Source organism: Melanerpes formicivorus, unplaced genomic scaffold (genome assembly GCF_026170545.1).
Source record: "Melanerpes formicivorus ecotype bairdi unplaced genomic scaffold, bMelFor1.0.p_v2 SCAF_73, whole genome shotgun sequence".
Classification (NCBI taxonomy): Eukaryota; Metazoa; Chordata; class Aves; order Piciformes; family Picidae; genus Melanerpes; species Melanerpes formicivorus.
The window spans coordinates 2,825,638-2,927,628 of NW_027142425.1; the positions used below are offsets into that span (position 1 = coordinate 2,825,638).

Here is a 101,991-nt window from a genome sequence, read left to right on the forward strand (position 1 = left end):
AGTGGGAGATGGGAACACATGGCAGCATTCGTACACTTGCATTATCTGAAAGGTTTCCTCCATCTCCCAGTTGAAATCTGCTGCATCTTAAATAACTGTGGATGCTTTGTTGTCAAAGATCTTATGACGTGACAGAAGAATATAGCTCCTAAGATGAATGCCAACCAATTCTCTCTGTTCATGGACTCACACAGTCACAGAACTGCCTTAGTAGGAAAAGACCTCCAAGATCATCAAGTCCAGCTGTGGGCCTAACACCACCATGGCCTAAATGGATGAGACAGAGACAGAGCACGCTGCTGCACTTCTGACTGCAGCCAAGGGATAGTTGCAGTGCGTGTTGGAGGAAGTCCAGAGGAAGGCCACAAAGATGATCCAAGGGCTGCAGAATCTCTGCTATGGTGGTGTTCAGCCTGGAGAAGGGAAGACTCCAGGGGGACCTTAGAGCTGCCTTCCAATAGCTGAAGGGATCCTACAGGAAAGCTGGGGAGGGACTTTTAACAGAATCACAGAATCAACCAGGTTGGAAGAGACCTCCAAGGTCATCAAGTACAACTGATCACCCAACCCTAACTATCAACTACACCATGGCACTAATTGCCTCATCCAGGCTCTTCTTAAACACCTCCAGGGACATTGACCCCACTCCCTGCCTGGGCAGCACATTCCAATGGCCAATCTCTCTTTCTGTGAAGGACTTCTTCCTAACCTCCAGCCTAAACCTCCCCTGGCACAGCTTGAGACTGTGTCCTCTTGTTCTGGTGCTGCTTGCCTGGGAGAAGAGCCCAACCCCCACCTGGCTACAACCATGAGGGCACCTGGAGACAGAACTAGGGGGAATGGTTTGAAGCTGAAGGAGAGCAGATTTAGACTGGGTCTTAGGAAGAAGTTCTTGAGTAGGAGAGTGGTGAGACATTGGAATGGGTTGCCCAGAGTGGTTGTGGCTGCCTCCTCCCTGGAAGTGTTCAAGGCTAGGTTGGATGAGGCCTTGAGCAACCTGGTTTAGTGGGAGGTGTCCCAGCCCATGGCTGGAGGATTGAAGTAGAGGTGATCTTTGAAGTCCCTTCCAGCCTAAGCCATTCTGTTATTCTGTGATTCTGTGTTGCTTCTTGGGCTGCTTCAATAATGAAGTAAGCTTCACTGAAGGGACCACCACGTTGCTGACCTTACTAAGACACAAGCAAGGCAAGGATGCTGCTGCATGGCTAAGGAGTTCTTCAGAACAGGAGGAAAGGAAAATCCCTGGCAGGAATAATACTGGAATGATCCATTAAGGATAAAGGCCTCTGCAGCCCCACAAGGAGGTATTTCCAGGGCATGTAGATGGAATAAGTGGCACTTGAAATGACGTCTTTGAGGGAGAGAGGCTCCTTCAGAAGGGCATTTTCTGCTACTCAGTGAAGCACTGCTAGCTGTGCAGTTGATTGCTTGCTCCCAGTGGAAACCTGACCAGGTATCCCCTCATTAATGCATCTACTGTCTCACTGGGGCCTGTACAAAAAGACTTGGAAGGACAGATACTGCTCACCAAAGCGGCTAGACAGAACCCTCCTTGATTTTTCCCCAGTATCAGATGCTGGAGTGTTTTGAGCTCTGTCCAAGTGGTGTTTCAGAGAATTCCTTGCCCTTTAGCAGGGACAGTGTGGTGTTTGCCTTTGGACAGAACTGGGAATATACAATTTGCTTGCTTTGCTTTCAGAGTGGGCTAGATGATGCTATTTTAGTATCAATCTTAAACCTGATTATTAGGATCTGAAGGGGCCTGCAAGAAGGCTGGGAAGGGACTTTTTACAAGGGCTTGGAGTGATAGGGTGAGGGCAAATGGATTTGAGCTTGAAGAGGGGAGATTGAGACTGGAGATGAGGAAGAAATTCTTTAGTGGGAGGGTGGAGAGACACTGGAACAGATTGCTCATGAAGGTTGTGGATGTCCCTTCCCTGGAGGTATTGAAGGCCAGGCTGAATGAGGCCTTGAGCAACCTGGGCTGGTGGGAGGTGTCCCTGCCCATGGCAGGGGGCTGGAAGTAGATAATCTTTAAGGTTGCTTCCAACCCAAACTATTCTGTGATTCTATGATTTTAACTCCCTGTGGGATGCTATGCACAACTGCAGGGTTTGAAGGAGAAAATCAGTCTTAATTAGGCATAGAGGAAGCACTGATCTAGAAAGTGAGGGAGAAGGAACTGAAGTGGAATCAAGGAGATGGCACAAGGACCATGTGAGTGCTGAAGTAGTGAATGTGCTGTCTCAGTACCTCACACACGTAGGAGGACTGAAGCTACTTGTAAAGAGGCATAGTAAGGACACTCTGAAAGCTCTGGTGTTTAATTGCTTAAAGCAAGAAAGTCTCTAAAGGATGCAAGAAAAAAAAGGTCAGTGCTGACACCTCAGGAGGATTTAATTTCTCACAGCAAATGGCAATCTAGACTAATAAAGATCTGGTTTATATTCAGCTCAAGTATTCAGTCCAGGAATACTGCAAGTTTATGGGGTGCCTGCTCTCAGCAATCCCTGCTTCTTAACCTTAGGTGCCCAGAGCTTGCATTGCCTGGCCTGAAAGTCTGGTGGAGGTGTCAAGAGAGCTTTGTTACTGTGCTTTGGTGTTCTTATCACATGCCCTCACCTGACCTGGCATACAGCCTGCAGCACACTCGAGAGAATAGAACAGCATAGCATAGCATAGAATGAACCAGGTTGGAAAAGACCTTCGAGACCATCAAGTCCAACCTATCACCCAGCACCATAGCAACTAAACCCAACTGAACCATGGCACCAAGTGCCTCATCCAGGCTCTTCTTAAACACCTCCAGGGATGGTGACTCCACCACCTCCCTGGGCAGCACATCCCAATGGCCAATCTCTCTTTCTTCTTCCTCACCTCCAGCCTCAACCTCCCCTGGCACAGCTTCAGACTGTGTCCTCTTGTTCTGGTGCTGGGTGACTGGGAGAAGAGACCAACCCCCACCTGGCTACAACCTCCCTTTGGGTAGTTGTAGACAGCAATAAGGTCTCCCCTGAGCCTCCTCTTCTCCAGGCTAAGCAACCCCAGCTCCCTCAGCCTCTCCTCACAGGGCTGTGCTCCAGACCCCTCCCCAGCTTTGTTGCCCTTCTCTGGACACCTTCCAGCATCTCGACATCTTTCCTCAACTGAGGGAATTATGAAGGTGTTATCATGAAGAATTAAGAGATATTTATGAAGGCACAGGGGAGGTAGAGACCCCTCTCTTGCTTTCCTGACTCTCACAATCAATTTCTGAAACAGATGAACCTGTCTGAGTCCCTCCAGAAGGCAGTGCTCTGGGCAAAGCTGGAGCTGTGAGTGATGCTGCTGAGCAGGGCTCAGGAGAGGTGTGGGAGCAGGGCAGGCAGAGCAGCAGGCTGGGCACACAGCTCTAGCTGTGCCAAGGACCACAGCCTTGTGAGGCTTGTGAGCAACCACATCCTGCAATCCACATGGAAAGGCAGACAAAGACAAGGACAAAGCCTTATCTAGATCTCATTCCTGCAGGCATTAACACTACCTCTTAAAGTTTGTTGATGTCATATCTTCATGAGGTTTTCTCTCAGCTGAAGAGGATGTGGGTAACCACAAAGACATTCAGAGTGGAAGCTCTTCATGGAACTGGGGGATTTTTCAGTGGATTTCAGACTCCTGAAACATAAACTGTCTGTGGGGATAAGGGGACTGGAGAATCTACCTTAGGAAGGAAAGGCTGAGAGACCTGGACCTGGTTAGCCTAGAAGAGGCTGAGGGGGAATCTCGTTATTGCTGATCAATAGCTAAAAGGCAAGAATCAGGAGGATGGAGCCAGACTCTTCTCAGTGGTGTCAGTGACAGGACAAGAGGCAATGAACACAAATTGGCATCCAGGAGGTTCCACAGAAACATAAGGAATGAATTCTTCACTTTGAGGGTAGCAGAGGCCTGGAGCAGGCTGCCCACAGAGGCATTTTATCCCAGGGCATTCAAAACTCTCCTGGATGTACTTAGTCTAGGTGATCCTGCTCTAGCAGGGAGCTTGGACTAGATGATCTCCAGAGGTCCCTTCCAAGCCCTACCACTCTCTGGCAGGAAGAAAATGTTCATCTTTTGCAGTCTTATTAGAACATCTGGTTGTTTCCATTCTTCCTGTGCTCAGCTGCCTTACTAAATAAGAAAATGCTTATCCTATCTGTTTTATAGAAGAAACTGGGGGATGGCACAGCCAGGACTTGCTACTCATTAGGACAAGAAGGTTGGGTTTGTGAGCCCTCTGCCACTGAACTACCAACTCTGGTTTTGCATAGGAAATGAAAAAGAAAGGGCAGCAGGGTGGAGTGGGAGAAAGAACTGTTGAAAGGCTGTTGAAAATCCAGAGTAAATAAAATGAATGAGACTTGAGCATTCTGGGCATCCCTCCTGATTGTGCAGCTGTTTGAGGTGATCAATGAGCCCCACAGGTAAATCTGCAGGGAGCTCTCTCAGAGGAAGGTGCAATCAATTCCCAAGCTGTTGCCTGAGCAAGCTGTGATTTGCTCATAGCAGTTGGCAGATGGGGGGTGTTTTTGGTTAGCTGCTAGAAGAAGTCTCAGACATTGCTTCTAGCCTGTTGTGCTGGACAGTTTAATGCATCTGAAGATGTCAGAGTGTGTGCCAGAGCAGGCTGAGCAGGCTGGGCTTACTTCTGTGTAGGATCACCTGCAGACACAGTGACACAAAAAGCCTCCTCACTCACATAGGGGAATCCAGCATGACTAAAGAGTGTTTTGACTCCTGACAATTCATCAGACCTGTTTCTTACAGAGTGAGCTGAACCTCTTCCTCTCTGATGTGGCAGAGACCAATTAGGCCCTAAATAAGGAAGTGGCTGTGCGAGGCGGCTCAGAGGGAGGAAAGTAAAGCTGTACCTCTGAGCCTGTCCTGTGCTCACACTTAGTAACATTTAGTTAAAGGACCAGGTCCTGGCTGCTGCTCTGCTGCACTGTGCCTGCCAGCTGCAGAGCCACTGTGCCTCCCATCTGCAGGCAAAATCATCACATCAGGCACTTGGCCCAACATCAGCCTCTGAGTTTATGCACAGAATCACACAATGCATCAGGCTGGAAGGGACCCTCAGAGATCATCTTGTCCAACTCCTCTGCAGTCAGCAGGGACATCTCCAGCTAGATCAAGTTGCTCAGGGACACATAAAGTTTGATCTTGAATGTCCCCAGGAATAGGGCCTCAACCACATTCCTGAGCAACCTGTTCCAGTATTTCACCACTCTCATTGTGAACAACTTCCTCCTGATGTCCAACCTAAATCTACCCTGCTGTAGTTTCAAACCATTGCCACTCATTCTATCACTATAACATCTTCAGAGCAATCCCTGCCCAGCTCTCCTGTAGCCCCTTCAGGTACTGGAAAGCTGCTCTAAGGTCTCTCTAGAGACTTCTCTTTTCTAGGCTGAGCAGTCTTAACTCTCCCAGCCTGACCCCATAGCAGAGGTGCTCCAGCCCTCTGATAATTTCTGTGGCCTCCTCTGGACCTGCTCCAGCAGGTCTGCGTTGTGCTGGGGGCCCCAGAGCTGGACAGATGAGGTCTCCCCATCACCCTCTTGGGCTGGAAACTGAACCAAAGGCTGCAGTCAGCAGTATTTATGCAGGTTTGTCTGATTTTCCTGCTGTGAAGCTAGGGAACAATTAGCTTTTCCAGGGCAAGAGCAGAGGCTGTGGCGCAGGCAGCCTGATCAGTAAATATTCATCTGTCAGCTCTAATCCCCTTGCCCACAAAAGGAACCCGCAGCTGGGGCTAAATGAAGCAGACAGCCACAATATTTGCAGGTGACAATGGCAGCCTTTCCCTCACCACATCTTGCACAGCTTTTGCTGGAAATCCAATCTATTTCCACGGACACAGCGATCCCCAAGCCCACACCAGAGCATTAAACCCTTCCCTCTTCAATGCCTTCTAATTCTGGCTGAATTTGCTCTCTTGAGTTTCAGCCAGATACTACCCAAAGACTCTTACAGGGCTGTGCTCTTTTGCCTGATAATGGCTTCTCTGCCTCTTCCCTGACATATTGCTGAGTGAAGGCTGGGCTCTTCCACACTGCTTACATAAGGAATTTCCCTTATGTCCCCCAAATTCGTCATCATGGATGCATGCAACAAAAAATTTAAAGAACCCACCACCAAACCCATTTAAGGACCTTGCAGGAGGATCAAAGCATAAAAGCAGATCCTGCTTATCAAACCCCACAGCAACCGGATGAAAATGTGGCTCCGGGAGCCTTTCTTTGGCATGTGTTAATTATGGCTCCAGAGTCATTTCTGACAGATAAATATGCAGCAGCTAAGAAGCAGAGATTGCATGGTAACAGGGAGAACTCTCCATCCACAGTGCATTCCAGCAGCTGTGTAACATCATTAATACAACGGCGACTCAGGCATGGTGACCAGCTCCTGATGCTCGTTTCGCCTCTGAACAAGAGCATCGCTACCTTTGAGGCATCTGTTGATGGGTTTCTTAACTCGTTTCAGGGTGATCAGCTTACTGCTGTTGCCCTTTGTTCTGCTGGGGGAGATTCCAGGCTGATTTCTCTGTCCGTGCCACCGCACCGGATGAGCAGTTACCGACAGGCACTGCTCGTTAGAGCTCCGCACGCAGAGGTGATGCCCTGAGGGACCTGCCTCAGGCGGCGTTTTAACCCGAGGAGCAATCGATAACCTGTGTTGCCATAGACACGACAGCAAACCTGGCCGCTGCCAAACGGCTCACCGGAGCAAGCACAGCCTGCCTGCGGGCGACGCTGCTCCGCCACCCGGCACGGATGCCGTTTCACAGGCGCTGTGGCCCGTGTCACAAAAGCGTCACCTGTGTTTTGAGGGGCCGGCCCACGCCGTCACTGCCCGGAGGCAGCTGCGTTCTCCGCAACCACACCGCCTGACCTGCGCCCGCTCCTGGCCCGGCTGCCAGAGGCGCCCCGCTGCCAGGCTGCTCGCCAGGCTCCGCTCGCCCTGTGGGCAGCACGTTCCGGGATCGCTCCCGCAGTCGCCCCCCGCGGCCCCGCGGCCGGTGGCACGAAGCCCCCCTGCCGTGCCCGCGCGTGCCACTGTGGCCCCACCCCCCTGGGCGCGCGCGCGGCCCCTCATTGGCCAGCGCTAGCTTAAGGAACCGCTCCCCTTCGCCCCACGCCACCGGGGATTGGTGAGGGCCGCGGAGAGGCGCTCAGGAGCCACGCCCGCCCCGCCAGCGGCCCCTCCGTCTCCCTCCCGCGCCCCCTCCGGGCTGGCTGGCGCCTGCGCAGTGGCGGTGTGGCGGCCCCGGCTGTTGTTATTGTGGGGCTGGTCTGCGCCCTACGAAGATGGCGGCCGGGCAGGGGGGCGGTGGCGGCAACGGCAACGGCGGCAACGGCGGCACCAGCAGCAGCGGTGCTAGCAGCGGCACCAGCAGCACCACCACCAACAGCAGCAGCAGCAGCACCGCCGCCAATGCCAACGGAGCGGGGGGACTGGGGATCCCCGCTCACCTCACCCTCTCCTTCTCGGCCGGGCCGCACTGGGGCGCGGCGACTCTGCCGCAGCCACACACGGTGCGCAGCCTGGACCGGGCCCTGGAGGAGGCGGGCAGCTCGGGCATCCTCTGCCTCAGCGGGAGGAAGCTACGCGACTTTCCGGGCAGCGGCTACGACCTCAGCGACACCACGCAAGCAGGTGGGGGGAGGCTCCGGCGGCGGGGCGGAGGGGAGCTCCTGCCCGGGAGGCCCGGCTGCGGGCGGCTAAGGGGGACGGCGGTGCGGAGTGGGGGGGGGGTGCGGAATCGTCCTCGCCGTGGTGGCACTTAGGGGCGAGTTTCGGGAAAGGAGGCTCTGTAGTGTCAGTGGAGAGTTGCGGCGACCCCGCTGTGCTGGCGGTGGGGTCTTGTGTGTTGGCAAAGGACGGCTGCGGGGCTGGGCCCGTGGTCGCAGCTGGTTGCGAGGATGGCAGGGGAAGGACCTGCCCTGGTGGCACTGGGGGGGAGCTTGAGGATGCCCAGAGAGGGCAGAGGGAGAGATGCAGCCGGAAGATCCCTTTGATCCCAGTGACCATCCGAGGGCTGGGGCTGTCGTGGCGATGAGGAGCCTCGGCTGGGATGGCTGTGGCGGTCTGGGAGCGTATGCCGGGGCTGGTGTGCTGGCGCTGGGGAGATGCGGAGCTCCTGGCTGTGTGAGGGCAGGAGGGGTCGTGGGAGCGCTCCGCGTTTGCGGGTGGACGGACAATGAGAAGCCTTCCCCAGCACGCAGTGGGACAGGGGGAGTGCAGTGCCTCGGGAGGTTGCCTCCGCGCTGTGCGCTGCCGGGGGCGCTGCCTGCCCCGGAGGGCAGTGCTCGGGGCGGGGAGCTCGGCTCTGCCGTGTGCGGGCGGAGCAGGGGTGTCCGCGGAGCTGGGCACCGGCAGGGCAGCCGCTGTGTGCAGGGGCAGGGCTCTGCGGCTGGAGAGGCTCCCGCTACAGCCCGGCACGTAGCGGTGGTGTGCTGGGATGGGTTGTTGTGATGTGTTGTAGCCCTGTGCCTGTTTCTGCCCTGCGTTGGGGTGCAGGTGCCCTCGGTGTCCCTGTGCTTGCGCTGCCAGGGAGCGAGGGCTACCTGCCTGCAGGGAGGAGAGGACCAGAGAGCCGTTATGGTTGGAAAAGACCTCGAAGATCATCAACTCCAACCATTCCCTAACTCCACCAAGGCTGCTGCTAAACCATGGCCCTCAGCACCACATCTCTGCCTCTTTGAAACACCTCCAGGGATGGGGATTCCACCACCTCCCTGGGCAGCCTGTGCCAGCCTCTGAGAACCCTTTCAGTGAAAAAGTTTCTTCTCATCTCCATCCTAAACCTGCCCTGGTGCAGCTTGAGACCATTTCTTCTCCTATCACTTGTTATTACACAGAGGAGACCAGTCCCCACCTCACTTCAACCTCCTTCCAGGGAGCTGTGGAGGTCTCCCCTCAGCCTCCTCTTCTCCACACTAAACAACCTCAGCTTCTCCTCCTCCTCCCCAACCCTGTTCTCCAGACCCTTCCCCAGCTTGGTTGCCCTTCTCTGGACCTGCTCCAGCACCTCAATGTTGTTCTTGTAGTGAGGGGCCCAAAATTGAACCCAGGGCTCCAGGTGTGTGGGAGGTTCTGTGTGTGTGCACTTATCTGGTGAGGGGAAGGCTGTGCTGTGTGAACGCTAGGGATTGGGGGGGGCACTGACAGGAAATTCTGTGTTGTGTTTTCTGTGTGTCATAAGGATGAGGACTTGCAGTTCCTCTGCATGCACACAGTGCCTGGATGAGAGTGTGCAAGATGAGGGGAGCTGTCGGCATTGTAGGGAGCAGGAGCTGCGTGCTGCTGGCTGGTTTGTACCTTTGAGGGTGTCAGATGGCTTGCAAGCTTTGTTACCTGGGGTGTTTGGGTTGGCCCTTCATCCCAGCTCAGCAAGAAGGTGGTTGTGAGTGTGGTGTGAGGGATGTGTGCCCAGGGAGCTCTGTGCCAGCTACACAGCCAGAGCTCTGTGTGTTCACCGTGCCGCTAAGTGCTGAGATACCACGAGTGGCAGCCTGGATTCACCCAGGTGAAGTGAACTTGGAGCCATTTTTCCTGGGTGGTTGCTAGAAAACACATCTGTGTCTTCCCCAGGAGCTCTGCTCTGATTTGGCTCGTCTCTGAGGGAGTGCTGGATTATTTGCTGCTGGAGTGGCTGCTGAAAATGGATAATTTTGGGTAATGCACCAGGATTGAACACAAAGAAGAAACCTAGCATCTTTTGTTCACGAGTAGTAGTGGCTTTCCAAAAATGCTCTTTGGGTGAATGATTTTGTTTGTTTCATTTTGGTGTGTGTGTGGGGGTGGTGTGGGGGTGTGTGTGGCTTTTCTTTCCCCCTGGGTTGTGAACAGCTCTGCCTTATTGTTTGGAATGTCAGGCTGCCCATTGTGGTACCTTATCCATCTCTGACAATCCCCCTTGCTCCTGCTCTATCCGACGGTCGTTGCGCCGCTCTTTGTTGTGGGCTCTGTTTTGTGCAGAGGGTTCAGTAACGGTGCAGCCATTCTTCTGTGAAAGCCTAGGTGCTGTAGGATGTACCATTTCTGAAGCACTGATTTTTCTCATTCAAAATCCCAATCTCTGTGTCCAGCAGCAAGCCTGCCAGTGATGATTACCTTTTGTGTTGGGGCTGCTTCTTTTTCTTCCCCCCTTCCCTGACACATGTGCTGCGTCCCTGTGTGCAGTGCAGAGCAGGGGGTAGGTCTGTTAGTGATTTCATAATAGCAGCACATGATTGAAATGAAACCAGGTTGCTTGAAGTACTAGCTCTTGTTTTTTCTTGTAGTACCATAAAAACACATTCAGTAACATAATAGGTGTTCAAGAGGGGATTGGATGTGGCACTTGGTGCCATGGTCTAGTCATGAGGTCTGTGGTGACAGGTTGGACTCGGTGATCCTCAAGGTCTCTTCCAACCTTGGTGATTCTGTGATAATTGCTCTCTATATGAATATTCAGTAACTAAAGCATCAGAAGCCTGTTATATAGGCAGGCTGTTGTTAAAAGGACTTTCTGGTGGAACCATATTTTGTGTTTGCTTCTAATAATTACTCAATTACATTTTTTTTGGTCTTATTTTGAATCACAGTATCACCAAGGTTGGAAGAGACCTCAAAGATCACAGAGTCCAACCTGTCACCACAGACCTCATGACTAGACCATGGCTCCAAGTGCCACATCCAGCCCCCTCTTGAACACCTCCAGGGATGGGGACTCCACCACCTCCCTGGGCAGCACATTCCAATGGCAAATGACTCTCAGTCAAGAACTTTCTCCTCACCTCCAGCCTAAACTTCCCCTGGCACAGCTTGAGACTGTGTCACCTTGTTCTGGTGCTGGTTGCTAGAGAGAAGAGACCAACCCCCACCTGGCTACAATCCCCCTTCAGGTAGTTGTAGAGAGCAATGAGGTCTCCCCTGAGCCTCCTCTTCTCCAGGCTAAGCAACCCCAGCTCCCTCAGCCTCTCCTCACAGGGCTGTGCTCAAGGCCTCTCCCCAGCCTTGTTGCCCTTCTCTGGACACCTTCAAGTCTCTCAATGTCCTTCTTAAACTGAGGAGCCCAGACCTGGACACAGGACTCAAGGTGTGGCCTAACCAGTGCTGAGCACAGGGCACAATGACTTCCCTGCTCCTGCTGGCCACACTCTTCCTGATGCAGGCCAGGATGCCATTGGCCTTTGCCCCCTGGGCACACTGCTGGATCATGTTCAGGCAGCTGTCAGTCAGCACCCCCAGGTCCCTCTCTGCCTGGCTGTTCTCATCCACTCTGACCCCAGCCTGTAGCTCTGCCTGGGGTTGCTGTGGCCAAAGTGCAGCCCCTGGCACTTGGACTTGTTGAATGCCATCCTGTTGGACTCTGCCCATCTGTCCAGTCGGTCGAGGTCCCTCTGCAGAGCCCTTCTGCTCTCTAACTGACCAACATCTGCTCCCAGCTTGGTGTCATCTGCAAACTTGCTGATGACTGACTCAATCCCCTCATCCAGATCATCAATGAAGATGTTAAAGAGGATGGAGCCCAGCACTGATCCCTGGGGCACACCACTGGTTCCTGGCTGCCAGCTGGCTGTGGCACCATTCACCACCACTCTCTGGGCTCAGCCTCCAGCCAGTTCCTAACCCAATGCAGTGTGCTCCCATCCAAGCCAGGGGCTGACAGCTTAGCCAGCAGTTTGCTGTGGGGGATGGTGTCAAAGGCCTTGCTGAAGTCCAGGCAGACCACATCCACAGCCTGCCCCACAGCCACCAGGCAGTCACCTGATCATAGAAGGAGATCAGGTTGGAGAGGCAGGACCTGCCCTTCCTAAATCCATGCTGGCTGGGCCTGAGCCCTTGGCCATCCTTCAGGTGCGCAGTTATTGCCCCCAGGATAATCTGCTCCATCACTTTCCCTGGCACTGAGGTCAGGCTGCCAGGCCTGGAGTTTCCAGGTTCCTCCATCAACCTATTTGATACAATTATTTGATACTCGAGTGAAAGATGATCTTGTCCTTTAGGATCTTGTGCTTTAGGATGCAGTTAGATAGAGCTTGGGCACTACCATCAGAAATGAATTTTCATCATGAAATGCTGTGTAAAAATATTGAAGGGCCACCTCTGACAGGTGTCCAGAGAAGGGCAACGAAGTTGGTGAGGGGTTTGGAGCACAGCCCTGTGAGGAGAGGCTGAGGGAGCTGGGGTTGCTTAGCCTGGAGAAGAGGAGGCTCTTATTGCTCTCTACAACTGCCTTAAGGGAGGTTGTAGCCAGGCAGAGGTTGGTCTCTTCTCCCAGGCAGCCAGCACCAGAACAAGAGGACACAGTCTCAGACTGCACCAGGGGAGGTTTAGGTTGGGTGTTAGGAAGAAGTTCTACATAGAGAGAGTGATTGCCCATTGGAATGTGCTGCCCAGGGAGGTGGTGGAGTCCCCATCACTGGAGGTGTTCAGGAGGAGACTTGATGGGGTGCTTGGTGCCATGGGTTAGTTGATTAGGTGGTATTGGATTGGATGATAGGTTGGACTCAATGATCTTGAAGGTCTCTTCCAACCTGGTGTATTCTGTGTATTCCAGGACCTGAAGGGGCTCCAGGAGAGCTGGGGAGGGATTTTTGACAAGGGCTGGGAGTGCCAGGATGAAGAATAATGGCTTTGAGCTGGGAGAGGGGAGATTGAGACTGGAGATGAGGAAGACATTCTTGAGTGAGGGTGGTGAGACACTGGCACAGGTTGCCCAGGGAGGCTGTGGCTGCCTCCTCCCTGCAGGTGTTGAAGGCCAGGCTGGATGAGGCCTTGAGCAAGCTGGGCTGGTGGGAGGTGTCCCTGCCCAATGGCAGGGGGGTTGGGACTGGATGATCTCCGAGGCCTCTTCCAACCTAAACCATTCTGTGGATATCTGAATCATTCACAGAGTATCTGTGTGGCATAGAGCTTGATGGGGGATCAGCCACTGCCTCACAGGCAGTGATAACTTGCTTATTAGCATTTTTTCAGTGTTTCATGTTAAAATACACCATGAATAAGGCTACAGAGACAGGCCAAGGAATGGAAGATGGGGAGGAGTGTGGGTGAAAAGCCTTTGGTGTGTTTCATTTTCATTTCCAAGGCAGTAATGCTCTCAAATTTGGTTCTGTGGTACTTAAAACTTACATTTTAGAAAGCAGCTTCTCACAAATCTGGATGCAAATAACTTCTCTTTCATGTAGCAAACCCAACAAAGGCTGGAGAGGGAATCTTTGTAAGGGTGTCTAGAAATAGGGAAAGGGGGAATGGTTAGAAGCTGAGAGAGAACAGGGTGAGACTGCATCTTAGGAAGAAGCTCTTCAGTATGAATAGAATAGAGTAAACCAGGTTGGAAGAGACCTTCAAGATCATCACATCCAACCTATCATCCAACACCATCTGATCAACTAAACCATGCCACCAAGCACCCTGTCAAGTCTCCTCCTGAACACCTCCAGTGATGGTGACTCCACCACCTCCCTGGGCAGCCCATTCCAATGGGCAATCACTCTCTCTGTGTAGAACTTCTTCCTAACTGCCAGCCTCAACCTCCCCTGGCACAGCTTGAGACTGTGTCCTCTTGTTCTAGTGCTGGCTGCCTGGGAGAAGAGACCAACCCCCACCTGGCTACAACCACCTTTCAGGGAGTTGGAGAGAGCAATGAGGTCTCCCCTGAGCCTCCTCTTCTCCAGGCTAAGCATAGTATCGTAGTATCATAGTATCAGTCAGGGTTGGAAGGGACCACAAGGATCATCTAGTTCCAACCCCCCTGCCATGGGCAGGGACACCCCACACTAGATCAGCCTGGCCACAGCCTCATCCAGCCTGGGCTTAAACCCCTCCAGGGACAGGGCCTCAACCACCTCCCTGGACAACCCATTCCAGGGCTTCACCACTCTCATGGGGAAGAACTTCCTCCTCACCTCCAGCCTCAATCTCCCCACCTCCAGCTTCATTCCATTCCCCCTAGTCCTATCACTCCCTGAGATCCTGAGCAGTCCCTCCCCAGCCTTCCTGTAGCCCCCTTCTGATACTGGAAGGCCACAGTGAGGTCACCTGGGAGCCTTCTCTTCTCCAGACTGAACAGCCCCAACTCCTTCAGTCTGTCCTCACAGGAGAGGTGCTCCAGCCCTCTGCTCATCCTCCTGGCCCTTCTCTGGACACCTTCCAGCACCTCCAGATCCCTCTTGCAATAGGGGCTCCAGAACTGGAGGCAGTACTGCAGGTGGGGTCTCAGCAGAGCTGAGCAGAGGGGGAGGATCACCTCCCTTGCCCTGCTGGCCACACTTCTCCTGATGCAGCCCAGGATGTGATTGGCTTTCTGGGCTGCAAGTGCACACTGAGAGCTCCTGGTGAGCTTCTCCTCCCCCAGCACCCCCAAGGCTCTCTCCCCAGTGCTGCTTTCCAGCCAGTCCCTGCCCAGCCTGGATTTGTGCCTGGGATTGCCTCCACCCAGCTGCAGGACCCTGCCCTTGCTCTTGTTGAACCTCCTGAGGTTGGCTTGTGCCCACCTCTCCAGCCTGTCCAGGTCCCTCTGGATGGCCTCCCTTCCCTCCAGCCTGTCTGCTGCACCACACAGCTTGGTGTCATCAGCAAACTTGCTGAGGGTGCACTCAATGCCACTGTCCATGGCACCCACAAAGATGTTGAACAAGCCTGGTCCCAGGACTGATCCCTGAGGGACTCTGCTTGTCCCTGGCCTCCACTGGGCCATGGAGCCATTGACAGCCACTCTTTGGGTGCAGCCATCAAGCCAGTTCCTTATCCATCCAGTGGTCACCCATCACACCCATGTGTCACCAGCCTGGAGCCCAGGATGTGGTGTTGGACAGTGCCGAAGGCTTTGCTCAGGTCCAGGTAAACGACATCAGTTGCTCTCCCCTCAGCTATTGATGTTGTCACCTAAACACAAACCAGATTGTCCCTGGTGAACACACACACCTCTGAACCTGAGGATGTTGGGATGTGACAGGCGGTTCATCAGCTGCACTTCCCGCAGCATGTTGCCCCGGTTGCTGGCCAGCTTGCTCATCTTCAGTGCCATGATCTGCCCTGACTGGCGGTGCTGCGCCTTGAAGACCTCGGAGAAGAAGCCGGCCCCGATCTTCTCACAGTGGAAGTCATCGATGTAGAAGAGAGTGGAGACAGCGTTGCGGAACGCCAGGTACGCGGCGGACCGCAGCCGTCCGCTGCCTGGCGAGGGCCCCGCCGCCGCTGCTGCCTCTTCGCATTCCGAAGGCCTCCGCGGCTGCCCCTCCTGTTCCATGTCGGTCTCCGCCGAGCACCCCCAGTGCCATTCACATCCCCGGCTGCCGCGCGACTGCCACGACGGCAAAACCGCCGCCTTTCCCTCGACGCGGAGCCACCCCAGCTCCCTCAGCCTCTCCACACAGGGCTGTGCTCCAGACCCCTCCCCACCTTTGTTGCCCTTCTCTGGACACCTTCCAGCATCTCAACATCTTTCCTGAACTGAGGAGCCCAGAACTGGACACAGGACTCGAGGTGTGGCCTAACCAGTGCAGTGTACAGGGGCACAATGACCTCCCTGCTCCTGCTGGCCACACTGTTCCTGATGCAGGCCAGGATGCCATTGGCCCTCTTGGCTGCCTTGGCACACTGCTGGCTCATGTTCAGCCTACCATTGACCACTACCCCTAAGTCCCTCTCTGCCTGGCTGCTCTCAGCCACTCTGCCCCCAGCCTGTAGCACTGCCTGGGGTTGCTGTGGCCAATGTGCAGAACCTGGCACTTGGATGTGTTCAATCTCCTGCCCTTGGACTCTGCCCCTCTGTCCAGCCTGCTGAGGTCCCTCTGCAGAGCCTCTCTACCCTCCAGCAGACGAGGGTGGTGTGACTCTCAAACAGGTTACCCAGGAAGGTTTTGGATGCCCCCTCCCTGGATGTGTTCAAGGCCAAGTTGGATGAGGCCTTGGGCAACCTGGACTAGTTGAGAGGTGTCCCTGCCCATAGCATGGGGGGGTTGGAATAGATGATCTTTGAGGTCCCTTCCAAGCTGAGTGACTCTGATTCCAATGCAGTCACATTTACAGTGCCACTGTACCCCCAGGCTGTTATGCCTCAATAAAATCAGCAGCAGGAGGAGAGTCACTGTAGTTCCCTGTAACACTTTATATGCCTAGGGGTCAGGTAAAGCACCAATACTGTCACAAATACCCTGGTGGGGTGTGTTTTTGCTGGGAGATGTGGCCACATTTCCCTTATGTCAGCCTTGCCAGCACAGAATTTGCAGATACTGCAGCCCATTTTTGGCATCTTCAATGGTGTGACAAGAACTCCTGCTGAGCTCTAAGCTCAGTGGTAATAGCTGAGTGTTTAGCTCTGGCCTCATGGCTATCATATTGCTTTTTATATGAGAATGGTCCTTGGGGCTCTCTGGCCAGGGGAAAAAAACCCAAACCACCCCCTCCAAAACCAAATACCCTGAATTTAATATTCCCCTGAATTTATCTGTAGGCTTTTCAGACAGACCTGACAGTATCACACAGTATCGCTAAGGTTGGAAGAAACCTCAAAGATCATCAAGTCCAACCTGTCACCACAGACCTCATAAGTAGACCATGGCACCAAGTGCCACATCCAATCCCCTCATGAACCCCTCCAGGGATGGAGACTCCACCACCTCCCTGGGCAGCACATTCCACTGACAAATGACTCTTTCTCTGTAGAACTTTCTCCTCACCTCCAGCCTAAACCTCCCCTGGCACAGCTTCAGACTGTGTCCTCTTGTTCTGGTGCTGCTTGCCTGGGAGAAGAGACCAACCCCCACCTAGCTACAACCTCCCTTCAGTTAGTTGTAGAGAGCAATGAGGTCTCCCCTGAGCCTCCTCTTCTCCAGGCCAAGCAACCCCAGCTCCCTCAGCCTCTCCTCCCAGGGCTGTGTTCCAAGCCCCTCACCAACTTTGTTGCCCTTCTCTGGACACGCTCCAGCAAGTCAACAGTCAACTAGACAGTGGGGAAGTTGCTCAAGGCATTGGCTGACTCACTTGGGCAAAGCAATGCAGCACAGCTACCTTGAAAAGAGAATCACAGAGCTTGGAAGGGACCTCAACGGATTTGAGCCCAACTCCCCAGGCCACAGCAGAGTCACCTAGAGCAGTTCACACAGGAACAGATCATAGTATCAGTCAGGGTTGGAAGGGACCACAAGGATCATCTAGTTCCACCCCCCTGCCATGGGCAGGGACACCCCACACTAGATCAGCCTGGCCACAGCCTCATCCAGCCTGGCCTTAAACACCTCCAGGGACAGCGCCCCAACCACCTCCCTGGACAACCCATTCCAGGGCTTCACCACTCTCATGGGGAAGAACTTCCTCCTCACCTCCAGCCTCAATCTCCCCACCTCCAGCTTCATTCCCGTGAGGTCACCCCTGAGCCTCTTCTTCTCCAGGCTAAGCAACCCCAGCTCCCTCAGCCTCTCCTCACAGGGCTATGCCCCAGACCCCTCCCCAGCCTTGTTGCCCTTCTCTGGACACCTTCAAGTCTCTCAATGTCCTTCCTAAACTGAGGAGTGCAGAACTGGACACAGGACTCAAGGTGTGGCCTAAGCAGTGCTGAGCACAGGGCACAATGACTTCCCTGCTCCTGCTGGCCACACTCTTCCTGATGCAGGCCAGGATGCCCTTGGCCTTCTTGGCCCCTGGGCACACTGCTGGCTCATGTTCAGCTGCTGTCAATCAGCACCCCCAGGTCCCTCTCTGTTTGGCAGCTCTCAGCCACTCTGACCCCAGCCTGTAGCACTGCCTGGGGTTGCTGTGGCCAATGTGCAGAACCTGGCACTTGGATGTGTTCAGTCTCCTGCCCTTGGACTCTGCCTATCTGTCCAGCCTGGCAAGGTCCCTCTGCAGAGCTCTCCTATCCTCTAACTGACCAACATCTGCTCCCAGCTTGCTGTCATCTGCAAATTTGCTGATGGCTGACTCAATCCCCTCATCCAGATCATCAATGAAGATGTTGAAGAGGATGGGGCCCAGCACTGATCCCTGGGGGATGCCACTGGTGGCTGCTGCTAAATGAACTCCTGAAATAAACAGATGCAACTAGGTCATGAAATATCAAAAGATGTATTAAATATTCCAATGATTTTATTAAAGCCTTTAGCTTTGCTCCTTGCTGGCTGAGCAGGATCAGCCCCCATGGCAGTTAAGTAACTGAGTATATTGCATCAGGGTAATCACTGTCTGCTTAGCTCAAGAGTTGTGTTTTCTGTTCTCTCTTATGATTCCAGAGAGGTTGTGGAGCCTCCTTCTCTGGAGACATTCCAAACCCATCTAATTGTGGCCTTCCAGTATCTGAAGGGGGCTACAGGAAGGCTGGGGAGGGACTGCTCAGGATCTCAGGCAGTGATAGGACTAGGGGGAATGGAATGAAGCTGGAGGTGGGGAGATTGAGGCTGGAGGGGAGGAGGAAGTTCTTCCCCATGAGAGTGGTGAAGCCCTGGGGTGGGTTGTCCAGGGAGGTGGTTGAGGCCCTGTCCCTGGAGGTGTTTAAGCCCAGGCTGGCTGAGGCTGTGGCCAGGCTGATGTAGTGGGGGGTGTCCCTGCCCATGGCAGGGGGGTTGGAACTGGATGATCCTTGTGGTCCCTTCCAACCCTGACTGATACTATGATCTGTTCCTGTGTGACCTGCTCTAGGTGACTTTGCTGTGGCCAGGGGAGTTGGACTCAAATCTCTTGAGGTCCCTTCTGAGCCCTAACGTTCTGTGATTCTCTTTTCAAGGTAGCTGTGCTGCATTGCTTTGCCCAATGAGTCAGCCAATGCCTTGAGCAACTTCCCCACTGTCTAGCTGACTGTTGACTTGCTGGAGTGCGTCCAGAGAAGGGCAACAAAGCTGGGGAGGGGTCTGGAGCACAGCCCTGTGAGGAGAGGCTGAGGGAGCTGGGGTTGCTTAGCCTGGAGAAGAGGAGGCTCAGGGGAGACCTTCTTGCTCTCTCCAACTCCCTGAAGGGAGGTTGTAGCCAGGTGGGGGTTGGTCTCTTCTCCCAGGCACGCAGCACCAGAAGAAGAGACACAGTCTCAAGCTGTGCCAGGGGAAGTTTAGGCTGGCAGTTAGGAAGAAGTTCTACACAGAGGGAGTGATTGCCCATTGGAATGGGCTGCCCAGGGAGGTGGTGGAGTCACCATCACTGGAGGCGTTCAGGAGGAGACTGGATGGGGTGCTTGGTGCCGTTGATTAGGTGGTGTTGGATGATAGGTTGGACTTGATGATCTTGAAGGTCTGGTCTATTCTACTCTATTCTATTCTATTCTTCTTAAGCCATGAATTTAGTGCCTAAGACAGGCACTAAGGCTAACAGCTGAAGAAACAATCCCTGTGCTCTGGATAAGTGTAGTGGTGCCATCAGGTTTACTTCTTTGTGCCTTCCTCTCAACAAACTTTTAATGCTGAGGGAATCCTCCAAGCAGTTCTAAGCAGGGGAGTGATTGCCTGTAAGTATATTAACTTTGAAGTGTCTCCTTCCCCACCACCTGCTACCTTCTTACACAGCTGAGAAGTGACACCAGTGTATTGGCAGGAGGACTTCAGAGTGAGCCCTGCTGTCATGCTCAATAACAATCCCTGCATCACAGGCAGGCTTCCCACATTGTGATTCCTGTGGCTCTGCTGGGAGGATGGGATGGGAAGGGAGAAGACACTTTGCCACCTAAGGGAGCATTGCCTAGCATTACTTGCAGGGCTTTGATATTTTCATGGAGTGGTTCTGGCCCTTCTCAGGTGTAGAGAGCAGCTTAAACCCAGCCAAACCTACAGCCTGGTACTGAGGGGGAATTGCTGTAGAATGTTAATTGATAATCCTCCCCTGATGAGGAAAGGCTGAGGGAATTGGGTCTGCTTAGTCTGGAACAGAGAAGGCTGTGGGGGAATTTCATCAGTGCTTATAAATACTTCAAGGGTGGGTGTCAGGAGGATGGGACCAGGCTTTTCAGTTGCACCCAGTGACAGGACAAGGAGTAACAGGCACAAACTGGAGCATGAGAAGGGAGGCCATCCAGAGGGACCTGGACAGGCTGGAGAGGTGGGCACAAGCCAGCCCCAAGAGGTTCAACAAGACCAAGGGCAGGGTCCTGCAGCTGGGTCGAGGCAATCCCAGGCACAAATCCAGGCTGGGCAGGGACTGGCTGGAAAGCAGCCCTGAGGAGAGAGACTTGGGGGTGCTGGGGGAGGAGAAGCTCAAGAGGAGCTCTCAGTGTGCACTTGCAGCCCAGAAAGCCAATCAGATCCTGGGCTGCATCAGGAGAAGTGTGGCCAGCAGGGCAAGGGAGGTGATCCTCCCCCTCTGCTCAGCTCTGCTGAGACCCCACCTGGAGTACTGCCTCCAGTTCTGGAGCCCCTATGGCAAGAGGGATGTGGAGGTGCTGGAAGGTGTCCAGAGCAGGGCCAGGAGGATGAGCAGAGGGCTGGAGCACCTCTGCTATGAGGACAGACTGAAGGAGTTGGGGCTGTTCAGTCTGCAGAAGAGAAGGCTCCGAGGTAACCTCATTGTGGCCTTCCAGTATCTGAAGGAGGCTACAAGAAGGCTGGGGAGGGACTGCTCAGGATCTCAGATAGTGATAGGACTAGGGGGAATGGAATGAAGCTGGAGGTGGGGAGATTGAGGCTGGAGGTGAGGAGGAAGTTCTTCCCCATGAGAGTGGTGAAGCATTGGAATGGGTTGTCCAGGGAGGTGGTCGAGGCCCAGTCCCTGGAGGTGTTTAAGGCCAGGCTGGCTGAGGCTGTGGCCAGGCTGATGTAGTGTGGGGTGTCCCTGCCCATGGCAGGGGGGTTGGAACTAGATGATCCTTGTGGTCCCTTCCAACCCTGACTGATACTATGATAGGGTGACAGAGCCCTGGCACAGGCTGCACAGTGGTGGAGTCTCCATCTCTGGAGACTTTCAAGACCTGCCTGGATGTGTTCCTGTGTGCCCTTCTCTGGGTGGCCCTGCTCTGGCAGGGGGGTTGGATGTGGCCTGCTCTGGGTGGCCCTGCTCTGGCAGAGGGGTTGGATGTGGCCTGCTCTGGGTGGCCCTGCTCTGGCAGGGGGGTTGGATGTGGCCTGCTCTGGGTGGTCCTGCTCTGGCAGGGGGGTTGGATGTGCCCTTCTCTGGGTGGCCCTGCTCTGGCAGGGGGGTTGGATGTGCCCTTCTCTGGGTGGCCCTGCTCTGGCAGGGGGGTTGGATGTGCCCTTGTCTGGGTGGCCCTGCTCTGGCAGGGGGGTTGGATGTGCCCTTGTCTGGGTGGCCCTGCTCAGGCAAGCGGGGTGGATGTGACCTCCAGAGGTCCCTTCCAACCCCTACTATTCTGTGATCCTTCTGGTTTGGATTGGAAGGGACCTTTAAAAAAATCATCTAATTCCAACCCCCTGCCCTGGGCAGGGACACCTCCCACAAGACCAGGAATCTAGATTACATTCCAGAAGGGAAGCATGTTGAAAAACACATTCTTCAGTAGTGACTTCCACAGATCTGAACTGAAAAAGCAAAGCAGCCTTTTCACTTCTTGTGGGCTCTTTGGTTGGTTGGGTTTTTTGGTGGGGGGGTTTATTGTTCTGGTGGGGGGAGAGGGTATTGTGTTGCACTCAAATGCTTCTGATGCAAAACCTGGAAGTGGCACAGTTTGTAAGCAGGGAGCACTGCATCCAGTTCTGGTGCCCTCAGCATGAAAGGGACGTGGAAGAAGGTCTAGAGGAGGCCACAAAGGTGATCAGAGGGCTGGAGAACCGCCCCTATGGGGACAGGCTGAGGGAGCTGGGGCTGTTCAGCCTGGAGAAGACAAGGCTCTAGGGAAACTGATTGACAGCCACCTAAACATGAGCCAGCAGTGTGCCCAGGGGGCCAAGAAGGCCAAGGGCATCCTGGCCTGCATCAGGAACAGTGTGGTCAGCAGGAGCAGGGAGGTCATTGTGCCCTGTGCTCAGCACTGGTTAGGCCACGCCTTGAGTCCTGTGTCCAGTTCTGGGCTCCTCAGTTTAGGAAAGACATTGAGACTCTTGAAGGTGTCCAGAGAAGGGCAAGAAAGCTGGGGAGGGGTCTGGAGCACAGCCCTGTGAGGAGAGGCTGAGGGAGCTGGGGTTGCTTAGCCTGGAGAAGAGGAGGCTCAGGGGAGAACTCATTGCTGTCTACAACTCCCTGAAGGGAGGTTGTAGCCAGGTGGGGGTTGGTCTCTTCTTTCTAGCAACCAGCACCAGAACAAGGTGACACAGTCTGAAGCTGTGCCAGGGGAGGTTTAGGCTGGGTGTTAGGAAGAAATTCTTCCCAGCGAGAAAGATTGGCCTTTGGAATGTGCTGCCCTGGGAGGTGGTGGAGTCTCCATCCATGAAGGTGTTTAAGAAGAGCCTGGATGAGGCACTTGGTGCCATGGTTTAGTTGCTCAGATGGTGTTGGGTGACAGGTTGGACTGGATGATCTCTGAGGTCTTTTCCAACCTGGTCAATTCTATTCTGTAAATGCTAACTAGAGGCTCCCCAGATTCCTTTGGTTTTGGTGGTAAAAGCTTACCTGGCAGTGTGGAGAGACTTCTCTTCTCCCTCTGACCAACAGGCTGATTGTCATCTTTGTTCCACTTAACCTAGGACTGTTTGCTGCTTGCTAGGAGAACCTGCTGCTGCCAGATCTGGCAGATCTAGAGGTCTAGCACCTTAAGCAAGGTGGGGGGAGGGGAAAGAGAGTCTTACTCTGTGCTTCAGAGCTCAATCTATTCATGTTTTGCTTGGCAGAGGATTATTACTGTGCTTCCCCACACCAGTTTCTCAGAGTAGGTTTCTGTAGCTGCGAGGCTCCAAGGGACCCCTGGGTCTCAGACCCATTGATAGGCTGCTGGCCAGCAGATGTAACTGCACAGTAAGCAAATCCCTGACCATCTGTGGCTGAAACACACATCCACTTCAATTTGTCACTTGACCACACTTCCAGGAGGTGGTGGAAGCAGGATGTGGTGGGCAAGGACTTGATTCATTAAAGGCTGGCCTGGAACTAAAAGGCTTAGGGAAGTGTTCACTCGGAGTAATTGTAGGCAGTGCTGAGTGTGATAGTACACACTTGGTAGCCACTCCTGTTAGCTTTAGCCACTCTTTAATGCTGCCATGAGGCCTGGCATGGGTAGCACAGAGTCAGCAGGAGGCACCAGTAGAGGAGAGCAGGTGCTGGAGTTGGTGCAGCAGTGGCCTCTGTGTCTCCAGGGAAGGTGCTGCAGTGCTCCTAGAGCCTGCTGGCTCTGCTCATGGACTGTTAGCTTTCCTTCAGGGTTTTTTGCTGCTCCTCTCTTAGTTCACTCTCCTTGGTTTCTTTGCCTTCTCATAGTCTAGGTTGGTTTAAAAATGTTTCTGCTTAGTTTATCCAGTGTCAGGCAATTTTATCTGAGCAAAAGAGAAGTTGGGCAGTCAACACTGGCTACAGTTGGTGGCTGGTAGCCTGTCTAGTTTCATCTACTTCCAACCCCCCTGTCGTGGGCAAGGACACCTCCCACCAACCCAAATTGCTCAAGGCCTCATCCAGCCTGGCCTTGAACACCTCCAGGGAGGGGGCAGCCACAGCCTCCCTGGGCAACCTGTGCCAGAGTCTCACCACCCTCACTCTCAACAATTTCTTCCTCCTCTCCAGTCTCAATCTTCCCAGCTTAAAGCCATTGTCCTTCATCCTGTCACTCCCAGCTCTTCTGTAGTCCCTTCAGGTACTGGAAGGCTGCTCTAAGGTCTCCCTGGAGCCTTCTCTTCTCCAGGCTGAACAGCCCCAACCCTCTCAGCCTTTCCCCACAGGGGAGACTCTGCAGCCCTCTGATCGTCTTTGTGGCCTCCTTTGGACCCTCTCCAGCAGCTCCAGGTCCTTCTTGTGCTGGGGGCCCCAGAGCTGGAGGCAGTGCTGCAGGTGGGGTCTGAGCAGAGCAGAGGGGCAGAATCCCCTCCCTGTGCTGCTGCTCTCCCTGCTCTGGCTGCAGCTCAGCACTCAGCTGGCTCTGGGCTGCCAGGGACCATTGCTGGCTCCTGGGGAGTTTGTCACCACCTGACACCCCCAAGGCCTTCTCCAGACTGCTTTCAAGCCACTCCTTTCCCAGTCTGTATTTGTGCTTGGGATTGCCCAGACCCAAGTGCAAGGACCTGGCATGTAGCCTTGTTGAGCTAGGTTGGCTTGTGCCCACCTCTGCAGCCTGTCCAGGTCCCTCTGGATGGCAGCCCCTGTCCTGCAGTGTGTCAGCTGGGCCACACAGCTTGGTGTCATCCACAAACATGCTGAGGGTGCACTCAGTTCTCTGTTTCTGGCACTATTCAGTGCCTTCAGTTTCAGTTCCCATTTTCAAACCCTCAAGCATTGAGTCTGTGGCTGGATAGGATCAGTTTTGGAATGTCAGCATATTCTCTTATGAGCTACTAATTAAATACAGCACAGTGGAGCTAGAGAAGTATGTGAAAGTGGAGTCTGCACACAGCTGCCTAAGAGGAAGAGGAAACAGAACTGGTTGTGCATGTGTGTAAGGCTGCCTTCACTTGTCTCTTTTTACTTGTAAGCTGCTGCAGTATTGTCAAGTGAAGATGAAGTTCTGGTGCTGTCCCTGCTGTTTGTTTGAAGGTGGAATTTCTAACCATGCAGTTTCTGAAGGAAGTGGTTTTTCTGAGCAGGGACATAAACCAAAGCTTGGTCCTTAAGATGATCTGCTGTGGAAACATGATGTGATTTGTTCTTTCTCCACATTGGCTCCATGCTCAGGTTAAAAAGCCTTATCTTCTAACATCATAGAATAGAATAGACCAGATTGGAAGAGACCTTCAAGATCATCGAGTCCAACCTATCATCCAGCACCACCCAACCAACTAAACTATGCCACCAAGCACCCTGTCAAGTCTCCTCCTGAACACCTCCAGTGATGGTGACTCCACCACCTCCTCAGGCAGCCCATTCCAGTGGGCAATCACTCTCTCTGTGTAGAACTTTCTCCTAACCTCCAGCCTAAACCTCCCCTGGTGCAGCCTGAGACTGTGTCCTCTTGTTCTGGTGCTGGTTGCCTGGGAGAAGAGACCAACCCCCACCTGGCTACAACCTCCCTTCAGGGAGTTGTAGACAGCAATAAGGTCACCCCTGAGTCTCCTCCAGGCTAAGCAACCCCAGCTCCCTCAGCCTCTCCTCACAGGGCTGTGTTCCAAGCCCCTCACCAACTTTGTTGCCAAGGGACCTCTGGAGATGGAGGATGCCAAAGCAGGATCACCCAGGGCAGGTCACACAGGAACACATCCAGGTGGGTTTTGAAAGTCTCCAGAGAAAGACACTCCACAACCTCTCTGGACAGCCTGCTCCAGGGCTCCAGCACCCTCACAGTAAAAATTTTCTTCTCCTGTCGAGGTGGAACTTCCTGGGTTCCAACTCATACCCATTGCTCCTTGTCTTATCACTGGGCACCCCCAAAAAGAGCCTAACACCTTTGACTTGATCCCCAACCCTCAGATATTGATACACGTTGATCAGATCCTCTCTCAGTCTTTCCCTCTCTGGACTGAACAGCCCCAGGGCTCTCAGCCTTTCCTCACCAGACAGATGTTCCAGTGCCTTCATCATCATCCTCATAACCTCTGTTGGACTCTCTCCAGCAGATCCCTGTCTCTCTTGAACTGGGGAGCTCCCAACTGCATAGAATACTCCCAGGTGTGGTTTGAGAAAGCTTTTCTAGGTGTAGGTTTTACAGTTAATATTCCAGGTGATAGAGAAATGAAATTTCAACTATGCCAAACTTATACTAAAACACCAAAGCCAAGCTAACTATTTGTAGGAGGATGTTTTAGGTGGCATTAAACACTTGAATGTGAAATCCTCTTTTCTACAAGCACCTAACAGCTTTTGGAAGTTAAACCTCAGTGTTCAGTGCTCAGGTGTAACTTCATAGCAAGCTGTGTCTGTGCTTTCTACTGGAGTTGTCCCATTTGTGGGAATCCTGCTGCCAAGTGTGACTCCTGGGCTTTGTGATTCCCTAACAAATGCTCATGGGGCTTAGGAGCCAGCTCTGAGTTTCTGTCTGCTGATGTTGGTTGACAGCCGCCTGGACATGAGCCAGCAGTGTGCTCAGGCGGCCAAGAAGGCCACCAGCAGCCTGGAGACCTTCCAAAGTGTAACCAAGGAGATTATCATGCAACATGGAGGCATAGATATGAACTAATAAAGGAGGAGGATGTGATTCATCAGAATCACAGCCCCACTGAAGCTGAAGCAAGTTTGTTCTTGGCTTCAGTCAAGTTTCACCTGTTTGATTTGTGGAACAGCTGAGCTGGAGACAATGGCAAACATGCAGCAGAGCTTTTGCCTTCTCGGTGCTGAGAGGACACGAGAGCTTAATGACAAGGGCTTGTAGTGATAGGGCAAGAGGCAATGGCTTTGAGCTGGAAGAGAGGAGAGTGAGAGTGGAGATGAGGAAGAAATTCTTTGGAGTGAGGGTGGGGAGACACTGGAACAGTGAGGGAGGTTGTGGGTGTCCCCTCCCTGGAGGTGCTGAAGGCCTTGAGCAAGCTGGGCTGGTGGGAGGTGTCCCTTCCCATGGCAGGAGGTTGGAACTTGGTGATCCTTAAAGTCCCTTCCAACCCAAACCATGCTGTGATTCTGTAACTTCCCATGCAACAAGGAGATTGCATTGGTCAGTTGAGCTTCTAGGGAGCTGCAGATGTCTTGCAGGCACATCAGAGTTTCCTACTGAGCTATTAGAGTTGCTGGGTGTTGAGCTGGTTCTGTGTGATCCTTCAGCATGGTTCCTAATGTTGGGGAGCAACTATGTATGTCAAATAAGTAGTTCTATGGAGAAGAATATCTTCATTGATGATCTGGATGAGAGCATTGAGTCAGTCATCAGCAAATTTGCAGATGACACCAAGCTGGGAGCAGATGTTGGTCAGTTAGAGGGCAGAAGGGCTCTGCAGAGGGACCTCAACCGACTGGACAGATGGGCAGAGGCCAACAGGATGGCATTCAACAAGTCCAAGTGCCAGGGGCTGCACTTTGGCCACGGCAATCCCATGCAGAGCTACAGGCTGGGGTCAGAGTGGCTGAGAGCAGGCTTCAGAGAGGGACCTGGGGGTGCTGATTGACAGCTGCCTAAACATGAGCCAGCAGTGTGCCCAGGTGGCCAAGAGGGCCAAGGGCATCCTGGCCTGCATCAGGAAGAGTGTGGCCAGCAGGAGCAGGGAAGTCATTGTGCCGTGTTCTCAGCACTGGTTAGGCCACACCTTGAGTCCTGTGTCCAGTTCTGGGCCCCTCAGTTTAAGAAGGACATTGAGACACTTGATGGTGTCCAGAGAAGGCTGGGGAGGGGTCTGGAGCACAGCCCTGTGAGGAGAGGCTGAGGGAGCTGGGGTTGCTTAGCCTGGAGAAGAGGAGGCTCAGGGGAGACCTTCTTGCTCTCTCCAACTCCCTGAAGGGAGGTTGTAGCCAGGTGGGGATTGGTCTCTCCTCTCTAGCAACCTGCACCAGAACAAGAGGACACAGTCTCAATCTGTGCCAGGGAAGTTTAGGCTGGAGGTGAGGAGAAAGTTCTTCACCAAGAGAGTCGTTTGTCATTGGGATGTGCTGCCCAGGAAGGTGGTGGAGTCCCCATCCCTGGAGGTGTTCAAGAGGGGATTGGATGTGGCACTCGGTGCCATGGTTTAGCCATGGGTCTGTGGTGACAGGTTGGACTTGATGATCTTTGAGGTCTCTTCCAACCTTGGTGATACTGTGATTCTTTTCTGTTCTATTCTGTTCTATTCTATCTCCAGTGATGGTGACTCCACCTCCTCCCTGGGCAGCACATTCCAATGGCCAAACTCTCATTCTGTAATGCACTGTTACAAGCAGGGGGTGAGGTGCAGATTGGGTTTTCCAGCCAAGCCTTGTATTTCACATTGAATGTGTAGTGCTTGCAAGGGTTGTGCTGTGTCAAAGCAAGGCCAGCAGCATGCCTCTGACAGAAACCAGTAATGAATGCTCAGGGGAAAGGGCAGACCCAAGGCCGACATGATGGTAATGCTGTTGGACTACTTACTGCAGACTGCTGGAACCTGACAGCTTGAGGGTTTTGGGGGTTTCCTTTTGATCATGGCTTTGATTTATCTGAGATACCTTCTAATGGCTTTGCCTCCAAACTGAATGGGGTCCTAAAATTCTTTCCCCTGGAACTGCCTGTGCTTTGCCTTTTAATCATTGTCTCACAGGCAATAAAGACTTCCCTCTTCCTGTGGGGGGGAAAAAAAAACCCTATGCTGCAGCCAGCTTCTTGGTTTTGTAGTTCCTCTTTGAAAGGTAGCCCTAGAAATAATGCCCTCCCTTGTGCTGCTTCTGCAGAGACTGTGAATTGCAGTACCCTGGGCTTCATGAGTGTCTCCTTGTTACTTATCACACTCCCGGTTTAGAATCTTCCAGGCTCAACTGGTTAAGCAGAGAATCCTTCCAATCTCACTTCTAGAGGAGTTGTCATCTTAAACCATCTGCACTTCTGCATTTAGCTGCTTTCCTTCATTCTTCAGTCTGTTAACCCCTTACAAAACCATTCTCCTGTCAAGTGCCAGCAGCATGCTTGCATCAGATGAAGCCTGTCTTGTCTGCAGGGAAACACTCAAATCCAGAAGTGTTCTCCTCTATTCTTACAACGTTTTCTTAGCCATGCATTGACAGATTGCAGCAGGAGGAATGGCAGTCCTAGAGCCTAGATCTTTCTGCTTTGTGCAGCTGGAGATTGCAGAGCTCAATGTGGGTGCCCTGATCTAAAGGAAGGCTTTGTGGCACTTCAGCAAATCACAGAACTGTCAGGCTTGGAAGGGACCTCAAGGCTCAGCCAGTCCCAACCCCCCTGCCATGGGCAGGGACACCTCACACTGCAACAGGTTGCTCACAGCCACATCCAGCCTGTGAATGTTTCCTGGAGGTGATGGAATGATGCAGTCACAGCCAGTCAGCTCAAATCTCACAGACTCTAGACTTCAGGAAGAGAAGTTGAGGCTACTTTCAACAATACTGCCCTAGTATTGTTGTGGTGTTTCATGGTACCAGTCCATTTTACTTGGTGAGTATCTGTAGCGTGTTGCTAGGCACACTGATGATTTGCATTCAGCCTACCACCATCACATGTTCTAATCTGCAAAGATAGCTTCTACCCTTTTGTCCTGCACCCCACACTGTGTGCACTTGCAGCCCAGAAAGCCAATCAGATCCTGGGCTGCATCAGGAGAAGTGTGGCCAGCAGGGCAAGGGAGGTGATTCTCCCCCTCTGCTCAGCTCTGCTGAGACCCCACCTGGAGTACTGCCTCCAGTTCTGGAGCCCCTATTGCAAGAGGGATCTGGAGGGGCTGGAAGGTGTCCAGAGCAGGGCCAGGAGGATGAGCAGAGGGCTGCAGCACCTCTCCTGTGAGGACAGACTGAAGGAGTTGGGGCTGTTCAGTCTGGAGAAGAGAAGGCTCCCAGGTGACCTCATTGTGGCCTTCCAGTATCTGAAGGGGGCTACAGGAAGGCTGGGGAGGGACTGCTCAGGATCTCAGGCAGTGATAGGACTAGGGGGAATGGAATGAAGCTGGAGGTGGGGAGATTGAGGCTGGAGGTGAGGAGGAAGTTCTTCCCCATGAGAGTGGTGAAGCCCTGGAATGGGTTGTCCAGGGAGGTGGTTGAGGCCCTGTCCCTGGAGGTGTTTAAGGCCAGGCTGGCTGAGGCTGTGGCCAGGCTGATGTAGTGTGGGGTGTCCCTGCCCATGGCAGGGGGGTTGGAACTAGATGATCCTTGTGGTCCCTTCCAGCCCTGACTGATGCTATGACACTAAATGGGGACAAGGCTGAGTTGGGGCTGTTCAGACTGGGGAAGAGTAGGCTTCAGGGAGACCTTAGAGTAGCCTTCTAGTTCCTGAGAGGGCTCCGGGGGAGCGGGGGATGGACTTTTGACAAGGGTTGGGAGTGACAGGATGAGGGACAATGGCTTTGGGCTGGAAGAGGGGACACTGAGATTAGAGATGGGGAAGGAATGCTTTAGAGTGAGGTTGGTGAGACACTGGCACAGTTTGCCCAGGGAGATTGTGGCTGCCCCATCCCTGGAGGTGTTTGAGGCCATGTTGGATGAGGGCTTGAGCTACCTGGGCTAGTGGAAGGTAGGGACACCCATGGGCAGGGATGCCTGTGGCAAAGGGGTTGGAACTGGATAATCTTCAAGGTCCTTTCCAACCCAAATCCAATTAAAAAGAAAATGAAAAGGAGTTACTGTGTCTGAGGTGCAAGCCTTTACATTGCCTTTGCTAAACTGGTGTCTGCCAGCCAGGGTCACAACGGCTGACATCCTGTCCTTCCAGCATGTGAGCTCCCTCTTCACTCCCTCCAGCTTGCAGTGGCCTTTGCACTTCCTGGGGGCACATTCTACCCTGTTTCCCAGGCTGGTGATGCAGACACTAAATGATTCTGATGCCAGTGGTGGCCCTGAGAAATGCTGCTCCTGGCTTGTTTGCCAGTTCTAAGCTTCAGGCTGCTGAGCCTGACAGTGGCTTGGAACTACTCTCCCAGCCACTTTCTAGCCTGTTTCTTCAGTCTGTTGTGGAACAAAGGAAATAAACTGTGGGCTGCATACAGGTGAGAGCTGCCTGATGGCCAGGCCTAGGAGTGCTGAAGAATGCAATTCAATCCAGTTGGTGGCTGGCCACAAGTGATATCCCCCAGGGCTCAGTGCTGGGGCCAGTTCTCTTCAATGGTCTTTGATAAAGATCAATGATCTGCACAAGGAGATTGAGGGCAGCCTCAGTAAGTTTGCAGGTGACACTAAATTGGGAGGGAGTGTTAGTGTGCTGGAGGGTAGGAAGGCTCTGCAAAGGCACTTGGCCAGGCTGGATAGGTGGGGTGAGGCCATTTGTATGGAATTCAATGAGGCCAAGTTCTAGATTCTGCATCTGGGTCACAGCAACCCCATGAAGACTCCAGGCCTGGGACAGAGTGGCTGCAAACTGCCCAGCAGAAAAGGACCTGAAGGTGTTGCTTGGTAGCCACATGAACATGAGCCAGGGGGTGCCTAGGTGGCCAAGAAGGCCACCAGCAGCCTGGCCTGGATCAGCAGTGGTGTGGCCAGCAGGACCAGGACAGTGATTGTTCCCTTGTACTCTGCACTGGTGAGGTCACACTTTGAGTCCTGGGTTCAATTTTGGGCCCCTCACTCCAAGAAGGACATTGAGGAGCTGGAGCAGGTCCAGAGAAGGGCATCAAAGCTGGGGAAGGGTCTGGAGAAGAGGGCTGGGGAGGAGCAACTGAGGGAACTGGGGGTGTTTAGTGTGGAGAAGAGGCTGAGGGGAGACCTCATTGCTCTCTGCAGCTCCCTGAGAGGCATTGTAGTGAGGTGGGGGTTGGGCTCTTCTGCCATGTAATTAATGACAGGCCAAGGAGAAATGGCCTCAAGTTGCACCAGAGGAGGTTTAGGTTGGAGATGAGGCAAAATGTCTTTGCTGCAAGAGTGGAAAGGGAATGGAATAGGCTGCCCAGGGAGGTGGTGGAGTCCCCATCCCTGGAGCTGTTGAAGAAATGTGTGCCCATGGCACTTGGGGATGTGGTTTAAGACCATGGTGATGGGAGGAGGATGGTTGGGCTCCCTGATCTTGGAGCTCTTTTCCAACTCTCTGATTCTGTATGTCTGTTCCAATGATGATGTGAGAGGAAGTGAGCACAAAGCCAGTTATTTCATACCAGTGTTAGGAACTGAGAGCCGAAGCCTGAAATAGTAGGGGATCTGCACAGCTGTTCAGCTTTTCTTAGAAGCCACATCCTTTTGAGATGTCTGGGGTAGGCTGCAGAGCTGCTTTCAACAACAGTAGACAGTGCTTCTCAAGGCTTTTTTTCCCCAGATAGTATCATGAGCTTTACCCACACAGGCTTTGGTAGTGAAGTGGTGATTTCCAGGATTCGTGGGCCCCACCCCACTGGAATATTCTGCCCTTTGTGAAGGTTTCATATGGTCAGAGCTAGGGGCAATGGATCCAAGCCAGAGGAGGGGAGCTTTACAGTATCACAGTATCACAGAATCACTAAGGTTGGAAGAGACCTCAAAGATCATCAAGTCCAGCCTGTCACCACAGACCCATGACTAGACCATGGCACCAAGTGCCACATCCAATCCCCTCTTGAACACCTCCAGGGATGGGGACTCCACCACCTCCCTGGGCAGCACATTCCAATGATGAATGACTCTCTCAGGGAAGAACTTTCTCCTCACCTCCAGCCTAAACTTCCCCTGGCACAGCTTGAGACTGTGTCCAGAGGACTGGAAGCTGGCCAAGGTGGTGCCCATCCACAAGCAGGGCCGGTTGGATGAGCCAGGGAATTACAGGCCTGTCAGCCTGACCTCAGTGCCAGGCAAGATCATGGAACAGGTCATCCTGAGTGCAATCACACAGCACTTACAGGATGGCCAAGGGATCAGGCCCAGACAGCATGGATTTAGGAAGGGCAGGTCCTGCCTCACCAACCTGATCTCCTTCTATGATCAGGTGACTGCCTGGTGGATGTGGGGCAGGCTGTGGATGTGGTCTGCCTGGACTTCAGCAAGGCCTTTGACACCATCCCCCACAGCAAACTCCTGGCCAAGCTGTCAGCCCCTGGCTGGGACAGCAGCACTCTGAGCTGGGTTAGGAACTGGCTGGAGGCTGAGCCCAGAGAGTGGTGGTGAATGGTGCCACAGCCAGCTGGCAGCCAGGCAACAGTGGTGTCCCCCAGGGATCAGTGCTGGGTCCTATCCTGTTCTATATCTTTATTGATGTTCTGGAGGAGGGGATTGAGTCCATCATCAGTAAATTTGCAGATGACACCAAGCTGGGGGCAGGAGTTGATCTGCTGGAGGGTAGAGAGGCTCTGCAGAGGGACCTTGCCAGGCTGGACAGATGGGCAGAGTCCAAGGGCAGGAGATTGAACACATCCAAGTGCCAGGTGCTGCACATTGGCCAACCCCCACCTGGCTACAACCTCCCTTCAGGGAGTTGTAGAGAGCTAGAAGGTCTCCCCTGAGCCTCCTCTTCTCCAGGCTAAGCAACCCCAGCTCCCTCAGCCTCTCCTCACAGGCCTGTGCCCAAGGCCTCTCCCCAGCCTTATTGCCCTTCTCTGGACACATGCCATGGTGCCATGGTCTAGTCATGGGGTCTGTGTTGATAGGTTGGACTCGATGATCCTCAAGGTCTCTTCCAACCTTAGTTATACTGTGATACTGTGATCTAGTGAGGTGTCCCTGCCCATGGCAGGGGGGTTGGAACTGGATGATCCTTGAGGTCCCTTCCAGCCCTGACAGTTGTGTGATTCTGTGTCTCTTTGTAGTGCTCAGGTTTTGCTTGGGTTTTGCATGCAGATTTGCATACTGCAGTCATGCATTGTCAGAATCACTCAAGTGCTAGGTTCCCACTGTCCAAGAGAGCACTCTCTGCTCTTAGGCTGGGCTGCATTGCAGCCTTCATTTTAGAGCTAAATGTGTTTGGGGTTTGTGGCTTCATACAAATGTGTAACTGGAGAATGGGGACAGGCTGAGGGAGCTGGGGCTGTTCAGCCTGAAGAAGAGAAGGCTCCAGGGAGATCTTAGAGCAGCCTTCCAGTACCTGAAGGGGCTCCAGGAGAGCTGGGGAGGGACTTGTGACTAGGGCTGGGAGTGCCAGGATGAGGAACAATGGCTTTGAGCTGGGAGAGGAGAGATTGAGACTGGAGATGAGGAAGAAATTCTTGAGAGTGAGGGTGGGGAGACACTGGAACAGGTTGTCCAGGGAGGCTGTGGCTGCCTCCTGCCTGGAGGTGTTGAAGGCCAGGCTGGGCTGATGGGAGGTGTCCTGCCCCTGGCAAGGGGGCTGGAACGAGACAATCTTTAAGGTCCCTTCCAACCTGAACCATTCAGTGAATCCATGAATGTCTCAATTACTGTGCTTGCAGTGAAGGTATAGACCTTTAGGTGTTTCTTTAGGTGAGAATTGTAGTTCTTGAGATAAGTATGTAAGGGTTTGTTCCAACTTGTCTCTAGCATTGCAGATATTTTGTACAGTAGGATTAGCTGCTGAAGAGTCTTGAACACAAGTATTATGAGGAGCATGTGAGGCTACTGGGATTGTTTAGTCTTCAGAAGAGAAGGCTGAGGTAAGATGTCTCTCTACAATGCCCTGAAGGGAGGCTGGAGCCAGGTGTGGTTGATGCCTTCTCACATGCACAAATGACAGGGCAAGAGGAAACAGCCTCAAGTTGTGCCAAGGGAGGTTCAAGTCGGGTATTAGCAGAAATATCTTCCCAGAAAGGGGTCTCAGGCACTGTCCCAGGCTGCCCAGGGAGGTGCTGGAGTCACCATCCTTGGAGGGGTTTCAGAGCTGCATGGATGTGGTGCTGAGGGATGTGGGTTAGTGGCAGTGGCTGAGCAGCAGTGGTGGAATGTGAGCTCTGGGTGGGGTGGTTGGACTTGATGATCTCAAAACCTCTTTCAACCTCAACAGTTGTGTGATTCTATGTTTAGATTCTAATGCAGCTGTCAAACAGGAAAAGTAATGTTTGCTGGCTTTGTACCTGAAGGTAAGGGTAAGGTACTGCTGTGCACAGAATTAGAGGGAGAATAATTGCACAACAAAGAAAGGCTGATAGAGGAGGGACAGCCACCACTGATAGCTGCATTTTAAATGTTCTTAGTCCTGTCATTTTCCTGTTACAGTTGCAAATCAGACAATTGAGTCAGTCATCAGCAAGTTTGCAGATGACACCAAGCTGGGAGCAGATGTTGGTCAGTTAGAGGGCAGAAGGGCTCTGCAGAGGGACCTCGACCAACTGGACAGATGGGCAGAGTCCAACAGGATGGCATTCAACAAGTCCAAGTGCCAGGGGCTGCACTTTGGCCACAACAACCCCATGCAGAGCTACAGGCTGGGGTCAGAGTGGCTGAGAGCTGCCAAACAGAGAGGGACCTGGGGGTACTGATTGACAGCTGCCTAAACATGAGCCAGCAGTGTGCCCAGGTGGCCAAGAAGGCCAATGGCATCCTGGCCTGCATCAGGAAGAGTGTGGCCAGCAGGAGCAGGGAGGTCATTGTGCCCTGTGCTCAGCACTGCTTAGGCCACACCTTGAGTCCTGTGTCCAGTTCTGGGCCCCTCAGTTTAAGAAGGACATTGAGAGACTTGAAGGTGTCCAGAGAAGGGCAGTGAGGCTGGGGAGGGGTCTGGAGCACAACCCTGTGAGAAGAGGCTGAGGGAGCTGGGGTTGCTTAGCCTGGAGAAGAGGAGGCTCAGGGGAGACCTTCTTGCTCTCTCCAAGTCCCTGCAGGGAGGCTGTAGCCAGGTGGGGGTTGGTCTGTTCTCCCAGGCAACCAGCACCAGAACAAGAGGACACAGTGTGAAGCTGTGCCAGGGGAGGTTTAGGCTGGAGGTGAGGAGAAAGTTCTTCCCAGAGAGAGTTGTTAGCCATTGGAATGTGCTGCCCAGGGAGGTGGTGGAGTCCCCATCCCTGGAGGTGTTCAAGAGGGGATTGGATGTGGCACTTGGTGCCATGGTCTAGTCATGAGGTCTTGCATGATAGGTTGGACTTGGTGATCTTTGAGGTCTCTTCCAACCTTGGTGATACTGTGGTAATCTTCCAGTGTTTGGAAGTCTCTTATGTATTAATTCTGGGCAGTAGCATCTGGTCCAGTTGAATTATTTTACACTTCTTGCAGGTCCTTGACTCTTAGGAGCATGCCAAGAGTAACAGTGGGTAGTTCTCTCTCTTGCTGCAGGGGAAACAATAATGGACTTGGAGGTTTTAGAGTTGATTTGATGGTTGGTTTTTTTTCCCTCCCTTTGTTTTGCTTCTAGATCTTTCAAAGAACAGATTTACTGAGATTCCTCCTGATGTCTGGCTGTTTGCCCCACTAGAGACTTTAAACTTGTATCACAACTGCATCAAATCCATTCCAGAATCTATCAAAAACCTGCAGATGCTTACATACCTGAACATCAGGTGAGTAAAGCTCATTATTTGGGGTCTTTATATAACTTCACCTCCTTGGGGAGGTCACATTCTACTTCACCAAGTCATTGTGGCTTCATTTTTGCCCAGGCAGGTAAGAGATTTCTGTTGTTTGTTTGCTTTATCCTTGGTGGTTTAGGACTAGCAGTTGTTGCTTCCACTGTAGGAAGGAGTTGACTGCATGAGGAGATTTTAGTTGGTCAACCTTGGAAGCTAAGGAGAAGGAGCCTTTACAAAGCTGGCTTTGGTTTTAGTATTAAGCTTAGAAACTACAAGTGTAAAACTTTGCTGCCTTCAAGAGCACCTCAAATACTGTGTCCAGTTCTGGTGTCCCCATCCCAAGGAGGACAGAGAACTGTTGGAGTGAGTCCAGAGGAAGCCACAAGGATTACAGGATATTAAGGGTTAGAAGGGACCTACAAAGGTCATTGGGTTCAATCCCTCTGCCAGAGCAGGACAGGTTGCACAGGAACACACTCAGATGGGTCTAGAAAGGCTCCAGAGAAGGAGACTCCTACAACCTCCCTGGGCAGCCTCTTCCAGAGCTCTGTGAACCTCACAGTGAAGAAGTTCCTCCTCATGTTGAGGTGGAACCTCCTGTGGTGTAGTTTATATCCAGCACTCCCAGAGGAATGTGGGCAGCAGGGCAAGAGAGGGGATTCTGCCCCTTGAGTCTCCTCTGCTGAGACCCCACCAGGAATGTGGGCAGCAGGGCAAGAGAGGGGATTCTGCCCCTTGAGTCTCCTCTGCTGAGACCCCACCAGGAATGTGGGCAGCAGGGCAAGAGAGGGGATTCTGCCCCTTGAGTCTCCTCTGCTGAGACCCCATCTCCAATCCTGCCTCCAGGTCTGGTGTGCCCAGCAGGAGGACACAACTGCTGGAGTGAGGCTCGAGGCCACAGGGGTGATTCAAGGGCTGGAGCACCTCTGCTGTGAGGACAGGCTGAGGGAGCTGGGGGTGTGCAGCCTGGAGAGGAGAGGCTTCTCTGATCATTTTGGAGTTAGCTGCAGTTCTAGTACGACCTCATTTCATCAAGCCAGATGGGGACCCAACATTGACATATGTGAGAGTGCCTTTATCGGGCAAGGGATTCAGGGTGGAGGTTGTAACTTACATTTAGATGGAATTCTAGTAGGTGGAGAGTATCTTGTGGAACAGGGGAGAAGTTGTACAATGTGCATCTCCAGCTCCACATCAGGCTTACAAAGATAACAACCTGGCCTTGCTGCTTCATTTGTGCTTCCTCTCCAGTCGAAATCTCTTATCGACGTTGCCAAAATACCTGTTTGATCTTCCACTGAAAGTTCTGGTTGTCAGTAATAACAAGCTGGTCTCCATTCCAGAAGAGATTGGGAAGCTGAGAGATCTGATGGAGTTGGTAAGTAGATCTCTGAACCGTGATAGCGAGCACACTTCCTAAGCGATGAGCAGGCAGAGGATGCGTGGCAGAAATAGCTGCGGTCTGCGTTCACTCTGTGCAGCTCTGTCCCCCTCTAGTGCTTATGTCCATCGTGCTGGGAGCCTCCTGGTGCTCTTGGCAACCATGGATTGGTTCAAGGCTTTTGAAGGAAGAAGGCCTTTTCTAAAGGCAAATCATTTGCCAGCAGCACAAACTGATAGGGGAGCTACACCAGGAGCTCCTCATTCCTAGGCCACTGTTTCAGTCTCAGAGGCAATCTTTCATCAGGCGTTGGTTCAACTTGTTGACTTCTCTTTCTGAAGCATGAATCACTGAGTGCTGGAGGAACAGTTTGCTCTGGTGAGGCCCTTCTTCCCTTGGTGCTAAACCCAGGAAAGACACAATTTCTTCTTTTGCAGTATGCTTTAGAGTCGTTTTGATAGCATTTTTCCTTTGTTTAGTTTCATTGAAAACAGCAGTTTAGTAGTCCTGTCTGTCTTAGGCTATCAGCTGCAATGAGCTGCAGCTTCTGAGTTACTTTATCTATCTTAGGCTATCAGCTGCAATGAGCTGCAGGTTCTGAGTTACTTTATCTATCTTAGGCTATCAGCTGCAATGAGCTGCAGCGTCTGAGTTACTTTACTATCTTTCTGAGCGTGTCAGCTGCAATGAGCTGCAGATTCTGAGTTACTTTATTAATTATCTATCTGAGGATATCAGCTACAGGTTCTGAGTTACTTTATTAGTTATCTATCTTAGGCTATGAGCTGCAGTGAGCTGCAGGTTCTGAATGACTATTAATTATCTATCTTAGGATATCAGCTGCAGGTTTTTAGTTAATTTATCTTTCATAGGCTATCAGCTGCATTAAACTGCAGGTTCTGAGTTACTTTATTAATTATCTATCTTAGGCTATCAGCTGCAATGAGCTGCAGGTTCTGAGTTACTTTATCTATCTTAGGATATCAGCTGCAATGAGCTGCAGGTTCTGAGTTACTTTATCTTAGGATATCAGCTGCAATGAGCTGCAGGTTCTGAGTTACTTTATCTTAGGCTATCAGCTGCAATGAGCTGCAGGTTCTGAGTTACTTTATTAATTATCTATCTTAGGATATCAGCTGCAGGTTCTGAGTTACTTTAATTATGTTTCATAGGATGTCAGCTGCAATGAGCTGCAGGTTCTGAGTTACTTTATTAATTATCTATCTTAGACTATCAGCTGCAATGAACTGCAGGTTTTTAGTTACTTTATTAATTATCTATCTTAGGGTATCAGCTGCAGGTTCTGAGTTACTTTATCTTAGGCTATCAGCTGCAATGAACTGCACATTCTGAGTTACTTTATTAATTATCTATCTTAGGATATCAGCTGCAGGTTCTGAGTTACTTTATTAATTATCCATCTTAGGATATCAGCTGCAGGTTCTGAGTTACTTTTATCTATCTGAGGATGTTAGCTGCAATGAGCTGCAGGTTCTTAGTTACTTTAATTATGTTTCATAGGATGTCAGCTGCAATGAGCTGCAGGTTCTGAGTTACTTTATTAATTATCTTTCTTAGGATAGGAGCTGCAGTGAGCTGCAGGTTCTGAGTTACTTTATCTTAGGATATCAGCTGCAATGAGCTGCAGCTTCTGAGTTACTTTTTAATTATCTTTCTTAGCATATCAGCTGCAGTGAACTGCAGGTTCTGAGTTACTTTATCTTAGGATATGAGCTGCAGTGAGCTGCAGGTTCTGAGTTACTTTATCTTAGGATATGAGCTGCAGGTTCTGAGTTGCTTTATCTTAGGATATCAGCTGCAGTGAACTGCAGGTTCTGAGTTACTGTATTTGTCTGAGGATATCAGCTGCAATGAACTTCAGGTTCTTAATTCATTGATTAAATGTTTCTTAGGATAGCTGCAGTGAGCTGCAGGTTAACTCATTAGATGTTTCTTAGGATGTCAGCTGCAATAAGCTACAGGTTCTTAAGTTACTTTAATCATATGTTTTCTAGAAGCTCAGCTGCACTGAACTTCAGGTTCTCAGTTTATTAATTATATCTCTCTTGGGGTATTAGTTGCAATGAACTTCAGGGTTTGACTTCATTGATTACATCTTAGGAGAGTAGCTGCAATGGACTTCAGGATCTTAGTGAAGTTATTTAATTATATTTTTCTTAGGACATCAGCTGCAATGAACTTCAGGTTCTTCCCCAGCAGATAGGAAAACTACAGTCACTTAGAGAATTAAACATAAGAAGGAACAATCTCCATATGTTGCCAGATGGTAAGCTATTAGTCTTCATTTATTTGCTGTGGGGAAATTAGGTGAAGTGTTAAGAAGGTTTCTGATTCTTTCCTTTTGTTTCCCTCATTGCAGAGCTGGGAGACCTGCCCTTGGTAAAGCTGGATTTTTCCTGTAATAAAATTACTGAAATCCCCATTTGTTACAGAAAACTGCGTCACCTACAAGTGATAGTTTTGGATAACAACCCAATGCAGATCCCTCCAGCACAGGTCAGTACTGAAGCATTCCAGGGACTGGTTTAGGGTAACAATCCAATGCAGATCCCTCCAGCACAGGTTAGTACTGAAGCATTCCAGGGGATGGTTTAGGGTAACAATCCAATGCAGATCCCTCCAGCACAAGTTAGTACTGAAGCTTTCCAGGGGCTGGTTTAGGATAACAATCCCAATGCAGATCCCTCCAGCACAGGTTAGTACTGAAGCATTCCAGGGGATGGTTTAGGATAACAACCCAATGCAGATCCCTCCAGCACAGGTTAGTATTGAAGCATTCCAGGGGATGGTTTAGGATAACAACCCAATGCAGATCCCTCCAGCACAGGTCAGTACTGAAGCATTCCAGGGGATGGTTTTGGATAACAATCCAATGCAGATCCCAGCAGCACAGATGAATACTGAAGCATTCCAGCTGAGCAGCTTGCAGTAGGATCTTGGGGAGAGGAAGCTGTTTAAGTTACACCAACCAGGTTGTCTCTCTGGTTTGAGTTCTTTATTTTTTAGCTCTGTTATTCCTTGAGGGAAGTTCTGGGTTACAAAGTCAGTGTTGGAAGCATTTGTTGGGTTACAAAGTCAGTGTTGAAAGCTTTTGTTGGGTTACAAAGTCAGTGTTGAAGGTGTTTGGTGGGCTGCATTTGCACAAGACCTGCTGTGTACTAAGCTGTTGCTGTTTGTTTCCCAACAGATCTGTTTAAAGGGTAAGGTGCATATCTTTAAATTCCTCAGCATCCAGGCGTGCCTCAGAATAGATAAAAAGCCAGATTCCTTGGATCTTCCCTCCTTAGGGAAAAGAATCCCCTCCCAGCCACTCACAGACAGGTGAGCAGTGGGCTTGGCTTTGCTTTTGCTTCAGCATTGTTGCAGGTAACCCCTCTAATTTCAGACCTTTGAATGCACCTCGCTTTGGAAGTCATCCCCTTCCTGTTCTGAGGTCGTGTTCCTGGAAGCTGAATTGGCTCATCTGAGCTGCCATGGAAGAGTTTTCACTGCATGGGGCTCAAGATTTGGACATCAGAACAAGGCTGTATTTGAAATGGATTTCTTGGGAAACTCAGTTACTTCCCAGAGAGAGCTGTCAAAACAGGAGAGACGCTGCCACAAATGTCCTGATCAGTTTGTTGAATGTAAAGTCTGCCTCCCACTTATTTATATCTATATAAATTATATATATCTATGTATTTATATTAAGGAAAACTGACTTTTTTAAAGGTCATGATATTTCCTTGATATTTTGAGTAGTCAGGATCCAAAAGTGCAGGCTATTTTGTTGGACTTGTGGACCGTGTACCTCTTAGCTAATGAAATGGGAATGCTTTTTGTGCTTTCTAATACCAGTTGCCTTGCCATCTGGAGCAATGCTCCCTCTCTCTTTATTTTCTTGTGTCTGTTTTCTTCAAATGCCACAGGCAGTTTGTGCCTCCCTCTCTCTTCTCAAGGCTGAAGGATGGGCTGCAAGAGTTGGGGCTGTTCTGCCTGGAGAAGAGAGTGCTCTAAGGTCTCCCTGGAGCAACCTTCCAGTACCTGGAAGAGCTCCAGGAGAGCTGGGGAGGGACTTTGGACAAGGGCTGGGAGTGACAGGATAAGGAACAATGGCTTTGAGAGTGGAGCTGAGGAAGAAATTCTTTTAGAGTGAGGGTAGGGAGACACTGGAACAGGTTGTGAATTCTCCCTGCCAGGTTGGATGAGGCCTTGAGCAGCCCTCTCTAGTGCGATGCGTCCCTACCCATGGCAGGGGGGTGGAACTGGATGATCTTTAACGTCCCTTCCAACCCAGGCCAACCTAGGATTCTATGCTTTAATTAATATTTAAATTGCAACCTTTCCTTTGGTTCTGCTGAGGCTGTGTCACTGTGATAGTGAGCTGTGAGATGGCAGGACCAGGTTTTCCTCCTTTGGCCCCTCTCCAATACCCCTTGAGGCCCAGTGCCACAGATCCCTGTGCTTGGGAGGTGTTGCAGCCCTTGAGGGCTCTTGTGGCTGAGAGACTGGGGATGGTTGGTTTGTTTTTCCCTTTGTCTTGTGTTCTCCTCCCAGCCAGGGCAGGTGTTCCCTCTTGTGCTTGGGCTCTTGGCCACCAGTCTCCAGTTTAAGTCTTCCCCCTTTCCAGCTCAAAGGTGTTGCTCCTTGTCCTGTCGCCAGGATTAGCCCAGTGACCCATCAGCAGGTAACCAACGTGGCTTTATGCCATGAGCTGTGCTGTGGCTGTGTGAGCCAGCCATGGGTATTGACAAGACACACAAACCCTCAGACATGCATTGCATCAGACTGCATTTTTTCCCCAAAAAGCTTACTTTTGGAGGCACTATTTCATGGATATTGAAGCAGGGTTAGCTTAGTGCAATCACAGAACTGTTTCAATTGGAAAAGACCTCCAGGATCATCAAGTCCAACCATCAGCCCAGCACCACCACCATTAAACTAGAGTGCCATGGCCACAGGTTTCTTGAAAACCTTCAGGGATGGGGACTCCACCACCTCCCTGGGCAGCCTGTGCCAATCCCTGACCACTCTTGCAGCAAAGGCATTTTTCCTCATCTCCAACCTAACCCTCCCCTGACACAACTTCAGGCCATTTGCTCTCCTCCTGTCACCTGATACCAGGGAGAAGAGCCCAACCTCCACCTCACTGCAGCCTCCTTTCAGGGAGTTCTAGAGAGCAATGAGGTCACCCTTCAGCCTCCTTTTCTTTGCAGATGTGACAGTTTGTCAGGGAATGTGCATTTCCTGCTAGCAGAAAACCTTGGTGCTTGCCAGTAGATTGCAGGGAGTTTGTGTGGTGGGTTGGAACTGGATGATCTTTAAGGTCCTTTCCAGCCCAAATTGTTCTATGAACTAGATGATCCTTGTGGTGCCTTCCAACCCTGACTGGTACTATACCATGATACTATGAATTGTGGTCATTCAGAGGAAGCCTTCTCTGCAGGCAGCATGTTTGATGGCAACACAGCACTTCCAAAATGGTACAGGTGCAGCCAGAGTATAGTTGTTGATCTTTTCCACTTCAGTTGTGCTTTGAATCACTGTCCTGGGACAGCTCTTGCAGCAGACACCAAAATCTGCCCTCTGCACGTGGGGCACGGAGCAGAGATGCTGTCTCAGCTGCACTCCATGAGTATATGCAGCATGTGTATTAGGGTGCTTATTTTCTCTTGCTGTCATCACTCTGGGGGGTGTTTCTGTGTTGTTTTCCTTCATCTAGCATGGAGGACTTTTATCCCAACAAAAATCACGGACCAGACTCTGGCATTGGAAGTGATAACGGCGATAAAAGGCTGTCCACAACAGAAGTGAGTACTGAGTCATTCCTGCTTTGTAAGAGGTCCTTCAGTCCTTTGTACTGCACTGAGTTGCATTTAACATTCTCAGTTAACTAACTGACTGCATTAACTAAGTTGTGTTTAACACTGGAGCAGGCTGCCCAGAGAGGTTGTGGAGACCTAAATTTGTCTGCAGAGATCCCTTGTAGTAAGGCTTGTTTGTTGCTTTAAACCCAGCAGGTCTCCCAAAAGCTTAATGAAACCTAAACAATAATGAGGATTACTAATCATAGAATCAACCAGGTTGGAAAAGACCTCAGAGATCATCAAGTCCAACCTATTACCCTACAGCTTATGACTACTAAACCATGGCACCAAGTGCCACATCCAGTCCCCTCACGAGCACCTCCAGGGATGGGGACTCCACCACCTCCCCAGGCAGCACATTCCAATGGCCAATTACTCTTTCTGAGAAGAACTTTCTCCTCACCTCCAGCCTAAACCTCCCCTGGCACAGCTTGAGACTGTGTCCTCTTGTTCTGGTGCTGGGTGCCTGGGAGAAGAGACCAACCCCCACCTGGCTACAACCTCCCTTCAGGGAGTTGGAGAGAGCAAGAAGGTCTCCCCTGAGCCTCCTCTTCTCCAGGCTAAGCAACCCCAGCTCCCTCAGCCTCTCCTCACAGGGCTGTGCTCCAGACCCCTCCCCAGCCTCATTGCCCTTCTCTGGACACCTTCCAGCATCTCAACATCTTTCCTAAACTGAGGAGCCCAGAACTGGACACAGGACTCAAGGTGTGGCCTCAGCAGTGCTGAGCACAGGGCACAATGACTTCCCTGCTCCTGCTGGCCACACTGTTCCTGATGCAGGCCAGGATGCCATTGGCCTTCTTGTCTGCCTGGGCACACTGCTGGCTCATGTTCAGCTGCTATCAACCAGCACCCCCAGGTCCCTCTCTGCCTGGCTGCTCTCAGCCACTATGACCCCAGCCTGTAGCACTGCATGGGGTTATTGTGACCAAAGTGCAGAAAAAGGCACTTGGACTGGTTGGGTGCTGTCCTATTGGACTCTGCCCAGCCTGTCCAGGTCCCTCTGCAGAGCTCTCCAACCCTCTAACAGATCAACTCCTGCCCCCAGCTTGGTGTCATCTGCAAACTTACTGATGATGGACTCAATGCCCTCATCCAGATCATCAATAAAGATGTTAAAGAGCACAGGGCCCAGCACTGATCCCTGGGGCACACCACTGGTGCCTGGCTGCCAGCTGGCTGTGACACCATTCACCACCACTCTCTGGGCTCAGCCTCCAGCCAGTTCCTAACCCAGCTCAGAGTGCTGCTGTCCAAGCCAGGGGCTGACAGCTTGGCCAGGAGTTTGCTGTGGGGGATGGTGTCAAAGGCCTTGCTGCAGTCCAGATAGACTACAAACATACACCACACAAGTTTAGTCCAAATAAGCTTTCATTTCCCATTCCTTTCATTGACAACAAAATGAAGTTTTAAATCAAGTTTGTCTTTTATTTAGAAAATGACTTCACACATTCAAAGATCTAAACCCATTCCTTAGGTCAGAATTCAGATTTCAAATGCGTGGGATTTGGTCTGGAATGAACCTTAGCCAGAATGCTCAGAGTAATAGGTAGATAATTCCTGTCTCATATTGGCAGTCTAATGGTTTAAAAACTCCACAGGTATTCAAAGAATCACACACAGAGTGTTAGGGGTTGGAAGGGACATGCAGTGATCCTCATCTCAGAGCAGGATCACCTAGGATTGCTGGAGAGCTGAGCCCAGAGAGTGGTGGTGAATGGTGCCACATCCAGCTGGCAGCCTGGCACCAGTGGTGTGCCCCAGGGATCAGTGCTGGGCCCCATCCTCTTTAACATCTTCATTGATGATCTGGATGAGGGGATTGAGTCAGTCATCAGCAAGTTTGCAGATGACACCAAGCTGGGAGCAGATGTTGGTCAGTTAGAGGGCAGAAGGGCTCTGCAGAGGGACCTTGACCGACTGGACAGATGGGCAGAGTCCAACAGGATGGCATTCAACAAGTCCAAGTGCCAGGTGCTGCACTTTGGCCACAGCAACCCCATGCAGAGCTACAGGCTGGGGTCAGAGTGGCTGAGAGCTGCCAAACAGAGAGGGACCTGGGGGTGCTGATTGACAGCTGCCTGAACATGATCCAGCAGTGTGCCCAGGGGGCCAAGAGGGCTAATGGCATCCTGGCCTGCATCAGGAAGAGTGTGGCCAGCAGGAGCAGGGAAGTCCTTGTGCCCTGTGCTCAGCACTGGTTAGGCCACACCTTGAGTCCTGTGTCCAGTTCTGGGCTCCTCAGTTTAAGAAGGACATTGAGAGACTTGAAGGTGTCCAGAGAAGGGCAATGAGGCTGGGGAGGGGTCTGGAGCACAGCCCTGTGAGGAGAGGCTGAGGGAGCTGGGGTTGCTTAGCCTGGAGAAGAGGAGGCTCAGGGCAGACCTTACTGCTGTCTACAGCTCCCTGAAGGGAGGCTGTAGCCAGGTGGGGGTTGGTCTCTTCTCCCAGGCAAGCATCACCAGAACAAGAGGACACAGTCTCAAGCTGTGCCAGGGGAGGTTTAGGCTGGAGGTGAGGAGAAAGTTCTTCTCAGAAAGAGTAATTTGTCATTGGGATGTGCTGCCCAGGGAGGTGGTGGAGTTGCCGTCTCTGGAGGTGTCCAAGAGGGGATTGGATGTGGCACTTGGTGCCATGGTTTAGTCATGAGGTCTGTGGTGACAGGTTGGACTTGATGATCTTTGAGGTCTCTTCCAACCTTGGTGATTCTGTGATAGGGCAGGTCACACAGGAACTCATCCAGGGAGGGAGACTCCACAACCCTGCTGGGCAGCCTGCTCCAGTGTCATACATCATATACCAAGCACTTGTCTTTTACTCCCTGAACTATGGCTCTCTCAAACCTCCTCACCACTTCCCTCCAAAATGCTCCACCCACAAAACCCCCACTCCTGACTTGATATTTTCTGTCCTGGGAGCCCTCCCTCGTGGTAGGCTCCCTTGCAGTGTGTTTTGTGGGCTCTTAGCAAAGCTCATGCTGTCATTTGTGTGTGCTCAATGTGCCTTTCTCTGCAGCCATCTGATGATGATACCATCAGCCTTCACTCCCAGGTGTCAGAATCGACAAGAGAGCAGACTTTAAGGAATGACAATCATGTCCTGGGCAGTAAACTCGATCCACAGAAAGGTAATGACTGTTGTGCTTCTGCCAGCTTAGGCAGTGGACATACTCAGGTGGTCTGATGGCACAAAACTCCATGACCACCTTGGTGTTGGACTTCCATCATGTCCAGAAACAAAGGAACAGTCACAAGTAGACAAGGCCAGAAAGGAAGAAATAAGGCTGGCTCTAGGAGATGTGGTTTCTTTGCTGTTCTTTCTCTGGCATTGGGAAATAGGCTGAGAGGGATACGGGGCTGTTCAAGTCTGGAGAAGAGAAGGCTCCAGGGAGACCTTAGAGCAGCCTTCCAGTATCTGAAGGAGCTCCAGAAGAGCTGGGGAGGGACTTTTACAAAGGCATGGAGGGGGACAATGGCTTTGAGCTGGAAGGGGGGAGATTGAGATTGGAGATGAGGAAGAAATTCTTTTAGAGTGAGGGTGGGGAGACACTGGAACAGGTTGCTCAGGGAGGCTGTGGATTCCCCCTGCCAGGTTGGATGTGGATGTCCCCTCCCTGGAGGTGTTGAAGGCCTTCTTGAGAGTGAGGGTGGTGAGACTCTGGCACAGGTTGCCCAGGGAGGCTGTGGCTGCCTCCTCCCTGGAGGTGTTGAAGGCCAGGCTGGATGAGGCCTTGAGCAAGCTGGGCTGGTGGGAGGTGGCCCATGGCAGGAGAGTTGGAACTAGTTAATCTTTAAGTTCCCTTCCAAGCCAAACCACTCTATGAATCTGTAAGGTTTTCACCTGTACTTAACCTGTCTCAGGAGTACCACTTGGTTGAATTCCATCTTTCCCTCCTCCATCACCCCTCACTAGACCAGGAGGTGTACGATTACATCGATCCCAACGCCGAAGAGGGAGCCCTTCCTGAGCAGAGAGAGCCACAGATTGGACCATTGCTGTCTTACATCAAGGTAGCTTGGCACAAGGGAAGGGGGGAAAAAAAACCAGTCTCTGTTCAGCAGGCTTGCTTTGTTTAAAAAGACCTTCAAGTCTAAGAGTGTGGGGTTTGGGTTTTCTGTTGTGTAAGGAACGTGGGAAGCATCCTGAGAAGTCCCAGAAGATAGAACAGAGTGAGGACTGGGCAGAGGAAAAAAGGTACACCTGCATCTTTTGGGGGTGAGGGTAGGTCTGTTTTACTCCTTGCATGTGGAGCAAAGAAATCTCATATATTGCTCCTTGGGGGGTAAATAAGCTGCTAAGAAGCACTGGCTGGTTCTCGTCCTCCAGCCGAGCCGTCTCTGGGGGGGGTGTGCTGGAGTCGGGCAGGTCACTAATGTGTCATTTCTCAGACTTCAGAAAGAGCAGCTGCTGGCTGAAGATGATGATGAGCTCAAAGAAGTGACTGACCTGAGAAAGATAGCAGCTCAGTTACTGCAGCAGGAACAGAAACACAGGTATTGCAATACTAGCTCAGGTAACTGGGACTGGAATGAATGGATTCATTCTCTTTAACTTGCCTCATACAAAAGCTCTCAGCTCCTTAACACCTGGAGAAGCTTTGTCCAGCTGTTAACACAGTTAGTGACACACTTTTAAGATGCCTGTCTTGTGTTTCTTACCATGAATTTGCTGTCTAGAGATGCAGTGATGTTCCCTCTATGGAGAGGAGGAGATGAATAGGAAAGTCTCTGGGTTGATGTTCTGAGGTATGGTGGCAAGGCAGATAGTGGAACAGGTTGCCCAGGGAGATTGTGCATGTTGTTGGCTGAGGCCTTGAGCAACCTGGGCTAGTGGGAGGTGTCCCTGGCCATGGCAGAGGGTTGGAACTAAATGACCTTCAAAGTCCCTTCCAACCCAAACCATACACAAAGATTGTTGAAAAGGTGATGGAGAGTGAGCAGCAGATGAAAGGAATGGACTAGAGAACTGTGTAGAAGCAGCAGGAGGGACTTGGCTGCACTTACAGAGGATGTGAACAGGCTCAAGCAGAAGCTGGGTGCCCTGGTGCTGCCCTGGTGCTGCCCTGGTGCTGCCCTGGTGCTGCCCTGGTTCCTTTTCACAAAGCAGGCAAATAACCAGGGAAGTACTTAGCTCTTTATTGAAAGGGGGAAGTTTGTAGTTCATTGACTAAGAGTTCTTTGGCTGTGGTTCATCATCAGGCAGGAATGGATTTCAGCTCACACCAACTTAAACAGTGGGTTTGTTTCCTCTGCATTGCTGTGTAGTGCTGAGATTCTGCGCTGCTGCTGGTGCTTTGGGATCTGGCTTCCTGACACTGACTAGCAGAGCTTTCAGCATTCACTGGCAGTTAAACAGAGTTCAGATTATAGTAGGAGGGAGGGGGGAGGAACTGGGGGGAAGGGAGTGTGAGGGGGAAGGTAGTGGGGAGGAGGTCAGGGGCTGGGGTGAGGAGGAGGAGGAGGGGAGGAGGTCGTGGGTGAGGGCTGGGGGGGAGGAGGAGGGGAGGAGGTTGTGGGTGAGGGCTGGGGGGGAGGAGGAGGTCGTGGGTGAGGGCTGAGGGGGAGGAGGAGGAGGTCGTGGGTGAGGGTTGGGGGGGAGCAGGAGGAGGAGGTTGTGGGTGAGGGCTGGAGGGAGGAGGTTGTGGGTGAGGGCTGGGGGGAGGAGGAGGAGGGGAGGAGGTTGTGGGTGAGGGCTGGGGGGAGGAGGTTGTGGGTGAGGGCTGGGGGAGGAGGAGGAGGGGAGGAGGTTGTGGGTGAAGGCTGGGGGGGAGGAGGAGGGGAGGAGGCTGTGGGTGAGGGCTGGGGGGAGGAGGAGGAGGGGAGGAGGTTGTGGGTGAGGGCTGGGGGGAGGAGGTTGTGGGTGAGGGCTTCTGGGAGGAGGAGGAGGGGAGGAGGTTGTGGGTGAGGGCTGGGGGAGGAGGAGGAGGGGAGGAGGTTGTGGGTGAGGGCTGGGGGAAGGAGGAGGGGAGGAGGTTGTGGGGGAGGGCTGGGGGGAGGAGGAGGGGAGGAGGTCGTGGGTGAGGGTTGGGCAGAGAGGAGGGGGAGGAGGTCATGGGTGAGGGCTGAGGGGGAAGAGAAGGGGGAGGAGGTCATCATAGGTGAGGGGGTGAGGAAGAGGCTGTGGGTGAGGGGCTGGGGGTTGTGTGGGGGGAATGTAGTGGTTGGGGGGGTGTAATAGCAGAAGTGTGTGTGTGGAAGCAGGTTTTCTTTTGGAATGCCTTCCTTTCTCTTTCATTTCTAGAGCAGGGCTTCTCCAGGACTCCCTGCTGTCTAGTTAAAAACTGCTTCTTCCCCCTGTGAAGGGAGAAAGTCAGAATGAAATCCTCTTGCCAGTACATTCCTTTTTACACAGCCCCCCCAACCAAAAAGGACAAAGCATGCTCCATGTCCTTGCATTAAGTGATGCCTAAAGGGAGGAGGTGTTTCTCTGAGAGCAGATTTTGCCATGCCAGCTGTTTGTGTTGCAGGTGGGGCTGCCTTGATTAGCTTTCCTTATTTCCTGCCTCTCTTAATCAGTGGAATTACCAAAGCACTTCTCTGAAGTACTGCAGCTTCAGTTTGGCTGATCACATGTTGCTGTGTCTTACTGCAGGCCACTTGCTAATGCTTCTGGTTTGTCCTCTAATTGTTCAGGCAGTTGAGTGAAGTTTTACCTCTCAGCATTTCTGCTTTTAAAGGTTGTTGATGTGTCTTTTAAGTGCCTGAGGGCAAAATCCCCTCAGATAGAAACTTCAGCCCTGATTCTGAATCCCTCTTCTTGTGATCTTTTCCTGCCATAAGCAGCAAGGAGAACATTGAAGGGTTCAGTGCAGGGATTTCTGTGTCTGTGAGTTGATCATTTCCTGCCATAAGTAGCAAGGAGAACATTGAGGGGTTCAGTGCAGGGATTTCTGTGTTTGTGAGTTGATCATTTCCTGCCATAAACAGCAAGGAGAAGAACATTGAGGGGTTCAGCTCTGGCCAGCCTGATCTAGTGTGGGGTGTCCCTGCCCGTGGCAGGGGGGTTGGAACTGGATGATCCTTGTGGTCCCTTCCAACCCTGACTGGTACTATGATTTCTGTGCCTGTGAGTTGATCTTTTCCTGCCATAAACAGCAAGGAGAACACTGAGGGGTTCAGTGCAGGGATTTCTATGTTTGTGAGTTGATCATTTCCTGCCATAAGCAGCAAGGAGAAGAACAATGAAGGGTTCAGTGCAGGGATTTCTGTGTTTATCTGTGGCCCCTATGTTCTACCTGAGCAAAGAGCCTCCTGGGAGAAGCCAGCCTCCCAGCATAATTGCTTCTCAATGGTGTTGCTGTTCATTCAGTGTTGGTTGGTTGGTGGCTCTGTGTTTGGTTTTGAATATTATGCAGTCTCTTTCTTTTCTGCTTGCTTTGCTGATGACCTTCCTGTCCTCTTTCATCAACCTGTCCTGCTTCCTGCTTCCTTATGTGGCTTTGGTGTCCCTGAAATGTGAATGCAGACGAAGGCCCTTAAGCTATAGGACTTCATTCAGTGAGAAACTCTTCCAGAGGACAAGGGCAGCAGGACGTGCATCAAGGTATAAAGTATGTGCAGAGCTCCAGAGTTACAGTGTGGATAAACACCACCCCCACCCCCAGTTTGGGGCAGTTATTTAACAAAGCCAGCATCAAGGGCTTGGCCAATTCAGCCTAGGATCATTTGTGATCCAAAATAGATTGCAGTGCTTTTACTGTTCTGTAAGATGCAATACTGCTTCAGGAAAACAGTTCATTAGGCAGCTCCTCAAAGAGCAATTCAAAAGAGTCCAAAGCTAGAAGCATCATTTTCTGTATGTTGCTTTCTCTTCTTTCTCCTCCTCTGGAGACATTCAAAGCCTGCCTGGACACTTCCCTGTGTGACCTGCCCTGGGTGATCCTGCTCTGGCATCAGGGTTGGACTTGCTGATCTCCAGAGGGTCCCTTTCAACCCCTACCATTCTGTGCTGCTTCTGTTTTAACTATATAGCATTCCAAGTGGAGAACCTCAGGCAAAAGAGGGTTGTGATTGTTTTCAATGTAAGATATTTGGGGTTTAAACTGATTGTTTTCAGTGACAGTTTCATTCTGCATTAGAAAGCCGTGAAGGAGGCATTTGCAGGCAGCACAAACCTCACAGGTGACAAGAGATCTGGAATGGGCTGTGTAGGTGGTGCCCAGACATGGAAGGGATGAACCAAAGAGAATCCAGACTTTGTTATTTGGCCAGTTGAAGCTCCATAACTTACTCTGGATACTCCTGCATATCTTTCATAGCATCATAGACTGGAATCAGAGAATCAACCAGGTTGGAAAAGACCTCAGAGATCATCAAGTCCAACCTCTCACCCTACACATCCTGACAACTAAACCATGGCTCCAACTGCCACATCCAGTCCCCTCTTGAACACCTCCAGGGATGGGGACTCCACCACCTCCCTGGGCAGCACATTCCAAAGGCAAATCTCTCTTGCTGGGAAGAACTTTCTCCTCACCTCCAGCCTAAACCTCCCCTGGCACAGCTTGAGACTGTGTCCTCTTGTTCTGGTGCTGGGTACCTGGGAAGGCAGGAGGCAGCTTTGATGAAATAAACTTCATTAGTACCAAAGGAGCCCGTTTCAGTTTGCATCAAAATGGACTCTGAGTTCTTACCTGGCAGTGGCTGCTTAGAACTGTGCAAATTCTGAAGAGCACAGGAGCAGGGAGATCATTCTGCCCCTCTATTCAGCACTGGTTAGGCCACACCTGGAGTCCTGTGTCCAGTTCTGGGCTCCTCAGTTTAGGAAAGATGTTGAGATGCTGGAAGTTGTCCAGACAAGGGCAACAAAGCTGGGGAGGGGTCTGGAGCACAGCCCTGTGAGGAGAGGCTGAGGGAGCTGGGGTTGCTTAGCCTGGAGAAGAGGAGGCTCAGGGGAGACCTTCTTGCTCTCTCCAACTCCCTGAAGGGAGGTTGTAGCCAGGTGGGGGTTGGTCTCTTCTTCCAGGCAGCCAGCACCAGAACAAGAGGACACAGTCTCAAGCTGTGCCAGGGGAGGTTTAGGCTGGATGTTAGGAAGAAATTCTTCCCAGCAAGAGAGATTGGCCATTGGGATGTGCTGCCCAGGGAGGTGGTGGAGTCACCATCCCTGGAGGTGTTTAGGAAGAGCCTGGATGAGGCCCTTGGTGCCATGTTTTAGTTGATCAGATGGTGCTGGGTGATAGGTTGGACTTGATGCTCTCTGAGGTCTTTTCCAACCTCTGTTAATTGTATTCTATTCTATGGCCACAGGGCAGAGCCATATGTGAAGACAGCAGACTGCTCCTAAATGAGCTCAAAATGCCTTTTTTTGGTCTCACTGTAAAATATTTAGCATCTTCATACACTTTAAAGATCCTAGGCAGCACATGTTTGTTTAAACTAAAAGATAGCTAACCTTAAAAAAGGTTACCCTTAAAAAGGCATTTCCACCATTCACTTAGTTTATGTCCCTTAGTCATGCTCTTAGGTTTGCTCACAGTGTGAAAGGCAAAGGGTCCTCAGATCATCTACTCCAATCCCCCTGCCATGGGCAGGGACACCTCTCAGCTAGCCCAGGTTGCTCAAGGCCTCATCCAACCTGGCCTTGAACATCTCCAGGGAGAAGGCATCCACAGCCTCCCTGGGCAATGTATTCCACTCTCACACTGAAGAACTTCTTCCTCAGCTTCAAACCATTCCCCCTTGCCCTGTCTGTGGGCACCCTCAAGGAAAGTCCCTCTGCAGCCTTCCTGCAGAATCCCTTCAGGTACTGGGAGGCATGCTGAGAGGCAGAGACCCCCTCTGGAGCCTTCTCCTCCCCAGGCTGCACACCCCCAGCTCCCTCAGCCTGGCCTCACAGCAGAGCTGCTCCAGCCCTTGGATCATCCTTGTGGCCAGAGGAGGTCTCACTCCAGCCCAGGTTACTCAAGGCCCCATCCAACCTGGCCTTAAACACCTCCAGGGAGGAGGCATCAACAACCTCTCTGGGCAGCCTATTCCAGAGTCTCACCACCCTTATACTGAAGAACTTCTTCCTCAGCTCCATTTAACCCTGCTCTCCCTCAGCCTCAAACCATTCCCCCTTGACCTGTCTCTAGACCTTCATGGGAAGTCCCTCTGCAGCCTTCCTGCAGGATCCCTTCAGGTCCTGGCAGGCAGCTCTGAGGTCCCCCCTGGAGTCTTCTCTCCAGGCTGCACACCCCCAGCTCCTCTGGCCTCACTCCAGCAGCTCTGTGTCCTGCCGGGGACACCAGAACTGGAGGCAGGATTGGAGGTGAGGTCTGAGCAGAGCCCAGGGGCAGAATCCCCTCTGCTGCCCTGCTGCCCACACTGCTCTGGCTGCAGCCCAGCACACAGCTGCCTGCTGGGCAGCAGGAGGGCACTGCTGGCTCCTGGGGAGCTGCTCAGCAACCAGTATCCCCAAGTTTTTTTTTCTTCAGGGCTGCTCCCAACCCACTCTGCACCCAGCCTGGATTGGTGCCTGGGGCTGGCCTGACTCAGTTTCAGGACCTTGCACTTTGAACCTCCTGCAGTCATTCAGTTAGGTTTGCTTAAAATATGAAAGATTGAGTGACTGAGAAGAGGCTCCACCTTTCAAATTCTCAAACTTCTAGAGGAAGAGATGGGGCCTCAACTACCTCCCTGGGCAACCTGTTGCAGAGTGCCACCACCCTCATGGTACAGAACCTGTTGCCAGCATCCAATCTAAATTTGCTCTGCTCCCATTCCAAACCATTGCCCCTCATCCTGTCAGTGCAGGCCTTTGGAAGCAGTCCGTCTGCAGCCTTCTTGTAGCCCCCTTCAGGTACTGGAAGGTGAATTTCTCATTGCTTTCCATTGAAGACATGAGGCTGCTTTATATTTTCCCTAGAAAAGAAATTGCTAGCCAACAGCATGTTTGGATTGTGGTTTGGTAACACATGCTCTGAATGCTTCTCTCTGTAACACTTTTTCCAGGCTGTAGTGTAATTAAATTCTGCAGTGCACCCTCAAAAGTCAAAGAAAAAGAGTTTTTGAAGACAAATCACAGTGAGCAGATGCTGCAGGCTGGAAGAGGGGAGATTGAGACTGGAGATGAGGAAGAAGTTCTTGAGAGTGAGGGTGGGGAGACACTGGAACAGGTTGCCCAGGGAGGCTGTGGATTCCCCCTGCCAGGTTGGATGAGCAGCCTGCTCTAGTGCAGTGTGGCCCTACCCATGGCAGTGGGGTTGGAACTGGATGATCTTTAAGGTCCCTTCCAACCCAAGCCAACCTAGGGTTGTCTGTAGAGTTGTTTAAGGCCAGGCTGAATGAGGCCTTGAGCAAGCTGGGCTGGTGGGAGGTGTCCCTGCCCATGGCAGGGGAATTGGAACTGGATGATCTTGAAGGTCCCTTCCAACCCCAAACCATTCAATGACTCTCTGAAACTGAATGCTGCAAGCTGTTGGCTTACAGCTTTAGCTTCTCATAATCACATTAAACTGAGGCTCACACAGTGGGAGATTTACACTCCAAATGAGATTACTGAGCTCCAAGTTACCACAGTAATCAGATCTGGGTGAAAAATCATCCAGCAGGTAATTAATGGTTGTAGTGCCCTATGTGATGGTGCTGAATCATAGAATCAATAAGGTTGGAAAAGGCCTCAGAGATCATCAAGTCCTACCTATTGCTCTCTACAACTCCCTGAAAGGAGGTTGTAGCCAGGAGGGAATTTGATCTCTTCTCCCAGGCAACCAGCACCAGAACAAGAGGACACAGTCTCAAGCTGTGCCAGGGGAAGTTTAGGCTGGAGGTGAGGAGAAAGTTCTTCACTGAGAGAGTTATTGGCCATTGGAATGTGCTGCCCAGGGAGGTGGTGGAGTCCCCATCCCTGGAGGTGTTCAGAAAGGGATTGGATGTGGCACTTGGAGCCATGGGTGACAGGTTGGACTTGATGATCTTTGAGGTCTTTTCCAACCTTGTTTATTCTATGACTCTATCACCCAACACCTCCTGACAACTAAACCATGGCTCCAAGTGCCACATCCAATCCCTTTCTGAACACCTCCAGGGATGGGGACTCCACCACCTCCCTGGGCAGCACATTCCAATGGCCAATAACTCTCTCAGTGAAGAACTTTCTCCTCACCTTGAGAGACACTGCTCTGCTTCCATTGAGGAGCTGCTTTCCTACCCATTTTCTCTTGATTCTTAGTACCTCCCAGCTCCCCACACAATCCAGCAGAAATACACTTTGATCACAGTTCTGCACATGAAGTCAGTGTCACAGTGGCACATTCCTGCCTCCCAGGCTTCGAAATGAGTCATTCCAGTTCCTCTACAACCTGACCTCTGAAAACATTGAACCATTAGCACTTGTGTTGTTATTTTTACACTTCAGGCACCCATATTAGCTCATCTCCTTCCTCTGTGTGTGTGTTAGCTGGTGGGAAAAAAGCCCTTTCTGAGTCTGTGTGGCAATCCAGGGCTTTTTTTGACTGTTTCCCAGTTAGCAAGCTGGGATTTTCATTGATCCATTACTGCATATTTCATTTAGGCCTCAACCTGTTTCTCCACCTCACCTTTTCCCTTTCATTTCCTGTGCACTTGCAGTGTTTCTTACTTGGCCACCTTCTTACCTGCTCCTACTGACTTGACTTCTTGTGCTCAACCTGTGCATCATTGCTCTGCTTTAGGCTGACTGTTTTCTGCCTGCTAATTGTAGCGTGAGCAGGTTTTTTTGTGCTGAGGGCAGTGTTAACTTGCCCCAGGTGTGAGATCACTTGAAAGAGGAGGAAAAGAAGAGGAGGCTTCATTTTTCATTTGTGTTAGCATCAAGTTTTTTACTCCCTTAAAATTCAGACCTTGGACTGTTTCAAGAGCTGGGAAGAGCATTGTGGATTTCAATGGGATCAGGGTTGGATTTCCTAGGTGTGTGCACACTTCTGAGTGTCACCTTGATGTTCAAACTCTTTCAGTTCCAGGAAAATGCTCTGCAGTGGAAGTGTTCTAAGCAAGCTGTTGAATAAATCTGGCTTTTGTTTTTCTCTTTCCAGGCTTCTCAACCATTCAGTTTCAGTAAATGCCAGGAGCAGGCCAAAGCAGCAAATGGAGCCTGAGAAATGGTATTGGTTATGCTTTCATGTATCACAGCTCTCAGTACTTTGGTGTGTAGTTACTCTGGGCCACTGCTGCCACCTTCTGTCACGATAGGGTGAGCCCAAGATGACACAAAGACTCTGGGTTTGAGTCAGGTTTAGAAAAGAAACCAAAACAAATCTGTTCTTCTGAGCCTTTAGGAAGGGTGATGCCATCCAGAGAAGAGAAGGCTCTGGGGAGACCTGAGAGCAGCATTTCAGTATCTGCAGGGGACCTACAGCAGGGCTGTGGAGGGACTGCTCAGAAGGGCCTGTGGTGACAGGGTGAGGGGCAATGGTTTGCAAGTGGAGCAGGGCAGAGTTAGGGTGGACATCAGAGAGAAGGGTGAGAGGAAACCTTAACAACGGTGTTTAAGCCGAGGCTGTGGCCAGCCTGATCTAGTGTGGGGTGTCCCTGCCCATGGCAGGGGGGTTGGAACTAGATGATCCTTGTGGTCCCTTCCAACCCTGACTGGTACTATGATACTATGAATGCCTACAGATATCTGAAGGGTGGCTGTCAGGAGGATGAAGCCAATGTCTTTTCAGTGATGGGATGAGGGGCAATGGATGCAAACTCAATCACAGGAAGTCCCATCTCAGCAGGAGGAGAAACTTCTTTACTATGAGGGTGCTGGAGGCCTGGAGCAGGCTGCCCAGAGAGGTTGTAGAGTTTTCTTCTCGGGAGATCTTCAAAACCTACCTGGATGTGTTCCTGTGTGACCTGCCTTGGGTGACCCTGCTCTGGCAGGGGGCTTGGACTGGGTGATCTCTGGAGGTTGCTTCCAACTCCCAACATTCTGTGATTCTATGGTCATGTCACCCTTGACTATTAGTCTGAATTTCTACTATCTAGAGCTATCAGTCAATGAAGCAATGTGAGTCCCCCCCAAAGTTTGAGTAGATATTTTGTCAGCTTTGTACCAGAGGTTTTATTGCTTCCTTTGAGAAACAAAGCAAGGAAGCTGCATTTGGTAATCCCTGAAGATAAAAGATGCTTAAGAAAAAGTTTAATATAAATGATGGAGTGTGGAAGCAGCATGGAGTAAAGGAGAGTGAAATGTGATTGGAGACTTCATTCAAGTGGTCATACTTCTTTTGCCACATTCCCAGAATGTTAGGGGTTGGAAGGGACCTCTGGAGATCAATCATCAAGTCCAATCCCCTTGCCAGAGCAGGGTCACCCAGGGCAGGTCACCCAGGAACACATCCAGGTGGGGCTGGAAAGATTCCAGAGCAGGAGACTCCACAACCTCTCTGGGCAGCCTGCTCCAGGCCTCCAGCACCCTCACAGTGAAAAAGGTTTCCTATCTGTTCCTGTGGAGCTTCCTCTGCCTTAGCTTGGCCCCATTGCCCCTTGTTCTGTCATTGGACATGCCTGAGCAGAGCCTGGCTCCATCCTCCTGACGCTCCACGTTGTGACATCCTTGCAGGCAGCCCAAGAAATTCTGTACTGCTGCAGAGAAGCTGCTTCAGCAGTGTTTGATATTTGTCAGGTGATCTGGTTTGAAAGTGCACACAAAAGCAGTAAGTTTCATAATGCCTCTCTCATCTTAATCTTTAGTGTCTCAACAGATGCAGTGAATTCCTCTGTGTCCCCATACAGCTGGCAGGTAAGTACTCAAATGTAAATGTCATGGCTTCATGTGTGAGTGATGTGGGTTTGGTATTGTTCTGCATTTCCAGCAGAAAACTTCTGTACATTCCATATGGCTGTTCACACACAGAGAGTTACTGTGTCTGGAGAAGAGGAGGCTGAGGGAAGACCTCATTGCTCTCTCTAACTCCTTGAAAGGAAGTTGGAGCTTTTGGTGCCTTCACAGTATCACTAAGGTTGGAAGAGACCTCAAAGATCACAGAGTCCAACCTGTCACCACAGACCTCATGACTAGACCATGGCACCAAGTGCCACATCCAATCCCCTCTTGAACACCTCCAGGGATGGGGACTCCACCACCTCCCTGGGCAGCACATTCCAGTGACGAACGACTCTCAGTGCAGAACTTTCTCCTCACCTCCAGCCTAAACCTCCCCTGGCACAGCTTCACACTGTGTCCTCTTGTTCTGGTGCTGCTTGCCTGGGAGAAGAGACCAGTCCCCACCTGGCTACAACCACCTTTCAGGTAGTTGTAGAGAGCAATGAGGTCTCCCCTGAGCCTCCTCTTCTCCAGGCTAATCAACCCCAGCTCCCTCAGCCTCTCCTCACAGGGCTGTGCTCAAGGCCCCTCCCCAGCCTCATTGCCCTTCTCTGGACACCTTCCAGTGTCTCAATGTCCTTCTTAAACTGAGGAGCCCAGAACTGGACACAGGACTCAAGGTGTGGCCTAACCAGTGCTGAGCACAGGGCACAATGACTTCCCTGCTCCTGCTGGCCACACTATCCCTAATGCAGGCCAGGATGCCATTGGCCTTTGCCCCCTGGGCACACTGCTGGCTCATGTTCAGCTGCTGTCAATCAGCACCCCCAGGTCCCTCTCTGCCTGGCAGCTCTCAGCCACTCTGACCCCAGCCTGTAGCTCTGCATGGGGTTGTTGTGGCCAAAGTGCAGCCCCTGGCACTTGGACTTGTTGAATGCCATCCTGTTGGACTCTGCCCATCTGTCCAGTCGGTCGAGGTCCCTCTGCAGAGCCCTTCTGCCCTCTGACTGACCAACATCTGCTCCCAGCTTGCTGTCATCTGCAAATTTGCTGATGACTGTCTCAATCTCCTTATCCAGATCATCAGTGAAGATGTTAAAGAGAATGGGGCCCAGCACTGATCCCTGGGGGATGCCACTGGTGCCTGGCTGCCAGCTGGCTGTGGCACCATTCACCACCACTCTCTGGGCTCGGCCCTCCAGCACAGAGAGCTGCTGTCCAAGCCAGGGGCTGACAGCTTGGCCAGCAGTTTGCTGTGGGGCACAGTGTCAAAGGCCTTGCTGAAGTCCAGGTAGACCACATCCACAGCCTCCCCTCCTAACATATCTGCAGAAATTAGGTTTTTAGGAAGAAATTCTTAAGAGTGAGGGTGGTGAAACTCTTTAGAGTGAGGGTGGGGAGACACTGGCACAGGTTGCCCAGGGAGGCTGTGGATGCTCCCTTCCTGGAGCTGTTCAAGGCCAGGTTGGATAAGGCCTTGAGCAACCAGGTCTAGGGAAAAGTGTCCCTGCCCATGGCTGGGGGTTGGAACTGGATGATCTTTAAGGTCTCTTCCAACCTAAACCATTCTATGAATGAATTGGTCAAGGCAGAAAAGGCTGTTGTTTTCTTTAAAATGATTTCACAGATTCTCTCTCTGCTCTGGAAATGTCCTTCAGGATGTAAAAGGAAATAATTCATGTCTACCAGAATCACCATTAAGACTAATAACACTGTTATGTCATAAAGGTTAGATTTTTTCCTCATGAGCAAAGTCAGACCCTGGAATCATCTCCCAAGGGCAGCAGTGGAGTGCCCTGCACTGGGCAGTTTGAAGACTCAGCTTGCCAGGGTGCTGAGCCAGCTCATTACAACTCCACCATCACCTAGAAAGGTTGGACCAGGTGATCTTTGGGGTCCCTTCCAACCTGGCAGTCTGTGACTGAGAGATAAACAATTCCTGCTTGTAGTTGATAATCATTTTGTGCTAATGCCCATGAGGAGTATTTACCCTTTCCATGTACACAGATGTCTGCTATTTCTGATTTCAGCCCTTGGAAAACCAGAAGGAGTCAGTGGATGAGCAGCACTGGCCAGAAACTCAGCCAGTGATATGGCAGAATGAGGAAAGGAGGAGAAGTAAACAAATCAGGAAAGAGTATTTCAAGGTAAGGAGTTGGGGGGGGGGGGGTGTGATTGGCTGGAAGTTTTTCTTTCCTAAGAGTAGAAGTAACACTAAAAGTAAGAAACCTCTAAAGGATGTCATACTTTTCATTTTGCTTGGAGCCTGTAACTGGTTTGTTTGGCTCTGGGTGTTTTTTATTCAGTCCATGTAGAGTAACGTGCAGGAAAATCAGGAGGAAAAGATAGGCTGAAAACATTGGTGGAAGGTTGGACTAAATGATCCTGAAGGTCTCTTCCAACCAGATGGATTCAGGAGGAAAAGATAGACTGAAGACTTTGGTGGAAGGTTGGACTAAATGGAATAGAATGGACCAGGTTGGAAAAGACCTTTGAGATAGAGTCCAACCTATCACCCAATACCATCTAATCAACTAAACCATGGCACCCAGTGCCTCATCCAGGCTCCACTTAAACACCTCCAGTAATGGTGACTCCATCACGTCCATGGGCAGCATATTCCAGTGGCAAATCTCTCCTCCTGGGAAGAATTTCTTCCTAACATCCAGCCTAAACATCCCTGGCACAGCTTGAGATGCTGGAGGTCTCTTCCCCACCAACTTGGCTCCTCAGGGCCCCTTTCCCAAAAGGCTGCCTCCTCAGGGCCCCTTTCCCACCAGGCTGGCTCCTCAGGGCCCCTTCCCCACCAGCTTGGCTCCTCAGGGCCTCTTCCCCACCAGGCTGGCTCCTCAGGGCCTCTTCTCCACCAGGCTGCCTTCTCAGGGCCCCTTCTCCACCAGCTTGGCTCCTCAGGGCCTCTTCTCCGCCAGGCTGCCTCCTCAGGGCCCCTTCTCTACCAGCTTGGCTCCTCAGGGCCTCTTCTCCACCAGGCTGCCTCCTCAGGGCCCCTTCTCCACCAGGCTGGCTCCTCAGGGCCCCTTCCCCACCAGCCTGGCTCCTCAGGGCCCCTTCCCCACCAGCCTGGCTCCTCAGGGCTCCTTCTCCACCAGCTTGGCTCCTCAGGGCCTCTTCTCCACCAACTCGGCTCTGTGAAAGCAACCTGGAGATGCCTTCTGGTAAAGCTAGACACTTAATCTTCAGTTTTGGTCCTTCCCCATCCATTCTGGAGGAGTGTTTTTCAAACAGTTCTTCACTGATTTTTGTACTGCAAGCCAAATGTCCTTCACCTTTTTGTGCAGTATGGTTTTAAGAATGAAGGATGCATTTTGGGTCTCACTGCGTTAGTTTGTCTAATGCCTAACTTCAGGAGGTTCAACAAGACCAAGGGCAAGGTCCTGCAGCTGGGGCAGGGCAATCCCAAGCACTGATACAGGCTGGGCAGGGACTGGCTTGAGAGCAGCCCTAAAGAAAAGGCCTTGGGGGTGCTGGGGGAGGAGAAGCTCAAGAGGAGCCAGCAGTGAGCACTTGCAGGCCAGAGAGCCAAGCAGATCCTGGGCTGCAGCAAGAGAAGTGTGGCCAGCAGGGCCAGGGAAGGGATTCTGCCCCTCTGCTCCACTCTGCTGAGACCACAGCTGGAGCTCTGGGTCCAGTTCTGGAGCCTCTGTGCCAGGAAGGCTCTGGAGGTGCTGGAAGGTGTCCAGAGAAGGGCCACGAGGAGGAGCAGAGGGCTGGAGCTGCTCTGCTCTGAGGACAGACTGAGGGAGTTGGGGTTGTGCAGTCTGGAGAGGAGAAGGCTCCAAGGAGACCTAATTGTGGCCTTCCAGGATCTGCAGGGGGGCTCCAAGAAAGGTGGGGAGGGACTTTTGAGGGTGTCAGGGAGTGATAGGACTGGGGGGGATGGAGCAAAACTAGAAATGGGTAGACTGAGATAGGATGTTAGGAAGAAGTTGTTGCCTATGAGGGTGGTGAGAGCTTGGCACAGGTTGCCCAGGGAGGTGGTGGAAGCCTCATCCCTGGATGTATTGAAGGCCAAGCTGGCTGTGGCTGTGAGCAACCTGCTGTAGTGTGAGGTGTCCCTGCCTATGGCAGGGGGGTTGGAACTGGCTGAGCCTTGAGGTCCTTTCCCACCCTGGCAATTCTGTGATTTTTAGAGTGGAAATGTTCTGGTTCACTTCTGCTGTTACAGCTACCATTGGTCACCAGATGTCACTGCCTGCTTGGCTGTGAAGCAGATCTAAAGTCAGAGCAGCATTAGGGTGAAATTCAGTTTGAGGTATGGTAGAGAAACAGAAGAATTGTGACCTGTGCTAGACTGAGCTAAAAATTAAATGAGTCAATTAAGAGATTGGCTTTTGAGTCTTTGCCATCAGACATGCTTGTGGAATGCTGGGGAAGCTCAAAGAAATTCAATGCTAGGGAAACCAGCGCAGGCCAAGAAGCTCAGAGACATTCTTGCAGCTAAAGAGTTTTTTTAGGGTTTTTTTTTGGGGAGGCTGTAGCCAGGTGGGGGTTGGTCTCTTCTCCCAGGCAAGCAGCACCAGAACAAGAGGACACAGTCTGAAGCTGTGCCAGGGGAGGTTTAGGCTGGAGGTGAGGAGAAAGTTCTTCCCAGCAAGAGAGATTGGCCATTGGAATGTGCTGCCCAGGGAGGTGGTGGAGTCCCCATCCCTGGAGGTGTTTAAGAAGAGCCTGGATGAGGCACTTGGTGCCATGGCTACTCCCCCGGCTACAACCTCCCTTCAGAGAGTTGGAGAGAGCAAGAAGGTCTCCCCTGAGCCTCCTCTTCTCCAGGCTAAGCAACCCCAGCTCCCTCAGCCTCTCCTCACAGGGCTGTGCTCCAGACCCCTCCCCAGCTTTGTTGCCTTTCTCTGGACACATTCAAGTCTCTCAGTGTCCTTCTTAAATTGAGAGGCCCAGAGCTGGACACAGGACTCAAGGTGTGGCCTAAGGTGTGGCTCGATGTTCCTTTTCTCTTTTGATTTCTTCTTTGATTCTGTGGGGTGTTTTTTTTCCCCATCAGCTTCACCAGTAATAAGAAACATCTGGAATGATACCAGCCCATTTAAATTGAGATGCAATCCATGCTTCCCTTTTAACAGCAGCCCTTGTTTGTGTTTTGCAGTATAAGTCTTCCAGGAAGAGCTCCAGTGGCAATGAAAACGATGAGGTGAGTCAGTGGGTAAAGAAAACCCAATGTATGTCAGCAAATGTTTCAATCAGTGGTCTTTTCTGAACACCTACAAGCTACACTCACAGAACAGGAGAAGGCTGGCTGCTGAAGACTCCAGTGAAGTTGGCACTCCAGAGAGAGCCATGGTAGAAATAAGGATTGTGCTCCTCGAGTCTTAAAAAGGCCTCCAAAACCATGGCTTTGGGGAAAGCAGGACTGGGTGATCTCTTCCAGCTTCAGCAAGGCCTTTGACACCATCCCCCACAGCAAACTCCTGGCCAAGCTGTCAGCCCCTGGCTTGGACAGCAGCACTCTGAGCTGGGTTAGGAACTGGCTGGAGGCTGAGCCCAGAGAGTGGTGGTGAATGGTGCCACAGCCAGCTGGCAGCCAGGCACCAGTGGTGTGCCCCAGGGACCAGTGCTGGGCCCCATCCTGTTCAATATCTTTATTGATGATCTGGAGGAGGGGATGGAGTCCATCAGCAGTAAGTTTGCAGATGGCAGCAAGCTGGGGGCAGGAGTTGATCTGTTAGAGGGTAGGAGAGCTCTGCAGAGGGACCTTGCCAGGCTGGACAGATGGGCAGAGTCCAAGGGCAGGAGATTGAACACATCCAAGTGCCAGGTTCTACACATTGGCCACAGCAACCCCATGCAGAGCTACAGGCTGGGGTCAGAGTGGCTGAGACCTGCCAAACAGAGAGGGACCTGGGGGTGCTGATTGACAGCAGCTGAACATGAGCCAGCAGTGTGCCCAGGGGCCAAGAAGGCCAATGGCATCCTGGCCTGCATCAGGAAGAGTGTGGCCAGCAGGAGCAGGGAGGTCATTGTGCCCTGTGCTCAGCACTGCTGAGGCCACACCTTGAGTCCTGTGTCCAGTTCTGGGCCTCTCAGTTTAGGAAAGATGTTGAGATGCTGGAAGGTGTCCAGAGAAGGGCAAGAAAGCTGGGGAGGGGTCTGGAGCACAGCCCTGTGAGGAGGGGCTGAGGGAGCTGGGGTTGCTTAGCCTGGAGAAGAGGAGGCTCAGGGGAGACCTTCTTGCTGTCTGCAACTCCCTGAAGGGAGGTTGTAGCCAGGTGGGGGTTGGTCTCTTCTCCCAGGCACTCAGCACCAGAACAAGAGGACACAGTCTCAAGCTGTGCCAGGGGAGGTTTAGGCTGGAGGTTAGGAGGAAGTTCTTCCCAGCAAGAGAGATTGGCCATTGGAATGTGCTGCCCAGGGAGGTGGTGGAGTCACCATCACTGGAGGTGTTTAGGAAGAGCCTGGATGAGGCACTTGGTGCCATGGTTGAGTTGATCAGATGGTGTTGGGTGATAGGTTGGACTTGATGATCTCCAAGGTCTTTTCCAACCTGATCTGGTCTCCTCCAGCCAGATACATTCTGTGCCTTGCTTGCATTGGGAATAGGGAAGTCAATCAGTGTGAAGTGGAGAGGCTGTAGAGCACTCAACACCACCACTCGCAGCCTCTCTTTGCCGTGCGTGGTTTGAAACGCAGCCGCTGCCAGTTTGTCCCCACCTGGCCCACATTCAGTGTCTCATCTATTGTGTAGTTCATAATGTGGTGTTTCTTGTTCTGCCATGTTGGTGGTTTGTTTTTTTTTCCAGTTTTGTAATTTCACCTCTTTGGTTTCTTTTTAGCAAGACAGTGATCATACTAATGTGTCCCCACAGTCTCCTGTGTCGTCTGAGGTACAAGTTTGTGGCTTTGTTTTTTTTCCATTCAACCCACTTTTCTTTGTGCTCATTGCTTGTCATCAAGCTTTCCCTGCAGGGAGAAAGCTGCTAGCTTGCTTACAAACTGAAGTTAGGAAGGTTTCATCATGATAGCAGTTCAAGAACAGGGAGAAACTAGAGGCAGATAATCCTCCTTGTTTTGCCTCTGCAACTGTCTGACCCTTCCTGGATTGCTTCTTGCTGACTGGTGTGTGGAAAGGTGCATTGCTCTCTCTCCATTATCTTATGGAAAGAGCCAAGAGCACAAATCACATCTCTTTTGAAGGTGCCCCCTAGCCACCACCCACCCAGAGGGTTTTTTGAGTGGACCTGAAATGTGAAACTTAAAACTGAACTTCACAGGGAGCACAGAGCTGCTGACACCTCAGGGAGCTGCATCCTTCATGGTTCTGGCTGTTGCCTTTGCAGTACAGCCTTGAGCTTCCTTCACTGGATGCTCTCTTTCTTAAAGCACACCCCTGGAGTCTCACTGAGGCCACACTCCACTGCTGAGCTCTGAATCAAGCACACCAAAGACTGCTAAGGCTTCTACTTTGTGGCAGTAAGGAACATTGAGGGAGGAGGAGGAGAGCATCTCCCAAAACAGTGAAATGAGTTGGAAGAAGGGTGTCTCCTGTGCAGACCAAATGACTGAGTGCCTCTCTCTCTTTAGCTGGTGAAATGAGCAGAACCTGATCTTCCTAATTGAAAGCAAACACTTCTGAAGAAGTATTTTGATGCTAAGCTTTGGGGGAGGATATTTGCATTGCAGCTGGCCTAGAACTCTGTACACAGAATGCTTGAAATGCTTTAGAGCAGATTTCTGGTTCATCTGGTGCTGCTTTTCCTCCTCAGCAAGACAGTTTTATCTGTGTGTAGTGAGGTTACTTTGTTTTGCCCACTTGCAAGGAGTGCATTAAGCAGGAGGAGTCACTTCTCTTAGGCCAGGACAATTTAAACACAATCTTGATGGGAGCAGAAGTGAATTCCTTTGATAAATGGAAGAAAATTGACTTGATTATTCTTCTTTAACAGGATTATGAAAGGACAGAGAGTAACATTCATGGTCCATTTGGTCTCAAACCAAGGTCAGGTAAGCTGCTCTCCTCTACCATAGCATGATGGAACAGATGTTTATTTCCTGGGCTGGGTAAGGATGGCAGATGCACGAGCTGGAAGGAGTATGAAGAGTTGCCACAGTACAGCAATCCACTCAGAGCAGTGCTCACAAGCAGAGTGCTGGGGAAGATGCAGACAGCTGTTTAGGCAGATGAATAATGGAAAGTTCCCCAAGCTGCACAGGGATTTCTTCTTAATGATTTTTTAATGATTGGGTTTCCCCCCACTGATTCCTTCTGTGCCTATTTAGCCAAAGAACAGGCCAACAGCCTGCAGTTGTGCTTGAGACCTGGTAGCTGAGGCAGGAGGGCTTCAAGAGAGGAAGGTTTTTGGAGAGCTTTGCCAGGAGTGTGGTGGTGGTATCCTTTGTTGCACCCTCACTCTGTCAAGGCTCTGCCATGCCCTCATGAGGAAGCTGTTTGGTCTCAATCAGACCTGCAGTCCCCTGAAGCCTAGGTAGAAACAGTTCAGTTTGTTTTGCAGCTGCAGCATTCCTTTGTTTGCAAGTGTCCCTGGGAATACTGGATGCCAACAGCTGGAAAAGCCACTGAGTAGTCCTTTGGCTCTGTTTTTAAGGGAACAGTCTGCCTTCAAGTTTGATTAAGAAAGAATGATCTCAAGTCCTCAGTTCACTTTCAGGTGGTGTTTATGGTAGCAAAGCTCCACCTCCTTAACACCAGCCTGTGAGCCCTCAGTAGGTCTGGCTGAGGTCATGCAAATGGCTTCTTCAGGGCTCCTGAGGCATTTAGGATGTGTAAGCAGCTGCATGAAAGGTCTGTGCCAGAGACAGGTTAGCTGAGTGTAGCAGGATGTGCCTGGCTGGGATCATCCAGAGGCTTCCCAGTTCTCTGTGTCCTTGGGTGCAGTAGGGTGCAGACCTGATAGGAGGAAGGAGGCTTGTTGGGACTTTTCAGCCCATCTTTTCTCAGTGCAACAGCAGGTTTTCTAGGAGCCACTGCCAGTTCACATCAATAAAACAGCAGCAGCCCTTTCACTGATTTCTGGGAAAGCAAAAGGCTTTTTGTTCCTCAGTTACAAGCCCAAATCTGTGTGATTTGAGATGCTCCATAGACACTGTCAGTAGCAAGCAGCTGTGTTGTCCTGGACGCACACTGCCTATGTAGAACCAGACCAGGGATTTCAAGAGGATCTATCCAACTTCTGCTGCTTTGGGTTGTTTGGTCTCTTGCTAAAATGCAGACTGTGAGGAGCAACATAAAAAGTACTGAAGGTGTAAGTGTTGATTTATTTTGACTCACAAGGATGGGGTCAAATGCTTCAGGATGTAGGATGCTTCAGTGGCATTGCTAGGAAGAGTTTTTATTTGCCACTGTTTTATTAAGTAATAGAAGTGCCCTTTGAAGGCTTTCTGACCATAAAGACAAGTGGAGGGCCTCAGGAGTCTGTTCTGGGTCCAGTGCTGTTTAACATCTTTGTCACCCACATGGGCAGTGGCATTGAGGCAGCCTCAGCAGGTTTGCTGCTGGCACCAAGCTGTGTGCTGAGCTGGACTCACTGGTGGGCAGGGGTGGCATCCAGAAGGATCTTGACAGGCTTGAGAAGTGGCCAGGGCCAGCTGCAGGAGGGTCAACAAGTCACAGGGCAAGGTCCTGCAGCTGGGCCAGCCCCAGGCACCAATCCAGGCTGGGTGCAGAGTGGGTTGAGAGCAGCCCTACAGAAAAAGCCTTGGGGGTGTTGGGTGCTGAGCAGCTCCCCAGGAGCCAGCAGTGCCTCCTGCTGCCCAGCAGGCAGCTGTGTGCTGGGCTGCAGCCAGAGCAGTGTGGGCAGCAGGGCAGCAGAGGGGACTCTGCCCCTGGGCTCTGCTCTGCCCAGACCTCACCTCCAGTTCTGGTGTCCCCGGCAGGACACAGAGCTGCTGGAGTGAGGCCAGAGGAGGCCACAAGGGTGATCCAAGGGCTGGAGCAGCTCTGCCATGGGGACAGGCTGAGGGAGCTGGGGGTGTTCATCCTGGAGAGAAGATTCCGGGGTGGACCTTAGGGCTGCCTGGCAGTACCTGATGGGATCCTGCAGAGGGACTTCCAATGAGGGTGTCTGGAGCCAGGCCAAGGGGGAATGGTTTGAGGCTGAGGGAGAGCAGGGTTAGACTGGAGCTGAGGAAGAAGTTCTTCAGTACAAGGGTGGTGAGACTCTGGAACAGGCTGCCCAGAGTGGCTGTTGATGCCCCCTCCCTGGAGATGTTTAAGGCCAGGTTGGATGGGGCTTTAAGTAACCTGGGCTAGTTGAGAGGCATCGCTGCCCATGGCAGGGGAGGTTGCAGTAGATGATCTGTAAGGCCTCTCCCAGCCTAGGCCATTCTGTGATCAAGACCCCAAATACCGAGAAGCTCTGCAGCTTTCCTCCCACTTCTCTATCTGCTGGAAGGATTTTAGTGGCTGCAAGGTTTGAAATGAGGGAGTTCTCCAAACTAACATGAGTGCTGTTGAACAGCTTTCAGCCGTGCCTCCCGCCAGGACTACGGAGCGGTGGACCCTGGCTTCACCATGCGGAGGAAGATGGAGCACTTGAGGGAGGAGCGGGAGCAGATAAGGCAGCTGCGCAACGTGCGTACCCAAGCTGCCAGGCTGGCTCTGGCACACCCCTCCAGCCCCTGCCAGCAAGCTCTGCAGGCCCTGCAGCTGTACAGGGGCATCTCTGTAGGCACATCATCCATTTAACACCTTCATCAGCCTGCATCAGGAACAGTGTGGCCAGCAGGAGCAGGGAGGTCATTCTGCCATGTGCTCAGCGCTGGTTAGGCCACACCTTGAGTCCTGTGTCCAGTTCTGGGCCCCTCAGTTTAAGAAGGACATTGAGAGACTTGAAGGTGTCCAGAGAAGGGCAACAAAGCTGGGGAGGGATCTGGAGCACAGCCCTGTGAGAAGAGGCTGAGGGAGCTGGGGTTGATTAGCCTGGAGAAGAGGAGGCTCAGGGGAGACCTCATTGCTCTCTACAACTGCCTGAAGGGAGGTTGTAGCCAGGTGGGGGTTGGTCTCTTCTCCCAGGCACCCAGCACCAGAACAAGAGGACACAGTCTCAAGCTGTGCCAGGGGAGGTTTAGGCTGGAGGTGAGGAGAAAGTTCTTCCCAGAAAGAGAGACTGGCCAAGGGAATGTGGAGTCCCCATCCCTGGAGGTGTTCAAAAAAGGCTTGGATATGGCACTTGGTGCCATGGCTTAGTTAGTCAGGAGGGGTTGGGTGATAGGTTGGACTTGATGATCTCTGAGGTCTTTTCAAATCTTACTGATTCTATGACAGATTGGGTGTAGGGAAGGTGAGGCTGGTGAGACACTGGGACAGGTTGCCCAGGGAGGTGGTGGAAGCCTCCTGCCTGGAGGTGTTTGCAGCCAGGCTGGCTGTGGCTGTGAGCAACCTGCTGTAGTGTGAGGTGTCCCCGGCCGTGGCAGGGGGGTTGGAACTGCCTGAGCCTTGAGGTCCCTTCCAACCCTGACAGTTCTGCGACTGTGACTCCATTCCCTTCAGCATTATCTCCCCTTAACCTGAAAGCTTCAAAATCCCCTGGATTTGAAACTGAAGATGAGTAGGAACTTATCCTGTTGGATTTTTTGCCCAGAATCTTGAGTCAAGGTTGAAGGTGATCCTGCCAGATGACATCGGAGCAGCGCTGATGGACGGGGTCGTGCTTTGCCATTTAGCCAACCACATCAGACCGCGCTCCGTCGCCAGCATCCACGTCCCCTCCCCTGCAGTGGTAAGTCCTTGGTGTTGCCTCCCACCTGAAAAACCCCAAGCTCTTCCCAGCTTCCAACCACCATGCAGCAGCTTTGCCACACTCACTGCTTTCACTCCTCCCTCCCTTTGTTGTTTTCCACACAAAGCACCAAAGGCGGCTCGGGGGTTTTCTTTCCGGAGCTGTTCTCGTGCTGTTTGGCCTCCATAGGCTTTGTTTGGTGGTTTAGCAGTGGGATGTGCATCAGGACTGCACAGCCCTTCCCCAGGGGGTGATGAAGATCTAACAGCCCTGTCTTTACAGCCTAAACTCAGCATGGCCAAGTGCCGAAGAAACGTTGAAAACTTCCTCGATGCTTGTAAAAAATTGGGAGTGCCACAGGTAGGCCAAAGGCTTTCTTCACTTCATGACCATAGCAAAGGGCAGCTGAGGCTTGGGGGGGGGGGGGGAGGGGGAGGGGGGCAGCTTAATTCAGGGAGCAACAGGCTTTTAACATTGACCAGACACAGCTGAGAGAGTTGGGGCTGTTCAGCCTGGAGAAGAGAAGGCTCCAGGGAGACCTCAGAGCAGCCTTCCAGTATCTGAAGGGCTCCAGGAGAGCTGGGGAGGGCCTTGTGACAAGGGTTGGGAGTGCCAGGATGAGGCACAATGGCTTTGAGCTGGGAGAGGGGAGACTGAGACTGGAAATCAGGAAGAAATTCTTGAGAGTGAGGGTGGGGAGACACTGGCACAGGTTGCCCAGAGATGCTGTTTGTGCCTCACCCCAGAGGTGTTGAAGGCCAGGTTGGATGAGGCCTTGAGCAAGCTGGGCTGGTGGGAAGTGTCCCTGCCACGGGCAGGGGTTGGAACTGGGTAATCTTTATTAAGGTCCCTTCCAGCCCAAACCATTCTAGGATTCTGTGGATGAGGACCCAGTTTATCAACACTCCCAAGTTTTCCTGAGGGAAAAATTGATACTAAGCCTGCAAGAGAAGGGAAAGGGCAGGTAGGCCACTGAGCCAGCAGTGCCCACCAGCCTGTTTATTCTTGCTTTGATTATGGAAAGGAATAGCCTTTGGCTTTAGAAATAAGCAATCTTTTGTGTATCTTCTGATAGATCTCTTAAGTGCTGCACTAATTAGCTTCTGACCATTCTGTTAGATGAGAGAGCTAAGTGTGAAACCTATAGCCACAGGCATTTGCTGTATAAGCCCTGCAGTGCTGGACCTGTGACTTCACAGAGTCATAGAGTGGCTTAGGCTGGAAGGGACCTCAGAGACAGCTACTCCAACCTCCCTGCCATGGGCAGGGACACCTCTCAACTAGACCTGGTTGCCCAAGGCCTCTTCCAACCTGGCCTTAAACATCTTCAGGGAGGGGACATCCACAACCACTCTGGGCAGCCTGATCCAGTGTCTCACCACCCTCATATTGAAAACTTCCTCAGCTCCAGTCTAACCCTGCTCTGCCTCAGCTTCAAATCATTCCCCCATGTCCTGTCTCTAGACACCCTCCTGAGAAGTCCCTCTTCAGCCTTCCTGTGGGATCCCTTCAGGTCTTGGAAGGCAGCTCTAAGGTCCCCCTAGCATCTTCTCTTCTTCAGAGAGAATGTTACCAGCCCTGGGGCGAAGCTTCATGAAGCCTGATACACAAACTGCTTTATTTTGCAGGAGAGACTTTGCTTGCCTCATCACATTCTGGAAGAAAGGGGTCTGGTGAAGGTTGGCCTCACAGTTCAAGCCCTGCTTGAGCTGCCTGCATTGAAAGTATCTCAGCTTTCCTCCATGTGACATGACTTCTTGGAAGCCAGACAGCCTAACCATTCCATGTGTTCAATTGGATTGCTCTGGGGCAGCTCAGCTTCCAACAGGGGAGCATCCAAGCCATCCAAGACCATTGTCTCTGTCCAGATGCTGTTGAGGACCTTCCTTTGGAGCTGTAAGTGAACAGCTTGGAGCCAGCTGCCAGTTACAAGACCATCCTCACTCTCCTTTTCTTCTGTGATGGGATGCACAAGGAGGCTGTGGTAGCACCGAGTTCTCTTTCCACTTCATTTCAGTTCAGAGCTGGACGTCTCCCAGTGTCACAGTGAAATGCTGGATTCCTTTTCCTACATGGCAAAAAGCCTGAAGTATTTCAGAAGTACAAAGCACAGCCACCTCCATACCTCCCCCCTCCACACCTTCATCCTTCAAGCCAACCCAGTTGCTTTCAGAGCAAGAGCAGAACCTGCTGCTGCTGCTGGTGGTGGTGGTGGTGCAGTGGTACAGCTGGGAAGGCTCTCCCAGAGAGAGAGAGAATTGCTGTTCCCTTAAGGGTTGGGTTTCTTGTTTTGCACTCCTGATTGTAACTTCCACACCTCTCTGACATTGCCAGTGTTTAGTCTTGAGTGTCTGGTGACTGCCCAGAGCAGTCTGCAGTGGGGAAAGGACACGTTCATTTAAGGAGTCTCTTCTTCTAGGTTGGTGCCAAATATTTTCCTTCCTTTCTTTTATTTGGGTTTGGGTTTGGGGTTTATTTCCAGTGGTCCTGTAGATTGTTTACATGTGAAGTGCCTGTGTAACTGATAACTCTTCCTAGTCTTCAACATCTTTTTTTTTTGGGGGGGGGGGGGAAATCTCTTGCTTTCAAAATAGAGGAAAAGGGGAATTTTTAAAGCTTTTAATAGGTCCTTTTTTTTCCCCTCCTCCCCCTCTCCCCCTCCTCCCCTTCCATTTTTGTAAAACTGAAGGTTTAAGTCATAACTTCACAGTTTTGGGATGTTGGGTTAAGTTTGCACAATTGACCTTTTGGGGCTTCTTGTCTAATAAGTAGAAGGGTTCCTGTAAATACTTTTTTATTTATGCTATTTAATTTGAGAATCACCTAATCACCTTTTTTTTTTCTTTCATATTATTTTTTTTTTTCCTTTGGTTTAATGTATTGTTGGACTTGAAAAGAAAAAGAGGAGAAAAAAAACCAACCCCAGTTTGTCTACTTTTCTTTGCTTGGGACAAAGAGATCTTGACAGGGTGAGGAAGGCTTGAGTCAGAGAATCAATAAGGTTGGAAAAGACCTCAGAGATCATCAAGTCCAACCTGTCACCCAACACCTCCTGACAACTCAACCATGGCTCCAAGTGCCACATCCAAGCCTCTTTTGAACACCTCCAGGGATGGGGACTCCACCACCTCCCTGGGCAGCACATTCCAATAGCCAGTCACTCTTTCTGTGGAGAACTTTCTCCTCACCTCCAGCCTAAACCTCCCCTGGCACAGCTTGAGACTGTGTCCTCTTGTTCTGGTGCTGCTTGCCTGGGAGAAGAGACCAACCCCCACCTGGCTACAACCTCTCTTCAGGTAGTTATAGAGGGCAATAAGGTCTCCCCTGAGCCTCCTCTTCTCCAGGCTAAGCAACCCCAGCTCCCTCAGCCTCTCCTCACAGGGCTGTGCTCCAGACCCCTCCTCAGCCTCGTTGCCCTTCTCTGGACACCTTCAAGTGTCTCAATGTCCTTCTTAAACTGAGGGCCCAGAGCTGGACATAGGACTCAAGGTGTGGCCTAAGGTGTGGCTAGATGTTCCTTCTCTCTTTTGATTTCTTCTTTGGTTCTGTGGAGTGTTTTTTTCCCCCCATCAGCTTCACCAGTAATAAGAAACATCCTGAGTGATGCCAACCCAAGTGTCTCAATATCCTTCTTAAATTGAGGGGCCCAGAACTTGAGGACTAGTGGTGCATGCAGGGTCTTTGAGGACATGTGGATCTATCTGCCAAACATCTCAGGTTTATGCTGTGACTTTCAGGTTTTGGTGTAACACTCCTGGCTGTTTTTTTTGCTTCCACAGGTCCATCCATAACTTAGCTGGGCAGTAGCAGTGTTCTGTCTTTCCAGGTGCTGAAGGGAACTGTTGTCACACACACAGACCAGTCTGTACAGGTGTCACTGTGCTGAGGCTTGAGGTGTGTCTGGATCCATGTGAACAAGGAAAAACGTTTCCCAGATTGCATGGGCTTGGAAGGGACTCTCAAAGGTCATCTTGCCCAACCACCCAGCAGTCAGCTGGGACACCTGGGCAACCTGATCTAGTGTGAGGTGTCCCTGCCCATGGCAGGGGGGTTGGAACTGGCTGAGCCTTGAGGTCCTTTCCAACCCTCACAATGCTGTGATCTCCAACTAGAACAGGCTGACCAGGGCCACCCCAGATCTGTTTTGGAATGCCTCCAGGGCTGGGGCCTCAACCACATCCCTGGGCAACCTGTTCCAGTATTTCACCACTCTCATTGTGCACAACCTCCCTCTGATACCCCAGCTTATTCCTTGTTTCCTCTGTGGTGGTTTTTGGAAACTTCTCTTGTCCTGCATTTCTTTGCTCCTGCACAAAGTCTCAGGGTGTTGAGAACATGGTGGAACCATGCACACTCAGGTTCTCCTCCAGCCAAACTGCCAATGAGGTCCTGATTTTGGTAATAAAGCTGTTTGTATTAACAAAAAACAGCAACAAACACACCCAACAGACTGAGGGAGTTGGGGTTGTGCACTCTGGAGAGGAGAAGGCTCCCAGGAGACCTCCTTGTGGCCTTCCAGGATCTGCAGGGGGCTCCAAGAAAGCTGGGGAGGGACTTTTGAGGGTGTCAGGGAGGGATAGGACTGGGGGGGATGGAGCAAAACTAGAAGTGGGGAGATTGAGATTGGATGCTAGGAAGAAGTTGTTCCCCATGAGGGTGGTGAGAGCCTGGCACAGGTTGCCCAGGGAGGTGGTGGAAGCCTCATCCTGGAGGTGTTTGCAGCCAGGCTGGATGTGGCTTTGAGCAACCTGCTGTAGTGTGAGGTGTCCCTGCCCATGGCAGGGGGGTTGGAACTGGCTGAGCCTTGAGGTCCCTTCCAACCCTGACAATTCTGTGGTTCTAACAAAACCCCAAAAGTGCTGCCAGTCACAGACTGTTTCTTTGATGCTAAGTTAATGTTGATTGAGGGACATGTTTGCCAAGTGCTCAGTGAGGGTTTGATCTTGTTCTTTGCCAGTTAATCAAGACCCCATGTAATACAACTCCTCAAAGAATGAGGGAGGGATATAATTTACTCCTTATTTCCTTTATTTCAGTCCTTAAGCTGAGAGGAAAACATAGTTGTGTGGTGTTTTTTCTGATAACACTTTTGGGTTGTAAAGGTAAATTACTTTAACTTCCATTGATCCTGGGCTGCATCCAAAGCAGCATTGCCAGCAGATCCAGAGAGGTGATTCTGCCACTTTGCTCTGCTCAGACCTCACCTGGAGTGCTGTGTGCAGCTCTGGAGCCTTCAATGTAGGGAAGATGAGGAGCTGATGGAGAGGACCCAGAGGAGGGCCACAAAATGCTCAGGGGGTTGGAGGAGCTCTGCTATGAGGACAGGCTGAGGGAGCTGGGGGTGTTCTGCCTGGAGAAGAGGAGGCTCTGGAGGAGACCTAACAGCAGCCTGCCAGTACCTGGAGGAGGCTCCAAGAAGGCTGGAGAGAGGCTGTTTGCAAAGACCTGCAATGAGAGGATGTGGCCCAATGGTTTGAAATTAGAGAAGAATAGGTTTAAATTGGATGTTAGGAACAAGTTGTTTAGCATGAGGGTGGTGGAACACTGGAACAGGTTAGCCAGGGAGGTTGCTGAGGCTCCATCCCTGGAGATACTCAAGGTGAGGCTGGACAGGGCTCTGGGCAACCTGATCTAGTTGAGGATGCCCCTGCTGACTGCAGGGGGGTGTTGAAGAGGATGAGCTTTGGAGGTCCCTTCCAAGCCAGGCCATTCTGTGATTGTATGAAACAAGCTGAGCCGTGTCTCAGAGTGAAAATCCATTCTGTTGTTGAGACAGAGTTTTCTTAGAGCTCTGCTGATGGAGAGGCCAACAGCCAGGTTCATTTGCAGAGTCCTAGAAGTAAACCCTGGGTTATGTAAGTAGTTGTTGAATTCTTTGGCTTAAGGCAACTGGATTGCTGTGACCTTTGGAATGCTGTGTTCCCTGTCTGTGTAATGGGTTTGAGAGCATTCACAGGAGACTTCTGTTGTTTGTTTGAACAACTTCAATCCCTGCTTATCACTGAGAGCAATATCTGCAGAGTCAGACTGAGGTGAAAAGAGTCATGTCAGTCATCCAGCTGAGTGCTTGTTGTCTGCTACAGCTGAAGAGCAGAACCACTCAGAAAGAAGCAGCCATTGGCTTAAATCCCTGCCCAGGGTATTGCCAGCTGCCACAAAGCTCAGCCTCATGGTCTTAGCCTTAGAATTAATTGCTGACTGTCAGCTGTCATTTCCACTCATCAGCCTTGAGCTGCCCTGCACTACTCTGTCATTGTCACTTAGATGTTTTCTGAGCTGAAAGTAACTTGGTTTTTTTTTCCCCCTACTGGAACTACATTTGTCAGCCTGTATCAGAGTGTAAACATGAGTCAGAGAAGCAGAGAATCAACCAGGCTGGAAAAGACCTCAGAGATCATCAAGCCCAACCTGTCACCCAGCACCTCCTGACAACTCAACCATGGCTCCCAAGTGCCACATCTAATCCCCTCTTGAGCACCTCCAGGGGTGGTGACTCCACCACCTCCCTGGGCATCACATGGTCAACCTCTCTTTCCAGGAAGGATTTCTTCCTCACCTCCATCCTAAACCTCCCCTGGCACAGCTTGAGACTGTGTCCTCTTGTTCTGGTGATGCTTGCCTGGGAGAAGAGACCAACCCCCACTTGGCTACAACCACCCTTCAGGGAGTTGGGGAGAGCAAGAAGGTCTCCCCTGAGCCTCCTCTCCTCCAGGCTAAGCAACCCCAGCTCCATGAAGAGCTCCTTTGATGGAGCCTGGCAGATGCTTAGCCTGTAGGGGGGTTTAAGATCAGCTGATTTCTGAGTGCATTAATTTCATATCCATTTTTCATTGCCAACTCTGAAAAAGACTAAAATAACAACTTTTTATTACTCTGGTGTTCTTCCCCACAAAGCTGCTGGAAACAGTCTTGCTTTTTGCTCTTCCTTGGAAATGGTTATGGCTTGCTTCAGCCTTAGCAGGGAAGGATAATTATGGCTCTTCCGAGGCTTCCTTTTCAGTCCTGCAAAGATGGAAGCACCCTTGGAGCAGCCTGAGAAAAGGTCTGCAGTGCCTCATCTTTCTGCAGCTGAAGCCTTGCTAACAGTGCTCTCCCCATGTATTTGTTTTAACTATTGTGTCATTGGAGGAGCAACTGCAAATTGAAATGCTAAAGAACTCTTTAATCTGAAGCTTTATGTTTAAAGCAGTCTCTGGAAGCTGCTGCTGTTCTCTCTAGGAAATAAATTGTCCACTCTCCCTGCCACTTGGGTTCCCAGTATCTGCCTTTCATTTGTGTACTGACCTTGTGACTCCAGAGAGGCAGAGAAGGGCTTGACTTGGAAGGGACCTGAAAGCTCATCCAGCTTCACCCCCCTGCCATGGGCAGGGACACTTCCCACCAGCCCAGGTTGCCCAAGGCCTCATCCAGCCTGGCCTTCAACACCTGCAGGGTGGGGACATCCACAACCTCCCTGGGCAACCTGTGCCAGTGTCTTACCCCCTCCACTCTCAACAGTTTCTTCCTCATCTCCAGTCTTGATCTCCCCTCTCCCAGCTCAAAGCCATTGTCCTTTGTCCTTTCACTCCCAGCACTCCCCTGCTCTCCTGGAGCCCCTTCAGGTCCTGGAAGGCTGCTCTAAGGTCTCCCTGGAGCCTTCTCTTCTCCAGACTTTAACAGCCCCAACCCTCTCAGCCTGTCCCCACGGGGGAGGGTCTCTCTCCAACAGTTCCATGTCTGTGTACTGGGGGCACCAGAATTGGACACAGTAATCTGGATGTGTTCTAACCAGAGCAGAGAGGAGGGGCAGAATCACCTCTCTTGGCTTCACATGCTTCATTATCACACAGCATCACAGTATCACCAAGGTTGGAAGAGACCTCAAAGATCATCAAGTCCAACCTGTCACCACAGACCCCATGACTAGACCATGGCTCCAAGTGCCACATCCAATCCCCTCTTGAACACCTCCCTGGGCAGCACATTCCAATGGCTAACAACTCTCTGGGAAGAACATTCTCCTCAGCTCCAGCCTAAACTTCCCCTGGCACAGCTTGAGACTGTGTCCTCTTGTTCTGGTGCTGGGTGCCTGGGAGAAGAGACCAACCCCCACCTGGCTACAACCTCCCTTCAGGTAGTTGTAGAGGGCAATGAGGTCTCCCTGAGCCTCCTCTTCTCCAGGCTAAGCAACCCCAGCTCCCTCAGCCTCTCCTCACAGGGCTGTGCTCCAGGCCCCTCTCCCCAGCCTTGTTGCCCTTCTCTGCATCCCACTTTGCTTTTTCCTCTACCTTTTGGTGAGCTGCTGTGATTCCAGCATCCCTGCTTCCAACATTTAGCATGTTTGAGAGTCTCTTTTCCTACTCTGTTTTGGATGCAGTGTCATTGCTAAACTCTTGATACCGCTGGTAGGATGGTTAAAAACAAGAGACCTACCCACTCCCTACTGTGGCTGCTCAGTTTTGACTGGGGAGGTGACAGAAAGTCAGCCTTAAAAGCCTTAGGAAGCTGGATTTAGTTTTCCTATGGAATTTCAGAGCTGCTGTTGTTAGTCAGGGGCTATCCAGAGTCACTGCAGTGATGTGGCATCAACTGAACATCAGAGTGAGTCAGCAGGCAGAGCTTCTGCCCTTGGGTACTTTGTGTCTCCCCTTGGGTGGTTGGATGCAGTGTGTCAAGCAGCAATGGTCTGTCCTTGCAGCAGTAATGGCCCAGGCATTGTGAGGTCTTCAAGCAGAGGCATGACAGCACTGGCTGTGGAGTGTGGTGGTTTCCCACCCAGGGGCTCACCAACACTTCACAGCACAGCCAGGGTGCTGGCTGGGGCACTGCTGAGTGGGCACCATCTATCCCCACATGTCTGGAGGCCTTCCAAATGGAGCCAAGAAGGTTGTCATGAAATGTGGAGGCATAGCATTGAAACCATGAAGGAGGAGGCCATGGTTCATCAGCAATTCACCACCATCTCAACTCCCAGCTCCACTGCAGCTGACCCACGTTTTGCTCTTGGCTTCAGGAAAGATTTCACCTGTCTGATTTATGGAACACCTGAGCTGGAGGCAATGGCAAACATGCAGCAGAGCTTCTGCCTTCTCCTCAGTACTGAGAAGACACATGGGAGCTTTGTGACAAGGGCTTGTACTGACAGGAAGGGACCTTGAACAGCCTGGGCTGGGGGGAGGTGTCCCTGCCCATGGCAGGGGGGTTGGAACTGGATGAGCTTTGAGGTCCCTTCCAACCCAAAGCATCCTGTCAATCCAACCTGGCCTTGAACACTGCCAGGGAGGGGACATCCACAGCCTCCCTGGGCAGCCTGTGCCAGAGTCTCCCCACTCTCACTGGAAAGAATTTCTTCCTCCAGTCTCAGTCTCCCCTCTCCCAGCTCAAAGTCATTGTTTCTCATCCTATCACTCCCTGCCCTTGTCCAAAGTCCCTCCCCAGCTCTCCTGGATCCCCTTCCAGGTCCTGGAAGGCTGCTCTAAGGTCTCCCTGGAGCCTTCTCCAGGCTGAACAGCCCCAACTCTCTCAGCCTGTCCCCATATGGGAGGTTCTCCCGCCCTCTCAGCATCCTGGTGGCCTCCTCTGGATGCTCCCCAACAGTTCCATGTCTTTCTTGTGTCCAGCAGCCCTCACTTGCTGCAGTGCTGATGGAGAGTGTCAAAGCCTTTTACTCCAAGCCTTTGTACAAAGCTTCCCTGTGTCTGCTCCATACTGAGGCGAAGGCAGCAGCTCTGCTGCTCTGCAGTGCTGCTGGGGAAGGTGCTGCTGTATCTAATACCAGTGGGGAGAGAAAGCACATTGATAATCCAGCTGGGCTCAACTGAAAGCAGCTCCTGGGACTGCTTAGTGCTTTCTGCAGGGAGAGGATGGCTTTGTGTTAGTAAATCAAATGTCTTTTTCTGCTCCATAATGCAGGGTGGTGTTTGTGATACTGTGACCTCTGCTTGGAACACAAGAGCAGCAGCCCAGCACACACAAAGCTGGTGACATACTTCCTGCTTGCAGGGGACCCTTTGCAATTCAAAGAGGCCAAGACCAGGAATGGGAAAGGCAAAGCATAGCTGGCAAGGAGAGAATGCTCCCATTTCACAGTGAAGCACCTCAGAACCAGAAGCCTTGAGAGGGAATAGAGATAGAAGGAAGTGCTTGTGGCTACTTCATGCAGAGGGAGGCCAGTCCCCAGGTGCAGAGGTTACAGTGACAGGGAGTTTGGCATCTCTGCTCTCCCAAGGCTGGGTGTGTTGGGGAGTTCTCTCCTGGTGCTGGGGAAAGCCCTGCTGGTTCGGTGGGGAACATGGGCAGGGTACCTGGCTGCTGCTCTTTGAGTACCCTCTGGCTTTGTCACAGCAAACACACACTGACCTGTCTGGTGCCCTTCTGAAGGGAACCCCTCTGTGCATCATGCCTGCTCCTGCAGAGACCCCAGAATGCTTTTAAATGTGTGTGCAAGCTGAAAGCAAACACCAGGGACAGCACAGACCTCACTTGATAGAGCAGCAGATGAGCTGATGTTTGCCAGCCTTTAACTTTCACCAGCAAAGGATGTAGTATCACAGTATCACCACCTCCCTGGGCAGCACATTCCAATGGCTAACAACTCTCTGGGAAGAACTTTCTCCTCACCTCCAGCCTAAACCTCCCCTGGCACAGCTCAAGACTGTGTCCTCTTGTTCTGGTGATGCTTGCCTGGGAAAAGAGACCAACCCCCACCTGGCTACAACCTCCCTGCAGGTAGTTGTAGAGAGCAATGAGGTCTCCCCTGAGCCTCCTCTTCTCCAGGCTAAGCAACCCCAGCTCCCTCAGCCTCTCCTCACAGGGCTGTGCCCCAGACCCCTCCCCAGCTTTGTTGCCCTTCTCTGGACACCTTCAAGTCTCTCAGTGTCCTTCTTAAACTGAGGGGCCCAGAACTGGACACAGGACTCAAGGTGTGGCCTAACCAGTGCTGAGCACAGGGCACAATGACCTCCCTGCTCCTGCTGGCCACACTCTTCCTGATGCAGGCCAGGATGCCCTTGGCCTTCTTGACCCCCTGGGCGCACTGCTGGCTCATGTTTAGGCAGCTGTCAGTCAGCACCCCCAGGTCCTGCTCTGTTTGGCAGGAGGCTTGCTCCAGGAGCTGCAGAGCCTCACTGAGGGAGGGCTGCCCCATGGCTCTGACCAGCTTTGTGTGGTCACCTCCCACCCCAGTGACTCAAGCCGGCGGTGCTGCTCCTTGCTCCCTCTGCAGCACACACAGCTTGGGAGCCAAGGGGAAGGGCAGCTGGGGGTTTGAACCAGCAGTGCTGTGGCACAGGGACTTTTGGTACAAGTATGAGAGTAAAGTAGAAAGGGCATCTTCCTCTTGAAGGGCATTTTCACCTTGCCTATTCAAATTGAAAACACTCGGTGGTCAGCTGAGACTGATCCTCAGCTTGCCCCTGCCCAGGGGCACTTCTGGCTCCTGTCTTTCTCACCTAATCAAAAGCTGCTTTGCTTTTCCTTGTCTTTAGTGTTTCACAGAGGAGGACTCTGGCAAGGTGCTGTCATCAAATGGTGGGTGGTTCTGTGCATTTGTTCCCTCACTGGGTTGGATCTTGGTTGTTTTGCTCCCCCCTTTCCAGCCAGGGGAGGCAAAAGAAGCTGAGCTCTCTGATTAAGTTAATTTCTGTGGGAGGAAAATGGAGTTGTTAGAAAAATCATTGAATGGGTTGGGTTGGGTGGGAAGGGACCTGAGAGTTCATCCAGTTCCAACTTCCCTGTCACAGGCAGGGACACCTCCCACCAGCCCAGCTTGCTCAAGGCCTCATCCAGCCTGGCCTCCAACACCTCCAGGGAGGAGGCAGCCACAGCCTCCCTGGGCAACCTGTGCCAGTGTCTGCCCACCCTCACTCTAAGGAATTTCTTCCTCCAGTGTAAGACTAAAGACCTCATCAGCCCTTTGCAGTTCAAATGCTTTATAGCCAATTGCCTTTTCAAGGAGGAGTTTTTAATGTGGCTTCTCCCTGCACATTTTGGCATCCTAAAACGTGAGGAGCAAACAAAAGGGAGGGTGGGGGGGGTGGGGGGCAATCTTTCCAGGGCTTACTTCAGTGTCTTATCCAATCTTAAAGGAGGAGAGCAGCTCCCAGTGGCAGGACATGTAAGTGGTTTGGGAACCTTTCCAGTTTGGACTGGATGATCCTAACAGGTCTCTACCTACCTAAGTGATGCTGTGGGTCTATGGCTGCAGCGAGAGCAGAGTTGCCCTGGGGGTTGTGACCGAGCCACAGCCTGCTGTCAGTCATTGCAAAGGAGTGCTTGGCACAGGGGAGCATTTCCTTCTCCTTTCTTCTTTTGCCTTCTTTTCCCCCTTTTTTTTTGTCTAGTTTCCCCCCTTTGGTGTCCCCCCCCTTGGTTTCCACCCCCCCCCAGGTTTCCCCCCCTTGGTTTCCCCCCTATTTTTTGCCTCTTATTTTGCCTTTACTTTTCCCTTTTTTTTTTTTGCCCTTTTTTTTCCCTTTTTTGCCCTATTCTTTTGCCCTATTTCCCCCCTTTTCCCCCTTTCCCCCTCTTTTTCCCCCCTTTTTCCCCCTCTTTTTTCCCCCCTCTTTTTCCCCCTCTTTTTCTCCCCCTCTTTTTCTCCCCCTCTTTTTCTCCCCCTCTTTTCTCCCCCTCTTTTTCTCCCCCTCTTTTCCCCCCTCTTTTTCCCCCCTTTCCCCCCCTTTCCCCCCCTTTCCCCCTTCCCCCCTTTTTCCCCCCTTTCCCCCCTTCCCCCCCTTTCCCCCCCCCTTTCCCCCCCTTTCCCCCCCTTTCCCCCCCCTTTCCCCCCTCTTTCCCCCCTCTTTCCCCCCTCTTTCCCCCCCTCTTTCCCCCCTTTCCCCCCCCTTTCCCCCCTCTTTCCCCCCTCTTTCCCCCCTCTTTCCCCCCCTCTTTCCCCCCCTCTTTCCCCCCCTCTTTCCCCCCCTCTTTTCCCCCTCTTTCCCCCCTCTTTCCCCCCTCTTTTCCCCCCTCTTTTCCCCCTCTTTTCCCCCCTCTTCCCCCCCTTCCCCCCCCTTTCCCCCCTTTCCCCCTTTTCCCCCCCCTTCCTCCCCTTTCCCCCCCCTTCCCCCCCTTTCCCCCCTTTCCCCCCTTCCCCCCCTTTCCCCCCTCTTCCCCCCCTCTTTCCCCCCCTCTTTTCCCCCCTCTTTTCCCCCCCCTCTTTTCCCCCCCTCTTTCCCCCCCCTTTTCCCCCCTCTTTTTCCCCCCTTTCCCCCCCTTTCCCCCTTCCCCCCTTTTTCCCCCCCTTTTCCCCCCCTTTTTCCCCCCCTTTTCCCCCTCTTTCCCCCCCTTTCCCCCCTTTCCCCCTTTTCCCCCCCTTCCCCCCCTTCCCCTCCCCCTTTCCCCCCTCTTTTCCCCACCCCTTTCCCCCCCCCTCTTTTCTCCCCATTTTTTTTTGCCCCTTCCCCCCCTCTTTTTTTGCCTCCTTTTTTTGGCCTTTATTTTTTTGCCTCTTCTTTTGCCTTTACTATTTCCTTTATGTTTTCCCGTGGTTTTTTTTTCCCCTTTTTTTGCCTTTATTTTTGTCTCCTTTTTGCCTTTACTTTATCCTTTCCTTTTTGCCTTTCTTTTTTGCCCCTTTTCTTTTTCAATCCTTTCTATTATATTTTTTTAGGGGTCAACAATCATTTTAGAGAGGCAGGTTGTGAAGCAGAGAGTATTTGGAAAGAATGAGAAGGATGATTTTCGTTATTGGTTTGTTTGACTTGGAGACCTGAGCAAAGCAGCAAAATGGTCCAGGAGTGCTGTGTGGGGTTGGGATTGGGCTGTGCCATCCCTGGCATGGGAACTGCTGCTTGTTAAATATGGATTGTCCTCATGGAGCATCTGCAGGGCTCTGCTCTCCACATCACAGGGATCACAGAAAGGGACCTCTGGAGATCTTCCAGTCCAACCCCCCTGCCAGAGCAGGACCATAGAATCCAGCACAGGTCACACAGGAACACATCCAGATGGGGCTGGAAAGGCTGCAGAGAAGGAGACTCCACAACCTCTCTGGGCAGCCTGCTCCAGGGCTCTGGGACACTCACAGGGAAGAAGTTCCTCCTCATCTTGAGGTGGAACCTCCTGTGCTGGAGTTTCCGTCCATTACCCCTTGGCCTATCCCACGGCACAACTGAGCAGAGCTGTCCCCTCCCTCCTGACCCCCAGCCCTCAGATATTGATAGACATTGATTAAATCCCTCTCAGTCTTCTCCTCTCCAGACCAAACAGCTCCAGGGCTCTCAGCCTCTCCTCCCCAGGCAGTGCTGCAGTCCCTTCAGCATCCTTGTAGCCCTCCCTTGGACTCTCCAGCAGATCCCTGTCCCTCCTGCACTGGGGAGCCCAAAGCTAGATGCAATATTGCAGGTGAGGTCTCAGCAGGGCAGGGCAGAGGGGGAGGAGAACCTCCCTGGCTCTGCTGGCCCCACCCATGCAGTTGTGCATGGAGGTGTTGCACTGGGCCTTGCTGCAGCTGGGGGCATTCCTTGGCTGTTGCCCCAGGAGGAGCTGAAGGCTTTGGCTGCTGTGATCACGAAGGTCTTCTCCAGCCAGAACAACTCCACGGTTCTCCCAGGGGCAGGCACAGGCACAGGCACTGCAGAAGCCTTGGGGGGGTGCTGAATGCTTTCCACCACCCTGTGATGTGCAGAGCCAGGGGACTGGGGTTGCTTCCCAGCTGAATCAGTTCACTGTGGTTGGTAACTCGTGCTCCTGAGGCTCAGAGGCAGCAATGCAGCCAAGCAGGAGGGGACAGGAGCGGTGCTGAGGCGCAGCTGGGGAGAGCTTCGCACCACAGCTGCTTGCCTTTGTGTATATACTTGCCCCACCTTTGGGTAGTGCTTCTGGAGTCCTTGCTTTGCCTTCCACATGCTTGTAGAGTGCATCTTCCACCCTTCTGAAGGTTGTCCACTTGTACAGCACTGGGTTGAGTGCTTTTGTTTGTTTGTTTCAGGTCTTCCATTGTGGCTGGAGCTTCCAACCTCATGTTGCTTGGGGGGGGAGGGGGAAAGCTCCTACTATGGTTTGGGTTTTTTTTCTCTTCTTTATTTTCCTGTAAATAGGTTTTTGGGGTTCCTCTCCACCCCCCCAACCCCCCCCCATTAAATTTGCATGGATGACCCCCACCTTTCCCCCTCCCAGTGTACATACTCTGTGTATAAAGTACAAACTGTTTCATAACTTTCATATAGGCAAGATCCTGCAGGTGGTTTCTCTTCAGTTTTTTATATATTTGTAGTAAAGAGCAGAGTAAAGAATGAGCATTGCCTGTATCTTCTTTCCACTGCCTCCCTGGCTGGCCCCCTGGCCTGCCTCCCCACCTGGCAGGAATCACACAATCAACCGGGTTGGAAAAGACCTCAGAGAGCATCAAGTCCAAGCTGTCACCCAGCACCTCCTGGCAGCTAAACCATGGCTCCAAGTGCCACATCCAATCCCCTCTTGAACACCTCCAGGGATGGGGACTCCACCACCTCCCTGGGCAGCACATTCCAATGGTGAACGACTCTCTCAGTGAAGAACTTTCTCCTCACCTCCAGCCTAAACCTCCCCTGGCACAGCTTGAGACTGTGTCCTCTTGTTCTGGTGCTGGTTTCCAACCCCCACCTGGCTACAACCTCCCTTCAGGGAGTTGCAGAGAGCAAGGAGGTCTCCCCTGAGCCTCCTTTCCTCCAGGCTGAACAACCCCAGCTCCCTCAGCCTCTCCTCACAGGGCTGTGCTCCAGCCCCCTCCCCAGCCTCATGGTGAGAGGTCTCAAAGGGTTTATAGTGACCACAACAAATGGTAACTACTTCCAGGGGACTACAGAACACTTTTGCACAGGAGGTGTGTTAGGACTTGGGGTTGGACCAAGAGGGAGGAAACTCTGAGGATAAAGGTGCTGTCACTTGCAGCAGAGCCTTTGCATCTCTCCACCCTGCCCTGGAAGCCACCTGCTCTCCAGCAGTGTGTTTGGAGCAGCTGATAATCACAGAATGGGTTAGAGGGGGAGGGACCTGAAAGATCCTCCAGTTCCAACCTCCCCTCCCACCAGCCCAGGCTGCTCAAGGCCTCATCCAGCCTGGCCTTCAACACCTCCAGGGAGGAGGCAGCCACAGCCTCCCTGGGCAACCTGTGCCAGAGTCTCCCCACCCTCACTCTCAACAATTTCTTCCTCCTCTCCAGCCTCAGTCTCCCCTCTCCCAGCTCAAAGCCATTGTTCCTCAGCCTGTCACTCCCAGCCCTTGTCCAAAGTCCCTCCCCAGCTCTCCTGGAGCCCTTTCAGGTCCTGGAAGGCTGCTCTGAGGTCTCCCTGGAGCCTTCTCCAGGCTGAACAGCCCCAGCTCTCAGGCTGCTGGGCGGTTCTCCAGTGCAGTGCCTGCCCTTGGCCTGTCCGTGGCGCTGTTGCAGAGGTTTTGCCATAAGCAAAGAGGGAATTCTGCCCTCCACAGGAATTCCTTTGGCATTGTTAAGCCACTCTGCCAGGCCAGCAGCTCTCCTCCAGCTCTGTGGAGGTCCATGGAAGCCATCAGCCCAGCTGTGCCACAGGTGGGTTTGAGACAGCAGTGCCACTGAGTCCTCACAGGGAGCCACCTTGCCTTGGGTGGGGAACACTCCATGCTGCACTTGCACTTGGCTTGGACTCAGGAAGGGCTCCAGCACCAGCCTTAACTGGTCCCAGCCCCCTGTGCCCTCAGGACAGTGCCACTCTGAATGCTGTGGTTGCTCTCGTGGAGGCCCTGGCCACCACCTCAGAGCTCCAGGAGTTCTGGGGGCACCACCTTGCCTTGGGAGGCAAACCTGCATCACTTTGCCTTGCACTCAGCTCAGCCTCAGCAGGAGCTCCAGCACTGACCCTAACTGGGACTGCTGAGCAGCTGCACCTGCTGGGAAGCTGCCATCCTGAATGCTGGGATCCCTCTTGTGGGGGCCCTGGAGACCACCTCAGAGCCCCAGATGTTTTGGGGGTACCATCTTGCCTTGGGAGGGAACCCCCCAACCTTGGCTGCTGCTCAGCTCAGACTCAGGCAGAGCTCTGGAGTGCATCTGTCTGGATTCCCAGAGATTTGTTTCCCAGCTCATGGTGGTGAGACACCAGCACAGATTGTCCAGGGATGCTGCTGGATGCTCCCTGGAGGTGTTGAAGGCCAGGCTGGATGAGGCCCTGAGCAGCCTGCTCTAGTGGAAGCTGTCCCTGCCCATGGATTTTTAAGGTCCTTTCCAGCCCAAGCCCTGCTGTGGTACCTGGCCACACACAGTCACACCTTGGGGGAAAAAACAGTCTGGTCCCAAAGGCCACCCAAGTGTTCATTACTCTTCAGACAAGTCACTGCCTTCCCTGGCCAGCTTGCAGAGCTCTGTCACCACCTTCTAAGCTACCTGATCCCTGGAGGCACACAGCTAGATGGTGATGTGAAAGGTGCTGAAACTGTTTCTGCCATACATGGCCAAGCCCTAAGCCAGCTGCAGAGGGCTCCTGCTGCCCATCCTGCTGCTCTGCCACTCCCTGGCTATCACCATCTCCATCCTGACAGATGAAGCCCATCCCAGGTCAAAGGCCTGCTTTAATCTCTGCTGCCCCTTTCTCCCTGGCTCCTGCTCAGGATAAGGCTCAGGTTTCCCTGCTGCCAGAGCAGCTCTGTGCTCTGGGTGGGCTCAGCTGCTCTGTGCCATGCCTGCAGCCTTGTATTAAATGCACCTGGGAAGGCACAGGTCCTGCAGGGATGCAGGGGGAGCAGGCAGATGGCACAAGCCAGTGCCAGGACCAACTGCAATCCCCACCTCAGCCGTGTCAGAGACGGATCCTGCCCAGTGCTGTGTCCCACAGAGAGGCAGGAGGGAGGGCAGGCACTGCCCTGCCCTGCCCTGCCCTGCAGAGCCAGCCCCAAGAGTATCATAGTATCAGTCAGGGTTGGAAGGGACCACAAGGATCATCTAGTTCCAACCCCCCTGCCATGGGCAGGGACACCCCACACTAGATCAGCCTGGCCACAGCCTCATCCAGCCTGGCCTTAAACACCTCCAGGGACAGGGCCCCAACCACCTCCCTGGACAACCCATTCCAGGGCTTCACCACTCTCATGGGGAAGAACTTCCTCCCCACCTCCAGCCTCAATCTCTCCACCTCCAGCTTCATTCCATTCCCCCTAGTCCTAGATCCTGAGCAGTCCCTCCCCAGCCTTCCTGGAGCCCCCTTCAGATCCTGGAAGGCCACAATGAGGTCACCTGGGAGCCTTCTCTTCTGCAGACTGAACAGCCCCAACTCCTTCAGTCTGGCCTCACAGCAGAGCAGCTCCAGCCCTCTGCTCATCCTCCTGGCCCTGCTCTGGACACCTTCCAGCACCTCCAGATCCCTCTTGCAATAGGGGCTCCAGAACTGGAGGCAGTACTCCAGGTGGGGTCTCAGCAGCCGGAGGGAGTCTGGAGCATCTCCTACGGATGCCCCGGTGGGGCTGCACCACCTTCCATACCAAGCTAAAGCCTCCTCCCCCCAGCCGTGGCCTGGCGGCTGCCCAGCTGCTGCCGCTGCCTCTTGCGGGCTGTTGCCGCTGTCATTATCGACCAGCCTGCTGCTGTGACTCACTGTCTGCCCCAGCTATGAACCGGGCTCTTGTGTGCCAGGAAGCCTGCAGCAGGCTAAAGGAAGACCGCAGCGCTGGAAGATTGACTGAGAGATGCTTCACAAGATAAAGCCTGGAGGGGGAATAATGGCACATTAAGCTTAAAAGGAGGCAGAGCCTCCTGCAAGGAAGAGATAAGCCCCTGACTGCTAAATTGGTCACTTCTCCTTTGCTAATTGCCACGTGGACCCCCCCACCCCTGGGACAGGCCCCGCTTACTGTCAAAAGGAAAAGGGTTAACAAAGGTTCCAGATCCCACAGGCAGGGGTGGTGAGGGGGAGGCAGATCACACCTGGCTAGGCACCAGGTGGTCCCAAAGGACAGCAGGAGCATCAAGATAAGGGAGTGGGAAATCTCTGCCTTCCTGTGTAGGAGTGATGAAGTGACTTGGTTGCTGTTTTGTATGCCCCAGCTGAGGTCTCAGAAGGGCTGACAGCTTCTTGACATCAGCCTGCTAGCACCCATCCTGCACAGAATCCTCAGAGCTTGGTGTCTGGTCTCTGTGTGGCCTGGCCTTGGTACACTGGGTGGAGAATCCATTGGTGAGCCTACAGCATGGACAGCCTGGATTTCACCCCAGCTGCAAACCTGCCTGGGTACATCATTGATGTAAGCACAGACTCACAGACTCACAGAAACATTCAGGCTGGAAGAGACCCCCAGGATCACCAAGTCCAACCCAGAGCCCTGCTCTGCAAGGCTCACCCCTAAACCATAGCCCCAAGCACCACAGCCAAACCACCTTCAAACACAGCCAGGCTTGGGGACTCCACCACCTCCCTGGGCAGCACATTCCAATCCCTGACCACTCTGGATGGGGAAAATGTTTCCTAATGTCCAGCCTAACCCTGCCCAGTCACAGCCTGAGGCTGTTCCTCTTGTCCTGTCACTAATGACCTGTGAGAAGAGACCAGCAGCAGCCTCTCCACAACCTCCTTTCAGGGAGCTGTAGAGAGCCAGGAGGTCTGCCCTCAGCCTCCTCTGTTTCACACTAACCATCCCCAGCTCCTTCAGTCTCTCTCCATCAGATTTCTTCTCCAGGCCCTTCCCAGCTTCCTTGTCCTGCTCTGCCCTGGCTCCAGCACCTCCAGACCCCTCCCCAGCCTTGTTGCCCTTCTCTGGACACCTTCCAACATCTCAAAATCTTTCCTAAACTGAGGAGTTCAGAACTGGACACAGGACTCAAGGTGTGGCCTAACCAGTGCTGAGCACAGGGCACAATGACCTCCCTGCTCCTGCTGGCCACACTGTTCCTGATGCAGGCCAGGATGCCATTGGCCTTCTTGGCCAAGTGGATGTCTGGGTGGTGTTGAGGCACTGCTCCATGTGAGGATGCAGGTGCTGCAGCCAGGAAGCTGATTTCATGGGTTCTCCTCTTCCTTTTATCTCCAGACATGAAGCCATCTCCTCACTGTCCTTCAAGGTCCAAGCTAATTAGTGCTGCAGTGACTGGGAAGTGCTTCCAGCTATCACTCACTGTATCTGTGTTGAGCTGCAGCTCCAGGGCTCCCCAGCAGTGGCCCCTCCTCCATGCACATGGCATAGAATCACAGCAGCACAGAATTGTCAGGGCTGGAAGGGACCTCAAGGCTCAGCCAGTTCCAACCCCCCTGCCATGCCCAGGGACACCTCACACTACAGCAGGTTGCTCACAGCCACAGCCAGCCTGGCTGCAAACACCTCCAGGCAGGAGGCTTCCACCACCTCCCTGGGCAACCTGTGCCAGGCTCTCACCACCCTCCTGGGGAACAACTTCTTCCTCACAGCCAATCTCAATCTACCCATTTCTAGTTTTGCTCCATCCCTCCCTGACACCCTCAAAAGTCCCTCCCCAGCTTTCTTGGAGCCCCCTGCAGATACTGGAAGGCCACAATTAGGTCTCCTCAGATCCTTCTCCTCTCCAGACTGCACAACCCCAACTCCCTCAGTCTGTCCTCATAGCAGAGCAGCTCCAGCCCTCTGCTCCTGGCCCTTCTCTGGACACCTTCCAGCACCTCCACATCCTTCCTGTACTGGGGGCTCCAGAATTGGATGCAGTACTCCAGGTGGGGTCAGGGCTGTCTTTTGCCAACAAGGAGCTGGTCTCCCCAGCTTGGACATCCAAAAGGGAGTTTGCTCCAGGGGGTGAGGGCTGGGCTGGCAGTGGGGATGTGGGTAAAGGGGGTCTGGAGCTGGGGTGCAAAGCTGCCCATCCTCTTCAGGAAACACGGGGTGGGGACGAAGGGGCAGGGAGGCTGCTCAAGCCAGCTTCTCACCCCTGATTAAAGAACATAAAAGCAGAATTGGATGCTGTGCAGAATGCCTGGGGCTACATGGGCTGGTTAGACAAATACAGGCTGCAGGTGCTGCCTCCTGGGAGCTGTGAGGAAAGGCAGCAGGAAAGAGAATTTTTAAAGCACAGAAAAATATGTTCTTCCCCTTGAAACGTTTGGGAAGAGTGGAGAGAGGGCTGCAGAGCTGTTCCCTTCCTGGGCACTGCACTCCAGTGTCCAATCTGGCCCAGGGAGGACTCACACACGGGGGTGGCCCAGGCGGTGCCAGGCACCATCAGATGTGAGGTGTCCCTGCCCATGGCAGGGGGTTGGAACTGGCTGAGCCTTGAGGTCCCTTCCAACCCTGGCAGTTCTGTGAGGCTATGTCCCTGTGGCTGCTGTGGGGCCTGCTCTCTGCTTGGCTGGTGTCTGAGCCAAGAGGAGACCTGTCAGTGGTGGTTGCCAAGAGGAATGGTGAAGAGCTGTGGTGGGCTACACCCATCCTGGAAGCAGGGCAGGGGAGGGCTTCTGAGAGCTTTTGCCCTCCCTGCAGGGGGCTTTCCCCCTGGGAAACTGAATTACAGTATCACAGTGTCACAGTATCACCAAGGTTGGAAGAGACCTCAAAGATCATCAAGTCCAACCTGTCACCACAGACCTCATGACTAGACCATGGCACCAAGTGCCACATCCAATCCCCTCTTGAACACCTCCAGGGATGGGGACTCCACCACCTCCCTGGGCAGCACATCCCAATGGCTAACAACCCTCTCAGTGAAGAACTTTCTCCTCACCTCCAGCCTAAACCTCCCCTGGCACAGCTTGAGACTGTGTCCTCTTGTTCTGGTGCTGGGTGCCTGGGAGAAGAGACCAGTCCCCACCTGGCTACAACCTCCCTTCAGGCAGTTGTTAGACAGCAATGAGGTCTCCCCTGAGCCTCCTCTTCTCCAGGCTAAGCAACCCCAGCTCCCTCAGCCTCTCCTCACAGGGCTGTGCTCCAGACCTCTCCCCAGCTTTGTTGCCCTTCTCTGGACACCTTCAAGTGTCTCAACCTCCTTCCTAAACTGAGGGGCCCAGAACTGGACACAGGACTCAAGGTGTGGCCTAACCAGTGCTGAGCACAGGGCACAATGACCTCCCTGCTCCTGCTGGCCACACTGTTCCTGTTTCAGGCCAGGATATTAGCCTGTTCCACTCCCCCTCCCTGCCCAGCAAGGCTATAAAAAGGAGGAGGCTGCAGCCATGAGGTCTTTTTTGGGGCCCTGCCTTTGCCTGGAGGAGGACTGCCGCTGGCTCCCCTGCTTCTCTGCCCCATGGTGCTCCCTGCTGCACCCCACACCTGTGCAAAGGACTGCTGGTGTAGCTCACATTGCTTTTTTTCCATCCTTCCTTGTTCCTCACCCTTGTGAACCCTACCTGTCATTGTTACAAACATATCCAAGCCAACTCCAAATTATTCCCTGGTGGATTTGCTCCTTCCCTTTCTTTTTCCTCTCTATTGGGAAAGAGGAGGGGGGAGCAGGGGAGGGATTCTCAGCCTGGCCCCCATCTGAGCTCTTAAGTCCCAGTGAAGGCTCAAACCACCACAATAGCTTTGTCCCTCACCATGTGGGCCAGCATGGTCACATCACCCTGGAAGAGCCCATGGGTTGGTGAGCCAGAGTGTGTTAACCAGCCCCTCTGAGGGGCACAGAGAGGAGCAGGGACCTCCCTGTCTGCTGGTGCAGAGTGGCAGCACCAGGACTGCCCACCCTGCAGCCCCTACAGCCAGCAAAGAACAGATTCTCCTGGGTCCTCTCTTTGTTGTTACAAACACATTCATTGGTAGAAGGATTTCCTCTTTGACAGCTGGAGCCAAATTAATTCCCAGCTGGGCTTTGGCCCTGCTGATTTTCTCCCTGCATAACTCCATGACAGCTTTCCACCAGGATGCTGAAGGGACTGGAGACTGCCTGGGGAGGAGAGGCTGAGAGCCCTGGGGCTGTATAGACTGGAGAGGAGAAAACTGAGAGAGGAATCTGATCAATGTCTATCAATAGCTGAGGGCTGGGGGTCAGGAGGGAGGGCACAGGCTCTGCTCAGCTACACCCTGGGATAGGCTAAGGGGCAATGGATAAACTGCAGCACAGGAGGTTCCACCTCAACAGGAGGAGGAACTTCTGCACTGTGAGGCTCACTGACCCCTGGAGCAGGCTGCCCAGAGAGGTTGTGGAGTCTCCTGCTCTGGAGCCTTTCCAGCCCCATCTGGATGTGTTCCTGTGTGACCTGTGCTGGATTCTCTGCTCCTGCTCTGGCAGGGGGTTGGACTTGATGATCTTTGAAGGTCCCTTCCAACCCCTAACATCCTCTGATCCTATGCCCTCAAGCTCTGCCATGGGGGAGAAGAGCAATAACAACTAAAGCCAGCTTGCCTTCCTCTGGTGCCCTTCAGAGTACCTGAGGTGCTGCAGCTGCCTGGCTGTGCCGTGCCAGTGGCATGCACAGGGCTGGCTCTGCAGGGACACCACAGTACAGCTTCCCCTCACTGCCAGGTCACACTGCCCCAGTGATTTCTTGTGGTTGGTTTGGGGGTTGGTTTTTTCCCCACCCTTTTTATGGCCTTGCTGATAAAAAGCCCAAACCAAAAGCTGCCCTGGCACCAGCATGTGCCAAGTGCTGCCTGCCCATGGGATGGTCCCTCCCTCCCAAGGGTTTGGGGGATGTCTGCTGGCTCTTTGTCAAGCATCACATCCCTTTGGACATTGCTTTGATGGCTGCTCAAGGCAGGGCACTTTTTGTGGCCCTCTTCATTGATCAAAGCTGAGCTCTCTTCCGAGGGTGCAGGGCAGAGGGCTGTGGCAGTCTGGTTTGGCCACACTGATTTCCTGTGAGCAGCAGGGCAGGGTTTGGATGGGGACAGAGGGATCCCTATGCAGTACTAAGGGCAGAGTGGCTGGAAAATGCCCAACAGAGAGAGACCTTGGAGTGCAGGTTGGCAGCTGCTGAACATGAGCCACTGTGTGCCCAGGTGGCCAAGGAGGCCACCAGCAGCCTGGCCTGCATCAGCAATGCTGTGGCCAGCAGGAGCAGGGCAGGGATTGTCCTCCTGGACTCAGCACTGGTGAGGCTGCACCTCAAATACTGGCTTCACTTTTGAAGCCCTCACCCTAAGAAGGACATTGAGGAGCTGGAGCAGCTCCAGAGGTGGGCAACAAACTGAGGAAGGGTCTGGAGAACAGGGCTGGGGAGGAGCAGCTGAGGGAGCTGGGGGTGTTGAGTGTGGAGAAGAGGAGGCTGAGGGAGACCTCATTGCTCTCTGCAGCTCCCTGAGAGGAGGCTGCAGGGAGGTGGGGGTTGGGCTCTGCTCCCTAGATAGACCAAGAGGAAATGGCCTGAAGTTGCAGCAGGGGAGGGTTAGGCTGGAGATGAGGGAAAATGTCCTTGCTGCAAGAGTGGTCAGGGATTGGCACAGGCTGCCCAGGGAGGTGGTGGAGTCCCCATGCCTGGAGGGGTTCAAGGAACCTGTGGCCATGGCACTTGGGGACAGGGTTCAGTGGTGGTGTTGGGCTGCTGGTTGGACTGGGTGATCTTAGAGGACTTTTCCAACCTTAATGATTCCATGATTCCATGGTACAGGGGGCACAGTGGTGTTGGGTTGATGGTTGGACTCAGTGATCTTAGAGGGCTTTTCCAACCCAAGCAATTCAATGATCCTGTGATCAGAACTGAAGCTTCTGACTCTCAGTTCTCCCCCAGTGGTGCTCAGCTCTTAAGCAGGCTGGGGCTCACTGGACACACTCTGAGGGCAGAGTTTTCCCTCCCAGGGCACCAGGGCTGAGACATCTCTGCCTGTGATGGAAGATCCCTAAGGTGCAGAGCAGGAGCTGTGATAAAGAGGGAGTGGGGGTCTGCAGTGCTGTGCTGAAGCTGGCAGCCCAAGCCCTGATCCCCAAGCCCTGAGCAGCCCATCTCAGCCAGCTGCTCTTCTGTCGTTTCTGTGCCAAACCAGAGCGCAAAGCAAAGCCTGCAGAGGCAAGGCTGGGAATGAAGATGTAAAGGTGACTCATTTTGTCACCTTCTGCAGGCTGCAGAGCAGCCCTTCCTGGAGGATAAATGCCATCTCTGGATCTGCACACCCAGCTGCTAATGCTGTAAAGGAGCTCCAGCGTGGCTGAGATGATTGAATCTCTGCTGTCAGGAGAACAAGCAGCTCGAGCAGACTGCCAGGGCAGCAGATGAAAGGAATCATTAATTTTATGAGTGGCTGAGGCACAGATTCTGGAGCAGGGGTGATTAACTGCTGCCACAAGCCACTGAGGGCAGCAAGGGACTCTCCAGCTCCTGCTGTCTCCAGATGAGGGCTGCCTGCTGCTCTGCAAGAGCTGCTTTTGCCAGACAAAGTGGTTGGAGCCGGTGCAAGAGCCACTGGCTGAACGGCGGTGGGAGCCCACCGCAGGCAGGCAGCCGCTGGGGACAACCAAATCCTCTGACTGCCTCTGGCTGCCCAGAGAGGTGGTGGAGTCTCCTTCTCTAGAGACTGTCAAGAGCCAGCTGGATGTGTTCCTGAGGGACCTGCCCTAGGTGACCCTGCTCTGGCAGGGGAGTTGGGCTCAATGACCTTCCAGAGTCCTTTCCAGCCCCCACCACGCTGTGCTTTTTGTGATCTGAGCCACCCCTAGAAGCTTTGACATGCTCTTAAAGAAGTTGCTGCTGTTAATGCAAGTCCTGGGTATCTGTGGGTACCTTCACTCTGACCCTTTGAAGAAACACCTTCAGCTGGCAGCAGGCACTGGGCCAGCAATGCTGTCCTCTGCAGTTCCAGGCATGCTGCAGTGCACTGCCTGCCTCCAGCCCCTGTAGACCCTAGTGGGCAAGGGCTGTTCTGGGCACACCATGCAGCCTCCCCTGGCAGGGCAATGCAGGGCTGGAGAGGTGCAGCACCTTGCTTTGGGGGTCAGAGTGGCCCTAAGGTGGGAGGAAGGTTGCTCTGAGGGTGACAGAGTGGCAGAGCTGCTTTCCATCAGTCAGCTGCAAGCAGCTGAGCAGTTTGCATGCTGCCTGTGCGCAGAAGGTTGTAGATTCATGCAATCACTGGGGCTGGAAAAGACCTCTAAGATCACCAAGTCCAACCTTCTACCCAGCACCTCCAGGACCACTAGCCCATGTCCTGAAGTGCCACACCTGCTCTTTTTGTACACCTCCAGGGATGGGGACTCCACCCCCGCCCTGGGCAGCCTGCCCCCTGCCTGACCACTCTTGCAGCAAAGACTTTTTTCCCCCCTCCTATCCAATCTAATCAAGGGGTTGAATAGTGGAGGCTCCTGCCAAGCAGCAGAGATGCCTGGACATCTCATCACCTCCCAGCCAGCTCTCTGCCCACAGTCACTGCCAGGACCTCTGCCCTCAGAGGAACTGTCTCCCACTCCTCAGCCGCACCTGAGCTCCAGGGTGGAGATCTGATCTTGGAGGTGCTGATTGCTGGACATGGGTTGCTTCAGCTGCTCAGGACTGGCAGATGGTGGTGAGGCTGAGCTGTCACTGACACATCAGTGACCTGAAGTCAGAATCATGGAATTACACAAATGTTATGGTTGGAAGAGATCCTTGAGTCCAGTCTGCCACCTAACACCACCATGGCCACAGGTTTCTTGAACCCCTCCAGGGATGGGGACTCCACCACCTCCCTGGGCAGCCTGTGCCAACCCCTGACCACTCTTGCAGCAAAGACATCTTTCCTTATAACCAACCCAAAGCTCCCCTGGTGCAGCTTGAGGCCATTTCTTCTTGTTCTGTTATAGAATGCACTGGGCTGGAAGGGTCCCTTGAAGGTCATCTTGTCCAATTCCCCTGCAGTTAGCAGGGACACCTCCAGCTAGATCAGGCCCCTCTCTTTCCAGCACAGTCATGCCTTTGCCCTTAGGATAAATGTAATGATCAAAAAAATCCACCCCAAAATCCAAAAAGAGACACCTAGAGGGGACAAATACTGTATTTATTGATTGTATTTACATGTGCTGGCCAAGCTCTGCTCTGTATGAGATGAGGAGCTGAACAGCAGCCCCCTGGAGAAGGACCTGGGAGTGATGGTGGGCAGCAAGTTCTGCATGGGACAGCAATGTGCCCTGGGGGCCAAGAAGGCCAATGGGGTCCTGGGGGGCATTCAGAGGAGTGTGGCCAGCAGAGCCAGGGAGGTTCTCCTCCCCCTCTGCTCTGCCCTGCTGAGACCTCACCTGGAATATTGCATCCAGGTCTGGGCTCCCCAGTTCAGGAGGGACAGGGATCTGCTGGAGAGAGTCCAAGGGAGGGCTCCAAGGATGCTGAAGGGACTGCAGCACTGCCTGGGGAGGAGAGGCTGAGAGCCCTGGAGCTGTTTAGTCTGGAGAGGAGAAGGCTGAGAGGGATCTGATCAATGTCTATCAATAGCTGAGAGCTGGTGGTCAGGAAGGAAGAGACAGGGACAGATTCTGCTCACTGTGCCCTGGGATAGGACAAGGAGCAATGGATGGAAACTCCAGCACAGGAGGTTCCACCTCAGCATGAGGAGGAACTTCTTCACTGTGAGGCTCCCAGAGCCCTGGAGCAGGCTGCCCAGAGAGGTTGTGGAGTCTCCTTCTCTGGAGCCTTTCCAGCCCCATCTGGATGTGTTCCTGTGTGCCCTGTGCTGGATTCTCTGCTCCTGCTCTGGCAGGGGGGTTGGACTGGATGATCTTTGAAGGTCCCTTCCAATCCCTAACATCCTCTGACCCTGTGATAGGAGCCAGCAATGTGCACTTGCAGCCCTTAGAAGGCCAAGGGCAGGCTGAGCTGCATGAAAAGAAGTGTGGCCAGCTAGGTGATGTAATGCTGCCCCTCTTCTGCTTCCTCACTCTTTACATCCATAGTCACTGGGCTTTAATTTGGCTGCTGAAATGCAGTCTCTCTTTCTCTGGATTCTAACAGCTTTTCTGTTCTTAAGCTCCATGGATCCTTGGCAATGTGATCTCCTCCTGAGGGTGGGGAGACTCTGGCACAGGTTGCCCAGGGAGGTTGTGGATGCTCCCTCCCTGGAGGTGTTCAAGGCCAAGTTTGGATGAGGCCTTGGGCAACCTGGGCTGGTGGGAGGTGTCCCTGCCCATGGCAGGGGGTTGGAACTGGATGAGCTTTGAGTTCCCTTCCAACCCAACCCATTCTGTGAATCTGACTACTTACATGAGTTTGCAGGCAGCCTTATGAGGAGAGGCTGAGGGAGCTGGGGTTGCTTAGCCTGGAGAAGAGGAGGCTCAGGGGAGACCTTCTTGCTCTCTCCAACTCCCTGAAGAGAGGTTGTAGCCAGGTGGGGGTTGGCCTCTTCTCCCAGGCAAGCAGCACCAGAACAAGAGGACACAGTCTCAAGCTGTGCCAGGGGAGGTTTAGGCTGGATGTTAGGAAGAAGGTCTCAGAAAGAGAAGTTGGCCATTGGGATGTGCTGCCCAGGGAGGTGGTGGAGTCCCCATCCCTGGAGGTGTTTAGGAAGAGCCTGGATGAGGCACTTGGTGCCATGGTTGAGTTGATCAGATGGTGCTGGGTGATAGGTTGGGCTTGAAGATCTCTGAGGTCTCTTCCAACCTGGTCTATTCTATTCTATTCTATTCTATTCTATTCTATTCTATTCTATTCTATTCTATTCTATTCTATTCTATTCTTCTATCCTATCCTATCCTATCCTATCCTATCCTATCCTATCCTTTCTATTCCATTCCATTCCATTCCATTCCATTCCATTCCATTCCATTCCATTCCATTCCATTCCATTCCATTCCGTTCCAGGAGTCTGCTGGAGGAGGCTGCCCGTGGCTGTGGCTCAGAGCAGGCATCAATAATAGATGTGATCTGCTGGCCATCTCCTCTGGAGTGCCTGAGCTCTCCTTGACCGAGAAATCCTCTCTCTCTCTCCTCTCTAAAGAAAGAGGGTTGGGTTGTTCTTTTTTTTTGGTGTTGTTGGTTTTCTTTCTTTAATTTATTTTCTTAGATTAGACCCAGAACAAAAAAAACAACCCCAAAACCCTTTTTATTCTCCTAGGTAGAATAATCCCCCAGGAAGCTGAATGAAGCAATGAAAAAGGAGAGGTGAAAAGTAGGCCAGAGCTGCATTTGCAGGAGAAGCTCCCTGACCTTTTGGGTTGGTTGTTTGTGTGGTTCTTACAGCAGGGGAGCTCAGCACACAGAGCGCAGCCAGCCCGTGGTGCAGTCCCCCGAGAGCTGGGGTGGGTTGGGTTTGGGGTGGTTTCTACACTCTGTTTCTCTGCAAAACGCTAGAATCGCTGCTGGAGCAAACGCTTTCCTCTGGAAAGGCCTTGGAAGTGCCCGCGGGGCTGGAGCTCTCGGGGCGCATCAGAGCCAGCGCTGGCCTGCGGCGGCGTTCCGGGCTGCGGCCGCTAGAGGGAGCTGAGCGAGAGCCAATCCCCAGCGCGCTGCCAGCCTCCGGCTCCGCTCCTCTGCCCCTCTGCTCCTCTGCTCCTTTGCACCAGGGCAGGGAGGCTCCGCAGAGCGACTTGGACCAACGGCCGACGTTACCAGCAGCAGCTTCAACAAGGCCAAGTGCCAGGTCCTGCTCTTGGGCCACAACAACCCCAAGCAAGGCTCCAGGCCTGGGGCAGTGTGGCTGGAAAGCTGCTGGCACAAAGGGACCTGGGGGTGCTGATGGACAAGCAGCTGAACAGGAGGCAGCAGTGTGCCCAGGGGGCCAAGAAAGCCAAAGGCCTCCTGGCTGGGATCAGCAATGCTGTGTCCAGCAGCAGCAGGGAGGGGATTGTCCCCTGGCACTCAGCTCTGGGCAGGCCACACCTCGAGTGCTGTGGCCAGGTTTGGGCACCTCCAGCCAAGAGAGAGGTGGAGGTGCTGGAGCCAGGGCAGAGCAGGGCAAGGAAGCTGGGAAGGGCCTGGAGAAGAAATCTGATGGAGAGAGACTGAAGGAGCTGGGGATGGTTAGTGTGAAACAGAGGAGGCTGAGGGCAGACCTCCTGGCTCTCTACAGCTCCCTGGAAGGAGGTTGTGGAGAGGCTGCTGCTGGTCTCTTCTCACAGGTCATTAGTGACAGGACAAGAGGAACAGCCTCAAGCTGTGACTGGGCAGGTTCAGACTGGACATTAGGAAACATTTTCCCCATCCAGAGTGGTCAGGGATTGGAATGTGCTGCCCAGGGAGGTGGTGGAGTCCCCAAGCCTGGCTGTGTTTGAAGGATGTGGTGCTTGGGGCTATGGTTTAGGGGTCACCCTTGTAGAGTAGGGTTCTGCCTGGACTTGGTGATGCTGAGAGTCTCTTCCAACCTGAATGTTTCTGTGAGTCTGTGATTATTCTCCAAGCCCTGGCTCCTGCCCTCTCCTCTGGGCAAATGAGGAGAAAATCCTGCAAACAGCTCTCTGGGGGAGTGTTGGAGGAGCAGTTCTGTTGTTAGTAAAGTGTTCAGTCCCCCACAACATCCTTCTCTCTGAACTGCAGAGATGTGGCTTTGATGGGTGGACTGGTCAGGGGATAAGGAACTGGCTGAATGATTGCATCAAATGGTAGTGGTCATCAGCTGGGTGTCCAGATGGAGACAGGTGGTGTCCCCCAGGGGCCCAAAATGGGACCAGTGCTGTCCAATATCTTCATCAATACTATGGACAGTGAGATTGAGGCAGCCTCAGCAAGTTTGCTGATGATACCAAGCTGAGTGGTGTGGTTGATGTGACTGAGGGATGGGTGTCACTCAGAGGGATCTAGGCAGGGTGAAGAAGGGGGCTCAGGTGAGCCTCATCAGGTTCAATAAGACAAAGTGCAAGGTCCTGCACCTGGGTTGGGGCAATCCTCCACATCAATCAAGCTGGGGGATGATGAGGCTGAGAGCAGCCCTGCAGAAGGGGACTTACAGGTACTGGTGCATGAGAAGCTGGGCATGAGCCAGCAATGGGTACTGGCAGCCCAGAAGGCCAATGGCATCAAAAGAAGAATGGCCAGCACATGGAGAGGGAGGATCCTGCCCCTCTGCTCTGCGCTGGTGAGACCCTACCTGGAGTACTGAGTCCAGTTCTGGAGCCCCCAGCACAAGAAGAACCTGGACCTGCAGGAGAGGGTCCAGAGGAGGCCATGAAGATGATAAGAGGGCTGGAGAACAAGGGGGAACAACTTGTCCCTAAGGGGACAAGTTGGGGCTGTTCAGCCTGGAGAATAGAAGGCTCTGGGGGGACCTCAGAGCAGCCTTCCAGGACCTGAAGGGGCTCCAGGAGAGCTGGGGAGGGACTTGTGACAAGGGCTGGGAGTGCCAGGCTGAGGAACAATGGAGATGAGGAAGGAATTCTTTAGAGTGAGGGTGGTGAAGCTCTGGCACAGGTGCTAAGGGGGGTCATGGATGTCCTCTCCCTGGAGGTGTTGAAGGCCAGGCTGGATGAGGCCTTGAGCAAGCTGTGCTGGTGGGAGGTGTCCCTGCCCATGGCAGGGGGTTGGAACTGGATGATCTTCAAGGTCCCTCCCAACCCAAACAATTTGATGGCTGTGCTGGAGGAGCAGCTGTACCCAGTGTCCCTGCTTGAAGATGCTGCTGTTTGTCAGTGGTTTAGATGGGTGAAAGGCTTCCATGAGATGAACATCTGGCATTTTGAGACTGTCCCTGGTTGGTCCCTGTGGATGGTCACACTGTGTCCCTCCTGCTCCACACCAAGGCACTGTCTACAGCTGGGAGCACCTTTACACAGTGCACTGCTCTCAGCAGGCCCAGCTGCCACCGGTGAAGGTGTCCAGGGCCCAAATGAAATGTTTCATGGCACTGGTTTTTCCTTCTGCAGCCTTGTTTCATCTGCAATCCCAGCTCTTTCTCCTGCTCCCAGTGCCTTTGCTTTCCAGCACAGAGGCAGGAGTGGACCCCCACATCCCGCCCCCCCCCCCCCCCCCCCCCAAGCCCAGCACCCACAAATTTGCCTCATATCCTCATACAATCCCTTCACACTCCCAATACCTGCAGCTTCCCAGGGAAGGGGGAACTCAGGGCTGGGAGAGAGGAAGCTCATTTGAGTTTCTTCTGCTTCCTGATCCCCTTTTTCTGTTGGGAAAGAGGGAATGGGATTTTACAGCTCCTCAGCAAATCCCAGCTTCCAACCACCTCCTGAGCCCCTGCTTCCCTCAGCTTGTGTAGAAAGGCTGACTTATGGTGGCAGGTATTCTCTTCCTCCTCTAGGAGCCAATACAAGAAACCTGTGATGCAGAATCATTAGCACTGGGAAAGCCTTCCGAGCTCATCAGGTCCAACCATCAACACCACCATGGCCACTAAACCAGGGCCAAATGCTCCATGCCCACACATCTTCTGAACCCCTCCAGGGATGGGGACTCCACCACCTCCCTGGGCAGCCTGTGCCAATCCCTGACCACTCTCACACCAAAGACATTGTTTTCTAACACCCAACCTGAACCTCCCCTGGTGCAACTTGAGGCCATTTCCTCTCATCCTGCCCCATTAGTAGGGAGCAGAGCCCAACCCCCACCTCACTCCAACCTCCTCTCAGGGAGCTGCAGAGAGCAATGAGGTCTCCCTCAGCCTCCTCTTCTCCACACTCAACACCCCCAGCTCCCTCAGCTGCTCCTCCCCAGCCCTGTTCTCCAGACCCTTCCCCGGTTTGTTGCCCACCTCTGGAGCTGCTCCAGCTCCTCGAT

The 101,991-nt window shown here is 52.5% G+C and overlaps 1 protein-coding gene across 4 annotated transcripts; it reads left to right on the forward strand.

The window, feature by feature from the left end:
* The first annotated feature begins 7,280 nt into the window (after positions 1-7,280).
* On the forward strand, positions 7,281-72,485 carry LRCH2 (leucine rich repeats and calponin homology domain containing 2). Of its 4 annotated transcripts, XM_068163650.1 has the most exons (22): positions 7,281-7,674; positions 35,744-35,888; positions 37,149-37,275; positions 39,460-39,565; positions 39,659-39,795; positions 40,487-40,620; positions 43,001-43,088; positions 46,161-46,272; positions 47,058-47,155; positions 47,272-47,339; positions 47,534-47,638; positions 50,610-50,687; positions 56,140-56,208; positions 57,785-57,833; positions 59,888-60,004; positions 62,980-63,024; positions 64,664-64,714; positions 65,774-65,831; positions 68,306-68,418; positions 69,428-69,565; positions 69,848-69,925; positions 71,194-72,485. In XM_068163650.1, the coding sequence occupies exons 1-22, from the start codon at positions 7,326-7,328 to the stop codon at positions 71,311-71,313; spliced, it is 2,385 nt and encodes a 794-aa protein (XP_068019751.1). In that variant the 5' UTR covers positions 7,281-7,325; the 3' UTR covers positions 71,314-72,485. The 4 variants fall into 4 exon arrangements, with proteins under 4 accessions (XP_068019751.1, XP_068019752.1, XP_068019753.1 ...); XM_068163651.1 differs by lacking the exon at positions 64,664-64,714; XM_068163652.1 differs by lacking the exon at positions 50,610-50,687.
* Positions 72,486-101,991: the final 29,506 nt, after the last annotated feature.

Bases quoted from the DNA above. Each gene is read 5' to 3' on its own strand.
- LRCH2 (XM_068163650.1), top strand. From the start codon at position 7,326: ATGGCGGCCGGGCAGGGGGGCGGTGGCGGCAACGGCAACGGCGGCAAC. The intron at 47,639-50,609 runs GTATTGCAATAC...ATGTGAATGCAG, and splicing joins CAGCAGGAACAGAAACACAG to ACGAAGGCCCTTAAGCTATA. The intron at 50,688-56,139 runs GTATAAAGTATG...TTCTCTTTCCAG, and splicing joins GCAGCAGGACGTGCATCAAG to GCTTCTCAACCATTCAGTTT.